This window comes from Tyto alba, unplaced genomic scaffold (assembly GCF_018691265.1).
Source record: "Tyto alba isolate M040663 unplaced genomic scaffold, T.alba_DEE_v4.0 Super-Scaffold_28, whole genome shotgun sequence".
Taxonomy (NCBI): domain Eukaryota; kingdom Metazoa; phylum Chordata; class Aves; order Strigiformes; family Tytonidae; genus Tyto; species Tyto alba.
The window spans coordinates 9,943,510-10,087,688 of record NW_024881302.1 but is presented as its reverse complement, the minus strand read 5'-3'; the positions used below and the strand labels follow the sequence as shown (position 1 = coordinate 10,087,688).

Sequence of the window (144,179 nt, the reverse complement as noted above, 5' to 3'; positions counted from 1 at the left end):
GAAACACTGAAAACCCTTACTTTGTATTTTCAAGATTCATTAATGATATTATGTTTCACAGAAATTTTGTTCAGTTTTTTTAAAGCAAAAATTAAAAGGCATACATAATTTGAAAATAAAATTAACTATTCGTTTAAATCTGAAGAAGACATCTGGGCTGGAGTGTTATTGCATTTTTTCTTTCACAGGAAAGACAAAACTGTCTTCATTTCCCCCAAAATTCATCTTCTTATTCCTCTCCTCATGAGAGGCAACAGCATAATAACATTCATTGTCTTTCAAGGAATCTCATGTCCATGCTGGTATGTTCGGGTTTTGATGCCAGGAATACAAATCTTGGTCTATACTTACAAATGGATGCACAAAAGCCTGTATGTGTATGATAGAAAATGACAAAATGACAGCTACCCCCTGCTCTGCTATCTGTGAGGAGTGAAAGGGGTGATACAGGTCCATATACAGCTTGGATCTGCTAATATCTCTTCTGCAATTTGTTTTGTGAACCAAGATATTTCACCAGATCCTTCATCATCCTGAAAATAATGGATCCTATCACACTGACTTACTGGTACTAAAATCAACTGGTTATATTTCCACTATGGAAAAAAAAAAAAAAAACAAAAAAAAACAAAACAACATCCCAGAACCTATTACAGCTGCTATGGGAAGGTTTTTATTCCTCTGCATCAAAGCATTCAAAGTATTATTTACATTGTTATGATTTAGACTATCTTGGATACACATGCCCGCACCTTTCTATGATGGCAGAATGATTGTAATGTTATGAAGATGAATAGGATATTAGTCACCCCTGTGATACACAGTACTTCTGAAAGAATAGTGCTTAAAAAGGACAACCAATGACATTTTTGTAAGTGTGGAAAGACATAACAGGAGTGGAGATAGAGTAGTACTGTGGTATAGGATGGGTGGGAGTATGTGGAATAAAAAGCATGGAGACATCTCACATGGTCATTGTTAACACCACGTAGTTTATTGCTGGGTAGTCCAGCAGGTGGCAGTGGTTCACCCACCTTCCCTGCACTGATTCATATCAGTGTTAAAAGAACTAGAATTGTCACTGGTTTCTCCACCTTGTATATGACAGAATTTCACCCACTAAATCCTTCATCAGACATGTAACTTCTTGAGTGAAGTTGATCTTATTTTTAGAAAAAGTATCCAGTTTTGATTTCAAGACTTCATGTGGCAACCAATTCCACAAAATCCAAGGTAAATTGTTCAAATTATTAATTCCCCTTGCAGCAAAAACATACACCTATTTCTAAGCATAATACATCTGTTCCTTCTTCACTGGTTTTCCAGTAACCACGGGAGATGCTTTTACTGGTGGAATACCTTTGTGAGAAAGAGAAGCTTTTAAAGGCCAACAATATTACAGTCTACTCATCAACAGAATGGTAAATGCCTGGCTCCTACGGCTTGTTGCCTGCAGAGCTGAATCAGCCCTGACGGGCACTTCTTTCATGAACTGACACTGGTGTGGCCATCATTCATACATTTCAGGGGGGAAAGGGAGAGGATGTGGGGACAGAGCAGGAGGCAGAGCTGCCCACGGAGGGGGCCCAGCATCACAGCTCCCTGCAGAGGGAGATGAGCACAGGACACTGAACCAGCAAAACCACCTGCCTTGCTTAGGACAGGAATCCCTGAGCTGTTTAATCACAGCATCCCCGCTGCCCACACAGTTCCAGTTTTGTGGCTTGACCAGGAGCAGATTCAAACACAAAAAACTGGAAGGGTACTCAGGGTCTGGACAGCCTCTTAGCCTTGCCCTCATCACAGGACATGAAACACCAACCTGCACAAGGCTAACGTAAAGGCTACAGTCAAGAAATGTGCCCTTCTTCTTGGCAGGATCAAGCAAACAGAGTTCAGAGACAAGCCAACAACCTTGTACTACTGAGCATTAAGGATGGATGAAAGCACAAAACTTTTCCATCTTGACAACAACAGTGATTTACAACAGCACAAAAGCTCTGTAGAACAACTTAAAGCAAGGCTCCAAGGAGCCAAGATTAGTTACCAGACAGTAGAAAATAGGAGTAATCAATTTTGTTCAGCCTGGACTGAAGTTCTGCAACTTTCCTGAGGATCGAAAGAAACACAAAGATGTTTGAACATCTTTTTTATTAAAGAGAATATGATCCAAAAACTTGTAGGAAAAGAACCACTTCTTGGCTTATGTTTGGCTCTTTGGGATGTATAAGCAAAATTTAAATAAAGATGGGTTGAGATAAATGAGGATGCAGTTAAGATTTTTCTGTTTCTCCTGGGTCTACTTTTTGTCACTCTTACTGCCGATAAGTAGAACCTTGCTCCTTAAACAGTTCACTGTGAACAGCAAGATTATTCAGAGAAAAAACACTATACAAGAGCCTAGATCAGACTACATGAAAAGAAAAGTCAGGATTTGAATAAAAGGGTGCTTTAGGGAATTGGACTTCAGCTGTGCTGAACTATATCTTTGGTTTCTCACTGCTCAGTGCATCTTCTTAGTTGCATATTGTCTCATTTTACCTTCAGTTGGTGAGCTAGAAACAATGGGAAGGAGCAGACTAAAGGAAACAATGAGTGATAATGAGGGCTTTGAACAGGAAGGGGTTTGTAGTTGTGTTTTTTAAATAAAATGCTTTCACAGAAAGATTTAACAAAATTTACCTAGGTTGTAATACTCTGCTAGATTAAAGGCTTAGACACATTTGCAAAACGGAAATTAATCCTGTGTTTAATCATTGTATTATAATATTCATTAATATTGCAACATCTTTGAATTATACAATTACACAAATATTTTGCATTCTATGATTTGATTCAGTAATCTCATTTATTTTAGATTTTATTAGCTGTTTGCTTTGAATTCATTCAGTCAGATACTCATTTGCTTTGCAGCAGAATGGGAAGAATTATTTCTTCATCCTAATGGGAAGAAAAGAGCTAGCTCCCATATCTCAGTGCTGCTCTGGAGACTGTCTCTTCTCCCTGGAGCATTGTTCCTCTCATACAGGGAGATAAGTTAATCTCCTACCTTTTCCTAATTTTCTTAAAGTAGAAGAAATGTACTAGATAAATAACCGGTGTTTCTTGCTTGTGCAAGTCTTCCCAGCTCCTCAAGGAGCTCTTCCCCTTCTCTCACCGATGCGCATATTGCTGTAACACAATGACAATTCCTGTTCTCTCCACTGGGCATCTCCCTCACTTCTAATGATTTGCCCTTCTTTCCTCTCATACTACGGTACAGATTAGAAGAAGGGGGACTAATGCAGTTATCTACTACTGCTGAGGCTACTGCAAACTACAAAAGAACATGTAATTAGCTTAGACTATTTATACCATTGCTGTTTGTATGCAGGGTGAAAAAGGAGGATACCTCAAAGTTAGAGATTTGTTCAGTCCAAGCCTTGGAGGATTTTTGGTTAACTGCAAAAGTTAAATACCATTTCCTTCCTATCCTGCCCCAATACAAAGGGATTAACCACTTTATCTTATTTTTTTAGATTAAGAGAACAAATGAACACAAAAGACCAAAATGAAGGTCCCCATGAGAAGACCTCCACAAACACAAATACTGTTCCTGCTACCAAGGAGTACCTGATCTGGGAAGCAATTTGTTTCACCAATAAGTTATAGGTTAAATATACAATATTGAAGTGTGTCTGTAAAAGGAATAGTTCAATTCCCTTGCCTGATGCTGAGGCATCTCCAATTTAGAGATGACTTGAGCGTTTGGAGCCAGAGATCATTGGGTTTAATCCTTCTACAGTCTTAACTGAATCTGTAAACAGATAAAGCAAAGCCTGAAGAAATGATCTCTCAAGCAGGTCAATCTACACAGACATGCACACACACAAGTGCGTGCACACACACACACACATTCTCCATTTCAAAGATTCAGAGCATTCCGTTAGCTGGAGGTAGGATTAAAGAAGAATTTAAGTTCCCCAAAACCTATCCCTGAAAGTGAACATGTGATAACAGTTTGAGGTGAATCATCAAAAGCAGTGAAAGTTGAGACTAATAGCAACAACAAAATGAGTACTGCAGATTCACATGAGGAATGATTCACATGATTAATTCTTTCTAGGGGTTAAAAAAAAAAAAAAAGGATAAAACAGGATTAATGCAGCCAGTCTTCAGCTCTGAGGGACTTTGAAGGCCCACAGAGAAAGAGACACATTTCCAAGGCAGAGGGCTTCCTTACAACTTGAAAGGCAGAGGGAAGAAAATAAGAAATAATAGGTGTGATGTTCTAGTGCATTGAAAACCGAAAATCATCTTTCCATATTCATTACTGAAGAATAAACCTGGAGTCAGACTATGATATGACCACAGAAAATTAATAAGATCTGCAATCCAATACTTCAGGGGCTGAAAAAAATAAAATAGCTCTTCCAATGCCATGTTGGAAAAAGAGGGTCAGACATATAAAATAACTGAGAAATACCAAGAATCCACTTGTGAAACAAATCCCTACTATATCTAAAATAAGGATCCCATTTAAAAAATAGCTTATACACACCAAAATTTAATTCAAATTTTCAAGCCCCTATAGGTATTTCTAATCCATAAAAATGATGTCTTTCCCTAAAATAGTTAGGTTATAAACCTCAGCCTCACACACACACACAGGTAGATAGTGTGGATGTTAACTAGAGTGTAAAACTCCTTGCCACCAACTTCTCTGTCCTGTGTAATGGAGACAGTACAGTGCAAGGACTGATCCTGATCCAAACACTGCTGGCACCAGCCACCCCGCTGTGCTAAACTGCTAGCAACCTGCAGCATTCACTATCGGCTCAGCTTTCTGGTCTGCTGGAAGTCCCTGTGTCACCTACCTAGTGCAAACCAATTTCAGGAAGCTGTCGAGTAACAGGTGATCCAAATCGAGTTGTCTAGGCCACCTGCAACAGCAGCTTTCCTGCTCACCTCCATCAGCTTGTCCCATTGCAGAAATAGTACCTTTCAGAAAAACTACAGACAAATGGAGTAAACTTAATCCACCTCCTAAGGGAAATTAAAATCTCAAGGAAGGCTTGGAAAAACAAGAGTACCTGTCAGTAATGTCTCAATTGTTATTAATGGAAGGCTATACCACTGTGGAACTTCTCCCTTTTTCCCTGTTAAGGTGATATTCAAACTTGCTCCCAGCACAGACTTGTGGTCCTACAAAGATGTAGCTCAGAGAGTAGCAAAGGGTTCAACAATTTCCTCACCACTGAGGGAGTTTAAGCTGCCTTTGGAGGCAGTTTTGGCTATCCCCCAGGAAGATGGTTTTCTTGACCAGCTTGGCATTCCATAACAGCCTCTCTTAGGTTCACAGTGAGGCACTAACAGGAAGAAAAAGAGTACCAATTCCAGCTTTTCCCTGCTGCTGACAATCTTTTCTGATGGCCTCCAAATTGAGGCCAATACAGCCAGAATGATGAGCACCTCTGTTATTTAAAATCCCTACTCACCTTGGGAGGTGGTCCACTTCTCCCTGGCTCCCAGAACCGCAAGACAGATCAGACGTTCTGCTGCAAGTGTCATTCCTTGTGAGCAAGTCCTTTCCCTTTGAATTAAAATTTATAAACATGTAAGTGTAAGTATTTATCTGAAACAAGAACAAACACAAACAATTTCTACAAGGTCACTTGGATGAGAATTAGTAATATTTTGCATCACTCCTTCTCACTGAGTATCATTCAAAAATGGTTATTACTGCCAATTTTAAATGGTTCAATTCTATTGGGTTTGTACATAGAATATTATATTTTGAATTATAAATTACACTGAGATCAGTAAAGATCTATTTCTTGAAGTTCAAGTTTCAGTTTTTTACTTGCAGACCTGAAGTCTCTTTAAGGCAGGGAATATCTTCATATCATATGTGGGGACCTCAGTCACTGCTTCAAGGCAGTGAAAAAGACCTCAGTACACCTATGGCTTGAGGGCAGCATCTCTGCAGGTGATGTAGGACATTAAAATGTGAATTTTTATGCACAGGAAGTGGTGGCTGTGGCTGAATGAGGATCAGGCCTATTAGTTTTGTCATTGAAACAAAACTGTGAAGTTGTTGATGTATTTAGGACTGCAAATTCTGTATCATTGCCTTCCCAGTACACATCTACAGGGTATTTCCTCTGTAAAAGCTCCTTTCCTAGTCCAGTTGCTATAGTACCTGAGTACCTTCAGAAGTGCTATCACCTGCACTTTATATTTAGGAAATAGGGTGCAGGGAAGCTAAATGACTTGTTCAAAGTCATGCAGGACATGTTTGAGTTCCAGATTGCTAACATCAGCCTGGACAATCCCTCCTTCACGTTAGCTGCTCTTTATATAGTATCATCCAGCCATTCTCAGGTAAGTGAGTCTTATAAAGACATGGAGCAAGGCATGCATGAAAAGAAAATGACTTTGCAATAGGTAGGGGGTTGACACTAACAGATATTTGAACTACAAAACCAAAACCAAATTAAAATTAAAGCTCCATTATTAAATTTCTAATTGTTGTGTGACGTTGTGCAGTCATTTTTAAACCACTGGTACCTTCCTTTTATGTGAAGCAAGTGGAAGAAAAAATGGGCTGTACCCAAGTCTTTGTTTGGCTTTATTATGTGCAATTCCTTTTTAGCATTCTGAGCATTTAACCTTGAAAAATAGTGTTGTTTTGCTGCTGTGTTTTCTGATTGTTAGTCTCAAGGCATCTCAGTGGCATCTTTATAAATCTGCTGTAGCTGGTAAATATTTCTTGCAGTCCAGTGCTGAAGACTGAAAAACCCAGATCACTTTTAGCTGTCAGGCAATTAATGTAATCCAAAGAAAATGAAAGGTATGTGCAACTGGGACTGCTTTTAATAACAGAGGGTTCCTGACTCATGCTTCTAAGGGGAACAAGGTAAAAAAAATAAATCAATAAAGTAAAACATAGACAGGGTGCTAGAAAAGATCTTGATACTCTGAATGCTGTTTCATTGCAGATTATGTGACAACTAATATTTGGAGAGAAAACATGATAAATGTATTTATTGATCACCTGTTTCAAATGACAGCCATAGTATAGTTACACAGGGCTGCATCATCTCACATCATCAGTTTCTAATTTTTCCTCTTTCTGGTCATTCCTGTGTTTTAAGTAATGTCAAATACAGGAAAGAGGTATTTGTGTTTAGAGATGCAATGCCAGTATTGATGGCTGTGTTCTTAGCCAAAATACAAGGGGAGAGGGAGCTAAACTGGTGAGATACAAAGGCAGTAAGACACAGGATCAATAAAGTCTGTATATGAGCCAAGATCTGAAACAAGTTCCAGGCTCTTCATAGGGATGCTACTGCAAGCAGAGCACAGGATCAGGGATTTTAGCATTCACCCAAGTGGTGTTGCTATTAGCGGCAGCAACTGCTCAGAAGGTAGCACTGAAAGCCATGGGAGAAGGCAAGTGTTCAAGCACTTCAGAAGTCAGACCAAAGTGTGTGTTAGGGATTTGGGAACTTAACTGCAGGTTCCATCTACTTAGTAACCTTTTTATTCAGTCAATATCCATTCCCAGTGCCACAAAAGACATGCAAAAGGACTGAGCTCAAAAGCCTATTTGGTATAGAGCGGTCCAACACATAAGCAGTTTGGAGGCTTTGTCACCAGTTCACCTAGCCCAGCTGGGGATATTACTGCTCTTGTGAAAAAAGGACAAAACATGAGAGGACACAAGAGCAAATATTCCAACCTCAGCAGTCCCTCCAAGCAGACCTGGGAGAGCGTCAGTGCCCATGTTAACAGGTCACAACACTTTTGTGAATTTTCCATGCACCTTCACACACCAGAGCCTCATGAGGCCAGTTCTGCCTTGACCCCTATTTAAATGTATATCTGTGCCATCAGCAGAGCTTCTATGTGCACCTTTGCAAGCCCAGAGCTGCAGCATTCCCATTTGTATCTCCTTACTAGTTCGGCTTGCATCTAATTTTTCTTCCTCTGGAGTCAAAAAGAGCTCTGTCTGTATTAAGATGGCAGGATCGGGCTCTTTTATGATACTGCCAATATAGAATAATTAAAGCAAACTAAATGAATAATTCCAGCAGATGAAAATTAACTCAGCCACATACACATAAAAGCATCTCCTGTTATTTGAAGTGTCTGTGGAGCTGCACCTTTAAACACCATGGCAACCAATGCCATTACTGAGTTCTTTTTTAGATTCCATTTAAAATGTAGGAAAATTGATACTTTATTCACTCAGGGTTAGGTTTGTTTGTTTATTTATTTATTTTTTAAAAAATATTCATGTACAGCCCTGCTTTTAACAACTAAATCCCTTTTTCTGTAATGGCTTTTCTTGTCCTTCTTCATAGCGCTTTTCTTTCTCTAGATCCCTGTAGGTTGACCATTTAACCAGCACCAAACATTCCTCCCTGAGAACCACTTATTGATCTGTTTTCTACTCTTTAACATCTTTCCCAGTTCCAAGGGCTGCATCTCCGTTCAGAGCTAAAAGCAGTGGCTCAGTACGTTTTCTTCTTGGCATCTGATTCCCTCAACAGTCCAGAAATGCTACATGTTTTTCATCAATAAAACAATCATTCATTAATGCTATTTACTAACTTGGAGCCAAGTATTCCCATGGTTATAAAATAGCCATGCTAGATCCCCTTTCATATACTGCAGGTGCAAGGAAGTGGCTTCCTTGGCATGTTATCACACAGCTTATTTGTTGATCTGCTCTGCCTGGTTTGTATGTGTGACTTATGGTCAGCCATTTCCTTTCAAACGCCAGTGCAGGCATCAGCAAAGATACAGGAAACTAAATTCTTCTCTCAGACTGAGCTAGCTTTAAACACAGTAAGACCGAAAACTGTATAGGAATTACTGCATGGCATCAGCCAGCTGAGTCAAGCATCTAGTGACCAGTCCCAGACACTTCAGGAAAAACTCATTAATAACAGCCTGCCATAGGAATAGGCAAGTAGCCTCTCCATCATACTCGATTATACATGTCTACACCATGGCTGTGCTGGAAGAGTCTACAAGATTAAAGAGATGCATGAGAACTGCCAAAATGGATCGAGCCTCTGGCTTGCGTAGACACCAGACAACTTCAGATCCATCAGAGAGAGGCTGCAGCAGGGACACGGGACATAATTTTCTCATTCCGAGAATGTTCCATCCAAGACACTAATAAGGTTTACTTTAGAACCTGAAGGATGACATACTAGTTTCCTTCCAAAATTTGCTAACATCAGCCTTCAGGATGTTTTTGCTAGTTCAATTACAAGTCCAATCCCCTTTTTAATCTTGCTGTATCTTGGCTGCGGTGATGCTCCTCCAGGACTTAATTCCACTGTTTCCATTCTGTTTGCTATCATTACCTAACTGTTCACATCCTGTTGGAAAGGCAAGAAATCTGTCATAGCACTAAAATATACAGGAGGCAGTTTATACCAAAGTAAAACATATAGGGTCCTTCAGTCCTGCTATGAGCTGCAAGAGAGGTGCCACACTTTTGAGTCAAACTGTTCATTAAATAAATTACTTGTTCAATAAGTTTAGCCTTTCTTCAGCTCATTAACTGTCCCTCCAAAAAAGTATTAATTTTTACAAGTTTGTTCATTACTTACAGATGCTTAATATATTCGAGAGTACAGACTGCTCACAAGGTAGCCATGAAGAGAACTTAAACTGCTGGTGACTATTTGGTACTCTGTATGTCAGTGTATCAGTGGCTACTGGGTATTGATTTTCTCAGGTGACAAACATTTCTGATTACTCCTAAACTACTTTTTTGTGTTCTTTCTACATATTCTGTTTCATGAGATACACAGAAACAATTTGCCTTTTCTTGAAAAATTACATGAATTAAACTTCAGCTGTACAAGTGTCCATGAACAGTAAAATAGAAGAGGAACAAGCCCCAAGGTGCCTCTGGCGACTATGGGACCAAACTTAACACTGCCACTAACATTCTGGGTGATTTGAGGCATATCATTTTACCGTTCTGCTTCAAGGTTCGAATGTATAAAATTTTGACTGTTGCATAAATAAGTTAGGATGACAATTTGACCCTGTAAAACACTAAGTAAATAGCAGGTACAATTAATGTTGTTGAACATACTAAATCCATAATTCTATGCACCAACAAGTTTTACTCTGAGCCACTCTTCCAGTGAATTGCTTATTGCAAATGTGCCAGCACAAGAACCTCAGACAGTTAGACCCTTTAGAGGAGTTTAAATCAACAAGTAATTTTTGTGAGCTATTTTTAAATTAAATTTGGCCTTGCCAGCAAATAAGTTACAGCAAAGCTTATACAGACCTATTTTGTCTTCAAGAGGGTTAAAAAACTGCTGCATATTCCATGATTTGCACATTTTCGCTCACTTAACAAAAATAATGACATTTTCTACTTCATTCTGTACACTTTGAGTTAAAGCAGCAATGCCCAGCTCTGAGCTTTCAGCTCAAAAGACTAATGTCACCCTTTGCCACCACAGATACAGCAACAGGAACTTTCAGGGATGCAGTTTGTACTTGCTGAGTTGCCTATACTACTGCCTACTAGTAGAGAATATACCACTCTTATACAAGTGGGAGTGTTGACACAGGTGTTGAATCTAAGATAAGGTACAGATAGACAATTTTCCCACTACCATAGACATAACAGTGTCACGCATACTTGATCAGCCAGGATCTAAATATTGGAAAGAAAATTAAATCAACAACATTTAAGAATTTCTCTTGTCTCCAGCTTCCAGGAAATTTGGTTATAAGACCTGCCTGGATTAAGAGCCCAGTACATGATGCAGCCCCACGAATGGTACAGCAAATTATGAAATCAAGAAAGAGTTCTGAGTGAGAAGTAGGGATTTCATTTCAATGCTTGATTTCTAGAGATTTATTACCAGTTATCCAGCAGAATATTGAATTGGTATGGGCTGTGTTAAATGGAACAGACGTGGCCAGTCTGACTGGGGTTATCTCAAAGCCATCTGCCTGCTGATGACATTGGTGACATGGAGCTGAACTAACATTTTCAGTTGCCATAATTGTCATACACAGTATCAGTAACTTTTTTTTTCCAGTAACAGCTTGTTTACCAGATGAGCTATTGCACCCATCTACCAGCAGCATTTTAAATTCGTTGTTAGCACTTTTTTTTTAATGTCACTTGACTGAGTGACCTAAAATATGTTTGCAGCCACAAAATGTACACACAGATGTATTATTAGAAAAGAGTCTTAAAACTGAGGAAAATGAAATATTGCACTATAAGCCAAAATGTAATCTTCACAGACGCCATCTTATTAAAATCTGAGAAGCAGCCTTTTGAGTACTATTCCTTCTATTGATATATGGAGGAGTGCCTAGGATATCATATTAGTTCTCAGATTCATCCTCTTTGTTGTTTTTCTGCCAGGAGCAGCACTCCCTCTCCCACAGCCAAACAATATATGCTGCATTTACATCTGTTATATTGTGTGCACTTTTAAACAGTTGGCCAAGTTTAGCTCTGGAATAGATAGGTCATTCCAATTGTAAATCATCAAACCTGCCTCCTCCAGAAAATAATTTGTCCTTTTGTCTTTAAAACTGGGTATTTTGTGCTAGAAAGTGACATAATTTCATGGAGTTGGATTTGACCCCTTGATGGGCGAGACAGAGAAAAAAACACAAAATTCTTGCTGACCTCGGTATACAGCTGGTCAAAAATTAACATGTCTGATAATTTGGTGTTTGTTGTCATTCTAAAGTGAGTGAAAGAAAGGGATATGCCTTAAAAGAAAAATTCAGAAGACTTCAATTAAAAAAATATACTGACATATCTGATTGTAAGCTGCCCATGGCTGTGCCCATACAGCTGCATACCTCCTACTCTCAGTCTCCTCTTCAGCCTGACCTCTGCCACTGGGCTGCATCTCCCAGATGCATCACTGACACAGAAATCCCCCAGCTCCATGTGAAAAGAAATGCCCCAGAACCAGGGGAGCTGTATACAAGCTGTAAACCTTGTCAATGAAAGAGAAGGGACACACCCATCACTAAAAATACATCACCTCCGGCAGCTCGTGTTAATATTGAAATGAACCATGATATTTCCTGGGTTTTCTTTTGAAGAGAAAACAATTTCACAAAAATCAGAATTTTCTTCTAAAAAGATTTTGATTTTGTGGAAATGGGAGCAAATTTTTGCCTGGGGATTTTTGTTTGGGAGCTTTGCGTTTGAAATTTATAGTAAACTTGTACCAAATGTTTCCCATTAAAAAGGAAGCACAAGTGAATAAATGAAAGCCGCAAAATACAGAAAGCCATCCTTCAGTAAGGTGGTTCAATGCAACTTACTATAAAACCCACACACTATCCTACACAGGTGAGAAAAATTCAGTTTAAGTGGTAAATCAGGTTCATTACAACTTGTGGACAGAAACTCACAGGCATTACAGATGAGTCCACTCTTTTCCATGTATTACATAAACATGCAAGTCGATCATTCAGAATTACTTTTGCCATCATGAACACAAGTCAGATGAAGTTCCATTACAAAGAAATTTCTATAATAAATGACACCCACAGAACAGAAAATATTTTGTCCATTGTATGTAGACCTAAGCTGTGTAGCTGCCCTTAATGAACTCCACAACTGCACTTAAACTAAGCAGAAAAGTTCCCATAACCAATTAAAACTCATATGGCCATAGTAACAAAACATATATCAAGTGAGGTAAGACAGTACTGAGATTTTACAGGGACACAGTGAGATATATAAAAGGTTCTTCACTTTCCCCCAGTCCCTGCTAATATCTACCTCCACGGTAACTCCTTACTCTCTTTCACCACTTTGCAAACTAAATGTGGCTTATGGAATTTCCATTATATAAATTGCAAGAGGAAGTCTTGGACACGTTTTTAAAGCAGTATTTGGCCCTGCTGGTTCCATTATTTCTCCAGAAAGCAGCACATCTATCAATAAAACACCTTGTTATTGCCTAGATGCCTTACCTAGGATGTTCTTTCTAGGATGCTGGTGATACAATGACATGGGAATGTGATCTGATGACATCAGCAATGACAGAAAAAAAATTATTTACTAACCACCTTTTGAGCTCTGAAAGAAATAGGTTTGGCTGTCAGAAATATTGCATCAGACACTACCAGCCTTTGTATTCACATGCTCAAAGAACGTAAGAAGGCAGAGAGAGGTTTATGGATATAATCAGGATACAAGTCACTAGAATCTCCCAGGTTGGGCAGAGAAGGAAGGGGATCCCACAGCTCACACGGGAAAGGGAAGCCTCTAGAGACAAATGGGCTCCTGTGCAGAGCAGAATGCGGTACTGCAAAATCCTCCTCACCTCCAGAAAGGTATCACCACCTCACTTCTAGAAAGAGGTCTGATTCTGTTCAGTTCTGCAGTCATTTGCACCAGGTGGTCCAATGCCTTGGTGTCCAACAGCATGTCAAATAATTTACCTGCCTATTTCCCCATGTGTCCTTTTTTTCCTTTATTTTTTTTTTCCCTTTCAAATCATTCACTTAGCTTTCTGCTGCACCATCCTCACAAAAAGCCCTGAGGAAAGGGACCCTTTGCAATGGGATTTTCTGCCCTGACAGCTCGCTATAAAGTTCCTCATCAGCCTGACTCCATTGTGTCTGTGCCACTTCACATCACAGCTTAAACAATAGGAATAAATCAAGTAAATGAAAATATGCATCCTGAAGGCCTAATGCAAGCGATTTCATTCATTTTAAGAGCCACCAGCTCTGATTTACCTTAGACTGTTGCTTCTGCCTTGAGGGTGCCTCTGAAGTACCCTGTGACTAATGCCCCTATTTTTAGTTTTGTAGCAGAAGCCAAGGAGAAATTAAAGAAATAAAATGGAAAAAATAATGAGAGTTCATTTCAGCTTATAATGGTATTTTCTCAGGTGACTAAACATTCATTTGACTTTTGGTAGTGTTGAATTTGTTCTCCATTAGGGCAAATATGATTTGGAGGCTAGCTTGACCTCTGAAGTATAGCACTTTCCTTTATCTTTATTGCTGGCTTCAGTTATTTATCAGATCAGTGTGTGTGCTCAAATTCCAGGAAAACTGAGCAAAGAAATGAAATTAGCGCTGAAGACAAACACAATTGGAGAAGCTGGCTGTTGACTCAGATGAGCAATTTCTTTCCGACTGTCACTAGCCTAAATACAAGATGTGATGCCTGTCAGAATTCAGTATCTGTCATCTAAAGATGCATTTCACTGTATGATGGGAATAAGAAAATAATTTTAAACAAAAAAAAAAAAAAAAAAAAAAAAAGAGGAAAGTCTAGTCTGGATTAATTTGCAATAAGTTTTTACATGCACCTGCTCTCTTCTGCATGACCCTATATCATACAACTTCTACAGAACTCTTTAAAAGAAAAAATCTAAAAAACGCTAGGATCCTTATTTTTAGAAATTAGGATTGCTGTGGAAAACACACTTACTACTAAATTTAATGTAGAAGAAACAAATGTTCTTCCTGAAAGGCAAAGTCAGCTCATTCTGTGAAAGTAGACAGCTTATTCTGTCTGTTCGTCTGTGAGAGAGTGAAAAAGAGGGACTGGTTTCAGATTCTCCATGAGAAAATGACAGATTTTTCTGATTCAGGTGAAAATATTTTTTTATCTCCCCGGCACGTCTGAGTACACATGTTGGGTACTGGCTGCATTAAGGTTTAAATATGACACAACTCCCCTCTTAGCATTTATCACATTATCTTTGTTATGGCCCCGTACCAGTAAATTTGAACGCATCCACAGGGGATAAGAGATTTTGCTAACTAGAGCATTGCTAACTTATTTAGCAAAAAGTCATCCAGGACAAAGACCTTGCTCAAGTCTGTTTTGCTGAGAGTTTGTGTTATGGAGAGAGAGACTAAAGTGGGTTGGAAAGCTATTAGCAATCCTTCCTCTGTCCCTTGAGAAACACTAAGCCAGATTCAACAGAGCTAAGAAGCACTATGATACAAGTAAAAATGGCTTCCAGCTGAAAAATGAAAAAAAAAAAGACCATAGCACAACTCCAGCTCTGTCAGTGGGAAGTGCTCCATTTAGCAAATTCAATTCTTAGAAATGCAAAGTGCAATCTATAATGCTCCCTGTTGAATAAATGGTACAATTGGCTAAGTTCAGTCAGCCTATATGAAAGGTGACATTTTGCACAGGACTATTTCTTAGAAAATGAAGGATTTTTGGTGGTTATTTTTTCACAGATCACAATGGGAATTTCTGCACTAGTGAAAGGTGCCAAAAGCAGCTGCAGAGAGTCAAATCCAATTTATTCCTCAGCATGAACAGCGAGCAGCAATGCAAGCCTCTACAAATACTCCTTGAAAATGTCCTTGAAAGAGTCATTTCCAGAGGTGAGCAAAGAGTTGCAAGTCTCAGCTCCATGAAGGAGCCTCCCAGAGGGGTTTCCCAAAAAGGGTGCCAAATACAGCCTCTGCAGGGCACTGATATACTCACATGGGAACAGGGTGACATTGCAGCAGATTTCATCTAAAGGGGGACAAAGAAAAGGTGTTTTTCATGCACTATCCGAATCTGATGGGAAGATCTCATTTGAGCCAGGCATCACTGGTGGACCAAGGTTCTGAGCTGCCACCTGCGCAGCAGGTTGACAAGTTGCTCCTTGTTCCCTGCCACCCTCACTCACCTCAGGAGGGAAAAAAAAGGAGGCTTTGAGTATGAAAGGAAGAAAACCAATCATCTTCATTAATTGAAAATAAACTGTGTAAGGAATGATTTCTGGATAGCTGTGCTTCTCTCAGTACACAGAACTTACCTGCTTGCCCTGCTGTTAGAGCTCAGCAGCTCATTTAGACATAGTTTTTGCCTCATTTTTTTGGGATCTTTCCTATGAAACCAACTCCAATCTACAAAGAAATTTCTGAAACCTAAATCCTGCTTTTGTTCTAGTACCACTAGTAGTACAGGAACAACAATCTTTACACCATAGTGTGTCCCTAAGCATCAAATATACATATTAATCAGCAACACAGCTGGGTAACATGCAACCTTCTTCAGTGAAGTGCTGCTCACAAGGGCAGAGGTGTTTTGTAACTAATGCTGCAAGGATAAGGGGGATCACCTTGATTGCTGCACCAAGGGCCAGTATATGACACAGCTTTATTTGAGTTTTCCAATTAGATAAAAGGAAAATTAGTTTGCTCAAAAACATCCTGTTTGGGACAACAGGAATGACCATGATGGCTGTTCCCACACCTTGTCCTCACAAAGCACAGTAGTCCACAGAGCAGTAAGTGAGAGGTAGAGGGTAAAATCCCCTACTCCAAGGGCAGACACGAAAAGATCAGAAGGGGAACAGAACCACAGCAAATCCTGCAACTGGGACATCTGCTTTTTAAATCCTTTTAACAGAACTGAGGAACCCTCGCATCAGGAATTCCTTCCTATGAAAACACTAATTTCTCATGATTTTTTAAAAAATTAATCTGTGAAGGCAGCTATTCTACTTTGGGTAGCATTTCCAGCTTTTGATAGCTGCTCCTTCCAGTTGTTTAACAATGTAAATTATAGTCACAGTGCCACGTCTTCATTCCACCAGTCAAAGGATTTTGCCTCCCACAATGAATTAGAAAATGCACATTAGGAAAAAGCTGGCAGACAGATTATTGTGATTATCTTAGCAGCAGGTATTTAAAGCTCATTGTCACTTAAGCTTCTTGCCAATGCCCAAATTCTTTGTCACAGTCATAAGGTCTGTGCTGCTGGGATGTTGCTTTGACAGACATCATCTCCACTGGTGATACTTCTTGTTTAGACTTTGTGAGTGTTGCTCAGCATGTGCTGAAGCAGTGCCACGGTGACATAGGCTATTCATGGGAAGGAGACGTGACCTGCCATCTGCTCGTCCTGTATTTTATGGTCTTTAAAAATTGCACTGTAATAATTTCCTGGCTGTCATCCTGGAAGGAGATGCAGGCAGTGTGAGTTCAGTCAGCCAGCAAGGCGGAGGTGAGCAGAGATTTCAGGCATTAAAGAGAATTATTCAAGCATTAGGTGCTGGAATGATGCTTACATGGTATACATGGCTAAGATGAGAGGAAAAGAATTTTCTTCGGGCCTCCAGCTTTCTCTTCAATATTTTTTCACTTTGTACCATATTCTAATACTAGGTGTTTCTGAAGGGGGATACTTGCTGTACAGAGACTGGTCTTGATCCCACTCAAGAGAAGTACAGTGACAGAGTGAAATTACTTGAAAAGGGTTGAAAAAACAACTTCCCATCACTCAAATATCTGGAGTTTAAAAGTATGTTTGCTCTGAAATTGCAAGGCATACAAGAAAGTACAAGGTAGTTTAGGGCCAGATTAGATCACAGGATCATCATCTTGCATAGACTGTCTGAGGTTTTGAATAATAAAGCTACACCCCAGGCACAGCTCCAGGGAATGCGTGACAGAGAGGCCTCTTGGGCTGGGGAGGTTGAACCAGAGGATGACTGTGGCTACTGAATACAAATAGCAGGTCAAAAAGGCAGTGGGAAGGGCAGGACACGAAGGCCTAATTAGAAACAAGAGGAAGCTTGTTTGCCTCTACACAAGGCTGCAGTGGATGCACACAGGAGAAGCAGTGTGCTTCCAGCAGCTGTCCTCCAGACAGGGGTTAGCATTCCCAAGGAGGGAGTGGGACATTTCTAAAAGACAAAATACTGGGGTCAAAGACTTAAGACAGATAGACCAGATTATAATTTTTGCACTTTATATTATTTTTTTCTTATTGATCAGATTAATAGCAATTATGAAAACTCAAAAGTTAAAGGTCACATTTTTAAAAGAGGCAAGAATACAAAAGTAGCTAACTTCCTGGGCAAAACACAGTTTTATTACCAGTACAGACAATGCAAGCACTGGAGCAAAGCCTAAGGAAACATAAAATGCTGGCAAGAGAGTCAAATCATCTGGGTTTCCTTTAATTTTTTAATTTCATCTCCTCTCTGTGGAGGCAAATTGACAGCTCCTAAGGATGAGAAAGTATTTTTGCTTACCAAGCCAGAGAGAAAGAAGGCTTCTCAAGGCATTTGTCCAGCGGTGGTTAAACTCAACTCTCTGCATGGTCCATCAATGACTTACTTACACATGGATCTGTCCCTCATTAACTCTTTTCACTGCTGCAGTCCAGCACAGGAGTGTGTGTGCACATATTTAGTCAGTACCTGCCTGAGCTGACAAAATCATAGGGACCACAGAATTGGTGGCCCTCATCTTCTGGCTTCTTGGTTATTCAATGTCACTGCCTCACTAAGGATTTTGGGCCAAATTATCTACCAGTGTTGATGACACTTTTCTTGGCCTTTAGTTTTGCAAAAAGCAGAAATCAATTATTCAGAGTGCTTTCACAAATGGAGTTGACAGCACAGATGGGGTGATGACATAAGAAAAGATCTGTCCTTTTTTTAAAGTAAAGCAAATGTCCTGAGCTCAGCAGAAACTTTGATGTGATGGTCATTCCCCTGGAGAGCAATCAGTATGGTAACAGCAAGTAATAACACCAACTTGGCTGCAGACAGGGGAGTGACAGGAGGCACTGACAGAAATTAGCGTTTTAAGAGAACATACGGGGTACGTTTAAGTCAATGTACAACCCAAAGCACCATCGCACACAGGGTAGCGACCACAACTGATCCACTCCAAGGAAAATCAGCTGAAATACAACTTACACAGAGCCTTGCTTAAGGAATTAAGACCACACAGGTCTACCCATGGAGAGCAAAATTCTCACTGGTGTCTTCCGCTTGCAGAATTTGAAGGAAGGGGTTGCTTCAGAGATCTCAATCACTGTGGACTTTCTCACCAGAGCCGGTTAGCCACAGGCTGGCTGGGGCAGGAGTCAAGAGCCAAGAATGGAAAAATGCTCCCAGATGAAGTCTTCAGACCACACTCTCTGCCAGTCCAGCCCCACCACCTGAGACATCATTAGGCAAACACAGAATCTGCCCCCTCCTCCATTACTCATCATGGTCCCAGGCCACAGCCAACCAGCATCATCAAAAATACCCCCTTGCTTCAGCAGTACCTGTCCTAAACATCAGTTGACACCTGAAAAGAGCTAGAGACGCATATGCTCATTATTTGCCCTCACCTCTGTGTTCTGGCATGTCCTAAACCCGCTTATATCTGCAATGAGAAGAGCATTTGTTTTTTCTTAGTGTAGACTTCTGCTTCCCAGAAACTTGGGTTGCAAGTCCATCACTTCAGCATTACAGCTTATCATGCAGTCAGCATTAAGAGATGTTTCTTCTCTTTTACAACTATAATGCAAACACCAAATCAGAAAATGTTGGTTTTGACAAAGGCTCCAAGCATCACCACATGAAGGTGTGAAGGCTTTCAAATATATTTTAGGAGCCATACAACCTGATTTTCTAGATTTGAAAGCAGAACTACTAACACTTAAACCAAGTCTGACAATTTACTGCTTTGGGGGAACTCAGAGATATAAATAACAAAATACTTTAAACAAAGACATCAAACCCACTTATCAATAACTCACATACCTTCTGGGACCCTGCCACTGAACACTAAATATTGATTCAAATTGAAGTTTGACTCCTTTGCAATGAGAAAATACTGTCTCCAGACCTTAATAGTTATCTGGAGAACTCTTTCAGATAACTAGTGCTTTAACATTTAATAAATTTGGCAATTAACTGCTGTGTTGAATCTAATCTCCTGAAAAACTTGGTTAATAGGAGGAAAATCAACAAGAACTATTTCAGTAGGGGAGATGGACAAAGGCACAGAGAAAGTGACTTTTAAACTATATGCATTTATTTAGCTGGTCCTATCAAGAAGTTTTCAGGAAGACTTGATATCCCCAAGCATCTGCTTGTACAGAAGGCTATAAACAGCAAAGAGTTAAGAAGGAACTTCCTCGTCAGAGCCCTGGTGCTTTTGCTGCAGTGGTTCAAAATTCAGCTCTGGCTCAGTCGCATTTTTATCACCACTTTTTAAGTATTTTCTTCTTGTTGACTTAATTGTGGACTTTTAAACTAGTGCTGTCATGGCCTTACTAGAGCATGCATATTGGAGCAAGTTTACTGTCCAACAACCTCTACAACATGTTCAACACTGTAGGAAGAACGCCTATCCTTTCCTTCCTTGAGGTGGGGCAAATGGAAGAGAAGAATTAAAAATCAAATATGCTGCTGTCACCTCTCAGTAAGAGATGCTAGGGGCTTTTGGAACCTGGGCAGAGTCTGAGAAGCATTTTAAAAAGGAAGTTGAAGACATCAGACACCCCTGCTAGGGGTCTCAGTATTTTCTTTGAAGTAACAAGGAGGATAATGATTAGGATATGAAAGTTTACAAGTAAAACTTTCTGGGAGACAGCATCTAGTTCACATAATGACTGAGGAACTCAACCAAGCAGTGGTGTGACAGCAAGAGACAACCTGGAGCCTGGCAGTGATTTCTAATGCTCATTCATGCCCTTGTTCTCTCTGGCTTCCCTTCTGGTCCCTGGCTGGCCTGCTTTTTTTGGTTGACATAAATATACCTTCTCAACTGAGGATGTCTGGGCTTGGGAGTAGAGAAGGATTCTTCTGAACACACAATATATCATGTCTTCTTAGAAATCATCTGCAGCACTGTATTTGTCTCCCTTCCAAAGGTGTAGCCTGTGTTCACCAAATTGTATTATAACTAAAAAGGAGAAAAATATAATAAGAAAACCTTTCCTTGTATTTATTTTTTTGTCTGCATACATCACAGAGATCCCTAGCAAGAGAATGTGAGTTGGCAGAGCACGTCACCACTGCTTTTCTCAAGGTACGTATATCATCTTATCAAAAATAAAAAGGATTTCTTACTGCTATTTGGCCCACAGGTTTCATCCATAAATAAGGTCCCAGTTAAGTCTACTAAAGAACATCAGATAATGACATAACAACTTGACATATTCTACCTAAACTACAGCAGCAATTTAAATGACAAAGTACTTAATCAGAAATACGTTCAGCAAAATCTACATCTTCTTTCTGGCATCTATTTCAAATTAAATAAAGTGTTCTTCTGATCTCAGCACTGATTCTTTTATCATTATTTAAAATACCAGTCCAATATCCCACATCCACTCTACACTTTTGGTAAGGCTTCATGTGCTATGACAAAATGCCATGTCATTATACCTTATGACCAAAGATCATTGCAATGAAAGTAAAGTTTCCCAACAACTCCAACCAATTTTGTATCAAGTGTGTCTTATATTTCCACTATATTGCAAAAGGCCTGTCAGTTTTGGCTTATTTATTCTTTTTTTGTTTTGATTTGGTTTGGTTTTGCTTTGATATATATTCTAGATTCATGTTGAAAATCAGATTTTTGAATTGCTCTGGTATATAAGAATCAAGAGGAAAATCAGTGCAGTGTAACCTTAGGATAAGTCTGGCAGGAGAGGAAAATCAGGCCAAAAGACTTCAATATTAATGATAAATTCAAGAGCTCTGCACAAAGGCATCTGAAGCCAAAATGGTCTCTGATAGTTCAAAGGAAACCCACTGTCAGCATCAGCTGCTTCTTTAGAGTTAAGGTGTTTTTACACAGCCTTTGTCCATCAGCAACACCTCACATGCTTGGGCAGGAATTCAGGTAAAGTTTCTCTATGTTATCTTGCAGCTAATATCAAACAAGTAATAAGAAACAATCTTAATTGACTCCAAATTGCAAACAGTGTGCTGTGAACAGTATGAGAAGGGTGACTTCACAGGAGCACTAAGCTCTCCCTGCTAAAACAGCAAGTCCCCATACAAGGATGCATGGTCAAGATACTCATTTGAAGGCTTTTCTTCAGAAGCTCCTTCAGCATCCCCATGCCTGCCTCTCCAGTAACATGGTAGGGCTCAGCCTGCTGCTCATTTGGGGGCTGCAGCACCTCACCCCAGCTCTGTGCTGCGTTTAGAGAGAGCCAGGTTAAAACAGCCAGGTTTTAAGAGGGAGAAAAAGAAGGTGTACGCTGTGAGGCTATTGGTGTGCAGTTACAGAGCTGGGAACTGGATCACTACAGGTGCCATCTCCCACAGCACCCTCCTGCTGCGGGTTCTCCAGCCAGCAGTAACGATGGGAAACGCTGACATGTGAATCGCTCCTGCTGAGTGAGACTTTAATTTCAGGCAAATTAAGAGAAACGTAGAGCGAAATCTCACAGGTTATTGCAGCTGGGATAACTCTTTACCTTTCCTTGCCAGAAATGTCAACACAAACAGAGTGAGCTATGAACTCAGGAGAGTCACTGGTGTTTGCCAGCTGGCTACATCAAACTTTGAACGAGATGTGATAACAGACACGCCACACTGCCTCCCATCAGTCAGCTTCTCTCTTGTCAGCCTCATAGCAAGTAAAAATTAATACTGTTCTTAAAAATGTATTTATTTACTTATCTGTTTCTTCCTTTTTGGGAATTTGTCCAAAGAAACTGAGAGCAATTCTCCCTGTTACGCTTCTGATATAAAGAGAGCAAAAGTGAGTAACAATCCAATATGAGAGGGATTCATACACTACAATGTAGGAATCACCTGTCTTGTGCCTGATACACATTTAAAAAGTGAGGTCAAGGGGTGGTAGCCAGTGACAGATGCAGGTGTTTCCTGTAAGATGCAGAAGTGGTTGAGAGAGGGTGGTCTACAGAACAGAAATTGATGCAGCTCCTTTCTCCAGCCTCCCCAGGACTAACCACCTCCTGCAGACTCAAGGGCATTAGGCCATATCCTAAGTTCACCATCATCTGAAATCCTGTACCCTTGTCACTGCAGCTGAGTGTGCCCCCATCTTAAAGACCATGTAGCTTGTGATAAAACCTATTTTTTGAATTAATCTATTATTGCTGCATTTATTAATTTAGACACTTAACAGTGAAGGAAATTTACAGCAGGATGTAGCATGATTTTTTGTGCTTATTTTTACAGAACATGGTATGGCACATTGTTGTCTTCCCAATAAATCACACAAACTGCTCCTGTGTCTCATGTACTCCAATATATTAAATGCAACAATCTCTTTTATATTCTTTAGCACAGAGGAGTATCTCCCATTGGCCACAGAGATTGCTCCAAATGTCACTGAAAGTCAGCAGTCAAAAATCCCCAAAGTACTGAATGTTGCTGACAATATTACAGTGCACAGACAGATGATCATGATGTCAAGCTTGGTGCCTGCTCCAGAAGCTGGAAGAAAGGCATTGCTCAGAGAACAGAAGCCTGTGCAGGCTGGTGGCTGTGCAGCACAGGAATTCCTGGAGTTGCTCCCATGATAACTGTTAAACCACAGATCCTCATTTTACAGCAATGCTAGTTAGTTTTCTAGGAATCATCCCTTAGGAAATTAGGCTATCTCATCAGCAGTGCAGAACTGGCTATTCCTTCTAAGGCCATCTTGCAAATTTGAAGTATTACAGAGCTACTACCACACAGAACAAGCCAGGCTCACACAAAAGAGCATGTTTCTGATCTCTACAGCGTGCCACCTCCATGTCGGTTCCTCCAGCAGCCATGGCTCTCCTTGCCCCTTAGAAATGCCCCAGTGACCTTCACAGAAATCAAAACTGAAACATCAACCCCTACCTTTATGAAGCCCAGCTGGGCACTTTCATCGATTATCTTGAATGGAAGATGTCTGTGGAGTCAATGTAACTGCTTTGTCTGACTTGGTGCCCAAGCAGAGGTGCCAAAATACCTTCAGAGGCTGGATCCTTCCAGTAGCAACCCCTGTCAAAACACTAGTGAAACATTTCCCCAATCTAACCACTGGACCCTGGCAGGAGAGATTAGGGGGACTAAAGGTCCACCTGTCACAACAAATTTGCCCAGCAGAGAAGCCAAGTCCAAACACCAAAACACCTTTCAGAGATGTACCTGCACTCTTCACCCACCCCATAACCTCCCCAGCAGGGTCTAACAGTGCCATCTACTGACTCCTGCTTTAACAGTTTTCACCACCCAAACAGCAAGGGACAATTCTTTAATTTTAATGCTTCACAAGAGAGCTGGTAGATATATAAGCTGCCTCAGAGCCAAAAACAGCTGAGAAGCAAGAAATTGTTGTTCCTATTTCACTCCAGATTTAGCAACGATTACACAGACACAACACGAATCAGTCAACAAAGACCAGCCATGGGAACAGACTGATAGACATAAGTATGCTCATATGCTTTTAAAAGCCATGATAACATGTGATACTCTTAGCTTATTCTAATTAACAGAGTCAGCATGAACTAATTGTTGATGCCAGTGCAGTTGGTGTAAGAGCTGCACTAATCTAGATGGACAGCCAACATTTTGACAAAGTGAACACTGTGGTATATGCTATGTTGGTTTTAACCAGGAGCAAAGGCATTGAGACCAGAGACTAGCAAATCAGCAATAGTCTGAACACCAACATTTCCACCTTCATTAGCCAGTGCTCACTTTTGTGTTAATGGCCAATCATGAGCCAGCACAAGCAGACTTTAGTGAAGCCACATACAACTGTGTAACAAGAGGAATAATGGTGTAAAACCAAGATTTAGTGTACAGCAGAGAAAATGCTCCAGCCAGCTTTTATACCAAGTCAGACAACAAAACCACCACAGGCAGAAAGCAATAAAATGCAATAAAGCAAAAATTGGCATATCTTTTTTTGCATCCTGTGCTGTTTCCAAATACCAAGACCAGAGGAATGCAGATCAAGATATCTGACAGAAGCCTGCAAGGAACACAGAGGAGTTGTGGCTGCAGCAGTGATGGAAAGGGCTGCCAGGGTCACACCATTGAGTCCAGCCCTTTTCAGTTGCTGGCACAGTTGGTGACATTTTCTGTTATGCTCTCATTCATTTTTTCAGCTCCTGTAATATTTACTAGCTGGACAGGCTGGGTGACAATTTGGCAATCCAATGCCGTGCCGCACAACCTCTAGCAGCACTATCAGACACAAGCTATGTGCTCAGTCTGTCCTGGCTTCCCGTCCTTCTGTCCAGCTCCTTGTCTTTGGGCTGCCTCATACCTATGAGCCCAGCCACACAGCACTTTCCATATGCTCTTCCCTCTCTCCTCCACCAAATAACTGTTTTGGGTTGTTTTGGTTTTTTTTGGTTTTTTTTTTTTTTTTTTCCTCCCACTTATACTTGAGATTTTTAAAATTATCTATTTACAGGGGCTAATCCCATCCTCCCAAAATCCCAGTACACGGCCCTTCCTCACAGACAGCCACCTCCCCTTTGGAAATACCCACCTGAAAGCGAGGTTTAACCCACCCACCCACTATTCTTTGGGCTTAGTCCCTCAAGATAATAAAAACTCAGGTCACAACCCAACACCTCAGGATTAAAGCAGAGATCAAAAGCAAGTTCTGAGTCCTGTCTTGTGCTACCTGCAGTTCACATTGAATGGGGAACTTCTCTCCATATATTAGCCACTCAAAAAACTAAGAAATTAGGAATTCTACTTGCACATTGTGAACTGTTTGTTCTGGTCAGACCAGGAATTATTTAGGGAAGAAACTCACAAACAATTTGTTGTAATGAATTGTTTGAGCATTTAGCAATCTGCTTACAGGCCTTTTTCAGACAGAACAAAGGAGGAATTCAACCAATAACTTAATTAATTACAAATTATTTTCTCATGTGTAACAGAAGGACTTTCCACTGAGCTGTACATCATATGCAAAGATTTCAGAACACTGCACACAATAATGCCACAGAACAACTATATTGTCAGAAAGGAGAAATCTGCTATGTTATAGAAACAGAGAACAATGAATTGAAGCGAAGCACTAAAAAAGTGACTAAAATAGCTAAAGTGATGAGTGACTGGAAATTGTGACTTTCAGATAATGAGGGCTCAAAACATTTGTGTGGAAAACTCTTTTTGTCTCAGGTGAGGAAAAACAAACAAACAAAAAGAACAAAAAACAAGAACATTTGCCCTTCCCCAATTAATCCCAAGAAGTCAGGTCAAAATTTCAACATTTTCACAAACAAACAAACAGCAACAACAACAAGTCTTGAGGATTTTCATCTGTTATCCTGAATGCTTTATTGCAGAATCAAGCAGATTTGCCAAACTTATTTTTAAATGGAAACTTAGAATCCTATTTCTGCAGTTTCAGCTGGTCCCCAACAAAATCCAGGTTGGGAGACCTGCAGAAACCAGCACTTCCCTGAGACCTCCCTTTCTGTAAAATACTGAGCACTAACCTCTGATCCCAGAGAAACTGTAAAGCACTCTAAGAGCATCCAACTAGTAAAAACTAACAGAAGGATGTGCAAGCCTGAGCACAGCCACAGCTCTCTCTTACTCTCGGGGCAGCAGTGGGGAGCAGCACAGATGGTGGAAGCAGCAGAGCTAGGCCCTGGGGAGCAGGGGGAGCCCCAGCTGTGTTCAGAGTGCCTTGCTCAGCAAGCACTTGCCATGGTGAGGAGACTCCTACATATGCAGCATCTTGCCCAAGACATTTCAGCTGAGCAATTAACCCTGGGAAGGGCTTTCCTCTTTTCAGTAGAGTCAAGGTGAAATGTCAGCAGATGGGCATCTTGTTTTCTGGGCTAGCCAGGGCTGAAGGTTGCACTTTACTCTGATCCACACAGCACTGTGTGAAAGTGCAGATTATGACAGCTGTCACTTATAACAACCAAAAATAGCCATTTACAACTTCATCAAAGTCTTAGACAAAGTGAGGCCTTAAAAATAGAGTTACAGCTGAAACTCCTTTCCACGAGAGCCCTATGCAAGATAAGTACATAACAGTTGTGCTCACTAATACATAAAAAGGATGTCTCAGGTCTCTGCTACATGCCAAGTGCTCCGCAAAGCAAGTTGTTGGTCACTGGTAATGATGCAAACCTGACTCAATGCAGTTTGGTTTCTAGTTTTGAGTTTGGATGTGCTTATTTTGCTTCCTTGTGGAAAGGTTTGTTTATCTGTGTCACCAAGGATTACTCACTTTCTAATGTGAGAATACCAGTTTGGTGCTGAGTAGCTTCACATGGAGAAGTGACATTAACACACAATGAACACAGCCAGAAGGGGTTTTTTACCCCTTTGAAGTAACACTACCAGACAGTTCAACTTCATTCAGGCAACTCTGAGCAATAAAGTCCAAAACATATGTTAGTATCCCTTGCCTAATCCAATCAAAACTCTTTCAAGATTTCTAGTGTCAAGCATAAAATAGAGCTTAGATTGTAAAGTATTTATCTAAAATACACCCCTATATTTAACTTAGTTTCAAAAATGCTCAACTAGAATATCATGTCAAAGGATCATTATGCTTTTAGCAAAGTTAAAATTTCAGAAGAGGTTGTTCAGTTGTTTTAATCATCTACTCCAGTTCTAAGTTCCTACTGTATAATGTATTTTAATTGTTTCACATAAATTAACTCCACATACAAAAGTGAAATCGAATACTTCAATTAAGATTTGTGTAGTAGAAATATCCTCATCTAGATGAGCTCAAAGGAAAACACTCTCAAGACTTAGAAAATCATTTTCATTCTTTATCTCAGCATAGAAAGAACAGCTTTGAGATGAGGGAGGGTGGAAATGTGTTGCTCTAGCTGTTTGGGATATCCCCTGCACTTTGCAGAAGTGGTGAGACCTCTGGTCTCAGTTCCCCTTGGCTCCTCTGCACCTGGACGCCGGCCCCACTCAGCCTCCAGCCCTCCTGCTCTTGCCATGGCCACTTCAGCGCTGAGGCCAGCCCTCCATGTCCTGCTGCACAGAAGGGCTATTAGATCAGGCTCTCCCTCCCACCACTGCTTCAGGACCAAAGCACTGTTGAAGAACATCACTGAGAAAGCCCAATTTCTTTAAACTGCTCACTGGGGCCAGGCATGACCCTGGCACAGCTCACCAAGGTTTGGACTGTCTCCTGTGGGACATGCTGCCTGTTTTCTTGCAGATGATGCAACTGCCTTCATTCATACCCAGCTCTCCTCTCTGTCCTGCACACATCAGAACATATCATCTGTACAGATCAAAAAGAAGCTCACTTATCACTTTGTGATTAATCCTACAGAATTTAGTCCTTGTCCCAGGAAAAACTCCCACACCATTTTAAACCTTGTCCTGAATATATATTGCTATGTCATCATCACCTCAATATTCCCAGCTCAGAGAGAAATTAAGTGATTTTCCAAAGAGCTATCACAGATTTTCTTGGTAAAAAAGCATAGGTGACATCAGAAGCCCAAGAAATTCCATAGGTTAAACAAAACAAAAACACCAACACTCAGAATTCAGCCCGGTTCTGACTCTCAGAACATCTGCTTTAGAAAGGTGATTTTAGTGGCTACCTGAAAGCAGAGCAAACTGCAGTTGTCACACAATCAGCACAGCCGATTGAATTAGAGAAGGATATTTATGCCCCTAACAAGTTTGAGTCTGCAGAAAAACCTGCTGGGAGTGATTTGAAAAGACTAATGAGACTTTTCCCATCACCAGCTGGGTATATTCTCCTTTAAAGGTTTATGAGCATGTCATTTAGTTTCACTACATCTTTTGCAAAATCATTAATGAACTTGTGAAAACAATTAGAGAGATAAAAGGGCAAGAAATATGTATGTTAGCTTGAAACCTGTGATAATACAGAGTGGGTGAAACAGAGGAGAACGCACTGCTTTGAAGACATCAGACGCAAGATCCTGATGTTTTATGCCTGTTAAAATTATCATTCCTAGTTTTGCTCCTGCTAATCCTAAAGTGGAAAAATATCTTTGTAGAATATGATCTCGGAGACTCTGTTGCTTATTAAAGCAAGAGGGACAGCAGAACAATCTTGTTAGAGTAAACAGAAGACATGAATGTCAGGCCATATAAAACGCACCTCATTAATATCTGCATAAACTGAATGGCGGTGGGATGAATGCTATAAAGACTGGATCCGACTTTGATCTAACTTCCATCCAACTACATATTGCAGAAGAAAAGCAAATGTTCAAAGGGAGAAAGGACCCAGAAGGACAGATTCAGTGCTATGGAAGTCTTCTTACCTTGGGTGCATATAGGTTATTTTGGCAAGTAGACCCACCGAATGTTGTGACCAGTAAATACACTGACTTTTTCCCTTTGAAAAGGCATTTTCTTCTTCTGTGCCAAGATTACAAGACTGGCACATTCCCACCCCACAAGGGACCCTAACAGCACAAATATCCTTTGGCTTCAGGGACCACAGTCTGGGTGCATCACAGGTCCAAGCATCAGCACATCAGAGGCTTCCTGGTGAGGACCAAGGCTTGGGCCTGAACAGCACACAGTCCTGGCACTAGTGCAGCATGGGACCGCGCTGCACACAGGCTGCCCAGTTCACACCAGCTGTCAAACTGCTTCCCTGCTTTCCCAGCAACTTCCAGCTTCTTGGCAGATCTCAGCCTGTCTCCAGCAAAGACATTACCTGCTTTTCAGTGCCTGTGCACCATTTGAAAGCATAAACCGCTTTATCTCCATTACAAAGGAGTCACCAAGTAATTTCTGAGAGACTGCTCTGAGAGCAAGTAAAGACTGACTTCTCCCTAAAGTGACTAACTTGCTCATATCATACCATTTTTCTCCTCTGTATATAAACCGATACCACAACTGAGCCTGCGCCCTGGTATTCACTGTGCATTCATGCAAGTGGTTTCTCTTCTTAACTAGTTTCTCTGACCAGTTTTCTGAAGCTCTCAGACATACAATTGTTAATTCAGAAGATGGAGACTACAGACTTCACTTCCCTTTTACCTTGGAAACACTGAAAGTTTGGCCAGCTATGTGGCAAAAATATAGCTAAATATAGGTCAAAAACCAATGTCAATTCTGGGTGATTTGCAGGCTAAGTTTGAACATAAACTGCAATAGAACTTGCTGTCTCTGGGAAAGTCTGAAAATCAAGTCCCTTCTCAGCACATTAATGACCTGAAACTGGCAAATGGCATCATGGTAGTCTGTCCCATCACAGCCTGATGACTTAGGTAATGTCTGAAAAGCATTTGGACCTCAGGAAGGGGAACGTTTCAGTGCAGTTTCATTTCTCAAGTGACTAAGTCACTTTCAGAAATAGAGCTTGGCTGCCTCCACCTTGCCATCATTTATAAGTGGTTTAACCTACATGCTGGACTCTCTTTTCCAGTAGCTATAGATAGTTCCAGTTTGGGCCCAGAGTCCCAAAGCCTGACACCAGTACAGTGAACTCCTGGCTGTGAGTCAAGTCATCATGGAAAAAAAGAAATGAGTACAAATGGCTCAGAGTCATCATACACTGATAGAAAAAAAGTAGGACATTTTACCATCCCCTACACCCACATTAACTGGACTGGACTAAGCAGGATTGGTCCACAGCCCAGAAAAAGTACTGGAAATCTTGGCGGTGACTTCAGTGAATTTGAATCATACTCAAAGACTCACAGGTTTTGGTGGTAAGTGAGAAACACCAGCTAGAGTCTTCTGCCTCTAGGATACACTTCTAGGACGAGCTGCATTGCATCTTTTGCTGCACTGATCAGCATCTTGCATAGACCACCCCTGTGCACACCAGATGACACTGCAGTCACTGGTATCACTCCATAAATCTGCTCACTCCAATATTTGCTCCACTATATCAGAAGTTGGCCTAGCCCCTGTGTCTGGCAGGGAAAATTGTATTGAAAGGTTCTACATGCTAGCCATTCCTCCTTTCTCCAACATGCTCCAGTCTTCTAATTGCCTTGTTTGGATTCTCCTCTCATCACTCAAATATTTCTGATGGGAATAAAATACACAGTAGATGACATCTTTCAAGTCATTTTCATATCATGCCTCATAGCTGCTATAGGAAGGTTATTGATATTGTTATTAATTCTTTGATTTCAATTTTCCCTATACTTTTCTGCCCCCAGCAAACCCTCAATAGGAAATTATTTTCTGAACTGTTTCCAGCCTGCTCCTGATGTTGCTCTCATAATGATCTGAAGACAGATAATACAGCTGTCATTTCTCAAGGCTCCCCTGCCATGCTTTGATAAAACCCAAACCATGGTTTTGATGGTGCCAGATTTTACAAGCCTATTAAGCTGTCTCCGCCAAGTGATGGTTTTCCTCTTACAAGCTCTGGGCTGACACAGGGTTTCCAGGCTCTCTGCAACATTTAACATCCCATTTCTGCCCAACTGTCTGCCATCTTTTTTTTCTTTTAATCTGACTGCCATCGTAGCAGCAGATTCAAATGGGGAAACCAGCATAGGCATGATAAGCAATCACCTTATTTGTCCTCAATCAGGGTGTCAAGGAGAAATACTTGCTTTTAAACAGAAAAACATAAAGTCTTAAAAAATTAAAAAAAAAAAAGAAAAGAAAAAAAAAAGATACCCTACCTTCTGGTTCATATTTCTGTATTTTTTTTTTCTGACAAAAGATCACCATCCACCAAAGTATTTAACAGATATTTCAGTCCTTCCTAAATCTGATAAATTAGAAACTAAACACATGACCAAGCACTTCACTGAAATCCCAGCAGCTTTAGTAAGCATCAGACTCTGCAGACAGTAGAGATGTTAAACAGGTAGGAAGAAAAAGACCTGTTATTCATTCCAGCACTGTTTCATTACTGTCATACATTTACTATTCTGATGTGCAAACTGGGTCTCACAGGTGATAACTGGCCTTCTCTGTTCCTCCCAGATTTTGTTCATGTAGGTTATACTGCACAGGGGGACAGATATGTTAATTTAACCTTTAATTGAACATTGACTCCCTGCAACATTACCCACTTGCTGAGAGTTTTCAAGGGGTTAACCAATCCTTGTAGTAAGTGGCCAAATGAGAGAGAGTTCATAGTGAAGGAAAATATTCATCATAAACACAGATGGCTCTTCTGGACATCAGCACAGCCTGCCCACAGCAGATGGTTGCTTTGAATCACATTCAGTAGCTCATCTCTGCAACTGCCTATAAAAGCTTATACACCTAAAACAAGCCATCTCAGCGGTACCCTAATGTCTTCATGGTGGGTATCAGACCCAGCTTCCCTTCCACATTCCCTTCCCCACCTTTACCTTGATAGACAGCAAAACCCCAGCAGAAGGAGTGAGAGCAGTTCCCATCTCCCCACTGTGCTGAAACTTAGCCAAGCCTGAAGAAAAATTCCTCTCTGGAAATTTTCTAATATTGACAAACATCAATTAAGTTGCAAAGCAAATTGCTGTGAAATGGAGGTGATAGGGAGAACTGTCCCATTTCCTTGAGTGCCAGCAACACGCAGGCAACGGACTTGGTACAAAAATTGCAACTTGGCAGGCTGTGCCAAAACCCATGAGTGCCACATAGCCCCAGCTCCCAAGACCTGCTGCACTGTCTGCAGAGGTGAGCACAGGCTTTGTGGATTACTGCTGCAGAAATGATGCAAGACTAGATTTGGGAACCAAAAAGGCAATGCTGTGTTTACATGACAGAAAACAAAGATCCAGATGAGAAAGTAATGATCTCTGCAGTGCTGATGCCATTCCTGCATGACTGAAGAGCCAGGCAGCATGAGAGTGACCTTAACTTTGTATGTAGACTTGAGAAGCCCCTAGGAAAACTGCATCCAGACTAAAAAGTCAACCTTCAGAGAACGCGAAGACATGGAAATGAATTTAAATGAGAGCTGAAAGAAAACCAGGGCCTGGAGAACAATTCCTGGAGAGACAGACATAAGGAATTTAATGTGTCTGAATAAAACAAAGGGACAACTCAATGGATACTTCCAGGTACTTCCACATGGAAGAGCTAGCCAAGAGTAAGCCTCATCAAAATAGGACCCAATGGGCAGAAACTGAAGTCAAACAATCAGCTTTGAAATAAAAGCTTGTTTCCCAGCACTGAGAGTAATTAAACCATTGGAATAGCTTCCCTGGGGATGTGGCAGACTTCCCCACTGGGAAGTGTATCACTGCTGGGTGATATACTTTCATCTGCTTTGTCTATCCCTACACATGCAAGTATACCAAATAGACATATTACAGTAGTCCCATCCCACGTGGCCTGCCTCAAAGCTACAGGACTCTGGCTTACATGTGTCCTGCTGTGAAACAAGAGCCTGAAGCCAAGGAGTAGCTTCCCTAGCCAGGGCTTGGCTCCTGCTCCCCTGGCAGGGCCTATGGGAACCTGGGGACCTCCAGACCGTGCCAGGCTCAGAGCTCCTGAGCTCTTATATTCAGAAACAGACCCTGTTTATTTTTTCAGAACTATGGAATTTGCTGAAGAAAAAGGTATATTCAACCACTTGTAAGTGAAGCACACAACAATTAGTCATACAGATTGCAGATCCCTTCAGCCACTGCCACAACTCTCTCCTTTTCTTAGGAACTTCTCTCTTCTTAGGTGCACTCTCTGGAAATGACTATGGTACCAGAGATACTGGGCCAAACTATCTTTTGCTCATAAAAGAGTCATCTCCCAAAGGCCACATTCTAGTCAAAAAGCCTCTCAGATGGCAGCCCACCACAGAGAGTTGATCTCCCCTCCCAGTAGCATGCAGCCTGTGAGCAGACCTCACCTCCAAGCTTGTCTGACAGGGTCCCCCCAGCTCTGCAATCACAGCAAAAGCCCAGTATTCTGAACTGGCACAAGGAGAGGACAGATTGATACAGCCATCTGTGCCATTTATTGCTAGCCCGCTTAGATCATCCCCAAACAGTACACTGTGCCTGCATTGTGGAACCAGCTCATTTTCCTAAATGCTGCGGCAGTGTCTGCCACTGGGACCACACTTCTCAAATGAACTGGTGGGGCACCAGACCAGAAGTCTGTAATATGAATAGCAAGACCATAGTTGCACTCAATGTGAGGGTCAGGCACCAAGGTTCACTTTAATTTCTTCCCTCCCAAGCCTTCCAGACACCTGGAATAGGTCAGTTAAAAGGATAGACAATAATGCTTGTTCATTTGCTCTTTCATTCATTATACATACTTCCAACCAAGAGACTTTGCTTTAACTTGATAAGCAACCGAGCTACATTTACACTTGCTCCCAAATCACTGACTCCCCAGCAACCACTTTCAGATGGCAAGAACACCAAGTGGCAGTAATTTTCCAGCATGAAAAGATGAGGTCATATCTGCCTATTCTACTTTAGATTTTCCAGTGCAAGAGTGAGCCATTTCTTTTTATGCATTGCAGGCGTCTTTCAAGCATACAGTAAGTTGTTTTCTAATGAGCTGGAACATCTTGCTTGATGAGATCTCTGTTCAAATTGCTATTTTCCTCCAGCTGGGTCAGGGCTTTCTGGCTTTGACACAATGAAAAAAAGCACACACATTTTCCATTATTTATGTATTGTGAGGACTCAAGTGTCCACGCTGGCAGTTGCAGTGCTCAGGCATCCACCCCTCTCCAGCAGGTTGCTTTCACTTCCTACTCTGTCCACAAGGCAACATTCCCCTTTCTCCCCCCAGCTTCAGGAGAGAAGAACCAGTCATGGTCCTGGCATGTGACTACATGCATAATTTTCCTATCCAACCCACAAGACAATGTCACAGAAACAGCCTGCATCTTACACCGAGGAGGAGCAACACATGCACCAGGTCCACTGCACAAATGTGTCTCTCAGTAGCAATCACCAGCACGTGACAGAGTAATGTAGTCATTGTTGCTGCCAGGTGAGTTCACCAGTTACAAGTCATGGATCCTCACTAAGCACTTGGCCAATTTGCAGTTATTTACTTTTATAATGTCTCCTGCTTGACGACAAACCTACCCATGCTGTTGGTTCAAAAGAAACGTTTCACAAATAGCCATGCAGGGTTTTCATCTACAGAGGAAATTCCCAGTGAGGCCAGTTTCCACTCCACTACTCTTTCTCCACTGGCACCAGGTGTCCACCCGCCCCAGCATGCATGAAGCAGATGTGTGGCTGACCACATTGCACAATTTGTTAGATCAAGGTTAGAAAAAAAAATAATCTTGCCTGAATTCATGAACACACAGACCAGTTTAATTATGGGTATGCTCTGACAGAAAGTATTTCCCATTCAAGCCTTTCACAGCACTCTCCCAAAAACAGATGAGGACCCCAAGAATATCAACAAATATATCCTCGCATCACCCCTGCTAGGTGAAACAAAACCCACTTTACAGACAAGAACTTGAAATGGAAGGTTTTAACATTTTGTCTACAGAAATCTATGGCACATGGTATCTACCATGTGACCCAACATGACAACAATGGAGTCCCATGTTGGAAAGTGAGGATTTCCACCATCGGTAGGCAACATATTTCACTCATGTACAATGTTCTACCTAAAACTGCATAGTGCTTTATTAAGTTTTGTGGTGGTGTGCTTGATTTATCAGCAGAAAAACAGAATAGAGGTGATTCCTGCCTTCTTTCCATCCTCCTGGCCTGCTCTCAGATTATTCAGTAACTTGACTGCAGAATGCAAAAGCCACCCTGTCTTTCCTAGACATTTTCTTTAGAGCCACCCATGAACATTAGTTCCCATTTATCAGACACTGCACATATCTACCGTGCATTCATGGTTCTTGCTTTACACTGTTTACACCAAAGACAGCAAAAAGCCATCAGCTGTTGATAAAGACATGTCTGTCTGCCTCTGGTTTGTTTCTTGAACTGGCCAAACCTACAGAGCCCACCATGATGCAAATGGCCTTTCCTTTACAGCAGGTCTCCTTTACAGCTCCTCCCAGCCAGAAAAGCAGATTTCCCAGGATTAGCAATTCAGGCACACTGCAGAGGCCTACCAGAACTTTGGGACTTTTTGTGATGGTGCAAAATCCTGTAGACATGCAGCACCAAGATTAACAGATATATCCCTTGGTTTACTACAAAGCCTCAGGGTCAGCCATCTCTAAAAGACTGTCCCACCAAACTGCAGGAAAACTTCTCTACCCCTTCAGACATGGTGACCCATGAGAAGGCAGTGGAGCCATCATCACTCAAGTGATTCAGCTTTTATTCACACTGCAATTCCCGCTGTCTGTCCCAGGTAGCCGAGGCACAGAACAGCAAAATGTCAACCAAAAATTTACTATCTAGGAAAAGAGATGGAACTACCATTACACAAAACACTCAAGATAATTCTGCAGGGAAGATGCAACCTACATAGAGCAAGCCCTCCAGAGGCAGCAAGTCTCTGGAAGTGTGCACACAGTAAAGCAATGCACAGTTCATCAAGAATTCAGTCATTTCTCACCCTGACTTTACCGAGGTGCTCAAACAACATGGGAATGGAGAAATGGGAATTTGGGTCTACCTGAAAGCCAAAGTACAAGTGTAAGCTAGACCAGTGCTTTGGCTGGCATTTAGGGACTGGACTGTGCTCCTGCCTGGACTTTGTGCTTCTGTCCAGACATTATTTGGTGGCCACTGCCACCTCGTGGCACAGTCACCTAGAGAAGGGCTCAGAGACAAAGTAAGGACTCCTTCACCCCATTACTCAGCCATGAACAACACGACTTAAAACAAAGGAGCTCTCTGGACTGCACAGCATCATAGAAGCAAGAAGAGACCAGACCACGTGGTTTTCCCTGGCTGGAACATCCTTGCAAAACATCCTCTGCCTAATTCCAGGCCAGTTAATTCAGCCCAGTGTTTTGATCCCCATCCCTGTCAACACGTTTTTTTGCTAGCACAAAAGAACAAAGCAGGTACTGCTGCATTCAGAGCACACTTGGAATTAAAATCTTCTACACATGGTACAGTTGCCCTTTAACAAAAAAGAAAAATCTAACGTTTAAGAGAAGGAGGAGGCCTGGACAGACTTGTAAGTTTTCTGTTCTGATAGGTAGTTGAGAAAAAGCAACACCCCTGCCACCAGAGAAATCTGGGGGGGTTTACTGAATAGTACTTCCCTGTAAGGTGTGCTCTACATTACCCTAGCCATCCCTTGGTGTCTCAGAAGCTGGTCTAACAGAAATTTCCATCCATTATTGCTGCTCACTAACAGATCAAACAGTAACAATAAAGCTTAATGATTCAGACACTCCAGGTTCCATCTGCACTCAGGGCACCAGATGAAGGCTGATGTTAAGATCTCCAAACTGTTGTTATGCCCTGATTGTTTTCACACAAAATCAAGGACAGGGTCTTCCCATGCAACCATACAAGGACAATACCATGACACTACAATACTTTAATTGAGGCAAGACCTGGTTCTCCCTACAGATTGACACCTATCTATTCTCAAGCAAATACAACCTCTTGTCTGTTGAGGGTGACGTACCACCACTGTTGAATCTTCCAGGACAACTTGATCACCAGCCACCATTATACTATGAACCTCTCCTGAGGACTGCCTTTAACAGCAGGTCTTAAATCTCAAGGCTTAGCACCATTTGTGCTCACTTTTTATTTTTAAAATATTTTTCTTTAAGATCTCTGTGCACATAAACAGAGTGAAGCCTAAATCAATATACACAGCTGAACTACAGATGAAATTGTAAGAAATGTCTCTTTGAAAGACAGGTTCCTCCTTCTAGAGGAGAGAGAACTGCTGGGTTATGTTCTCAACTACCCTTTGCCATTGCTAGAAGATCACTTGACATGTAGGAGCTGATGCAGAGCCACTCTTTTAACAGTCTGCACACAGTCCTTTGGACAAGGGTCACCAGGGGTTAATCCAGGCAGCACAACAGTGAAAACCATTTCCTCTTGGGGTGAGTAAAGCCTTCTCCAAACTTCCCCTCCACAACTCCAAAACGTAGAAAAGTTATTGTTAAAGTGTGGGTGAAATATCTAAGTTATGTCTCTGAAGATGTAACACTTGCCTTCAGAAGCCTGGCAGAAGACAATCAGACCTTTTCCCCTGCCCCCTTTGCCAGTTTATGTTACAAGCACGTCTGGGAGCACACACAGAGAGCAAGCATCCCTGCACGAATACACTTGTAATTAGAACTTGAAACTGCCTTACCTCAACTCTCCTGTGGAAGTGTTAGCAGGAACCCTCCCTTTCACTGCTGTGACCTCTTCCTATTGTCTGTAGTGATATTTACAGTCGTGGTCTCCCTCACTCTGTAAGCTGGTTCCTTAAGTCTTTTCATATTTGGAATGTGTCAAGTAAATAGAAACACTGACAGGGAAAGTAATTTAAGCATCCAGGAACCAAACTACTATTAAAACACTAGCACACACAGGAACACATACTAATATCCTAAGAAACAATAGCCAATCTGAAAAACAATAGGTAATTTTCTTCTGTCTCCTGCTCTTTTTATGGCTCATACTACCTGTCATAAGTAGCTATTAAAGAGCCCATACCACAGCACAGAAGACAGGACAGGGAAAAACCAAAATACACTACAAACCATTGTCTCTCAAATTCTGCCCAAAGGGAATTTAATCGCCAGCTGTCTACCACTTAAGAAATATCAAGTAAAATAGTGAGAATAGACTGCAAAATGCCTTTTTTTTTTGCCATTATCCTCACCACTGAGGGAAAACATTTTTGACGGGGTGACCTTTGCATCGAGCTGTGTTCATACTGAAGTGCATTTTGCAGACCATGAAAAAAATGGCTCCTTTTGACAGCTGAACTCAATACATATGAACTCTTTAAGAGAAGCTGCTTTACAAACAGTGGGTGGCATATGACAATTAGTTTTATTCTTCTATTATCATACTGATGGGGGGGAGGAGGAATTACCGCCATTAGTCACAGTGTGTTTGATACAACAAAAAAGAAGGACTAGGCTCTCTCTCTCTGTCTTCTTTTACATGTTTTATTTTCCCTATGTATCTGCAAGTATCACCTTTATTCCTTCATACATGCACACTTTTTCTTTGGTCTGTTCTCAATTTTGTCTCCCTTTGCTTTAATTCAGCCCAAAATATGTTAAATATTTAAATATTTTAAATGCAAATCTGGGCAGTTTCCTGAGCTGTGGAAGCATTTTGCATTGGTCCTTGAAGATCAGCATAAAAAGTTGAATCCAAGAAAGATGGGGATTAAAGAGGAGGAGGGGGAAAAAAGCAGCACAGGGAAGACAAGAGACACAGAACAAATCCTCCATCAGCACAAGTCGCTCCCTCTGCTGCTTAAATTACACAAGATTAATTTATTTCAAAATGTCAGCTGTGCCTCACCTCAATGCATAGACCTTGCCAGAGTCCAGACCAGAGCCGTTTGCTGTCCTCCAGGGACACTGGCGTTGCTGTTCCCATTCAGTGCTGGTGATTCCAGGCCGGACCAGCCCTCGTGGCTGGGCAGAAGCAACACACAAGGGACCAAGAAGCCACTGGTCTGGAGATGGTGACTGAAAACCAAGAGGAGACTCAGTATCTGCAAAGCAACAGGAGCTCAGCAGGGCTGAAAGCTGCATCAGCCACCCTCCATATCAGCATTCTCCAGCCCCTCAGGAGGGGCTGGGCCAAGCCAGGCGAAGCTGTGGGCCTGCACCAGCTGGGGCTGGACCAGCAGCCATGTCGGGCAGTCCCGGCAGCCATGTTGGGCAGACCCAGCCTGTGGGGAAGCAGGGCCAGGGGTGCTGGCAGCCCTGCCTGGCCAGGCTCTGGCGAAAAGGAGGATCCCCAGTAGGGTACCCCCACACTGCTTCCCTCCCCAGAGCAGCTCCATCTCTGGGAGTGGCCCTACATGCCAGGAGCTGGCACAAATGGCAGCTGTGTGGCTTTTAAAGGGCTCAGTGGGGCAGGAGCTGAGCTGTGACACCAGCCAGACCTCTTTCAGAAGACACAAGATCCTGAACTCGAAGTCCGACAGTGACTGTTGAGCTGAAAGAGGGAGAAATGGGACAGTGGGGCGCTTTTGGAAACTGGGTGACAAGAGCGTAGGACATCAATGTGACACTTGCTAGCACTTGTGCTGCATGTACCACAGGAGGCCATTCCCTTATCACACACATTGTGTTGCAGAAAACTACAGCCAACTGCTTTTGAATGGGGATCGAGTGACAGAGAGAGCCTCCACTCACATCCAAGTGCCACTTGGAGAAGCACACACGCACCTGGCCCATCTCTGAGACCACAGCTAGGACAGGGCACTGGGGGAGCAGCTTGGCAAGGGGACTGATCCCAAAATCCCCGTGAGGGTGGCCCAGCGCTCCCCAGCCTGGTTCCTCTGCACCAGGCCAAGATGGCCCCAGGAGGGCAGCAGCAAGGGCTGTTCCTTTGAGAACAGCGAACTGAACATGCTTTGCCACCGAAAGGCCTGGCTTTGGAAGCACCAGTTCCCACACAAAGGTCCCCAAAACACCACCTACCTCTGCAGAGAGATGACCCCGGCCTGCCCCAGCTGACAGCCCTCCTCAGCTGTGCGAGCAGCACCCTGGGTCTGGAAACACCAGAGAAACCCAGCAGGTCTTCCCATCTCCTCCCCTTCAGACCCAATGCACCCCACCAGCAAGGACCCTGCTCTGAGCCGTGGCCCTCACCAGCGCCCAGTAAACCAGGGAAAGCTGTGGCAATCACTTGTGTTCCTTCTTCACGTAAGTACATAGTACATTTATTCTGTGATGGACTGAATTTGAGAATGGTTCTTCAGTATCAGACAATGGGCTGGGCTGAGTATGCAGCATCTTTTTACTAAGAAAAAGACTAATTTCACCACACCATCTGCAGAAAAGTGACTGTTTTCCTCAGCTTAGCAGACACCACGTAAGACTGACAGGGCAGAGGCCACGAGGGCTGCAGACCCACATTCAGCATAGGCCCGAGGGTGCTGTGTGAGTCACCAGACAGTGACAGTAAAGGCATTTACTGAGCACATTCCCATCCAGGCAAGTAAGTAAACAAAAGGGCAAGCAAAACTAATAAAAAAAAAAAAATCCTATGAAGAAGCTCTTTGGCCATAAATGAACACCAGGGTGGCAGCATCAGATAGGATGGTTCCTAGATTATTTTTTTTTTCCCTGAAGGTCAGGCAGCCGTTTGATTAATAAAATTTGAGAACCACAGCTCTAAAGTCTATTCTTGCCTCTGTTCTTTGCCTGCAGAGAGAATATATGTGCATGAGACTGTATTTCATATAACTGTGGCCAAGGATAACTGAAAAGATCTTCAAAAAGGATAAAAACATCCTTTGTTGTACAGCAGCTTCCAAACCATGATTTTGGTAGAAAATAGGCACAGTCATATGAAAAGCTACACATAGCATACAAAAGGCAACAAACAAAAGTATGTGAATTCAGGCAACGGTTGAATCATTTTAATATCAGCTGAAGCTTTGAAAATGTGATTAGCAAATAGTTAGGAGACACTTCTTTGAATCTAAAAATATCATGCCAGCTCTGGAAGAGAGCAGCCACCAGCAGAGCAGGAGAGCTGCATAAGCCTCAGTGTGCCATTGTCTACCGGGAGCAAAAGGGCCCAAAGTGCTTTCTTGGTGTTATGGGAAATAGCAGTTAGTTCATTGAGCAGTTTGGTTCTTATGACACTTAGTGTAACAAATCAATCAAGGTCAGTCTGAAGTCGTCACAAGACATAGGTATTCACACCATGCATTGGCATCTTTTTATAAAAGGCTGTGCATCCCCTGGAGCACTTAAAAAGTTGTAACTATTTTTAAATGAAGGTGTCCAAATGACTGTTTCAAAACTGAAGTGGGAAACAACATTTAGAGCCCAGTTGTAGAGCTCTGACTTGCATGAGATGATGCTCCCACATAGCAGGGACAATAACGAACTCCCAACTTGGTTTAGCTGGCAGCGCTGCCTCTCTGAGCCATCACAGCCTTGTGGGGTTTGGATCTGTGCCAGTGGAAATCTTCCCTTCGGTTGTTTGCGCTTTGGATGAGGACTGACTTGCACAGACCTTTAAATGCGAGCTTCAGCAAGATTCGCTCAGGAAGGCCAGTTCAGCACATACTGTCCATTAAAGGTCAGCAGTTTGGGGATGAGCTTCACCAGGCAGGAGCGGGCACTGGCCAGGATAAGCCATTATCCTTCAGACAGACCATAAATTACTCTATTCTTCAGACTGGGTGCTAAAAGCAAGGACCTGAATGTCTCCTAGACTGTGAGGGACACCTGAAATCTGGATCTTTCTCAAGTCTAGGCAGGGATTTTTCACCCTCTTCCTTCACAGCTGAGCACTGGCACAGCACCAGCCCCACTGCAGCTCCACATTCAGCCCAGTTCCCCACACCCCCATGTGCTTCCCATATAATCTCAGTTGTTGTTCTAGGCAGACGGCTCTGTTTTTACTTAAGGCAATTCTATGCCTTTCATTGTGTTTTTAATTTTCATTTCACCAAGATTCACTCCCACAACCATGCTTTCTGGCTTCTTCCAGCTTTTGTCCTTTATTTTTACTGCTGGAGTCAGAGATGATTATCTCTAAGAAAGAGATTTCAGCTGCATTATGTTGATGGTAAGTGCTGTTTTTCCTGCCCTGTCTGATTTTCCATGCAAGATGTTTTTTGTATAGCTTTAAGTGTTTTATTATTTGCAAATTGGTTGCCACGTCTCCAAGTTTCCCTTTCCCTGCTGTGGAATGTGCCAGCATTGCTATAAGGAGGGGACTGCAGCCTCTGGCAGGCCTAAAAGAGCAATTGGTTGAATGTTGGAGAGGATCACAGAAACCTCCCACAAATGCTGGCTGCTCTGGGACACCGTGACCTCCCCGCCTGTGTTACCACAGTGTCTTCAAGCACCTCTGTCTGCATGCCCCAGGCAGCAGGGACCTTCCTGCACCAGGACATGCCTCACAGAGACAGCAGTGGAATCACAGGCTTCCCAATAGCTAGTACATTCAGGTGCTGGTACACAAGCTGTGACACTTTCATCCCTGACAGCATGTTCTCCAGTGTGACACAGAGATCCTCAAACCATCTCTTCTGCTGCCAGCACTGGGAGATGCCCAGGTAGCAGGGAAGCACTGCTGAAGTCCAGGACTAAAGACAGATCCCGATGCCACCCAAAGTCGGCAGGAGCTAGAACTGGCGAAGACTGTCCTTCTAGAGCACCATCTTCTCCATGACAGGAGGCTTCTGAAGTTGCCACATGACTCTCCAACCATGACTAAGGTCTCCAGAGAAGCACCTTCCTCCTCTTTTCAGGCAGAAGAGATATGCCCTCCCCAGCCTCTCCAGCAACATTCTGCATTAGTCTTTCCTGCATTTCCTTTCCAGAGCCATTGCTGCCTGCTCATGCTTCAAACCACCAGTTCTCAGCTGCTTCTTCAGCCACCTTTCACAGGTCCACAGGGGCCTCACTGGTCCTCTGCACATATTACACAGGGCCTGGTAGTGCTATAAGATCTCTCATATCACTTATTGTGCTAACACCAAAAGCTAGAGGAGCAGACAACCCTGTAAGAGAAGGGAAAGGCATTACACCAGTGTCCCCACATTGTCACAGGTCACCAGCAACCACAAATGATCCAAAAAGGTCCTCATCCCCTCAGCTGGCCATGCTGCCCATGTCCTACAAGGGATACTTGTCTGACTTCATCCGAGTCGGTGCTGTATCCTCAGCATCTGAGTTTTTTCCTCCCTGCCTATATGTCAGGTCCCTTTATTAAAATAAACTACCTGCTCATCTCTCAGCTCTGCAATACCTCCCAATCTGCTGAAAGCCAGAAGGTCTGTGCCCATACAGGACCCTCACACCATACAACATCCCATAGGCTTGTGAAATAATATATAGTCAGGGCAACGGAATAGAGCAAGAACTATTGAAAGCCACTGCTGGATCAGCATTTTTACTTTCAATCAAAGCAGCATTTTTTTATTTTTTGTAATAGTTTTTCCCCCTTTGGCATTTTCATTAGAAGACCAAGAGGAAAAAAACCCTCAACAATCCCTGAGTGAAAGTTATAAGCAGCCTGACACCTGGTAATGAGATATTTCAAGCAATGGCCTGGCACCTTTGTGGTATTTCTAAACCAAGCACTCAATCAAGCAAACTTAGAAAGAATGGAAAGTTTGTTACTCTCAGGCATACGTCTTAAGGTTTTTCATCTTATATTTCAGCAATGGAAGAATACAGTACAAATAAGGCAGGCAAATACCTGGCAAGTAAATGCTTTTGCCACAGTATAATTACACCCCTCAACAAAAAGGCTTCCAAGACGGCTCCTGAGACAGTACTCAGCATTCACAGCTACCTGAGAAGCTCTTGGCTCCTCAATTGAAATGCCTCATGATTTTTCTTAAGGAAACAGAGCTCAGACAGTCCCTTTGTCTGTCTACCCTATTGTCTTTCCTTCCCCAAGCAGCTCTGCAATCCATCAGCCAGTTTCACTCAAAGTTTATACAGGACAGTAAAGGTCTAAGACTGTCCACTTCCACACATTCTTACATTACAAAGCCTGCAGAAGAAATGAGAAACCTTACTGCTGTTGCAAAGCAACAACTCCAAGAGATGATGCCTGCTGACCCACTCGAGTGCTAAGAGATTTGTCCAGAAGCTGTTGCAAGGGGGCCCTTTGCCCCATGCTGGCTGGTAACCAGTGTCTGCCCAACACACAGACCCTCAGCAAAGCTTTCCCTTCCTCCTTCCTTCCCTCCCTACAGAAACTTAGGGAAGAAATGGCAACCATAGCAGGAAGCCCTCACTGAACTGGTCAATGCTTTTAAAATTACTGCAGGCTCTTGCTCTCTAAGGGAGAGAAACCCCAGACTCCATGACAGGAGAAGGGGCAGGGCAGCAGCAGGGCTGCCAGACCCAGATACAGCCAGCTTGACCGAGCAGGCTCTGGGAAACTGAGCCACAAACACCTTCCTGCAGAGCCTCCAACACCACTTCAGGTATGGGGGCACCTGAAAGCACTAGGCACACAAGTACAGAAAAGCAAGACAAGAATAAGACAAGCAGGTTCCCGTTAACAGAAAGGCAGGTAGCCTGCACATTCAAGCAACCAACCTTATCTCCATCACCAAACTCCACTTGGAGCACCCAGCTCTTCAGAAGACAATAAAGCTTTCACCCATCCACCCACACTTCTGCAGTGAAATTCCTGTGGGGAATATTTCCACACTCCTCCCACTCTAGCCAGAGCTCAGTAAGGCTGCTGGCTGCAGCCAGGCTGCCAGGGGGCCTGACAAGGGGTGTCTCACCCTTGTAGGAATGCTACAGCACCCAAGAGGAGAGCAGAGCCACCATAGGGCATGGAGACAGGGAAAAAGAACCAGCTTCTTGTGCTGTTGTCTTACTTGTCTCCCATTTGACACAAGAAAGGGAAGATTTTCTCAAAGCACATCATGCTTAGGCCACTCACTCATCTCCCACAACAAATTATGTCATCCAAACATCAGTGCTAATTGCAGAGACAGGAAAATCATCTGCATTCTGCCCATAACAATCCATTGTTACTTTTACGCACGCACACACAGACACAAGTAAAGAACCCTTCTCATTTCAAGCTGTGCTATTATGCTAACTACAGAGAAATAAATATGCCACACTGTAGCTAATAAGTGTCATTCACATCAGTATTTATTCCAAACATGTTTCCCCCCATCACGTCTGTTCTGCCTGGAACTGCTCATCACTAAAGAGGAGACCTTTATTTCTAGTGATTTAAGCAGACAGGAGAGAATAAGCAATTAAAGCACACTTTTGTACAGTTTAATTCTTTTCATTTCAGCTATCAGGGAGTGTTATCTGCTATCACTATCTTTCTATTTCTGGAGCCACCACCTACCAGCACTGAGTTCGTATTTTGCCAATTTGCAAGCTGAGTTCTCCCACCTGGGCATGGGAACAGGGCTGCCTCCTGGCCTGCAATGGGCTTGTGGTTCTCAGCCCCATGCCCTATACTGTAGGACTGGGTCTGTATCAGGAAATGGCCTCATTTTTACTCAAGCTCTGATACATTTCTGCACTGCTGACTCCAGCTCCCTGCCACCCCGTGTGCATTTTCCTCTCTCCCGGTGCCTGCCTCTCCCCAACCTGCCCCAGCACTCCCACAGCCACGCCAGGAGCTGCCAGCAACTGAGCACAGATCCAGGCACCTCTGGTTGTTCCCTTCAGGGATTATTTCTCTGCTCATCAAAGGCTGGCAAGGACTGAATGTCATTCAAGAAAAGTATTTCAGAGCTAAAAACAGTCTCCTGATTTTTGCTTCCCTCCCATAGCAAATGTCTGCCTGGCAGGTAGCAGATGAATTTAGTGGTCCTACCATGCACATCTCATCTTTTGCCTGACAATGCTTCACAAACAGTAAGCAAGGCATCACACCAAACTCAGAAACTCCCACTACCTGGGCTGAACTATAATTATTTTTCACATTAAACCAAAAATAGAACTGAGCAGAAATTCTCAACTGGTCATGGAAAACTAACAAGGCTTTGACATCTGCCCAGTAGGGACAGAGCCACCTGCCCAACCACACCAGAACAAACGCAATCTCCACGCAAACATAAGCGATGTCTGCAGTCAGCTCTGGGACCCACAGCCTCCAGAAGCAAGGAAAAAGTGGTTGCAAATCCGAGAAGTACAGATGCTTAACTGAGGGGCTAATGTTGCTGCCCTAAGGAATGAATCTCAAGGACTGAATGAGGGCCAGCGCTAATTACCAGCCCACGCAGACTTGTGGATTGTATGTCGAGGATCCTGTTATGCAAGAATACACCTGGGCATGTTACTGCAAGTGAGGAGACAAGCATCCATGTGAATTGCAGAGGTGTAGGGAGAAAAGGAAAAAATAATCCTTTAATTTTCCCCACAACTATTTTCATTTTTATGGTTAAAGTCCTGATTTGTAAAGATACTAAAAACCTAAAGTTCTCATTGATGCTCCTGGACTTTGCTTTTTAAAACAAACTTATACTGCACAAAGCAACGGACCCAACACCAATTAGGCTCCATCCATAGCGCTAATGGGACTGGGAAAGTACACCAGAGGTGGGTTACAGCAGCAGGTTTTCTTTTAACTTCACCTGTCACCTGCTTTTCTCCTGCTCCTAGATACATCTTTGCTCCTTCCTGCTTACAGCTTGGTCCAGCTGAAAGCAAAATTTACTTGCATCAGTGGAATACAACAGGAATGGTTATGCCACATTTATTCCCGACAACAGAAGGGGCAAATCCCACGCTAATCTAGCTGGGGAGGTGAAAATGGAGGGGTGTTGCACATACACATTTCTATCCAAGATCACATACCCAGTGTTTTGTTATTCCTGCCTTTTTCGCATTTTCTTATATTAGGGCAAGAGAGACATCTAGAGATCACAGGCAGGGGACTGCAAACTTCTGGAAAACCAGTTTTCTGCAGAATGGGTAGCATGATGTGTTTACAGAGTGGGAACAATAAATAAAATTAATGAAATATGAAACAAATCTACTCCTGATTATAAGCGGTAAAGACCCAAGAGGGAATGGCAATGGATTATGGAGTAGCAGGAACTCTCTCCATTTCTATGGCTTGCCCTCACACAACACTACTCCCAACTCGTGAAGAAAAGCACCTCCTTGGCAGACAGAAAGTTTGGGATGGGTCACATCCCCTGCTAGGGCACTCTCTCCAAAAGCAGACAATACTGAAGGAATGCATACGCAATGATTCAGTGCAGCACTAGCAGATAAAACCCTCAATAAAATGTAACTCAACTATACTTGGAACTCAAATCCTGCCCTTTTAATCCCAAAGCAAAGGCCCACGTCCATCCCACCAGCACAACTGCACCAACAGCATCACTATTCTCAACTCAGTCACAAGACTGATGAGATGAAATGTCCCGAGGATCAGAATTACAGCCCAGAACAGGGGGAACAAGCTACCTGTTTCATTAAATATGCACCTGACCCATTTGCTTTTATAGACCATTTGGCATCCACTTTAACAACGTTTTATGTCACTATAAAAAGCATAAGTGGTGGTTGCTGGGTGTTTTCAGCTGCCTGACCTCAAGCGTCCTGCTGCATTATGCTGTTGCATGGCACTAAAATTTGATCAACTACAACTGCGCAATGACTATTGCCTTGATGCCAACCCAAGAACAAAATACATGTCCCTAGAGGCTTTGCTTAAACAGTTGAGTGTCACAAAGAGCATGTGAAGGAGGGAGAACAGGGTTGTAGGGCACAACGCAGCTGTAGCAGTCAGCTACATTTAGTCTATTGAAGAAAGCAGATGTGAATTTGATTACCTTGTTAGACTGAGGCTTGTCACCAGCACATCATTAATTTTGCAAAAGGGATTTTAACTTGCTTGATGCTTGCTGGGAGTAGTCATCATAGCTTTGCTCCATTTGTATAGGCAGCTTCACCACTAGCATACCCTCCTGTTCTTGTTTGCTCCCTCACACTCAGAAAGAACTAAACATTGTGAAATTAAACAGGAATGAGGTCTGGGGCCTCTTGTTATATCAAGGTCAGGAAAGATAACCAACTGTCTTTTCTGGACTTAATTCCCAACTCAGATTTTATAAGGTGGAACAATTGTCTTAGTGACACAAGGATTATTTTCCTCACTTTTACATTACATAAATTTTTTGGCCTGTGGTTTTCCTTGCTCCACCTTCAGCCAGTGAAACTCCAGCTGGAACATGCATCAAGTGATTAAGGAAATCCATTTCTCTCCTAAAGGAAAACTAGCACACCAAAGAGAGTCAGTACACCGAAGCACCAGCACCCAGCTGAAACCTGTGTTACACAGATCAAGCATGACTAAAATACTGTTCCTGGCCCAATGCTATTTAATACCTTGTAAGTGATCTGGATGATGGGATCAAGTGTACCCTGATGAAGCTTGCTGATGATACCAAACTGAGTGGGGAAGTGGACACCTGGGAAGGGAGAGCCACCCTGCAGGGAGACCTGGCTGGGCTGGAAGAGGGGACTGGCGAGAACCTTATGAAGCTCAACAAGGACAAGTGTAAGGTCTTACACTGCTGGATGGTGGGAAAACATCATCCATCAGTGCAGCACAGGCTGGGATCTACCTGGCTGGGGAGCAGCTCTGTGGAAAGGGACCTGAGGGTCCCGGTGGACAACAAGCTCAGTGTGAGTGACCAGTGGGCTGCAGCAGCAAAGAAAGAAAATGGGATGCTGGGCTGCATCAATGAGGGCATCACCAGCAGAGATAAAGAAGTCATTACCCCACTCGACTCAGCGCTTGCCAGGCCACACCTGGGACACTCTGTTGAGTTTTGGTCCCCACTGTGCAAAAAAGCTGTGGGCAGGCTGGAGAGGGTCCAGAGGAGGGTCACAAAGGTGATCAAGGACCCAGGCATCTTGTTCTATGAGGAAAGGCTGAGAGAATGGGGCTTGTTCAGCCTTGAGAAGGCCTCGGGGAGACCATATCACCATGTTCCAGTATTTAAACGGTGGCTACAGAGAAGATGGAGACTCCCTTTTTACAAGGAGCCACATGGAAAAGATGAGGGGTAATGGGTACAAGACACTGATGAGGAGATTCCAATTGGACACAGGAGGAAAGTTTTTCACAATGAGAACAACCAGGCACTGGAATAATCTCCCCAGGGAAGTGGTGGATTCCCCAGCATTGGTCACTTTTAAGATTTGGCTGGACAGGATGCTGGGCCATCTTTTCTCGATCATGCTTTTGCCAGAAAGGTTGGACTAGATGATCCTTGAGGTCCCTTCCACCCTGGGATTCTATAATTCTAGGATTCTGTGATATCACAAGTATCACATTTTACCAGGTTGTAATTTAGTTGTTACTCAAATGTCTGCCCATCCTTTCATTGTGGGTACTGCATGAGACAAGATCCAGTTGGCACAGCCTGTCCTGGTGGAGCTGTAACCCTTTTGGAGATGGTGAAATTCCCAGCGGCTGCTACCTCTGCTTGCCTGTGCTCACACTCTCCCAACAATGCAGTGCACTTGCCCTGTGCATCACAGCACTCCAGCAGTAGATTTTAATTTGTGCTCCTTATGCAAATATACATAGTTTCGAGTTAGCAGCCACACACTAAGTAGGAATCACTTGGTGGATGCTAAACCCAGTACAGTCAGATCAAAAATGCCAGGACAGCTTCTGAAACCATGGGTAATCACTAGGTAAAGCTGGATACCAGCACTACCTGATTACATTAAGAGTGATCCTAGCAAAGGTCAAAACTCATTACCTTCACCAGAGCCACAATATTTCTTTGTACAAGTTCTCCTCTGTTTCTAGTGGTTTTATGATATTATTCCTACATATCTCATATAATAAACCAGACTGGATCAACTTAAAACTAAGTGGAAAGTTTTATGCCATCAGACATCCTCACTCGCATCATCTGAGAAGAGCAGAAGAAGGTCAATGGAATTTATTTTTTCCCCCAGTGGAAGATGCACCTTTGCACATCAAGCAATAAAGTTTACCCAGTTATTCTTGTCACTTGTTAGGTCAGCACTTCTCTCTTTGTAAAAATATTTGTAAACAAAACCAAATTAATCCAGGTCACAAGCTAGTAGTCAAAATACAATGTACCATGGCAAGGAGATGGTGAACAGCAGGAAAATTAAGAGAAAAATAGATAATTCTCTTTTAAAATAGAACTGCATGAGTAAAACGGCAGCACTTGAGCAGGAAAGCATCAGAAGCATGAGCGAGAACAGAGGACACCAGCTTCTGAAACTCTTTGCTATATTAGAATAGTCCTCTGGACTGAACTGTGGTTAAATCCATCCAGATATTTGCCGAGAGCCTGATATTTGTGTTAATTGGCAGTAAGACACTGAACAGTAAATTGTTGTCTTAAATCTAAATTAGCATTAGACAAAACACAAAAAATGTTGTCGTTTGAAAGCATGTAATTTTAATTAAAAGCCCCAAAATAATAGCTTTGGCAGTCCTGGATCCATTAAAAATAAATGCCGTCTCCTATCCTACACCATTAGCCTCATCTGCACATCCAGACAAGTTAATCTCTGTGCTTCCTGATCCTGCACCCTGCAGTCAGGGACCCCACACCAGCCATGAGCAACTTCTCATTCTTTCTCTGCTGTGAAATAACTACTCAGTGCCAAATCTGCTGGGGCAAGTTCTAAAGCCTCACTCACCACTTCGGCCCATTTTCTTTCCCAGCTTTCTGCTGCACCGCTGCACACACCCTTGTCTGTCACTCCTGGCTTTCACCTAGACACCAGTAGGTGTGCAAGGGTCACTAAGATAACTGTTCAGGCATTGGAGATCAAGGTTCAATTACTGTTTGCATTTCTGGTGCAAGTGACACAGAAGTTTGGGAAACAAAACACACTCCATTCAGGGGAACAGAGCTGACTGAATTACCTGTGGCACAAAAAACAAACAAAAGGACAAGTAGGAGAAAGTGCATTTCCAGTGAAGCCACTGTCACGCACCAGACTCTTTACCCTGTCACTGCATTTTGAAGCACCATACTTATTCTCATCTCCCATATTATCTTAAATCAGGCTCTATTGCATCAAAGACAGAAAAAATTATCTTTGTGGACCAGAGTACAGAAGTCAGGATATTTAGCTCTGCAGGAGCAGGGAGAGCAGCAGCAATGCCAAAGCCCTATTGGGATTCCTCACACAGATCACCCTGTCTCCAGCAATTTGAAGGCGGATGCTGCCATCTGTTGACAACTTCCCACTGCAATAATACTTAGGTATTTCTCTTAATGCATAGCAGGCGGATGGGACATTTTATCCTGTTCTTAAACAATAGCATACGGAGTAACAGCAATTGGCATCTGGAAATACAGATCATGTATCTGACAGAAGTGAGACCAGGCTGTACCCCACCAACTCTCTCCTACCTAATTCTGACTTAAGTGATTTTCACAACTTAATTTAGTTCCGACCCTGTTTTACCACCTGTGACTAGGACTACTGAAGCTTACCTCCTTGTGATCAGCTAAGCAGGCAAGAAGGGACTACAGGCAGTGCAGCATCACCATAACTATCCATACCGTAATACGACCAGCCTCTCAGGCAGTCAGCCGTGCTCACGCAGCCTTAGGTGTCCAGAGTTGTTGTAGCAAGCAGAAGCAGACCTCCAGCCAAATGGCGAAGACTTCTCTCGCCATCTAGACAGGTATGGCAGTGACACAGCCACTTCCAGACTCATTCAAAGTTAGACTGCAGAGTACCCAGGACAGTATCAGAGGTGAAGCTTGGTAACTAAGGGGTTTGCAGCACAGACGCTGCCCTCAGCTGTCACCCACCCTCCCAGTTTTCCCCACATGAAGATCAACTGCCTTTGCCATAGGGGACTCCAGTCAACTGTCACTAACATCCCTCTACTCCACAGGTACCAAACACTTTCTCTAAAGTAACACTTGGCCTTGATTGCAAGTTGTGACCTGTATTGCGTTTTCAGCTTTGTGCCATTTTCCCTATTCAATCCCTATTAACCCTTTTATTACCCAAAATCATAGTTAACTTTTACCTACAAACTGCTTTCCCAAGGCCAACCCCCTCAGCTCAGAAAACATCACTGAAGCATAAAAAAATAAGACTTTCAGATTTTAAACATGTCTGATAATAACCATTTCTGCAAACCCATTTTAAAAAGTTGTGTTATGGGGCATGCCATTGTCTTGTGTGTCAGCTCCCGAGTCCCACTTCAGAGGTTCCTTGGATCTCTGCCAGCAGCGATTGCCCAGGAGCAAAGCTCTCATCAGTGAGCTGCAAGCTCAGATATGATCTTATGAACTCACCAGCTGCATCAACTTCCCCATGAGGCAAGCCAGTGTGTAGTTACATGTGTTAGATATACTCTGGAAAAGGTGCATCCGCTGATGCATGCTTCCCTCCAAGTCATTCTTTTTACACTGGAGCTACAGAAGTCATTGGGCTGGCTCATGAAATAAGTTAACAGTCTATTCCCAACTAGTCCACCGAGACTATCACAAATTCTCTTACTTCAGAGGTCTCTGTGGTAGTAAAGGACATACACAAGAGGTAAACTGGTTCAGAAAAACTGATGCGTGTGTCCTGTACAATTGGTTTAAAACACCAATGTCTAACTAAGAGGGAACTTGAAGCCATAGTAAATTAATCTAAAGGAAGGCTTAAAGCATCACTGCCCTTCCATCAGGTATCAGAAATGTGTTCTATTCTGAACTGATAAAAAACAAGGCTTTATAAAAAGGAACAGTGGGATCTTGATACATCTACAGGGTTACTCTGAGCAAGAAATGCAAAAGCTCGCTCCTGTGTGTATCAGTGCTTAGTACTGCAGAATTATCTCCATTAAGGATATAAAAATGAAACCTGTAACAGAGTAACTTGACAATAAAAAAGGGGTCACAACAGACTTCTCTTGACTTTGTAACTAGTCTTTGTAATTCAGCATAAAGATCTTTATCATCAGGTAAGCAAATTTGTTACAAATCAAACCAAGAACCATACTGATCACATTTGAATGTTTTGATGCCATCTGCAATCTATACTTTGTGACATTAACCTGCATGTGACAGACAAAACAGGTAAAACTAGCCTTCTTTATTATTCCCCTGCTCTTCCCAGTCAAGCTGCAAGTCTCTGTTACAGGATACGAGTGCACACCACCAGAACAGTTACAGTAAGCACTCTGTCACAGCTCTGTTGCTAGCTTCTTGTTCCTCAGAGTAGAACCGGATGTTAGGCAAGACTGTGCTGTCTAGAGTCAAGACCTGTTTGCTCAGCAGGAAGCACCACCTTCCCCATTCCGCCATAAAAGTAATAGACTGAACTGAAACAGGTTACATAGTTATGAAGACTTTGTGCCTGAAGACAGTCACTTCCATCCCAAGGCTCTCTGAAAAGCTCCGTGATGAACCATCACCTCCAAGGCACAATACTTGTAACTCAAGAAGGAAAACTGTTTCCAATGGTTTCTATCAAAAGAACCACAAATTCAACAGCTGTTTTAAAGTGTGTTGAAACAGGCTTGCTACATTTCAATAGGGTCCTTCCTAATAAAGACTCTAAGCAAAGCAAAATAAAGCAAGGTATTTCCAACTGCTATGGAAAGGTCAATGCAATCAGCCCAGAAGCTTGCTTCCCATTCTCTACCATCTGCAAGTACCTCTCCGGCTGTAGTCACCTGCCCTCTGCTCTTCTTTGAAAGAAATCTGTTTTTTCTGTATTAAGTACATTAAGCTGTCATGCATAAAACAAAGACCAACAACTCATTCAATACTAAATATTCACCACCTGTAAGTTCAGATATCCTTATTTCCTCACTCCAAAACTTCAATGAAATCCCAGTTATATCTTCATGGCAACATGCAAAGCAGCTGCACAGCAACTACCCTACCCAAAACTTTCAAAGCAGAAATTTTAAGGGGGAAAAAAAAAAAAAAAAGTTATTCACCCCTCTACCTGTTACTCTTTTCACTGTAAGATGTGAAACAAATTTGTGATCTGAAATCAAACTTCAACCATCTTAATTAATTATTCCACAATCCCGTATCTCATAACCTTTTAAACCATAAACAGAAAATACCTTCTGGCAGCAAGACATCTTCTATTATTTAGCCAAAATTGGAACCTACAGTCATATAAATAAACGTGTGTCCTTAGCCACATGTAACACCAAAGAACAATCCTACTGCCTGATAGCTGAGCATGTAGTTTAACATCAGAGTTCCCCTGCTGACGTCATTCTGTATAGAGACCTGTAACTCATTCAAGTTGTAACTATTAAAAGTATGTTAGATCATTAACAGAAATAAAAAGTTGTGGACCAGAGATGGTGTGGAACCCAAACGCCATTTGCAGTAAAGACAGAGGACTACTGAAGAGCAGTCTGCTACAAGCACTATCACAGGTAGTGTTCGAGGTCATTAAAATACCGACTGGAAACACCACAGTCCATTTGAACAATTTATTAGTATCCTCTTTTTTTACAAGTTTTAGAAAAAGAATCCCAGGATTTTGCCTCCTGTGTGTTTTCGCCTAGCCTCCTCATGGTCCATGATGCCAGCTGAGGTTGTCAGTACAATGTACCTGTTAAGAAAGAACAAATGTTCAGCTTATCGTTTTGTTCTACGCTTGTGCAGAGCTGAGAGCGCTAACTTCATTCTGTATTACAACAGTAAGATCTGTATCTGTAAGAATGGGCCTAACGGAAGTAAGATCAGATTATCAGACAATGAAAAAGAAACTCCTCTCACAATTACAACTCTGCAGCACACAAAGGACATTTATAGGCTTCTGTTCTCCAAATATTTGCTAAGTCTCAGCAATAAGTTTTCTTGTGCTTTCCCACTGTAAAATCAGTTTAGCTGTTGTAGCAGTAGCAACTCTACAGTTTCTAGACAAAGTCTGCTTCTATTTTAAGCAGACATTTTTCTTCACAGGAGGCAGAGTTGCCATGGTGCCAGACAGCTCTTCAACTCTGAGCACTCTGTCTCTCAGTGTTTTGAACACAGTGCACTGATGCAGATGAGTATCTGGATGTGGACTGACAACTGAAGCAGCCTTAGTCCTTGTGAATGCCAAAATTTGGATTATCAGCACACTTCATCCACATAGCTTCATGTCTGAGAACCTCTTGTTACACCATTCCATAAATACTCTTAAAAATCTCAATATGACAACACATACTAGCAAGCTATAGATGTACAGCTAAAGCAAGCAACTTATCCCTGGAGCTTTAAGCACAGAAATGACAAGGAACCGTTAATCCTGCCTTTGACAGGACAGCCTGGCTGAGCCCCTGAAGACTATTACAGCTCTGTCATCCTGGTGCAAATTGTGTTGTAGAGGTTTCTTTAACATAGGCACGGAGTCTCTCAAAACTTAACATCTAGTCAATTTATACACAATCAGGAAATTTAAATTAAAGTAGTAGAATCTACTTCCATTGACCAGGTAACTTGCAAGGCTCCTCCCCCATCAATAAATGGCCACTAATAAAATCAAAATGAGTAAGAGCAAGTTCCCATTTTCCCAGTAAACTGCCGAAATGGTGAAACCAGGGTTTACCAAAGCCAAGCAAAAATAGGTCCTTGCTTAGTAGTGCCCCTTTAAAACTGGTTAAAAAAAGTATTGATATGGAAGATGGATTTTTAGACTGGTATCTACCTCCAGACTGATCAGAGAAGAGAGGTGTCAGGCAAGTCTAATTCAGGCAGTATGAAAGTATAATAAAGAACCCCAAATTTTTTACATACAACATGGCTTTAACTCTCTTCCATACTTACCCAAACTGACGTGAAGGCAGTAGGTTGTTCTGCCACTTTTCCAAATCCTTCAGCTGAACATCAAATCTGGGACTGATTACACCACACTATAAAACAGAATTCCATTACAAACTGAAGAACTTTATAAACTGGATTTGTACATTTGTCATTCCAATTCATTGGATGAAGGAATGTAGTAACTGCATTAAAATATTTTTGGCAGCAAAAGATTAGAGTACTAAGAAGCACACTCCATTACCTGTAGTAGGAAACGGTGCTTCCTCTCAGGTAAGTTGAGCCTCTCTCTCACACAGCTATTCAGCTGTTATTTCCTCAGCCTTGACTCCTCTTCCCTGCTTAAACAGAGTGACTTACACTGCTGCTGAAGCTAAACTAACAAATCAATGGCTAGACCTGGGCGAGCACAAAAGCATACTATAAACCACTGAAGATTATTAAGCATTCTATATAATCAAGAATCCTGCAGTTACTCAGGGATATTCTACTACTAATCATGATACACAGTTCGCAAAAAATACCTGTAGATTTTAAACAGGGAGAAATTAACATGCATAGAAGTTATCAAAGTTTTCAAGTTAATCACACTACTTACTGACCATGACCACTACTATCATCTTCAGTTACCTCACTTGCTCCAATTATCTTAATAAATATCCAAGTGCAAAACAGCAGCACACCTTCCTGCACTGATGGACATTTTTCTGAACGAACCAACCATTCCCTTATTGCAACCATTGAGAGAAATATCATAACCAGCTGCACCCCAGAAGGTCTGTTACAAAATCATCCCAGGAGAGTTCAAGGAACACTACACTCCATTCTGACATACATGATCTTTATTATAGATACATAACAATAGTCATTTGGGTGGTGTTGGAATTCCCTGCTTACTATGCTCAAGCAATTTTCAGCTGCAATATTTGTTCATCGTGGAGATAGCCCCGAACATATTTTGACCAAGTATTTTTTTCTATTTCTTCCCTAAAGAACCACCTCTCACTTAAATAGCTTAACTGGTAACAATAATGCACACCAAGTCATTGCAGAACTAGACAGCTCAGTATTTTGACACAAAAGCATTTTAAAAATTTCCAAAACACACATGAATACTTCATATGCCCCAGGAACTTAAAAAGCACTCACCAATCTAACATTCAACTTTCCCTCAACTGCAAACAAAGCCCATCTAACAGCAGCAGAAAGGCTTGTCTTCTCAACATTTACAGGTATTAAACATCAACCAGAAAGCAACTTGGTTCCTATCTCTTAAGACAAGTCCTCTAGATAGTTTAAACAACAAAGAAACCAAGAAATCACTAGGTAGACAGAAAGTCTTTAGAGAGAAACACACAGTACTTGCAATCAGCCTTCCCTGAAAATATGCCTTACATATTCAGAGTTTAAAATAAATGTAATTAGTCAACCATACCATTATGAACCTAGAAAAATTAACAAGCATTTGATAACTACTGATAATACCCACATTACTCTCATGTACATGGATTCAGTAAATACCACCCTCTTTACAAGTAGTTCTTTCAGAAATGGAGCAGACAAACATGAATAAAAGTCTCATTTAAACACCTTCTTAGAGAAACGAATTCACGAAAACAAATCCTACCTTGTTGAGTCTGCCTGTGAGATTGACAACAATCTTCCCAGCTCTGTGATCATCAATTATCTCAAATTCACCAATGTAACCTACAAAAGATTAGCAAAGAGACATCAAATATGTAATACTTAGCTACATTAATACGACTCAATTAACTATGCTGTACAAAACTAGTCCAAGCATCTTGATTTACTTTTAGTCAACAAAGCACCTGAACACAACAGCATCCACAGGAACCACGAGTGAGGAACAAGTCAGTGCTGTGCACTCCAGACTTACCGTGCTTCATCATCACAGTTAAAAACCGGACGATTACTTTGGAGCACGGCCTAATGAGCACTTGGCGTTTCCCACGTTTCTCTGCATTGTTGATGCTTTTGAGAGCATCGGCTAGAACATTCATGCGCACCATGGTGCCTGCGGGGAAGAGGAGAGGCAGTTATGTACACCAGCTTTTCAGCACAGAAATACTGAGCAGCAAACATTTTTTAAGGCTGGTTTTAGACCTCAAAGATCTAACACTGACAGAAAGTTACATTAAACCTTAAAAAACATTCTTAGGCTAAAAAGAGGATACACAACTATCACGACAAGTTAGGAAATCTGATGCATTTAAACTTAGCTTTATCAACATGCACAAAGATTTATAAAACTCCAGCTAGACAACATTTCGTCAGTGACACCTTTCCCAGGTGAGTTGCGTTGGACTTTAAAACGCAATTATGCAATACTAGTCCTGTTCAAAAACTAGGTTGTACATGGTATTAAATATAACAGATGCTGCTCAGCTTGCGTATCTGTAAAGAAACTGCAAGATGCAAGAACAACACAGCACTCCAAAAAGGAAACCGGACATCAACTCTTGCCTTCTCACGATAAAGACCAGAGCACCCGGCCCAGCCCGAGCCGTGGCACGGCCCGGGACTGTCACCCCACTTGCCAACAGACCCGGCGCCCTGCCCGCACCAGCCAGGACGCGGCTCCTGCCCGGGGCCACCGGGCCACCCTCGAGACGGCCAGCGGTCCCGCGGCACACGAGGGCTTTTACTACTCCGCCAAGGACGCCCAGGCGCAGGCCCGGGCAATTCCTGTCCAGGAGAGGAGCGCGGGCAGGCCCCTGGGCCCCCTCCCCTCCCGGGGCGCAGCCCACCGCCCGCTCCCCAAGCCCTCCGCCGCCTCCTCCCGGGCCTCACCGCACGGCTCTCACTCCCTGAAGTCCACAGACGCGGCGGCCCGGCTCCCCTGCGCCCTGCCCAGCCCAGCCTCCCACCGCTCCGGCCCGGCCGCCGCGCCAGCCGCCGCCCTCGGCTCCCGCCGCGCATCCCTGCGGAGAGCGGAGCCACAGGCAGGAGGGGGCCCCGCTCCACCCTCCGCTCCGGAGGCTCCGGAGTGCGTGAGGGGAGACGCCAGCAGCTCAAAACGGGCCGGGCCGGTCGGGCGCAGCCCCGCGGCCCCGGCGAGGCGGGCAGGGGCGGCGGCGGGGCCCGGATGCCGGCGGGAAGCGGCGGATGGCGGCCGGGACCCAGCGGCACCCCTCACTCACCGGCGCAGCAAGATGGCGGAAAAGGAAGAGGCCGGGCGCCCGCGCGGGATTATGGGAGGGCCATGGGCGCGGGGTGGCGCGCGACGCCCCGCAATAGCTCGCGAGGCTTGGCGCCCCAGGCCTGGACACCCCATTGGCCGGGAGCGACGCCGCTGACGGGGTTGCCATGGCGACCAGAGCGCTGCGCCTGTGGGTCCCACACAGCAACGGCGAGACAGCGCGGGAACCGTACGGCCTCCTGCGCGGGGGGAGTGCGTGCGTGCGTGGTGGTTTCCTTTTTTTTTAACAGGGCAGAACACAAGAGAAGAATTCGCGGCACGTCTGATTTCCACTGAAGTTTTAACGAGGCCGCGTACGCCAGGGAACGGCACAGCTACTCTCTACGGGGAAGTTAGAGGAAGCTGAAGGTCCGAGGTGACGCGCAGAGTTCCGACCCCACGCTAACTCAAAGTGGGAAGACGGCTGTCGGGGCTGCCACAGCAGATGTACAGTTCCCCAAAACTGGTGCCGGTGTGGGGGTAGAGGGGCTGCCACCAGCAGCTCTGCCCCACGGACTGTGTCACCACTGGTCCTCCCGCAGCAGCTCCATCACGAGTGTCACCGATCAGGTCCGGTTTGCCCACAGCCCACCACTTCTACCAGTGTTAATCAACCACAGATGACATTACAGCCTTTCCCCTCCGCAGCAGGAGCTGCGAGTGCACCGTCACAGCTGGTGGAAGTTTTACTATTTACAATGAGCTCTTTCAAACAAAAGGTGGTGTTCTGTTCAGAGGCTGCACACGGAACTACCGCATGGCACTAAAACAGCATTCCCAGCTCCTGTTCTTGATTGAAAGACACATTTACACAATTCTCTGTACATTCACAAAGAGCAAGTCTTACAGAAGTTTCTCTTTAGCCTGTATTTACCTATTCAACAGTTACAATAGACACTGGAGAGAGTTCATTTTAATAACAGTAAACTTATAAAAAGCATTAACACAGGTTTTAGCTTTTTAAAGAAAAAAATTCAGTTTTCAAAAAAAAAGAGGGAGAGGTCATAGAAAAGCACAAACAGTTCAGACAGGCTTATTTACAGAGAAGCAGCTAGCATATTCAAGGTGACTTTGATTACAGACAACATTCATAAAACCAAACCTGCTACATGGCTCCATAACAACAGCAGTGTTCAGAACAATCAGATGTTAAGGTAACACACACCTTAACTCATTTTCTACAGTCTCAGTGCAATGAGTTGAAATTCACACTACAGCTAAGTAACTGAACTACAAATTTATATATTCTAGACCCCTATTCAACATATAATCTGGTATATGCAGCTAAAAAAAGCAAACAGGTTCAGTGAGACAACGGGATCACCTTCTGCCCCGATTCTGGGTGTGCATCCGCAGCCATGAATCACTCTTACTCAGCCAACTGTCCTCCTTCCACATGCATCAGTAGTAACAAGCCTCCAAGAGGTGTAAGCTTTCAGAACTGCCTTTCATACTTGCTGTAGCCACAAATTAATGATCAGTGAAACTACCGCAGTCACAGAAATGCTATCACACTTTACAATTCTGCTGTTTCTCAAGTTGGGGTATTTATTTATGGGACCTCTTAGTTTGGTGAAGATACTTAATAAACTCTGTACATCAAAGGTCAGGATCTTTCATATAAGATCAGCTGCAGGCTGCAGAACCCTAGTCAGTACAGCAAGAGAGACACAAACCCACAGCAGTTGCTAGAGTGACATTTTCACTTCATTGGGGAGCCAATAAAAATAAAGCCACTGAGCAATACAACTTCTATTATCTTAATTATACATTAATTCTCAAAAAACTGTTCCCAAGGAAACCTTTTACAAGAGTGAATAGCAGTTAAGTCTTCATTCATTTTTCTTTTCCTTGTGCTTGAGAAGTTTGTTTATCTCCCTTTTCGCCATTCCAACATACTTTGTAATGATCCCATGCTGGTTTAGTCCAGGAAACAGCAACAAGAAACTTACTGGAATTAAAAAAAAAAAAAAGAATTATTTAATACTCCTTTAACAAGCTTCTGTCACCTCACAATTCCTTGCTTCCCTTAAGCCCCATTAACTGCTTGAAAACAGAAAAATATAATCCTGTGATAAAAAAAAAACCCACTAAGCATATAATCAAAAATTACTCCTACCAGCCTCACACCATTTCAGGCAGCTAACAAAAAAGTTACTCCTGTTTTGCATGCTGCACACTTACCAATAAGATAGGTCAGAAAGAGATTGTGAACTTGCTGTCCAATCCAGGCAACCACAGCAAGAGAAAAAAGCATGGTCATGAAGTACTAAAAAATGAAAAGTGACCAGTTATCACAGATCTGTTGGGAATTCTCCCCCTTCCCTTCAGTATCTGGCAACACTTCAACATTTAAAACTAACCTGAAGATTGCTGGTCCTTCCACATGCAATACCTATGCATAGCCTTGCTAAAATTGAGATTAGAGAGTCTACAATTGCATGTTTTAATTTACTTTCAGACCATCAGTTTTACAGGATGACAGTTCTTTTCTATCCCTTAGGCAGATTACACCATCCCCACTGTCACAACTTCAGCCTCAGACATACTTGCAGCTGTTTTGAGGACTCAGCAGTTCATGTACCTAAGATGACACATTACTAAAATCTAGTTTTTTGGACAGTTCGCGTACACCAGAAGCAAGTTTTATTTCCAAAAATTGACTTACCCAAAGGAGCCCAGTTTAGCTTTGCTTTAATATCAAGGGTATGCTCCTAACTGGACAGTATTGAGAGTTTAAAGTCATGTATCTTGCCACTCCAGGTTTGAACAAGATACATGACTGGTACTAAGTCACAGCCAGAACTGCAAAACACGGGCCCTGATAAAACACTTAAGACAAAACAAAACAAATAAAATCTTAAAACAACAGAGATGAACCCCTGGAATTCAATACCATTTTAGGCTTCTCTTCCTTCAGTGTGAAGAGACGTTTCCACCAGCCAACAATTCGGCGACGAGATTTTACCAGATTACTGCAAATCTCATGAAATCTTTGCTGCTGTTCCGTAGTCCTTTTATTAAAGATAAAAGCCAGATATATGAATTCAATATTTCATCTGAAATTTTTAAATCTCCCACAGGATTCTTCAGCAATAAAAATTTATCCAGTATTTATCCTGGTATTTGCTTCACTTAGTTTTATACTCTCGGCATTACTCTTCCTTCATCTTATTTACTACTGCCACTCTTTCCAAACATACAATCCAACACCCTTCTTTATAATTTCAGTTCTCAGTATCTATTATTAATTACTAAACTAGTTTAGCAGAACTAACTAGCAACCTTAAAGGAGAGCAAAGAATGTATCTACCCCTTCAAAAAAAAAATCTTATTTTTCTAGAAGAAAATTAACAATAAAGATAAGTTGTAGTAGTTACCCTTTAGAAAAAGATGAATGAAGGACACCTTACTAATGTCCTCACTTAATGTATTAGAGAGTTTGCTGGTTTCTTACTACAGTCACTCTATAAAATAACCATTTTGATGAAGTTCATAACTTATTTACACTCAAGAAACCGTTTTAATTCAAGCTTTCCTCACCATTTATTAGAGCCAAAGATTCTAGGTGCAAGAGCAGGAACAAGATAGTCAGCCAAACAGAGGAACATAACGAAACAGGAGACACCTGAAAGAACTGATGGGTCCAAGTAGTAGATCATCCTGCAGGAAAAAAATAACAGAAATGATTTCTGGATGCTCAGATTAGACATATTTAGTCACCTCTTCAGACTGGCTCAGGACATTAGACCTACCATCTTGCCCAACCTCAAAAAAATTTTCAAACTCGCTCCTTTTACTAATGAAAAAGGTTTAAATACTTCAATACTATTACAAAGAAATACAGACTAAAATATACAGTTTTCTTAATGTAATTGATAAGAAAATTATACAATAGAGCAAGCATAGTATGAAGTTCAGTAGAAGTAAAAATTTATCATTACTGTTCTCTCAGAAGTTGACATCTAGTGAACTTAGCACTGACCAGGGGATGAGGATGAGTGAGTGAACATATGAGATCACCAGGTAGAATGAAAGGTCTAATCTTGTTGGTTCTTAAGTCACAGAATTCAGATCCACCACAGGTTGTCATTTGCTCTGTCTCACCTGTGAGAGCTAACCAAACCTGTTCTGGACAAGGAACCATAAATCCCCAATTAGGACAGTGTTGTGCTTCTACATATTAAGTGTGCCATCACTCAAATGCAGCAGTACGAGTACTGGACAAGAACCAGCTCATCTCCTAAGTGTCTATTAGTGCTCAGCTGTGCCCTCTGATACTTATGTGCATTTAACAGAACTTCCTGAACATTGAAGTAATGAAAGTAAATAAACGACCCAGTCCATTGCAAGGCCAGTCTTTCTATACACCTGGCACAGTGCTATTGTGATGACTGTTGAAGTTCATTTTTGATGAAGTACCAATTCAGAATCTGAAGTAGCTCCTTCTCTTTCCTCAAAGTATTACTCAACACAATATCTTTCCTGCTTATAAATCACAAAATTTATAACAGAATACCCTGAAGTTCATCTAATTACTTCTTTTAAAAGTTACTTTTCAGGTTCATTTGATTTCTATCCTCCTCACCTCCGCTGAAGACCATATAATTGATATTAGCCTGAAGACCAATTATCCCCACCTCACCTAGTTCAACATTTCTCTAACTCCCCTCTTCTCCTTACTCCAAAACCACATGCAACTGGCAAACTCCACAGCTGGCACGGACACTTATCTGTACAAGTTAGGTTGGGGTCATCTTGACCACAACCACGTTATATAAAAGCACATCCAAGTGCCTCCAGCAAGGCAGTTTCATATCTTCAATCCAGAGACAGGCAACATCCTCTCATCCTATTGGCTGAAAGTTACCTGCAGTCTTTCCTTTTCCTCCTTTCTTAAAGGACAGGACAGAGAATGTAGAAAACCAAGTTGTGCAAAACCAATTGAACTCATTGTAAACAGCACACTAAAGATGCAGAATAGGAAAATTTGCCCTATGGAAACAAGTTTTCCATAATGATTTTGCTGTTGGTTTGGGGAAAAAAGCCAAAGGAGATAACCAGATTTGACTAAGAAGTAGGACACGAAGGATGAGGGCAGAATACGAAGGCACCAATGAAGAACATACAGCAACGATTGCTGGCAAACAGCTTTTGCAGAAAGCACTGCCCCCACTCTGAGCAGAATGTGACTCGTGTTACTTCCTGTTCTCAATACTTAAGGTTTTTCTTTTCAACAAAGTTCACGTGCATTCAGAAACAGAACCTGGAATAAGAGCCCTCCTATTAGATTTTAAAAGATGTTTTACCAATTTACTTAATAGGTTTACTACCAGCCATGAAAGTGCAATGGTGTTCTAGGCTCCCTCCACAAACTACTTACAGAAAAGAAAAGGAAACAACACTCATCAATGCCAGAGGAAACCATGCTCTTTCCCAGCGAAGAACTTTATCCGTCATCAAAATCACTTCTCCCCATCCTTGCAACTGCTCTTCCAAGCTAGCAGTTTCTGAAGCCTACACAAAAAGAGAAGAAAACTCTTGTTACTAACCAGAGTAGCAGACTAATTCCCACACTCGAAGTAGCTAAAAAAAAGTGTCATAATTAAAGACCTCCATCATTAACCTTTCTGAGTAATTACATTACTAATACTGCTGGAAGTTTTACACTAAGTTACACTGTAGCAGTGATACTTCAAAACAGTCAAGATCCTATCAAAGTATCAGAATACATTATTAAACCAAGTGATACCTCCTCCCAGATTTTGCCAAGGTGCTTTCCCCCAATCTCCCATTTATTGTACTCCCTCCCCTCAGATTAGCAGAAAGTCAAATTTTAAAATCTAGCTAAAACCTCTCAAGTTTTCAGTGTCAACATCTGGAACACTGCAACATGAGATCTATTTAAAATATATGTATTTTCAAAGACATCTCTACCACATTAAACTGAAGCTTTTCAGTTGCTGTCCAACACCGATTTTTTATTATATGGAAGATGGATTAAAAACTCAGAATCCACATTAGAGAAAAGTTTCTAACTGATCACATTTGGACTGCAAAAAAAGTTTTTCCACAGGTTGCCCAAGACAGAGGCAAACTCTTCTTCCTATACTATTCCTACATTCCTCCCTACACACCTTCTGCAAGAAGGCCCTAATTGCTCTGGCATCAGCTTGTTAAGCAGTTCACCTGAGCTGTTCCACATTTAACATGGCTTAATAGTTTCCCTTGAGTGGGACAAGGTATCTCAGAGATTACAAAACTCAAGTAACTGTGAACAGAACTGATCGCTGCCCAAGCAGTAAGAGGTAAAAAGTCATCAAGACCTGCACACATGCTGTGCAGCAAGAGCAGAGCAGGTTTCATTCTCAGCTGTGTGCTACACTTAACTCAAATGAGAAGCCTGACACCACCACAGTAACAAGGACAGCTGAATGCAGCTATTACGGTAAAGCTTAGTTTTCTTGTGTGAAATCATTGGAAAATATTTATTTGAAAACAACAGTTCAGGACCAAAAAACCAAGGCAGTTGAAAACTATCAGACATGCTGCTGAACACGTTCCAGTTATCATATGTATTTCATGTTATAAACACAAACTGTCACAAGGAGGGGAAAAGAAAAGCTGCTTTTTTCCAGAAGGCATTTTGTGACAAGCTGTTTTGCTTTATTACTTCTGGCTGTCTGCATTTAACATCACAATCAAGAGAAAATTTAACAGGAAACAAACTAGCACATAACATCATTATTAATAGCAGCCTGCCTGTCAGCCAAAAGGACAACTACTGTAAGCTGTTTTCCCACTGGGCCAGGTAAAGAAAACTCAAGTCAGCTTTTGTTACCACCACCTTCATTCCAGACCCCATCCATCAAAAGTGTTTTTCCATTAATCAAACAACAAAGTTTCCATAAGCATGAACTTCTGCTCCGAAAAGGGCATCCTTCCCAAACATTGCACATATTTTTGGCAGTACAGTTCCATGCACTTTTTCTGCAAATATTCCAACCTCCCTTCCACCTCTGCGCCATTGGCAGTGTGCATCTCCCAGGCTGCACAGCTTCCTGCTGCAAGAAACAGCACTGATCAATAATACATGCAGAAGCTTCCCTTCTTTAACTCCTTCACAGGCTTTTACAGCGATTTTCCCATTTCCCATGGCAGTTGTTTACCATTACAGAAATAAATATACATAGCCTTATATTAAGTTTTTCAGTATTCGAGCCCACCCTTGACATTTAAATTAAGGTAACCATCCAGCTCCTGCTACTCTCCTGCATCGCTGAAGCATTCGATAACACAACCAAAGGATGTTGAAACACAAAGACATGAATATTAAACCTAAGCCCTGCACATCAGGTACAGCAGGTGTTATGACGAGCTCGCCGTGCCCGCTCCCAGGGAGGGCACACGGAGCCGCCTCCTCAAACCCAGCCCCCGCCAGGCCCTAAGGCACAAACCGATGCCTGCACGGGAACTTTTCAGAAACAAAACTGGAGCGCAGGGAGGGAATTGCCCGGCATTTCATAAGCCCGGGGACCGAGGCGGCCCTCGCAAGCCGCCGCCAGGCCTGGCTCCCGCGCTTCCCGCAGCGCCGAAGGACAGCCAGCCCTTCCCCAGCCACCGGGAGACAGAGCCCGCCGCTCGCTCGCCGCCAGCCCCAGAAGGGGCGGCTGGACCCAGCGCCGATCTACCCTCACCAGCTGGTAGACGCTGTTGTTGTCGCCCTCCGCCATCTTGCACAGCCCCCGCCCCGCCGCCGGCCGCGCCCTCTCCAGCGGCCGCTCGCCGCCGCACTTTATAGCCTCTGCGGCCGTTCCCGGAACCCTGATTGGCCTTCTCGAAACAGCACGGACCAATCGCAGAGCTCCCGTCGCGCCCTGGCGGCAGCCGGTTGGCTGGTGGGATTCGAATAGCGACAGCCGCCCAATCAGCGCGGGGTCTCCGCGGCTGCTGTCCCGCCCTCCGTCGCATTGCGACTGCGACCGGAGCGGGCGCGGGGCCCGGCTGCCGCGGGGCGGGCGGCTGAGGGGGGCCCGGAGGCGTCGCGGCCGAGAACGGCGGGGCGGCAGCCCACCCGCCGGCACAGGGGCGGGAGCGCAGGCGCCTCCCCACCAGGGCTGTCAAGGACAGTGCTTTTGTTTTAAATAGCCTGACCCCTACAACCTGAACGTGTGATTATTAGGAGGCAGATAAAGGATTATGTGCTGTCTAAAAACACAGTACCGTTTCTTGACATACGTCATACGTGTACATGTCCAACAAACTAGCCCTGAACCTTCTGACCAAGAATGTTCCAAGGCTAATAAATACCCCATTATTCCTGAAATAATGTGGCGCCAGAGGCACTTGCCAACAAACCTTAACATAAAGTTTTACAGTTTTTCCAACACAGGTATTTATTTATTGCACGACGGACGTAAAGCAGCCGGTGTGTCAGTGGCAGACACCAGAGTCTGTGGGTACGAGGGTTCCAGATTGCCACACAGGAAACCGATGAAACAACCCAATTTCACAGGAAGGTTCTACAGCTCTGAACACCACCACTGCCTGACCTACCGACAATCATTACCTAGCAAGTCTAACAACTTGCTTTAATTTTTTCAGAAGCTGTAAACAGCATGGGAATAGACACAGGAGAAAAGCACTAGGTTATAAATAGTTTTTCTGACTCAACTTTCTAAATGTTTCAGTCACACAGGCTAATGAGCTTAATCACAATCCCTAGGATGTAATGCAACTCCAAAAAGAGGGTAAAGAAAACATCGTTTTTGGCACTAAAACTGCAATACATTTCCAACCCAGCTCAGCAGCTTGATGGAGAGAAAAAAGAGGAGGACTAAGGCTGACCCTGTAAAAGCAAAGAAATATGTGTTCAGAATTGTTTGATCTTCTACAGGGTGCTTTTCACACACACACAAGATTGTATGTAAAAAATATTTTGCTGAAGAACTTTTAAATTCATGGTTATGTTGCTAAAAGCTAAGTATTTTTGTGTACCATTTTCCAATTAAAAATAATGGGGAGTCCACCCTCAGAATCTGTAGTTTTACTACAGTACAGCTCAAACAAAAACTAATGTCACAAGGAAGCGATGCCAGCAATTATTCTGATTAGGTTTTTGACGAAGCATGTAGAACACGTAGAAGCATGATGCATTGCTGTTCCTAGGAGTATGTACAGTGTCCCACAGAAGCCATCAGCAAGTATTTCCATCATTTCCAACCACTACCAGTTTCATTCTATTCTAGCCAGTCTTTCAACTGCAAGCTCCCAAGTCAGTCTACCGTTGCAGCTCTTCTCCCACCCCCGAGGGCCCACAGAGGGGCAGTTCCCTCCTGTGAATGCTGTCTCTGTAACTCGGAGGGGCAGAGGGAAGATGGAGCCTTGCAGGATGCCCACACCACCCAGAAGAATCAGAGCAGTTGGGCCATCTCACTGCAGAGAACAGGACTGCGTGGGGCCCTGCCACGCTGCTCAACACCTTCCTCGCTGAGCAGCCAGGCCTTTTGAAGCACAATATAAAATGAAAAAAGAAGGGGGTGTGTGTATCCATATACATGTACATGTTTATAAACTTGGTTGTCCTAATGTAGAAGGCAGAGAATGGCCATAGCCGTAGCTCAGTGTGGAAAACCTGTTCATCACCTCCCATGCATTACCTGAGCTACTGAAAGCCAGTTGTTTTCTGTATGTTTCCACGTATGACGCAGACCACGCTGCGATGTGATGTATTCTTCCTACACTGAGATTCTCTCATAGCAGATGCAGAGAAAATTAAATGCCCAAGCTAACTTCAAAGAACCTTTAAAAGGAGTTTAATTGCTTAGAACACACACAGACACAAATTTTACATGTTAAGCCTCCACCCATTCATCATAACTAATAAATGCATCTTAAACTTTTTTATGCTATTAATAAAAAAATTAGTCTGATGGATGGCAAAATTGCTCTAATCAGCTGTGCATTTAAGTACATACAACGGTAGTTTTATGTAATATCTGTATTTCCAATTAAATTATTTAACTGTTATCAGTATACTCATGAGTAACTATTTCCCACCAAAGAAAAAAATACATATGCATGTGATCATCGGTTACAGTGTTAAGAAAACAAAAGATGGATGATAGATGTCATCTCAAACTTTTTTCCTAGTCCAGTTCTTCAGTGCATAAAGGGGTGTGTCTGCTAATTTTAGGAAAAGCTTGCAAAAAAAGAAAGGGAAAAAAGAAGCAAAGAAACCTTTGGAGTACTTGAGTGTGCTAGAATAGGATGGCCAAATGTACTAGACACAGAACACATTGATGAATAATCTTGCTTCAATTATGTACTACAGTATTTAGAAAAAAGGAGATTTAACCTCTTCAATTCCCTCCAGTATTTGCAAAGGAATATTTTTATATGGTGCATTTCATTCAGATATGGCAAAGCCGTTAATGGGATAAATATAATTTGATCAGTTTATGAGAGGGTGGGTGGGCAGCACTATGGGCTGTCACAGAGCCGGGGCTGACGGCTGCTGCCGTTCCCACAGTGGAGTGTGTGCAGTGAAGCACCCTCCTTCCCTCTGCAAGGTAACCTCACGCTAGCATTGTCACCAATGCTGTTATAGATACCTCATTTTTCCTTGGAAAACTAGCTCCCTCCTGATTTACATCTGATTTATATGGGAGACTTGAGTCTTTTACAGACATTTGAAAAAATAGACAAAATATATTACTATTTAAATAGACTGATTGCTGAAAGCAAAACTAATTTGTTGCAAAGGAAAAATGGACCCTGAAGTTCCTGCAAAGTACCAAAATAATCTGTTAACTGTACACATCTGTTATTTCCATTTCAATTCTATTGACACTGCCATTATTCCACCAAAATAATCTAAGACCCCATTCGTGCCTGCAGTTTAACACATCCCAGTAACCCACTTTGGGGAATAGTGCTCACATCCTGGCTTCACAGAAGGGCAGGGGGAAGAGAGGCAAACAAGTAACCGGATTTTCAAAAGGTTAAGAGCATTTCAACCACTACCCTATAGAACTGGGAGGGGGTAACAACTTAAAACTGATGAACATACTTTGAATTTGACTTGAGAAATTAGTTCACAGCATGGTCCCTTGGTTAGCATTTACTGCAGGTGAGCATCACGTAAAAACTGCCATCGGCTGAACAGTCTGCCTTCTATAGCTTCAGCTGGTTTGTATAGTTTTTCAAAGATTTGATTCTAGATTTGCATTAGTCTAGGTCTTACTGCAGAAAAAAATTACGTCTCAATTTTACTGAAAAAAAAATGAAGTAAACTTATGTCTCTACAAGAAACACATTATTTTTTACAAGATAATGTAACTAATGCAGTCTTATTTAATATGCAAGATGCACACACAAAACCTGCATTTTAGGTTTAACCAAGACTGTACCAGTTTGCCATACTGTCAACATCTACCATGAAAATGCACTGGCACACAGAAGCTGACAGTCTCACTAACTCCCATGCATGTGAGCTGCCTCTGCAACATTAGTTACATAAACTTAAGTCTCTGTAGAATCCTGTTCTGATTTGGGATGTTTTGCATTTGTCTGTATTTTCACAACCACAAGTACTTTTGCATAGAAGGAAATTATGAATACATATTCTTTTATTTTTTAAAACTTTATTAAATTACACAGTAAGAACCCATCTCCACACAAGTGTTTCATTTCTGGATAGCAGAGGTATAATACATGAGCCACAGGTGAGTGCATTACCCCTCCCTTCCCCCCAGCTTCCAAGAAATAAAACAGCATGTATAATACACTCTTGTTATTGTGGTACTCCAAACAGATTGTTCGTAAGGTTATTTTTAACTGGAGAAAAATAAAAAGGACCAACAGTGTCAAGTGTCTTGTTCTGCATATGAATGTTCTTCACTGCAACATTCAAACACCTCCTTTCGTGCAATGCATGGCGTGGCAGAGGGTTCCGGCAGCAATGGCAGTGGAATGCATTTGCACGGGTATCATTAGATATAAAGCCTGTGTCTTCCCTAGAGTTAATCAGGCAGTCAGAATGCAAAAAAGGCCATGTGTCTGTCGAAAATTCTTACACTTCAAAGTGCATGTCCATGAAAAATTGGCAACAGAGGAGAAAGAGAATTCTAAGACCTACTGAGGAGGCAGAGCATTTAGCGTAGTGCAAATACTGAAAATAATACAAGTTTATCTATTACTTTTGCCTGGTGTTAATTTATGTTATCTGAAAATTACTAGCCAAGCTTTCTACTCAGACGAACTGCTGCAAATCCATTTAATGAGGTGAATTTTATGCCAGCAGTGGGCTTGGCTCAAATCCTTTAATACTTAGATTCTGATTGAAAAAAATGGTGTATTTAAAGTGTGGTTTTACTCTGAAAAGTAACTAAAATGGCATAAAGGATCTTCCCATGTCTATAGTTTTTCAGCAACTGTGCATAATGAATTCACCAAGTTTACAAGAGAGAAACATTTTATGCAGAGCTACGCAAATTTATTGGGTTGAAAATGCCAGTGTGCATTTCTGCTTTAGTTATCAGCACCTGTAAGATTCTGTAGATGTAACTGAATCGCGTTAGTTTTATTTGCCCTAAGAAAAAGAAGTTGCCTTTTCCTAAAAGGGTCCTGCTTTAAAAAGGAAGTAGTCTTCCAGCCAACCAGCAGTCAAAGCAGGACATCGATCTAAGAGGATGCCATTTTTAGAGAGACTTTTCTGACCATAATCACACTTGGAGTGCAGAATTGATTAAAAAAAAACAAATAAACAAAAAACCTTGGTGAAGACTGACTATGGATGCATTATTGAACAACCATCTACAGAAGTAATATGGCAAAGGAAAATTACTTTGCAGAAACCTTTACAGATCTAGTTGAACAAAAATTGGAGAGTCCTTCATTTCTTGGATTATATGTATACTCTTGTGAACTGAAGCACTATAATTTACAAGTGTAAACTAAAAGTATTAGGAAAGTGAAGTAAAAAGCATATCACTCTACCTCCACCAGAACATCACTTTATTGTTTGTCTGTCATCAACAATGTAAAACTCTACTAGATACTCTATCCTGGTTTTTAAAAAGGTAAAGATTACATTGGATTAGCTACATCGTACGAAAGAAACTACAGCAATCACAGTAGAATGAGATTGGAGGGACAAGTTGAATTACAAAAAAGTGTACACTGCAAGCAGAGGGAAGTGCACATTAAATCAAATGCCTGTAGGATTCATTACTTTTAAATGCACAGTGACAATTTTGAGAAACTGTACATAATAGAATCACAGAAATGACCTTAAAATAACCAAAATTACATTTTGCATTTGACCATCCAACTCATAAATAATCATTGATGTTCTATATTTTCAGTGCTTTTGGAAAATCTGCTTACCCAACAAAATTTAGGTTGTTAATTTGACTAAACTGTGAAGTAGAAGGATTGAAATAAAAAGTATATTGGAAGTACGCCTAACCTACAAGAATTAGCCAAGAGGGGTGTAGGCAAGGAGAGGCTGGGAAGGAAGAGAGAAAGGAAAGAAGAAAGGGAGAAGAGAACAAAGGCTTCTTCTTCTATCTCAGAAGTTCTTCCAATGCAGCGTATATCTGATGTACAGCTCTTTGCTTTCAGTCCATTTCTGAAGTTTACATTTTGTAGCCTTTTTCCGTACTAACTGGTCAACTCAACCAGCACTGTTGCCACGCAACAAGAGTAACAAGAATCTGAATGCATCAAATCTTCCCTTGCTGTGATTTCTTCATGGCCCCATTTTTTCTGTTTTTCTTTGAACAGGGTTCGGTGTTTCCTGAATTGTTCACAGGGTCAGGTGGAATTGAGTTCCAAATCACTCTGCGGTTTGTAGCATCCCGATTTCTTTCTGCAGCTAACCCCCAGACACGTTTGCAGTTCTTCCGTAGCAGAAAGACAAACCGTGTTGTTCAAGCGGTGAGCTTTCACCCTTGACTGTGGGGGTTGCAGACCATTGTGTTTAGCGTATCCCTGAGTGCAGCTATCCTGCAGGATTCACTTCCCAGTGCACCGAGATTTCCTAGGTTTCCTCAGATTAAGCCCCAGTATGCATCACCACTGACTGTGGTGCGGCTATGGATGCCTGAGGCCGAGTTGATTCTGGTGGATGTCTGACCTCGCTGAACCAGACTGATCTGCTTTCTCCCTACTCATACCCAGGCAGTCCAACCTTCATACAGCTGAGCCAAGTTATCTAGATTAGTTGCTTCCTTAATCACAAAGTCAACCTATTAAAAAGGTCAAACAAGTAATTAAAAATAAGCTCGATTTTTGAAAGTGTTGAGGTGATCTTAAAATTTACTGTTGAATGTCACCTCCAAATACAAAATTTCAGTGAAAAAAAAAAAAATCTATAGTACCTGTAAACTTAATCTTATATAACTTTGTGTAGTCCACATAAGAAATAGGAGTTTGTACTGCCGGGGCTAAAAAATATCAGACATCATCTCATTCATAGCCTCTATCGTGAAAATAGTCACAACATTCTCAAATTTACATGGACATCTGGGTCCCCGACTCAGTTTGCCAGAGACAGGAGTGTGGCTGTGTTGTGCTAGTAAAGACAGATAAGTTCTGTCCCTTAGACAGCTGCACAGACCTCATGTCCTCCCTGGATATCAACAGCTGTGTAACAAATGTTAGCTTACTGATATACAAAAGGCAATTTTATCCAATTCATGAGTTTATATAGATCTACAATACAGAAAAAAAAAGCATTCTATTAAAAAAAAAAATGCAGCAATACAAGGCTGCAGCATACCTTGATTTGCATTGGAATATAAATCACACATCTCAAAGGGGCCCCCCATTCACAACAGGATTTTAGTCTTTCAGCACACTTCAGCATACACACACATGCTCACTACCAAAATATTTAAATGAAGGACCGATACAGGAACTTTACTGTTTTCAACTCACCTGTTCAGCAACAGACATTCTCCTGTTGGGATCCACATCTCGGCCCTCTAACTTGGCTTTGACCCGCTTCCACACACTAACTGCATATGAATTCCTTTCCTGCACAGCTAAGGGTGCAAAATAAAATTAATTCAATTTTACATTCCTGCACAGAAGCCCACTGGGGTGTTTTGGGGTTCTCTTTTGTCAGTGGTGGGGTTTTTGGTGTTTTGTTTTGAAGCCCTGTAGTTACCTTTTCCTGTTTTAGGGTCCCTGGCTGTCTTTTTGGGACTACAGGCAACACTTTTGCCAGTTCCTGGGACTGTGCTTGGAGGAGTATCTGCTGATGTGGCAAGATTTTTCTGAATTAGCTTTCTTGCATTCTGCGACATCACCTCTGGCTGAGTTTTCTGCCCTGTATTGCTACGTACAGCTGTAAAGAAAATTTAAAAGCGCTTAAAGTATTCAAAACAATAAATTATAAATGCAAGAAAAAGCACAATTAAATGTGTATCAAATGCAGCTATCAGTACTTCAGTACAAATACGAATTTAAACTTGTATTTTAAACCCTGCATCAGTTCTTCTCTCTTCAATTTTTCAGTTTCCTAATTCGATTCGCTTTATAAACAAGAGGTGATGTTCCATTGCAAAACATTTATTTACATTAAGGAAATTTTTATGAGGTCTCTTAACCTCTAGTGCTATCATTTTGTATGGCACTGATAAAATGAAATTCTTGTTCTTGATAAAGATCAGGAACCTGCACTTACTCCAAATACTGACAGTAGAATAATCCTTTAAATAGAAAGAAATCCATCCTCATGAGAAACTTTATTTATGTTTTAAACTGTAAAGTAATGAAAATTTTGCAAGCATGAATGCGTTTGTGGGGTTTCAGGATTAATTCCAGAGTCACCATACATTTTAATACTAATTTCAACAGAAATTACAGTTCACTTGATATATATGACAATACGTTCCATGTTTTCTGGGCTTTGTGGAGTGAATCTAGATCTTGAAGGCTATTCAAAGGCTATGATCAAGTGGCCATTCAGTAAGGTATGCTGAATTACTTGAATTTTATAGGCTTTTATAATCTTATAGAGATTGTCTGTATTTCAAAATGTAGTAAGTTATGATTCCCTCTCCAATATAAATGCCTGATGTTTTAATGTTTGTACGTTTTCAAGTATTACCTGCAGCAAAGGTTGGCTGATACGTAGCAGCTGACGTTGGGCTTGAGCATTCATTTGATGTATCCGTGACTAAGGGTGATGCAAACCCCACCAGATTATTGTAGACACTAGGAAACATAATGGAGTTGATAAATATTCACACAACTACTTGACTTGCTGAAAACTCAATAAAAAGTTAAGTCAAAATTTGCAAAAAGATTTCTGCATTCTAAGACAACCACCAAGTAGGTATCCCATGCTGTGCTTCTGCTATACACAAGTAGATAAGCAAAATGCCTTCACCAGAGAGGAGGAGACCTTCTTACCTTTGGCTCTGCGTTTTTAGTTCTTTCAAGGTGGGAGTTATTTCTTGCAGCATTTCAACATGTTCCTGACTGCGGACTTGACCCATAACCTGAACTAATGTAAACAAAACTGTCTGAATATTATCTTGCCACGATTTATACTCGCCCAAGAACTGCCTAACACTATTCTCATAGGGAACATCTTCACCATCTGCCAAAGCTGCTTCTTCATCCTGTAAGAAAGATGTGCAAAAAGGTTAACTAGCTGCTATATTTTGGCTAAAAGAATAAAGTTAAGCATTTCTTAGCCTTCTCAGCCCCTCAGTTTGTCATTTGTCTACAAATAACCATAACTTTCAGCATTTACATTTCAAGAAAATAAATTTGAAAAAGATCAAGCGTTTAACAATAAAACCCAAGAGGACTTGCAAACACAAAGAGAATGTTTAAGCTGCCAAATGAGAGAAAATGTTTGATTCAACCAAAGTCTGATTAGCCTAACTCTAAAACCAAAGTTTTATGAATTCTCAGAGATTAAGTAAATTTTGTGTCATGATCTCCATCTGCATTAACACATTTTACTGTTTCTACATACTTTAAAAAGCACAAAGTTACAAGTGTTATTTTTATTAAACTATACTGACATGGGTTTGAGGAACAAATTTAATAAAGTTTTAGGCATACCTTTGCCATAGCTTTCAGTAGATGTTTGACATCTCCAAGTTGTCTGTTATGACCCGTAAGCACAGTTTTAATACTATCCACCAGATTCTGAATTGTTTCACAAACTGTTTCTATTTGCTGCTCTCTTTCTGTTTGTACTGTTCTCTGTGTAGATATTTCCTGGGTCAACTGCTTGTGAGCTGAGTGAAGCCATTCAGAGCTGCCAATAGGGTGTTCAAGACCAGTGCCCTAAAAGTAACAGAAACTTTTTTGTATCTGTACCCAGAGATAAAATTCAATTACTGTGTAGATACCACTTCCAAGTGTTTGGCAGCTGATGGAATAAACTCTGGAATCCACAACCCATGTAATGAATATATAACATTAATGTAGAATGAAAGACAAAATTGAGAACTCATGATTGCAGCTATTCTGTAATGTTATGTATTTTGCTTTGACCTTTACTTACCACTCTCTGAAGTAGGCGAAGCTCCAGTTCAGAGACTGAACTGTTGAACTGCGACGCAAAGGAGCACATTTGTTGACAGCGTTTGAGAAGTTCAAATAATGCAGCATCAAGATTTAAGGCTTCTGCTGTTCTGGTACGTAAACTCTCAAAATGAATGATATTACTGCAGAGGAAAGTGACCTGAAAATCAAAGCAAGAGTGAGAAAAAATATTCCAATTAAACTGTTTATTATACAAACTGCATTGTTTCATGTTCTTAGAAGGGGTAATTTTAAATACAGCAGTAAAACCGCTCTGTTACAGTAGCGGTGTCATCTCAGGGTCATCCAATCCTACAGCAATTCTCCAAGAGATTCTTCTTATTGCTTTTAAAGTGGGATTCCTTGAAGTATTTAGTTATCTATGTTTGCTCTTTAGATGCTGAGGAAGAAAATATCTTCTACATAAATCTCAAGTAGGAAATAAAGAGTGAACAGACTTATCAAGTCAATAGTACTATACTTATGTTTAGTACCTGACTTGCTCTTTGACTTTCTTTCAGTACAAGGTTTCTTCTTTCAGCAATAGTGGCATCAAAATCTTGCAAGACTGGTGCCAGTGCAGGATTAGCACCCCCCGCCCATTTTAAACGTTGCTCAATACTTGCTTCAAGTGCTGCTAATTTCTCCTGCATTGGGGAAGAAAAAAACCCAACACATAGATACAGAGAATCCATACTGACATACATCATCTTAAACCTAACTTTAAAAAACCCACACATATATAACACATGCAGACACATTCTTATGCCCATATATATAAAAGAATGTGGTATTCATGACTGACAAATGTTAACTTATGTTGTTTAAAGGTTTATTTTCAGCACATATCACAACTGGATTTTATTGTTATGGAAATAAAGTCACCTGTTTAGATTTTAACCCACCAGAAAAAAAAATACAAAAGCAAGTCAAAAGTAATCATATTTCTAGACTAAAAATTATATAAAATCACAGGAGTCCTGAATTATTTTACAGGTAACCTCCAAAAAATTATTACAAGCAGTACCTTCACAACTAAAAAGGACATTAAAATTCAAGAAGCTAAGCAGTGTTTATTTTAAACAATTAACCACTCTATACTACTGATACCCAAAAGTCTAAAAAAGCTGAGCCAAGCCACAGCATGCAGAAACCTTAACACACAGAGTAATTGATTTGCCCAGATCTACAAAGAAAGCTTCTGACACTTAGCTAGTAAAATGATAGTAAGGATGATCTAAGTCAGGCAAACTTAAAGAACAGGAGCATGATCAGCCTTCAGAAGGAAAGGTACTTCCACATATTTGTATTTTTGCTCATGAAACAGATTTACTGATATTCCAGAGAGAATACTTTGTATGAGACAGCAAAGTCAAACAATGTAACAGTATACATCAGACAGACTGAAAGAGATCAATGAAAATACCACCAAATTTGTGCTTCAACAGCAAGAGAGATAACAATCTGAAGGTGGCAGATAATTTTGCAGGTTGTAGAGTCCCATTCCATTACGCTGCTCAACAAACCTCCTAAAAAAATAGCAGTACCTGGACTGTTGCAATTGAAGCTTCAATCTGACTGAGCGTGTGAAGTTTCTTTTTCATGCTGGCTAAAATTGCAGAACGAGGTGGAGGAGTAACAGAAATAGCTTGTGGGCGACTGATGAGGAGATCTTCATGCTGCCACTTTAAGGAATGTGAACACACTTGATTATCAATATTGCTCAGCACAAAATACTTTGCTTCACAAGCAGCAAATCTAGTACTCTGGTACCCTTTATAAGTAAGGGCATTTTAAACAGGGCTAGGTGTCAGATGACACCGACACGCTTAGAAGTTCTAAATGATTAGAGAGCATTAAATTACATAAGTAGTTGTAAACTATGTTTTGCTGGCTTGAATATTTATTCCATTAATCAGTCATCAACTTACTAGAAGTGATTTACACACATTTCTTTGATCTAAAGGAAAGCCTATCAATATTCAGAAACAATTTACCTGTGATGCATTAAAACCAAGACAATTTTGCTTACCAGTCTATGAAATAGTTTATTAACTGACATGGAGAAAGACTTTACCCTTAACCTACAAATCACGAAAGTGAAGATCAATGATGCTACAATACAGCTGGACACCAGCATACAGTTCAAGGCACACAATGGCATTTATCTGGAGCCTCAGAAGAATGTTTTCAGGATTATTATTGCTGCTATTTATATTTTTTTCATGAGGCAAACAACGGGGCAAGGAGACAGTTAATGAATTAAAACTTTGAAGGAAACCTATAAGATGACATTCAGCAATGCATACCCTCTGTTTTAAGCAAGTTCCTCCCTTAAAGTCGTAGTCTGTTTGAAAGAAGGGGGAGAATGGGACAACATTGCTACTAAGAAAGCAAATGGCATAATAGTTATTGAAAAAAAATTACATCTATTGACCCAAAAAAGAATTTACACATTGCCACATTTGCATCTCAAAGCAGCCAGCCCTAACACTTTTTTCCTTATCCATTTACAGAGTAATTTAAAACCAAAACACTTTATCAAGTCTGTTAAAATACTCTAAAGCTCATTTAACAAAATGCAAAGTTCTTCTTGTGCTCAGACACAGTAACCAAAGCTCACTTTCCACAGACACAATTTGGAGAGAAACAACACGTGTTATGGTCTTACCTGGAACATGGCAATATGCAGCTGTACTCTCTGAAGACTGGTCTTGCAAGATGAAATACTGGTTTCAAGTCTGCGCACTAGATCATGCTTCTTCCACGCCGTATCGTATGAGCTAGCTAATACTGTTGCCCTGTTCATGACCAACTGTGAGAACTTGCCAATTTGGATATTGTGCTCCACAGCTTTCTTGCACAGGTCATCCACAGAAACTTTGCTTTCTGCTCCAAAGTCTTTAGCCTCTACCTGAGCAATGATATCAACACCCAAAGCGCTGATGAAACTGCACAAAGTAAGTCCCAAAGCTTGATTTGGAAGGCCAATTAAAAGCTGTCTCACAAAGTCAGCTGTAAATGCCTTGATTGGTTTGGCCATTTGGTCTTCACTAAAACAAGAGTTTCTGTAGAGGGCTTTCACATTGACAATTTGGACAGGTCCATTTACTGCATTCTGGTCTTCAAGCGAACTGATTCCTTTTAAAGGAAAGAAATAGTATTTTTGTTATAAACATTTAATGCATCTAAAAAAATATCTGACTTGTCAGCAAAATTACAGGAATTAATTTTTAATTTCTACATATTTGCCATATATAAATGTAAGTTACAGTAAAAGTGACCATTTTACATTCTTCTGAAAAGGACATGGGATGAGAAGAGGACAAAGCAAGACTGAATATTTGATAACATTTGTTTACCTGACAATGTTTTAGAAAAGGTACCACAAAGCCTGAAAAATTCTTTAATTGTTTGCAGTCTCTTCAGAAAGAAAATTTCTTCTAGAACTTGCCGATTATTGTCGTCATCAAAGAAGTTAACTTGGGTGCTGCGGGCTTCCCTAATTATGTCAACCTTACGCCAAGCAACAGGTATTTCCATCTTGTTTAGCTGAGCAATGTAAAGCAAATAAGTTAGTTCTGTTTTTATAAAACTTTCATATTCCTGAATCAAAAAAAGCGTACTCTGGAAAGTACAAATCCATACCTTTTCAATCAATAAACCAAATGCGGTTTCCACTTGAGCAAACATTCCATCAAAGGCTACCAAAAGCATCTGACCAGCTGACATTTTGGGAGTTTCATCAACTGAACCATTTCTTGGCTGAATCAGTTCACCATACTGAGCATGAAGTACTCTTAAAAAAAAATTACATGTTTTTGCTTAGTCTACAAGAAATGAAGAGGACATTCTTAAACTGATTGATCCCACAGTTCTAGCAGATTAAACTGCACGTGAACAAGGTAAAATTTTTGCAGGCTCTTCCTACCTGCCCCACCCACCACTGAAATTCTAATGCTGGTCTTGTAAGAACAGCTAACCATACCATATATGACAGGATTGTATTAAAGGACCAGCTACAAAGCTAACTTAAAACAGAGGTAGAGGATACAGCCTGTACTTCCTATGAGCATGGCAAAAAAGTTAGTGATGTAAATATCACCCTTCCCTCCTTGAAAATCAAGCACCGGTTTTACAACATACACATCCATAACAGACTGAATAGCGTATGGGGTAAAAAGGTGGAGGATGAGGCCTTGGGTTATGGCTGAGATAGTTTAACAGCTTGCCGCTCCTGAAGAGGTGGTCTTATCCTCTCCCTCCTTTATATCACTTTTGACCCTCAACTAACAGGCTGAGCAGGCTTGCCAATGGGTAAACCAGGAAAAGCTAACTTAAGAGAAAAAAAAGTTGTTTTCAACTGGTACAGCAGCCTTTACTGCACCAATGATGGAGCCACCATAACTGGCTTAAGGGAAGCAGCAAAATCACCCCTGCTCGGCAGAAAGCTTTTGAAACAGCTGTCATCTACCAAGCACTTCCCCAGAAAGGTCCTCTCCCACATTACAAGACACACAAGTCTTTTTGTTTGCTTGAGGTTTTGTTTATTTGTGTGTGGGGTTTTGTTTTTGTTTTTTTTTTTTGGTTTGCTTGTTGTTGTTTTTTTTTGGTTTTGTTTTTTTTTTTAATGTTTGTTTGTTTGTTTTTTAAATCAAGTCACTGATTCATTATGCAAAAGCTGCTCATCAAAGCTTCTGATGAAAGGAGTGCCATGGTTACAAGCTCTCCCTTTCAGGGGTTCCTCCCACAAACTAATGGATCAGTTGCTATTTTTAGCATCCCATAATGTCAAACATAAAATCACAACTACATATTTTGGAAGAAGTTAACTACCAAAAGTTGACTTTAAGGAGATGTAAATGTAAATTTCCATAGCTCTGTATTTCTACGGATGCATGCATATCAATGCATAGAGAGAGCAAATGTGCACACTTTAGACACTGCACTCTGCTTAAGGGCATTCTTGGAGAAAAAAAGCCCGTATGTCAGACAAATAGTAAAACTTAGACAAACTAATGTTCTGCAGTCTTCATTCTCTCATACATGAACTAAAAAAGTGATTTACCTTGCAACATCAATGTAATGAGTATGTGTTTCTTCCTCTAGTCCCATAGCAGCATTTCGTAAGTAGGCTTGAAGAGATTCAACCAACGCTTGCAAAGGGACTCCATCAGTAGTTTGCTCAATAAGATTATCTAATTCATGGAGCATGCTTTCTAAAGTGTATTCTCCTTTCATTAAGCACCTAAGCGCTTCAGGAAAAATGATCTGTCGGAAGTTTGAGTTCAATTCCTGTTGGGAAGCAAGTATGCAAACATAAGAAATGTTCCCCTCTCAAAATGTATCATATGCAACATCTTTCTCATTTTAGTATTACACCATCCTGCAGTAGACAGTATCTAAAACATCACATGATGATGGTGAGCCAAGGCTCAAAATCTACTCTTTTTTTTTTTTTAATTGAAAGAAATCAGGAATACATTAAATCTTGTACAAACCCAAAGGTTTGACACTTGCACCATGTAGCAACAGCAGCCTCAATAGCATCAGCAGCAATACCTTACAGCAATCCTCAGCAGAGAATTAGGGGTACAGAGACCACACTTTGCTAACTGAATTTGTCAAATTATGTCGCTTTTCCATTAGGTAACTATAAATGAGTGAGTTAAATTATTTACTGAATTTATGATTTGTTAAACTGATTGGACTAGGCAAGGGAAAAGAATCAAAAACTTGCCAGATAGTGATTATTTTGCTAGAGACCTACTCACGCCGCAGAAATTGATGCAGGTTAGAAAAACAGTAACTTAAGTGGTACACAGCAATTCTCCCCAAGCAGAAAGCATCAGCAGGCTAAAGGTAGCTATAGAGAGAACAACCAATATGTTCTGTCTCCAAAATGAGACAAGACATACCAAAAAGATGAGTTATCTTTACTGGCCAGTGAGCTACACATCTGACCTAAGAGCTAGTAAGGAGTACAACAATGTGTGGGTAAAAGATCTCAGCAGCAATACAATGAAATTGCATGCATATTTCTGAAAAGTTTCTGAAGCGTTATTACTTTGAAGAGTGAAGAAACAAAGTGATGAAAACCTCAATCCGCTTACACAGGTTGGTAGGAAAATATTCTTCAAATAAAATATGGTTGAAGCAAAAACCTCGAAAAACTATTTACACCAGCCACAGTTTATAAACCAACTAAGTCTTCAGCAGATATTTTACTCAAGCTGCTGCTAATTTTTTTTTGTTTTATTAAAGTGGAAACACTTCTAAACCACAAAATTATTAATGCATCTTTCTCCTTCCCAATCTTGGAGAGAGACACCTGTAAAACAGGTTTTCAGAATTTGTTTAAAACTACTTGTTTCAGGTAAAAATAGGCAAGGCTTAGCAGGAGCATAAAACAGAATCAGCACAGATTAAACAGTTTAGAAGTTGTTTTGGACTACCAACAACAGAAGAAAAGAATGAAAGCAAGACACAAAGCTGGTGTGTCTATAAATCTGATACCAACTTCTTTCTCATGGTTACTTACTTGACAGCAGCTTTTACAATTTGTCATGTATAGAGCAAAATGGTTTCTTTCAACAAATAAAAATGTAAATGGCAGGAGCAAATGACTGTTCAACTCAGCCAAATACAGCAATCAAGACTGAGGTCTACCCAAAAAAAAATCATCTCAGCAGCATCATAAACAAACATTTAGCTGTTTAAGGAAGAAGCTATTAAGAATGGCTTAGCTGAAGCATTAGAAGGTTAAGGATGAAGAAAGAAAAAGTAACATAAAAGTGCCACCTGAAGTGAGATATACACTCCGTTTGCTAAGTGAACTGCTTCTGATGCTTCAATTGGGTTAGGAATATCTAAGTCCTGGGGTACAAGATGACACTGCTTCAGCAGCTGCACAAGGCACGTAACATTCCCACTCATGCTGCAAAGCTCCTCCAAGAACCAGGCTCCATCTCGTGAAGTCAAATCAACCAGTTGCTCTCCAGCGCTAGAGGCTGCACCTTCCATCATCAGATTTCGCCTAGATGAATTATGACAGTTAGACAACCTTCCTGCTACTGCATTCTCCACGTGACTGTGTCACTAGAATATTCCTTTTATGTGGTCTCAAACATGAATGGCATACAAGAAAATTTCACAAAAGGCAACTCACCTTGTCAGCGCACGAAGAGCAGAGATGATAACACTTGCTAAGCTCAGTGAGCCCTCCTCTCCATTTTCATGAAGGAAAACTTTTATGCAACGTTCAATTTCTTTCAGTTGCTCTTCACAAACAGGTACAGTAACTGCCTCCTGTTTCAAACGCTCCACCTGCCTGATAAGTCTGTTATTTATATCTGCGGCATAACGCTGTAGAGTCATTTCCGTAGCCGTTATGAACTGACACATACTTGGAGGTGGTTGAGGAGCATATTGCATTTCATACCTGCAAAGCAAAAGTACAGTGACAAAACTCTCCCTTCTCAACTGCTAGCAAATTGCATTCTGCTCTGTGGGTAGGAAGAATAGTCTGCATTTGAACAGTTCCCATGTCACCTACTCTATAGCAACTTGAAATACCACAGCAGTTGATGACACTTTCATAAAGACAATCAGTAGTCCTTAAGGCAAAGAATTAATAAAAATAAGAAATAGGAAGGAAACAGGTTTCAGTGTTCAGTGTTGGAATATAATCTAGATCTTATAAGACAAGCAGTAATAATGCTGAAATAGCCTGATTTCAGAAAAATAGTTGCTTGAAATTCTGCTTTAATAAAAAAAAAATCTTTAGTTGACATCAGTGATTTTTAAATACTAGAAGTTTCTAAAACCCCTAAATATCACCACCCTAAAGCCACAAACATGGTTCTTCATTTGTTCATTACAGGGCAATGTTACTTGGTTTTCTTTTTGCAGTGCACAGATTAAGCTCTCAAACAGTAGTTGTAAAGGCAGTTTTTATCTTTTTCTCCAAACTTCTGGAATTACAATTTAATCTTGTTTTACTTTATAATTAGATCAGTCCTTGCAAAAGTATTCATTTTAATTAGAAAATCAAAATCCTGACATAGCTTGAAAATTAAGTTCTTCAAAAAATCCACAATTCTGTCAACTTACTTCCTAAAGATATCCTGACAACGCTCTATTGTCATGTTACAGATGAGTTCTTCCATCCAGGTTTTCCACTGCTCTATTCGGTGCTTCTGAAACACAGCTTTTGGATACTGAAGAGCTACTGTTGCATAGTTGTGCAATTGTTCAAGACAACCACGTAACACGGATCTTCTCTGCTGGAGAAGAGCACCAACTTCTCCTTCCAGTTGCTCACACTGACTGATTAGATGGGCCTGGCCTGCATTTTGCAGAAACGCTGTTGCAGGTACGTAACTTGGAGGACCTTTTAACAAAGATGGTTAAAAATTAAGATGCATCTCTGAAGCACACATTTTATGGCATACAAATACTGACCCTTAACATCTTTTCAAAAAATATTCTTTTACTTGTGATAAAGGAGGCATGGAGAATTTGTACAAAGAATTTTGTGCACAAAGAGAATAATCCTGTGCCCAGCTAGGGTAAGGTAGGCAAGTTCTTTCAGGCAACTTGGCACAGAAACCTTGAAATGCTCTAAATCACCCTTTGAAGAACCCCCTTTTCATTTATTCTATACAGGTCTTTGCCTTTATTTAGAGGATGCTCATAATGCCTCCTGGTATTAAAATCTAGTTATTTTCAAATCATTAGAAAACCCCACAAATACTATTTTATACCTAGGTCCATTTGTGTGCTAATTTCTTGAAGAAGACTTGCAAGTTGCGTTGCCTCTAAATTACTGAAAGCAGTTTGGTAATGTGTTATCCACTGCTCAAACTCATTCAGCTTCACCTGGATTGCTTCCTGGACAGCTCTTTGTTGAGACTGCAACTGCGTGTGCTCTGAATACCTGAATTAATGAAGCCACAAAATCAAGTAAGTACTACAAGAGGAAAAAAAACACCTTAACTATACTGAATACAAAACCATACTGAACAACACAACTACCTTGTTGGCCAGAAAATTAACATATCCTCACAAATAACCTAAAACCTTAACAATGTTGTGTTAATAATGAATTGTTTTCCTACAAAACAATGAATATATGTGCATATTCATGCAATTCTGAAAAATCCTTGATCAATTTCAAACAAACTTGAAAAATAAGAACTAGAAACTTAGATGAAAATATTTTTGTGCTATTTATCAACAGCTGCATTATGTGGATTAATCTGATGGGATACCATGTTCAGCACATTCTGTCTCTGGCCTTGAGGGTCAAGTGTGAGACGTGGACTAGCACAGGTTATATTGATAGAGTATGAGGTGTAGGGCATAAACAAGATCATTCAGTTGGAAAATGGCTTCAATAGTTCTTCTGACCAAGGAGTAACTTGCGTACTGTAGGAACAGCTTTTACCCAGCTATAAATCTCTCTCATATATACATTTCTAACATTCAACTTATGAGTACGTTACTAAACCGCCAACTGTATTGAACTGCGAGATTCCTGACAGAACTCCTGGCTCCTCTGTACCTGTGCTGAAGCGTGTGGGAGGGATGATCCACTCCTTCTGCACCTTCCAGAAATTCTATCTCCTCCAGTAGTTTTCCTTGCAACTTTTCTACATCTGTCAACTGCTCTTGCAGGTTCAGATACTCTTCTAAACTACTGTCCAGTTTTGGCAGCACAGCAAGCATTTCATCTCTGTTCTTAAACCAGTTAACCTACAACCAAGACACAGACATTATAGAACTGGACTTAGTTCAAACAGGTAAGAGAAAGTAACATATGGCAGCACTTAATCCTTCAGTGATATTGTTCACCTAGGACTACCTCCAGTGCTACAAGTGCTAAAGCTTAATGGACATTCTTTAGACTGCTCTCTCAATCTCTGTTTTTATTCCTCTAGCCCAGATTAAAGCAAAACATTAGAACTTGTTTTAGAATTAAGCACACAGAAAATGAAAACTAAGTACTTGCAAGTTCCTTGTAAGTACTGCCCTCAATAATAAAAACTCAATTTTGCTCAATAAAATTTGTGAACTATTTCCAATAAGTGACCACTATGCCCAAAATGCAAACAGATGAAGTGAAAGCACAGGGCCTACTTCGGCTATAAAATAAAAAACTATTGTAGTAAAACTCACCTTTATCTCAGCAACTCTTGAAGAAAAGAGACTACGTGTAATATCTCTTTCCATTTCTCTTTTGCTTTGTTTGTTTTCAGCCTGCTGGCCACCACCACCATAGACAGCTCCAGCAAATCCTGCTTCACCTCCTGCTGTCCAGTCCACCAGAGGATCATAAACAAAAGCTTCAAGCAATGTAAGCAAAGTCTCTCTCCCACGCCGCATAATATGAAGGACCTGCATTATATTTTAAACACTCATTCTGATCTTGCATTATCCTTGTAGAACAGTGGAATTTTAAATGAAAATACTGTATTTGAGTAGGTACAGAAATCCATAACTTATCCCTAACTACTACAAATACAGGAAGAACACCACAGTATGTACAAATGCAACTAGCCTGTAGTAACATCACTAAAACTAAAGACTGCATTCTGGCCTTCCACACAAACTCTGTATTCTAGCAACAGACAGTTGAGGAAGACGACTCTCCTTTATTCAGAGCACTTTTCTTTTTAGAAATATATCCGTCATGTTTATAAATGATAAGTCCTGAAGAAAGAGGGTAAACAAAGCTTCACCAAAAAGCTTCAGGAAAAACATAACATTTTACATCTAGAGCTACAAGTCCTCCCTCCCTCCCTGAATTGTAGTTGTACCACTACTTGTATATGTATTTATCTGACATCTTTGTATTTCTTAAATACCTACTATAAGATGTATCTAAAATAAATCCAATTTAAAGTCACAGAAGAAAAGGTGAAGGTTTTAAATCAACAGCAGAATGTTTAATGGAAAAGTTCCAAGATAGTATTTGGCAAGTGATAGTATCTAAGATAGTATCTGGCAAGTTTCCTAACTTACCTGTTCACAAGAAAGCCTGAAAACCCCTTCTACGCCTGTCACTCCAAGTGCTGTTTCAATATTGTGCGTCATACGGAACGGAACCTTCTCTGGTACCCTAAGGCTTTTCCCTTTAAGATAAAAAATTAAGTTGTTTCTTTTAGTTACCAAGAAGGGAAACCTTTTATTTGAATAACATATAGCATTTTTTAGATTACCTTTTTCAAAGCAAACATTATAATCTATGTGGACAACTTCTCCTGTAGTCATATCTATAAGAACATTATCCAGATGTCTGTCTCCAAGACCAATGATGTAGCCAACCATGGACATAACTGCAGTGGATCTTGCATACGACTTTAAAGAGAGTTTCAGGAAAAAATTATTTATGGGAATCCTCTGCCAACACATTGGACTGACTACCATCTTAAAACATTATTTTAAGTGTAAGTGTAAGACAAATCAAAACCAACTTATTCCAAGCTGTTTTTTATTTGTTGTCTGATGATATCTTACAAGAGTTTTCATGTCTTAGGCTGATAATTCTAGTATAACAACTTAGAGCTATCAGGTGTATATCCATTTTTTTTATTCCAGATGGTACAATTTCCAACAGTTCCCATTACATGAAACTTCAGTAGTGCTAGCTCACAAGTATCGTTGCTTGAACACATCCCAGGCATTTGTTGCCCCTCATCCCATTAAAAACACAGCCTTTCAAAGGGCAAAGATATTTGTTATAACTTACCTGTGTAACTCTCCACCATTCATCTGGTGTAGTACATGATGACCAGAGCTCCTTAGCTAGGAGATTCGGGGGAGTTGCTTCCATCAGTTCTTCTAGAACAGTCCTCATGACATTCAAGGGCCAGTCACGACGTGACACATCAAGACTAAGCCCAACTGCCTTTAAAGCAGGTCCAATTTTACTGTAGTAAAGTTCACTGGGCCTAGGCACTATTCCAGGATTCTGAGGAGTCTGGTAAGAGTCCTGAGCCTAGAAGAGGTAAGAATGGTAGTTTACACATCACAACTCATTACCACAGAAGAGTATCCCAAATTCAGTTTTGGCGAGAATGAAATATGAAATCAATTCCTCCACTGAGGATGACTTTTACAGCTCAGATAATTCTTTCAAAATTCAATAGTTAAAAAAGCCTCAACTGAAAACACACTGTTTTGGCTTAATTCTACTTTTATCAAGTAACAATTTCAAAAATATAAACGTAAAAATTATATTTAAAATGAAATGTGGAACTAAAATGATTTTAACTAAGGTTAACTATTTGTTCAAAAACAGTTCTCCTTGAATTATTGTGCCAGAACAGTATACTTATGTTATGTACTGTAATATATATACATACATGCAATTTAATTGACATCAAATGAAATCCCAAGAGATATGAATATACAGAACCATTCTGCATTATTATAAAAACAACCCACAAACCTTTTAAGACTACATTATTTAGGATTGCAAAACAAAGCAGACTCAGTATTTCCCTTCTGAATTGTTCTAGCTGGCATAAACCACACTTGTTACCTTTTGTGCTTGTAAAGCAGCTTCTCGCTGTTGCCACCGTTTGTAAAGACCAAACAAAGGTGTAGCTCCATCCACCCACTGGATCAAGCCTGACCTTGTTCCCAGAGGTGTCACAGAGTAGTGCCTCGCATGGAACCTCGGTGTCTCTTGACGGTTAATAGTAGCAAACATTGTGTTCACAATTGATAAGAATTGCATGATTCTTTCATCTAGATGCAAGTCTTCCAAACCTGCAATAAATTTATTTTGTTTAAAATTTAATTTCTAGATTCAAAAAAATTCTTCTCTTAAAGCTCAAAATCTAGCATTGTTTGAAATCCTACTTCTTTTCAGACTACAAATTGTGTAAATTATGCAGACTAGGGATGAGTTGTTCAGCCAAAACCTAAATGTTTACATAGCATTTACCTACTAAAATCACCAGTTTATGACAGTTCTCTCCAAGCAGTACACACAACTGTTACTAACAACGAACAGGTCTTTCAGGGAAGGCATGAAGCCTCTAAAGTTCTCTTCTGGGCAATACCTTAAGCTTCTGGAAAAGCGCATCCAGCTAATCCTATCAGTATGCAACCAGAACACTTTCTGATGCAACTTTTATAAAGAAGGGATCTGAAACACCCCTGACAGTTTTATAAGGCAAAATCCCTTGAAAATGTATGGTGAAGTGGGAGGTGGGGAAGAGGGGGAAGCAGATGCTCTAAACAGCTCACTCTCTCTATCATGCAAGCAGATAAAACTAAAGTTGCAACCATGCATCTTCCCAAGGCTAATATAGTCTGATTTATAACAAGAGACAGTAAGTTGTATGAGAAAACTTCAATTTCTTACCTTTGAACAAGTAGGGATAGTTCTTGCCATCTGAACCCAGGAAAAGCAGCTTTTTAGGTTTGGTTTTTGTAGGCAGGATTGTGATGGTGCTGCCCACACTATGAATTGTGACTGTGTCTCTCGTAGATACTTCTCCAGGAAGTGCTATTTCAGTGTTCATCATGGCAGCCAACCAAGGACTTATTTCTTCAAGTCGTAAAAGGTAACTAGCCCGTTTCTGTGCTCTTTGCTGCAAACTTAGCATAACCTATTGCAAAGAAATTTTTTGGTTTAGGTTCAGGCTCCCCTTAATAGCTAGTGTTAAAAACACACTCACCACCAAAAAAGACTCAATGGTGGTAATCTTTGAGGTTTTTCTTAAACTACCTTTCATCCTTGATGTCCTACTATAATCCATTTACAGCTTAGGATAAAGATGACAAAAACTAAGAAGACATCCTTTATGCAGCAAATCTACCCTGCCTGGTGATAAGCACCAAAGTCGCAACAAATCAAACTCCTCAAGAGGCTTGCTCCTGCATTTATAAATATTTGAGCTGTGGTCAAAGGCAGCAGCGTTTAGCAACCTCCTGTTTATGTATCTGTGTGCTTACTTGTTCTGCAAAGTAGAAGGGGAACTACAAAAAAAACTAGTCTATTTGTGTGTAAAATCTAGGTTCTGTCTAGTAAGACTTTCAAAAACCACCAGGTTGGCTCTAGATATTCAAGTGAATACATATTTTGTTTCTCCTCAGACCCATTAAAAACACAAACAAGGCCACATAACAAAGTATCTTTGGGAAGAGTTGATCATTTGAAGGTTGCTGCACAGCTTGAGGACTACACTTAGATAACCAGAGTACCAACTTGTTAAAATTTAAATCCACTAAACTCAAATGGCATAGAGTTTCAGAATGACAGTATTTAAAAAAATAAAGCCCTCTGCCCCCAAAGCTGACAGAATCCTAGTCAGCAGAAGATACAAGATTTGAAAAAAAAAAATTTAATTGGGTAGAAATGCAATAATGCAGACCATCAGTAGCACTTGTTACAGAGGCAAAAGTTACTGCTTTAGTGTCTAGCATGCCTGTGGTTGCAGAGAAGACAAAGTTTCAGGCTGCAATTTTGATACAGCAAGAGAATACTTAAGAGATGGTCAAGCGCATGGTGCAGCAAGAGCGTCAAGTCTCTACACCGTACTCTTCATCTGTGCATATAATACCTCTTTAAATGGGAGCCAGCTGCTTCCAGGTTTAGCAGGATTCAAAGGATTCTTAAGTTTCTCTAGTGCATTTTCAATTGCATCTCCATAGTTATCCTGAAACCATTTCTCATGAGGAGTTTCTGCAGGAGCTGCAGTGATGCTTCGTACATGTTCCAAAGCAAATACAATGGGCTTCATTAGAGCTGTATGCTTTTCACGCATGATTGCTATTTTCTCCTCTCTATTTAAAAAAAAATAAATAATTTTCCTCTTAACTCCATAAAACCAAGTTATTTCACAAGCAGAGCATTTAAATAAGACTGCAAACGAGACATCTAAAAATTCACAACAATTATTACATCTCTAAAATGAGGTCTTCCAGGATGACCATATTAAAAAGAAAAGTGTATCATTTCACATTGACTGCATGTTACCCTGAACCACACTTTTTTTCTCAACTGAAACACTTGAACTGGGTTCTTCACCACGAGAAACTCTGAGAAGCCTAGAGCTCAAACCACTCTAAGCAACCGATTTCCTTTAATAAATGAACTCCTTACTACTACTTCCTGAGGATGTATCACACTATAAAGGGGAAGGGAGCAATTCAGATCATGCTGTTTTCCTGTTCCATGCCAGCCCTGACTACAGAAATCAAAAAGCAATCATAAGGTTAGTCAGGTGCCCAGTGAATGGCTCTCCTCTTCCACAAATCCATCCACAGGAGAACCCAGTTGAGGGAGAAAAAAAAAACTTGCAGAACACTGAAAACCAAAAGCAGATTAAGACATTCTGTTTATTCCAAATATTTGTATTTACAGTAAACTCCAAATAGATTACACCCTTCTACATGCTGGTCTTCATTTCAGCTGACTTGTAAGAAAGGTCTTGGAAATGAAGAACTATAGGATCTCATAATCCACCACTTAATATGCACTGGGTTCTAACACATTATTACTAAGGAAATCCCAACATGGTTTCACAGGTAGACTGTTGATGTTTCTCACTGAATTACAGTACTAGATGTAGCATCAAAATGTTCCTGAAATGAGGTCACTGGCTTATAGAGAAGCAGCTAGGACAGTATGAATTCACAAGCAACACCACCGTTGATTATGCTTCCCCAAGAACAAACAATTATCACTTGAATTATTCAAAACAGACATACTTCCGTAAAGTGTTGTTGTTTTGGACCCTCTTGACTTCATCTTCCAGTTGTTGAATCCTTCTAAGGACGTACATGTGCTGCTGCAGTAAAACTCCCAACCAAAGTTCATCCCAAAGAACTGTAACTCTGCGCAGCTCAGCCACTAGCATCTGAACCTGTATAAAATAAAGATTCACTTACTTTTAAGACTACTATTATGAATCATTTTTGTAGATGAACAACTTCAAAAAGATGACAGCCTACCAGCAAAGAAGTAACAAACTTTCAGTAGGTCTGTCCACAAGATACAAAAATTACCTATTTTGTGGTTCAAATAAGAGCACAAGTAGCATACATTTGAATTATTTACCTGCAATACCATAGTTGGATTTGCAGCAGAGAGTTTCTCCACAATTTTGCTGTAACAATCTTGCATCATTGCTTGATCTTCATTTAAGCCAACTTTTGTGTCATCTTTACTACTTTCTTGAGAAGCTGGGGGGCTCCCTCCATCGCATTCACCACCCAACAGTTCTTCTCCTTGAATATTACCCAGCAAAGTAGGGATGGCAGAAGGCAGCTTGTTTCCTAAATTAAAAACAGATTTTAAAATATTAGTTGCACTGTTCAGGCCTTGAAAGATACATCACTCAACAGTTCATTTAGCATCAGGTCCCCATATTACATTAAATACTAGCAAAGTACATGATGATAAAATTGGAAAAACTAACCTTTTTGCCAAACTGTTAAAAGAAAGGTATCAGTGAGGTCCCGTAATAAAAATATTCTTAAAATAGAAAAATATCAGAGTTACTGAAAAACCCCCTATCATTTTATCCAGTATATAAAAATGTATTAGCTAAAGTGTATTTGAGCATTTAATTTTTCCTCCATACCTGAAGCCTGGGATTCACTGCTAAGTGAAATGGTACCCACTATTGCAGGATATAGTATGAGATGAGGAGAATCTTGAGCCACTCGACACAGTAAGTTGCAAATACTCTGACGAACATACACTTCTGGGTGATTCAGGCGGGAGAAAAGCTGAGGTATAATACCTTCATAAACAGGAAAAGAAAATGTGCAGATTCATTTAATTTCACTTCCTATGATGTAGAATTTAATTTTGTTTTATTTATAAAAGCATGCTGTTTTTGCACTGGGAGAACATAAATGTCTAGTTTCCCAATAAAAACTTCTTTTAAGTAACTGTCTTTCACAGTACAGGCAATAGTTTATTTTCTTCTACTATTCAAATACAGGTAACATCAGATGCAGTATACAAATCCTTTAGTCAAGCACCAGGAATCCAGTTTTGCACACTATATCTGTTATATCATTTTTTGAAAATAAGAGGAGTCTGATCAATAGCTCTTGAAGTCAGCATAACTGAATGTTTCAAAAGAAAGTAGAATTTTGCAATAGTCAGTCCTCCTTGTCTGCTGCCTTCCACACTGTAACTCAAAAAACTTTTGCGGGAAAGTCCCTGAGCAACCAGAACCAGTACTGTAGTGACAAACAACTACTTCAGAGACATCTGGCTTTAGCCACACATCTGTCTCTGAACTGCATTTCAAACTGTAGCTAGGAAGAAAACCTACCCCATTTTTTAAGGTAGTAATACAATGTAATATTTCACAAGCTACATCTCCTTTCTCCTTTCGGAAGGGAGGGGATCAGATTCTGTGCTACTTGCCTATTCTAAGATCAGAATGCATGACAGACTTTTAACACCTTTAAATTAAATTTAGTAAGAGACAGGCTCTCTTTCCATCATGCTTAAATAAAAATTTTATGAAAGTACAATGAATACCTTTCTGCTTGTATTTAGAGAAAATGTACCAAAATTAATTTTGACAACTAGATAACATATACTTACCTCTCCAAGGAGCGGTAGGTGTAGTTTCTAGCCCATGCTCAAGATACTGTCTAAGTTCTCCAGCATGTTTCACAAGCAATCGTAACAGTCTTAGGGTTGCCATCACAATAACATCATCAGTGCTTTGCTCAGAAGTATTTCTTAAGTGCAGTCTGGGATCATCTTCATCAAGTGGAACCTTGAAAGAAAGAAATACTCCCCTAAGCTAAGTATCCTAAATGACGATATGAACTGTAAAGTTTGTAAGTGGATTTCCTCATCGGCACAAACACTAACCTGACCAGCATTGAGTTTGAGGAAAGTGAAGTATGCACTGCAGGAGAGTTTATAGAGACTGAAGATCCTGTCTACAACTTTCCTCCACACTTTAATTAACCCTTCTGTTGCATTTTCATCAAGATCTGAAAGCCAGGGACAACTTGTTAATAATTGACGCCATATAACATCCACCATATCATCTTCTTCATTGTCTTCATTTTCAGTGATTTGTAGAGTCATATCTTCATCCTAAATGCAAATAAAGAGAAAACAGGTTTGACTAAGTCCTCCAACCTTTTCTACAAGCAATATTAGTTTTTATATTATTTGATCATATTACCATATTCCGTGAAACAGATGTGTTACCAGTTAGCTAACAGATGGTTTCTTAAAGAACTCCTAAATTCTCTGAATTGTAACTTTAAAACATTTACAAGAGTTAATATGAATCACAAGTAGAAGAAAAATAAGGTTCACACTGAAGTTGAACATTTTTTAAGCAAGCAAATCTACAGTTACCTGAATCCCAGCTGGACGACACACTGCCTGCCCAAGAATCCCATAGATTTTCTCTTTATCTTCTTCTGCAATGTTGTCTGGAAGCAAGTTCTGAACCTCTGATTTTTCCCGGGGCAGCAGACGAACACCTTCTCCCTGACTGTAACATTTAATGAATTATTGATCCCCAATATATTAGTATTTGTAGAGTTACTGAACCCATTAAGACTGTATATATAAAAATTCTTGAGAGAAGAAGTCTTCATCCTTATCTCAGAACTGAACTCGCTTCTCTTTACAGAGGACAAGTAATCAAGAGAATATTCAGTTCTCTGCTCATGTGTGACTTCAGACCACAAAGAACAGGAATCATAAATACAAAGCTAGGGTTTACCTTAAGGAAACTAATTGTGCCACATAAATTTAAACATTACAATTCATTTACCTGGCATTATCAACTACTTTCCGGCCCCATCTGTAAGCCCAGCTAGCCAGGGCTGCCCAAGACTTGGCTACTTCAGGTGCCTGTACTGAAGACAAGTGATACAGCTGTCCCAAGATGAAGTCAGGTTCTCCAACTCCAATATTTACTGTGGTGGAAGAAATAGAGCAATACATGTTATGATGTAAAACAAACTTCTAATTCCCTTAACATAGAAAATAACATCAAAACATGTAATATTTTTTTTGGTCAAGTTAGTACCCAAAAGTGTAAAATCTTCCAAAATGCCATTATGTTTCAGTTCTGACATTGGCTGCAAAACAACAAGTTTTTCATTTGCTAACAACCACTGCCTGCACTCTACAATTGCTTTATCTTTCACAAAAAGATGAAACTGAGGCAAGAAACTCATGAAGAAGAGCAAGATACTTCAGAGAGGAAACTTTTATGAAGTACCTAGGGCAGTGTATTTGTGTATATATTTATTTTCTTAATCATCAAGTGAGAAAGCACCTACTACTTCACATCCATTAACAGCTCTAAAATAATTCTGACTCTGCAAGAGGGGAACTAAATTATTTATGAAATCCATGTTTAAGCAAAGAACTTTATCTTGACATTTGGTACAAAGTCTGCCTAAAATTGGGAATTAGAATACATTTTGTAGCAACAACAGAAGTGTTCAAACTAAGTATAGATTAAAGAACACGAGAAAACCTAAGGCAATTACTTTTCACACTTATCAGGGCTTTCAAAATACAAATCCTGTTGATGCTTAATCTGAAAGATCTCATTCAAACTTTAGGAAATATAGCAGCTGAAAGCAGACAAAAGCATGACAAAATTTTATATCCTCCTCATAAAATAAACATATTCCGGTTCCTTCTTCAGGTCATCACCACTTGAATGAGAAAAATGATAATTATGAAATGTCAGTATTAAGGTGTTTAGTTTTTTTAATTGTATATAGTTACCTATTGCACAAAACATACACTGCTTATGTGCATATTAGGAAAACAAAAACACGAGTGATGGAGCACATAGTCTTTATCAATATAATTGCTGCTATTCCTCAGTACAATTATCAGTAACTTACTGAACAAAAAAAGAATATGAAGTAGAACAATTCTACCTGTAGATTCACTTTCAATCCTAGGATATTCTTCTTCTAGTGTATTAACAGCTGGGAGATCAATCAAATTATATATGTTTTTAGACAAGGTAGACAGACCAGTGTGATTCTGCTGCTGTCGAGCTCTATATACTTGTTTCAACTGTCCTGAAATCTCTTTCCATTCTGCTTGAATCCATTTAGCCAGAGTGAGAATAGATTTAGCAACCGCATATTCAGCTTTGGCAGATTTGCAAAAGGATATGGCACAAGAACTCAGCATTTCCATGGCATGTGTTGACTGACCTGCATATCATGAAAAGCACATCTTCAATAGAGTGTTAACTTTATTCAAAACACTTCTGAAATTCAGCATATCCAGATACACCTTGTAACAATATATTTTTACAGAGAAAATTGTCTTTTGAAGTTAAAAATTACAAGTAAGAAAAGACTTGTGAAAATATTTTCAGACTGAGACAACAGTTAATAGGATGAAATCAGTTCTTAATGATACTGTCCTATTATGGTTTCTTCAAGGTCAGGGGAATTAGTCTGCTTACATGGACAAGAAGCTCAAGTATTTACAACATAATTAGCAAATACTCACCTGCTGTGTATAACAACTTTGTTTTCTCAATATCAAGTTCAGGACCCCATTTTTCATCTATCTGGCCTGGTGCAGACAATTTTTTAAAGTGCTGGACTAAATCTTGTGCAGTGGTGGTTTTTCCTAGCTGAACTTCACTGCACTGGGCAAGCAGTCGTGTAGCTAGGGCAATATTTCCTCGCTTCCGTGCAAATTTTGCTGCTGTTAATCCCAGCTCCATTAGGTGGCTTTTGATTGGGACTGTTGGTTCTGAAGAAAGCAATATATTGTAAACAAAATTATTAAACAAACAATAATTGCACCTGGGTTAATTTCTGCCCCATGTATTCTATACATGGCCATCAGTTAAAAAAAATAATTCAGCTGTTTCTTATTTCTTAACACCTCCTTCAGAAATTTAGATAACTTAATTTCTGCCTTGAATGTTTATATACCTCATCTGAAAAAAAAAAAAAAAAAAACCAACAAAACACAACATCCATATCTTATCTGCTGGACAAAAGAACAATTTTTTCACTGTAAGCACTCTTCCCAACTAAGAAATCTACCTGTCACCTGATACAACGTTTTCTCCCATTATCTGTTATCACAGTGCATGTGGCTTTCATGACTGTTTTTAAAGACCCATTATTGATAGTGTTGAATTGTTCAAATGTGAAAGCATTTAAAGTATGAAGAGATGAGTAAGTAAAGTGCAGTTACAGCACAGAACTTCTAAGCATTTCAGAAGAACGTTTTTTCTTTTTAACACTGTCTACCACACAGTAGTAATTATGACCCTTAGTTGTAAAGCAAGACACTTAAATAATAACCAAAACTTGGCTTTCAAAAAGTAATCCATCTAAATAACAGAAAAACAGACAGCTGCTGCTTTCAGCAGAAGATTTAAGTTCAAATTCTACATTTACCTTTTATAACACTAAAATGAGAGCTTATATACCTTTAAGTTTTTCCATCAATTGATTCTGGTACACTGTGTACCTCAGTGCATGCATCCATGGCCTTACATCATGCTGTTTGCAAGACCTCAAAGCATCGTTGAAGAGAGGTATAAGACAGTCCTGAAAGAGGCACAGAAGTTGCATAAATGTCACGAGAGACATCTTTATTAAAATGTATTTTCCTTTATTAAAATCAAGGACCATTTTAGTGCAGAGCAAACATTCCTATTTGTATTAGTAGCCACTCTTCATCATAAACTAATAAAACATAAATACGCTTTATGCAACTCTAAAAAGGCATGCTTGATTTTGAGAGAACAACACTAAGACTAGCTCAAAATCAAGAAGAATTGCTTTCTGAACAGTGCGATTAGAAATCAGAACTAAATCATTCATGCTGGTTGAAGTTTGACATTGAGTTTTTAATTGCTGAAGTGATTGGTTTTTGATAAGTATTTTAAAGTTATTTTTAAAGTAAATTATTTGTGTATTGTAGGAATAAGTGCTACAATGTATTCAGAGAAGAAATACCAACACTTCTCTAAAAAGCAACTACCAATAAAATTTCAAAAATACTATGTGTAACTGACAGCATATTTATACCTATAGAAGTCCAACTGTGATGTAACTTTAAAAAAACTTGGGTCAGACAAGTTAGAAAAATAAATGAGGTCTTTTTACAATATGATTAACAATGGTCAAAACAATTAATGTATTTTCTATATTCAATACTTCATGACATTACATGGAGAAAGACATTACTCCAATTTAGGTTTTAAACACACAGACATACCTCTGATGTCAGCCTGTTGGATACAGTGTTTTCCAAAGCAGAAGAACAATACAACTGAAGAGTGCTCAACACTGGTAAAGACTGAGACACAGTGAGTGTGGAAAGTCTTAAAGGTCCAATAGCGATTCGTGATGTTTGTTTTAAGTACTTAATAACGTTTCTGAAATAAAAGAATCAGAAGTCATTTTTGTTAGCTAGAACTTAACAGTAAACAATGATATCAAAATTACTGAAGAAAAAGCAAATTCAACCTCATCAAAGAGATGATGAGAAAATCTTGCAATAACATGCATAAATTACAGTATGATACTTTATTAAACTGACAAGAAGTGGCATTTTATCAACTTGAACTACATAATCTCCAAGTTAAACATCTTTTTTTTTCCTCAGTAAGCTTATAACTCAAAACAGCTAAAACTGGTAGCAAACTAGCATAGATGCTGCAATACAAAGCAGAGTACACTTTTCACCAAGTTGTTTAACAAACTAGAACAGCTTTTCACAGTATATTACATTCATTCATAGCACATTTCAACTTACTCAGATATCGACTGCCACTTTTGCTCCTGTTCTATGTGGTTTACAGCTGTTGCCAGACATACTGAACTTCTCAAAAGCTGTACTTCAACTGCTTTTTGAAGTTCTCTTGGATCAGGACTCAGCATATTAGGAAGGAGCTTCTTCATGTCTACATGGAGATTAAACAGTTGAAACCAACTAGAACTGCCAAATTTTATCAAGTGTCACCATCTGAGAATGCATTTTTGACAGCGTAGAAGTTTGGAAAAAACCCTTTTTAAAACAGATACATATTTAATATGTATGTATGTATTCATATTAGAAATTTATGATAGATTGCTTATAAACAAACACAACTCCAGAAAACACACTTGTATCAACATTTAGAATGACCACTGACAATCATTTTGAAGCTTGATTCATAAAGGTTATGTTCAGTCAATTGAACACAGCAAACTGCATTCAGAAATTTCAGTCCTAGACACAGACACATGGAGAAATATTTACTTTTGTATTTGAAGTAATGTTAACCTATGCATTTATACCTATTTTTTCTTTGGATCCCCCTGCAAGCAGGTTGATATTTTCTCCTGGTAATAATTCCAGTTGTTCAGTGCATTCAATAAGTTGTCCAGACTCAAAGCTGCTCAAAGATCTGCAATTCAATGTTTATAGTTTTATTTTCACATTTCTTACTTCATTCCAGTTGCTAAGTATTTTATACAGCAAAAAAGAAAGATTCAAGCTTAACTTAAAATCCTACAGAACATTTATGATTAATTCCAAGCAAAAATCCCAATTTTCACACAGATCAATAAAAGACAATAGTAGAGCACTAAATAGATAAATTCAGTATCAAAATGAAAGGGAAAAAAAAAAAAAAAAAACCAAAAACACACCTCTCCAGCTACAAAGCTTTTCATATTATCATCACACTATAGGTAATGCTCTTCTGTCTTAGTCAGGAAGACAAAGGTTGATTTTGGAAGTTTAAAAACAAAGAAAACCCCAAAACTTTCCCACCCACCCACCCCCCACAGAAAATTAAGTTTTGAGGTAGAATTTCATGAGGCCACGGTTTCAGTTCTTCAGTTTATATGAAACCAAAATTCCAGAAATACCGGAATGTTGTGCAGGTCATAGATTACACAAATTTATGTTGTTTAACTGCCTGAAGCAGCAAATTTAACTTCCCCCCCCCCCATTGTTCTACATTAGGAAATAATTTGGGCATTATAGACTTTTACAGAACTGCACAAAAAAAAAAAGGCACTGAAAAGTTAAGAGGCTTGGTGGCTCAGAATATAGAAGACTCAAAGGTTCAATATTCTTGTTACTATCAACTGAAGAAGGAATTATCTAATTATCTGCATTAGAAAAGGAAAAAATTAATATTCAGCATGTGAAAACTCCCCTTTCTGCTGGATTATTTCAATCCTCATTACTACAGAGTCTGTTCTCAGCCTGCTCAGGAGCATAAGAGTCAAAGTGCTGTGCATCATCAGGAGATCTTTACAGGACTTTTCTGATGATACAGTATCTTCCAGTAATTATCTGGATGAAAACTAACTAAAACCAGTCAAAACGATCAGACCTCTGCAACAGTGCAGCAAGCACTTGTGATGTTTATCAGAAGTACAGGGAGTTTACTTCACAAAAACAGAAACATTCAGAAATTACACATTTTCACATCCTTGAGAAGAACATACTCTTCTAATGGATTAACTGCAGAACACTGAGTTACTGCAGTAAGAAAAAGGATCGCCCCTTTTTCTGACAGAAGCAGTCATCTTTTCAGACCTGCAGTATTTTATTTTAAAGCTTACTTTTATGCTTTTATTTTCAAGTCAAGAAATTTCAGCCAAAAGGAGTTTATGATGTTTACCACAGTAGTACAGGAATGAAAAGTAATCAAGTTGTCAAATGAAACAGAAAGGACCCTTAAACCTTGAAGGATTATTTCAATGTCACAAACGTTTTTTCATGAACTAGACAAATATCAAGGGTTAGGAAATAAACACGCAAACTACAACTCTAAATTCCTTTTTTTTTCCTAAATGAAAAAAAATAATTTAAGCAGCCAAGACTATCTCCTTAAAATATTTCTTACATTAGATTAATGAATTCAAATATTTAAGTACTGTGCCACTGACAGGCATTTTATTTTTTACTATTAAGTTGTGCAAAAGCGTGCATCTCTGACAATAGAAGTACAATAAATTTGATAAATTTTACTTTCAATTAAAAGATGTTTTTCTTGAACACTAAGAAAACTCAGCAGTCAGAAAGCCACATTAACTGTTTAGAATAATGTTATCTGTACAGCTAGTAAATATCAAGGTCAAGGTTACCCCCTCCCACGAACACAACTTTCTTCTTACTATACCTCTATTTCAATGACATCTAGTTTCTAAAATCTGTAAAAACTTTAATTAAAGATACTGAACTCTAATGTACCGTTGAATAAATTAGTTACATCCTTACTTTATGTAGTTAAAATCTGCTTTCAGATTGATTGAGGTATTACTGTTGCTTTTCTTCAAGTCATGGACCATATTTTGCCACTCCTGAACAGCAGACCAGTCAGCAATGGAAATGTAACATTCACATGCTTTGTTACCCAAGTAGTTTATAACTTCAGGTGAAGAGTCACTTGGCTTAGTTAGAACAGTTTTTCTAGTTTCTCCTGCAAAACAAGTATATAAACTTATATATATATTTATGCTCATATATTTTTAAATAGCAATTCTATTACTCAAATGTCATTTCTATGTCTTTTGTCAAGTAAAACACTTAATTAACAAAAAAAAAAAAAAAAAAAAAAATCAGAGTTCCACAACATTTACAATATTCTTACACTTATACTGCCTTTTTTAAGGAATAAACCTTTTCAAAGGAAGTTTTGGAAAAATTCAGTGGATATCTGTAAGGAAGCATCAAAACAGGAACACAGAACTAAATTAAGAACAAAGAAGGTCCTTTTTCAAAGATGAAATGGAATACTGCAACGAAGTATCAGTATTTAAAAAAAATCAGTAAGTAGTATATTTATGATACAATTATGTTGTAAATACTAAGCCTTAAGTTATGATATAAAATAATTTAGAATTAAAGTAGTGAATTACAGAATATTTTACCTATTATTTTTAGTTTCATTCGGGTAGACCTCAGTACTGCAAACCCTCATATCTACAAATAATATTGGTTTCAATGGCATTAAGCAGTTCAGTTTAACTGCAGACAGAAACAGGTTTTCAAATTTAAGAATCAGACACTATCATTACAACGGCTATATCATTGAATGTTCTAATTTTATGTATATACAGTTACAAAATTGTATTTCTGTAAAAAAGAAAACAATACTGACCATTTAAGGAATGCTTTGGGCTGGCATTATTCACACTGTTTGAATTGGCCAACTTCAGAACAGTTTTGTCAAAGCCTGTTATACAGCAATCCACTCCTATCATGGAACACAGGTGCTCCTGGTATTCCGCAGTTGCTTTTTCAAACCTTAAATAGTTTAATATTTTAGTCAGCATCTTACAGAACCAGTTTTCTTTTTAGGTAAATAGACTATATTTTAAACATTTCTTTACCACAATACTTTAAAAGTTCACATGTCACCTTCAGCAAAAGAAAGGGATTAACACAGCATACAAGTTTACTGTCTGAATTTCCAGGTTATACCAAGTATAAAAGCTTTTCCTCCCATTCAGGTTTTAATGCCAACTTCAAACTAAGTACAGACTGAAGAAGATAACTAAGTTTTATATTTGTCTGTCAACACTTTTTACCTGAATGAGTAAAGCTGAATACTGATTAACTACATATCATTTAATAGAAGACTGTAAAACTGGGTCTAGGGCAACAATTCACACCTTAAACTTGACACTTCTCGGAAACTTCTCACATATTACAAAGCTGCGCATTATTTTAAGGTATCTTACAAAAATGGGAAAAAAAAAGGTATATAAAGATAAAACATCATTTTTTTGTTCGGGGATTTTTACATGGCAGGTAAATAATAAAAGGTGCCCCTTTTTCATTTCATAGAGAAGAAAGGATGCATTCCTTTAAGGAGATGAAAACACCAAAATGAAGGCATACCCTATCTGGAACATTGACCCACTTATTTGTATCTGCAGTCAAAGATTCTACTTCAATAGACGTAGAAGCCACTTTTTCAAAGCTGAACTAAAACTGCAAAGCATCTCCCTCGGAGTCCCTCTCTTGGCAAACCGTGGCAGGTAATCAGATCACGCCGTTGGTCAGAAACTTCATTAGAAAATATTTACATTAATAATATTTTGCAAAGGAAAATTAAATACAGTATGAAAATAATATCGCTGTGTATGAAAATAAAAATAATATCGCTGTGTACAAAAAAAACTAAGGAAAAACAGCTTAGGATCACCATTTACATTCAAATTCTGGCAATTTAGTTAAAACTAAAAGCATCTAAAAATGCTTGATGCATTAGGTATCTCTGAAAGACACAATTACTTTAATTAACATGGAAATTAGATCAGTAGCCCTGGCTCACACCACAATTTAAAAGATTCAGAACAACTATGTATAAGAAGGAAAAAATGTCCATGTTTGTAATGTCCAGTTATCCAAGAAAACTTACCGCCCTTCTGCTTGTTGAGCTACAGAATTGATCCAGGCAAGACTCTTCCCAACAACAGCAGAAGACCAGACAGCGATACCCTGAATAGCTTCAGGACAGTGAAGCTCACATAATGCTTCCACCAGCATCATAATTGTTACTTCCAATTCATTTCCCTAAAACCAAACCAAAAGCTTTATTTAACAAGTCTCAAAATAACAGCTATATACATGGTTAAATACTTGGAAATGGTAAAGCAATATTCCATTATATGCACCTCCAAGTGAAGTGCTCTGCATAGCCATCCGTTATGCTGCTTTTGGAAAAGCAGGGGAGCTAAGGGAAGAGTATGTGCTGTGAATCCACAGCCTGAATGTCAAGTTAGCAATCTATATGAGATGGTCTATAGCTATATGAGAATTCATAACGAAACAGGAAGTAGTAAATACATTTCAAACCTCCTTTGTCAAAATATTTAAACAAATCATGTACTGAAGAAACTATTCAACCTTTCTAAGAAGGCTTAACCACTTTATCCACTTAACCACTTTATCCACTCGTCCCACCCCTGCACTATCTGCCAGTTACTTGTAGAGGAAGGATACCCTTACAACACCTCCCCCTCCTGCTCATACCCACAGGTAAGCAAAGACACTACACTACAAGCAGCTCAGGAAGGCCTCACACTGATACAACAGAGCTTTGATAAGGTTTAAGCAGAACCTTCCACTTAAAAAAAAAATAAAAATTCAAACTGTGAACAAACCATAGCATTCATTTATGTACAATATTTGGCGACATGTATACAGTACATCCGAATCTCCAACCACAGTATTACTTAACCACAAAAGTCTGTCAATACAGAATTATGAGTTTAAAATGTGGCTTTAAATAACACAATCTTTTACAGACCAGTTTGTTCAATAACTACTGATTGCCTTACTTTAGGTTTTTTAGAATATCATGTGAATATTTTTGCAGTAGTCTACAGAGTTTGAAGAGAGAGTACCTGAGAGATACTATTATTAGTTTTCATCTCTGTGAGTAAATCAAAACCATGCCTGACTGTCACAGCAGGCTGGCCAGCCAGCAATCCAACTCTCATGATGGAAAGTCTGATCCGTGTTAGCCAATCTTGGCATGTCTGACGATTAGTATAGAAGAATGTCCTGATAACCTTCAAAGACAGAAAAGGTAAGTTTTACAATACCGTTCTTCTGTATGAATCAGAATAGTTACATTAAGTATTTAGTATTTATAACAATCAAAGTCAGGACAGGTTTGTTTTCTTCAGTTGAGTTTTCAATTGAGAGAACAAGAAACAGCTAAAATTCTGCATCTGCAATTTTATTAATGCAGATGTTCTGAAATCATGCATAGCATGCAACTGGCCACACATACTAGCAAGCTAAAAATCTTGAAGTGAACTGACTATAAATTATATAGTACTGTCATGTCAAAGTCTGGTAATTAAACAGTTTATTTCAACAGTGAAGGATATTTTGCAGTTAGAACTACATGAAAGGGTACATTGTTTATAAATAATTATTATATTCCTCAAAAAGCCACTTGAAGCCTCAAATAATTGTGTTATAAAGTAACAAGACTGCTGACAATAAGTGACTGCTACAAATCAGAAGTACTACAGACTTGCTTGATTTGTATCACTATACAAGCTGGTACTCCAGAAATAAATCCTCTTTTCACATGTTCTCTAGAAATAAGCCAAACTCAAAGCCATACAAATTCAGAGCCTCAAACTTTAAGAAGTTCTTCTGAAGTTCCATGGGTAAGACCTGAACAACCCTGAAAACACTGTTCATTCAAAAAACTGTTTCAAATAACATCAGCACTCTAAGACAGACAAACCTTAGGTGGAGAGGTAAGGGCATTGGCACATCCTTCATAAGCATTGTACATCAATTTCTCCAAGTTCTCCAGATACTGTAGAAGGAGAACAAGCCTAAGCTGGTTGCTACTGTGTCCTTCATCATTGTCTGCAGTAGTCCACTGGCTAACATCTTGGTCAGGATTTAATGTATGGGCTGCAAGACTCCTAATAATACCTACACATTACCAAAACATGGGGAAAAAAAAAAAAAAAAAACTTCTGAGGCAGTATTTTATTTAAACGTGTCAAGGTATAGCAATGCTAAAGTAAAATCTCTCAAAAGTTAATAATTATTACATAACTGCTCTTCTGCCATAGCATTTCTTGATGTGTCAAACCCATGCTAAAATCTATAATCACTGAAAAATAAAGCCATGGTGCTTCTTCCCTTGAACATGAAGTCTTCAGCTGCACAATCTTACCAAAAAACCCCCACGAAAATAAACTATATTTTTTACATTACCTTCAATTGTTTGAAAGGTATCTTGGGCTCTACCTAGAGGAGTTCGTAGCTTTGAAAGAACAGTAAATTGAGCTGCTTCCCAAACAGCCCATTGCCAAAGAACAGCATCAGTCTTCAACAGATTACGAGGGATGGTCGGTTGATCTCTCTTATCTAGTCTTTGACAGCTATAGAATAGTCTTTCCAACCAATTATCCTTCCTGAAAAAAAAAATCAGTACATTAACACAAATTCACATGGTAACAAGTTTATACTGCACACACTTCAGCTCCCTATTGCTCTCAAATCTCTCATAGGATTATTTCCAGGCAGCACTGTATGTATACAAATATGCAAAAAGGTGTGTATTTTAAGATATTTATAAATACTTAAAGGTAAGTGTAAAAAAAAATATGATTGAAAGTAAAGCAATGTAATTTGTAAAGACACTTAAAATTTTAAACTAAATATAGCTTGGAATTGTTTACTATAAATACAATATCCATGGGTTTCAGTTTTAAGAGAAATTCTTACCCAGTTCGGTGAGAGTTTCCATACAAAATAAAACTAATGACATCAGAGAAATCCTGAGGGTGGAATGTATTACTTGGAGCTTTGCTCATATGACTTCTTATAGCCAAAGATATTTCTTGTATTTCTGTGTGGGTACGATTACTGTGGAAAAAGGGGGTGGGGAGGAAGAACAAAACAATCCATGCTATAATGTACTTCAAAAAAGTTGCACAAAAAAGTTAAAACACACACATATATATGCAATGTCTGGAAATAAGTATACTCTTCAGTATTAAGACAAAGTGCTTTAAGAGTTCAGGTCTTTGAGACAAATTGCAGGACATAATGTTGCTGAAGCTTAGATAACATGGACCTTACAAGTATTCATATTTTCTGCAAGAAGTGCTGTACAGTTTAACAAATTTGTTAGTTACCTTGTGTACTACCTACTGTTCCTAAACTGTAACAAAGTAGAAGAGATAGCAAGACAGTTCGTGATTTTTCGTTTTAAATTAAGACAGTAAGATGATATTCAACTGGCATTATTTCTCAGATAAAAGTCACTGAAGAAACTAAATAATTTTCTATATTGAAGTTAATCTGAACAATTTACCTCAACACGACATCTAAAGGAATTGACTTCAGAAGTTTTCCAAAAGTTTGTCTTACACGAGCACCGCTATGTACTAGTTGAACACGACACACATCAACACACCTGCATCACCAAAAAGGAGAAAAAGGTGGTAACATTTCCATTAACAGCAAAGTTCAAATAATAGACAGAATTCTGTGCAAGTACCTTTGTAAAAGGTCATCTGGGAGGGAGGAAGACAGGGCATGGAGGCTACTACATGCTTGAAGACAAACGTTCACATCTTCCAAAAGGGCTGAATTAAGGAGTTGAAAAGAAAAAAAAAAGTTATTCTTGCTACAACTAGGTAACTTCTGCATTACTCCGGTTGTGGTAGAACATCTAAAGACTTTTCACAGCAAATCTTGTAGAAGGAAACACAGGCTTTAAGCAATAATTTTCTTTTGATTTCATTGACTGGCTTTACTGTAACAAATGCTTAGTAACAGTGTCACTTGTGCTAAGTGTTACTTATGGGCCTTTTCTGACAGCTGACAGATTAATCCTTCTATGTTCTCCATACGTCAGCACTATACACAATATATTTCAATAAGAAAAATCTAAGGTAAATTTAGTAACTCCTGGCTTTGGTAAGCTACTGATTTTGCTAGTATTATGCTACTAAAAGCACTGGCTCCCATATTTCTACTTCCAGGTTTTGAAATCCACAACAATACATCACATTATGGAATGGTTCCACTTTGATAAAATGAAATGCAATTTTACAAGTAAGATCTGGCACATCACTGACATTTTTGGTAAATCAATTTCACAAGCACAAATTATTTTAAGAGAATTAATTGTTTGCACAAGTAATAGGTAGGGATCCATTTGAGAAGAGTTGAGGAGAGTGTAAGTTTTTGCACAAAACGAACTGGAAGCACCTCTAAAAGTAAATGAAACAACAAGTACAGTTAGAGCTATCACTGGTATATGACAAGGTCACTTGTGTACTTAAGTATGCCACATAAAAGACAGTTAATAAGTAAAAATACGTGATATCTTACTGTTTGCTAAAAGTCCTTTACAAAACTTATGAAAAGATGGGAGTGAAAATAATGGTGCATATGTTTCTGATTTTTTCATCAGAATAGCCACTTCCAAAGCCCATGTCATAAGCAGTTTCCTTCAAAAAACAAAAAAATTAGTCACTCTATACAGTTACAGAAAAATATATTTCAATATAACTTGAACTATTTCACATTACAGATAATTATTATACCACAACTCTTATTTTTTAAACAAAAGTTTTCATAACATTAAAAATGTCTCTGGCTTTCACAGTGCTTTGGTAATACAGGATTTTAAATATTGGAAAAGGGTACATTCAGTGAGCAAAAACTTTTTTCAGTAAATTTTGATAGCTCTACTTTTACTGTATAGCTCTTATGAGGGTTTCAATTTTTCTAGCTTTCATGAATAAAAACGAGCAACTACTTTATCCACAGCTATTTCATTATTACTGTTTCAAAAAAAAAAAAATTTGACTGGTTACATTTACCCCAAGTTTTACAGATGAAAAATATCCTGGTTTCTGAATTAAGGCATTCTACTGGAAACAAAGAAAGTCCCCTGATTTATAAGAAAATGTTAGTTACCTGGTATCTTGAGTAAGGTTATCCTTCTTAAGCAGTAGTCCCAAAAGGTTTAGTATGATTGAGAAATGTTTTTTTGTTGCTGTGGTTACAGTACTTATAACTGCTCCATCAAACAGTGAGGGAGAGGAAGAACTGAGGCTACTGGATATGAAATGGTCATGCCTAAAAAGGCAGGGAAAAACATAAAATATAAAATCACCCCAAGATTAGGGATACTTCCTTAATGTATACAGGAGGGGGGGGGGAAACTGCAACAACAATAAAACTCCCAAAACAAACACCAACCAAAAAACCCAGCAGCAAAATTTAATGTATGCCCACACAGCAACCACATTATATCAGATTTTGAACCCTGGCCTAAAAGAACAAAGCTACAATTTTACATCAGTCCATGCAGCCCAGTAACCTGTTTTCAACTGTGGTTGGTATCAAATGCTCAGTGAAAAATCACCAACACCAAGAAATGTACAGAGTAACAGCTGAACTAGTATATTCCCTTACTTTGACAACATTTTGTAGCAATAAGGTCCAAAATGTGTTTAAATCTGTTGCTTACATATCATTACCTTGCCTAGATCTCACATTAAGCAAAACAGTAAATAATATTTCCTTATTTACTTTCAGTAGAGTTCTCCCTTAGTTATCTCTATTCACACACAGGACTTCTAATCTGCCTTTGAATAAAATGCCAAATTTTAAGCCAGGATATGCTTTCTTGGCTGAGATACAGACTCCCTGCAATTAATGAAAGTAAAAACTGATTAAGGAAGTTTGGGCAAATGTGTAATTGTAATAGCCTATTTAAATTCATCCCTCCAATAACACATTCTATTCAGATCAGTCCATCCTAGTGCTCTTAAAATACTGATGAATTACTAATCTTCATACCTGGAACAGTGTGAATAGAGTGTATAGAGTACTGCATACTGGACAGCAGGGAAATGAACTGCTATGTCACCATGAACAATCATCAGATTTTTACTCAGTAGTGCAAACACAGTCGGTGAAAGGGCCCACATCTATAAAATAATTGCAACATAAGCAAAGAAACACAATAAATATGAACTATTTTAAAATGTAGTTTCCATACCATTAATTACTGTGTTTTGATTCTTCCCGAGGGAAATAACTCTATTAATTTGCCGACCTTAATTGCAACTATTTTCTTTTCCCTTTTTAAATAACCTGTTAAAAGCAATTTATGTTTTTACTTGGAAAGAGCTGGAACAAATGTTTTCACACAGCTGATGTGAAAAGAGGACACACTAAAAGCAGGTGTTATCTGTCTTGATTTTCAGAAACAATTACTATGACCATCTTAAAATCAATCCATGAACAACCCTGATAAGATGGTCTTCCCTAAAACCTGCTTTTTATTATGCACCAGAGATACAGTCCATCCATTCTGTTTCCCCTAAATTTTAATACTGGAAGTTTTTCTATAGCATAAATTAAGAAACAAAAATGATCATTTCAATTATACATGTGTGCACTGCTGGTGAAATACATTATGGTGTATCTTAAGTAAAAAAGTGGTTTTAAACTTATTGCACAAACTTCTATCTGTAGTTTTTACTCACCCCAATTAATGAATTTTTAGCATTTCCAATAGTACTCAGAGCACTGAGGTCAAATATAACAACGAACTTTGCATTATCCACATTCAATATATGCTTCTTGAAAGAGTCATGCTGGATTTCAGAACAGGCCTCAGGAAGATGTAAACTATAGAGAAGACTGTTTAGAGCACAAGTCATTTCTCCTAGAATCAACCTGTAAGCAGTCTCCAAAACAGGAATGTTCTTCAGGCTCAACACAGCTTGGTATACAGCATGGGCTGCTGCAACAACCTTGAGAATACAAAATAATTACAGTAATTGATTAGCATGAAATCATAAAATATATTAGTCTCCAACATAGAATTTAAAACTATGCTTCTTTATTTATGAATAGCATAGACCAATACACATACCTATCTTCATTTTTCTGTAATCAAGTACTGTTTATTTACAGAATTTATTAATTACTTTCTGGATCATCCACATAACATGCTGAGTATCAAAGCCACTTCAACTAAGGACTTCTCTATCTGGTGTGATGACCAACTTAGCAAATCCCTTCTCAAATCTAAATGACAAAACCAAGAACTAGCTACATCTGCCTTTCCAGAAGTTTCACGGATATATAGTTAGATTAAAAAACATTATTTAAGATGAACAAAGTTTTACAGCTTAATACATACATTCTAGGAAATGCATGAAGGCTGTTGTGATACATCTGTACAAGTCACTCTTACCTCTTTCTCCTTATGATAACGAAGAACAAGTAGTTTAGACTCTGGTATAAATAATTTCTCTACAAATGATGATGGTAGCTTTGTATTTATTTGTTCAACAATCTGGGGATAAAACACAAAATTATAAAAATAAATTCAGGTAAATATTTTTATCAGAATAGATTATTAAAGATTAATTAAAATACTGTTCTTCTAGCTTCTATATACTGTATCTAGAAAAAACAGCTTCCCAACAATGCAAGTATTTTGTATTTGCTTTCCCAAATTCACAGAGAATTAGTTATCTTCAGGAGCTGAGAGAGAAAGTTGCATGATTAATTTAGATCCATGTGGGTTTAAGAGTTTGTGGCCTACACATTAAGAGCTATGTTTTGAAGAATTTTTATTTCCTAGGTCATGGCATAAGTAGATAAATAGAATATGTTAAGTACTAAGATTCTGAAATTCATCAGGTGGTGTTATCAACTGCAGAAGCCAGGGAACAGCACTGTCCAGTCAAGCCAGACAGGCAGGAAAAAAAAAAATGAAACCAAAAAACCAAACAAACCAAAAAACACATAAGCATTCAGGCTAAACCAAAATGCCACTTTATCAGTAAGCCAAATGCATAAACTATCAGCATGAATGCATAACCTATCAGCACAAGCTTTACAGAAAAGTATACAAGCATTTAGAAGAGGAATTTCTTGCTTGTAATGGAGAAGAGTTTTAGATGTTTACCTAATATACACACACACAAAAAAAAACCCAGGTTGCTTAGAAAACAGTATTTTCCAATGCAAAAACCACAATAAAAAGTATGTACAAACCAGTGTCAACAGATTCAGGACTGAAATGATATAATCAGTGCCACAAGTCTGACAATTTTCCATTTGATCTAATCCATATGTGATGACCATGTCACAGTGTATGGTCATACTTGGATCTAGGCTGCCAAGTAAAACACCAACACACTCATTGGCAGCTGTAAGTACGGCTTCAGAAAAGAATACTTGGTTTGCAGCAGTCACACATCTCATTACTCTGTACAGAACCTAGAAAATTAAAAACATACCTAAATTAAACTCCATTAAAAAGAGACAAGTACTGCATGCTATTTAATTATATTGACATCCTTTTGATATCCTGTCCCATCATCAACTCCGCAGCTTGGTAAATTCTATCAGTAGAATATTCTGAATAAAGCACATCATGGCATTACACTTCAGAAGTATAAGCAAAAACAAACCTTCAACTGCCTAGCTTCCTACTCAAAGACCTGCAGAGACCTAGAAAACCTAAATTCATTATTCAGAAATCTGTTCAGTTCCAACTGATGTCAACAGAACTCCTCTTGTAAAAGACAGACTAGCTTTCTTTTCTTGAGCTTTTGTCACAAGAGTGCTCTGCAGATTAAGACACAGGTTACATAACTGTCTTGGCTTTAATTGGGAAATCCATACACTTATTTATCTGAGAAGTTTTGTCCCTCACATAGCTCTGCAAGTGCATAAATTCCAGTTGTACAGCACATGCAGCAACAATAAGATTTTGACTAAAGGTATTTTTATCTTTTTTTGTTTGTTTGTTTTACAATCATTGACACCCTCTACAGTTCCTGTTATAGAAGGATAGCAGATACTTAGGGTACTATGTAATATTTATTCTGAGTTTACACCATCCTATATTATACTTTAGAACAAGAGGCCTTTGCTAGCAGATTCGACAGATGCAAAAACATCATGGATAAGAAAACCTACATTTTTAAAAATCAAACTCAATTTAAATTCAGTTTTTATAGCATCATAGCAATCTGAATAAATGCAACGTTATGGTTAAAGATAGATAATACAAGCATAAACCCAGCTGCATAAAGTTAAAATGCCTAAAAAAAAGTTTCTGCTACATATGATTCCCATGTGTCACTATCACAACCTATACCTTAATATTTACTAAAATTCTTGTAGCATATTTCTTCAAGAAAATACATTTGATCAAAACTGAGCGTATACATATTAATACAATCATAAAATCTAAATAAACTCAGTGAGTAACATCATTGTATGATGATAAATCGTGTCACCAAAGAAAAACAAAAAGAAAAACTCAAATTCTTACATCAGTTACATATGCTTCCGTAATTGGTGGTCCTCTAATCGGGCTGAAGCGTTCCCCAATACTCCTCACCACAGTACTGAAAACCCGAAGAAGTGCAGCCAGTTTAGGTAGTGATACTGAGGGAGGAGGAATATCTTCATCTACTGATTCCCCAGAAGCCACATGACTGAGGTCCTACAGCACAGAATTTTTATATATCAGTACATATCATTAACAGTAATAATACACGCATAAAAGATGAAAATACAATATTGAAAATACTTCATCTATATTCAGAACAGATACTATCCAATTATAGATATATTTATCCAACTTCACATACATACGAAGATGGGATATAGGCGTACAGTGACAATGAGCAAGTCACAGAGCAGTAATAAGATGATACTCTCCTCAGTTTAGCTGCTGAAACAGAGTACTCCGACTGTATCTTGCAAATTAAAGCAGAGGCCTGTGATGTTCCTGGCCGCTGGAACATGATCATCCATATTCCTGCACTGTTACAACAGTTGTCTGCGCATTTCCACCACTCTCCCAAACAATTCCCATCCACAGATCAGAGTCAGGATGTTCAAGTGGTCATTCCCATCACACTGTTTACATGCATCCACCTTGATTTGGAGAGCATGAGTTTACTAGCAAGCTACTTCATGCCAGCTGGCATCAGTGCCTGGGAACATTCCCAGAAGTGCTGATCTCATTAGTATAGATATAGCCTTGGTCTAACCCACTGCGAGACAAAAAACACACTAGCTGGAACCACCTCCTCCATGATTTAAGTTCACACATGTTATCTTAAAACTCTTCCGTGACTAAGAATACACATGTTGTCCAGCTCAGCAGACAAGCTGATAAGCAGCAACTTACTGACTAATCACTTCCAGCAGTGTGTCTACAGCCACAGCAGCACAGGTCCAGTGGCTTGACACTACCAAAGAGGTCTGTGAATTCTAACTCTTAAAGCTGCACCATCAGAAGCCTTGGTGTACATATAAATACACTAATAAAATCCAACTATTTATTCTGCTTTGAGTGAAATTGGTCATGCTGGAAGCACAATTTCACCTACAGGATCTGCATGTTAACATATATAATATAGTATAATCTAGTTATAAGCATATATACATGAGCACATATACCTTAAGAAAAAGACAACACCCTTCCCCAAAAAACAAAGCTCTCCCTTTAATGACAGTCAGATAAACTCTACACCCTGTTAACTAAGCAAAGATTACAAAGTCAAAACAAAAAACATGAAATGTAAATACTTTAGTTTTCCATCAGTTTCTGCTGCATTACTTCCTGAACAATATAATCCGTTACTTTATTTTAAGACAGATGTACCATTAATCTACAGAAGCATTAAGAATCCCTCTCCCCTCAATAGTCACTACTTCAGAAGAACTCTGAAGTTGGACAATTAGAGAAAATACCAAGGGAAGACCATGAAATTTCTTCACTGCAGCTTTTTAAAAATGAAGGCATTCCTGTTTGGTTAATTGTTTTTATTTTTATTATAATATGATATTCTCAATCAACAATGGTTGAAAGCCTAGCTATGATACTATTTAAATTGTGAGGATTTGTATAGAATTGTTATTGTATGTGCCTTAAGTATACCCTGTAATTTGACCCTCTTTCCCCAGGAAAACCATATAATTTTACTTTCTACAAATGTAATACATCCATAATGATCACAGCTGTGGATTTATTAAGAAATCCACAAGAGTTCATTCTGGTATATACCATGAAGTCTTGCTTACCTCAGCATAAGCTTCCATATCTTCTAAAAACTGACCCAAGAGAGTGGTAGAAAAAGTAAGATCCGCCACCCAAAAGGGCTCCAAACTCTGCAGCCATCCTGTATAAAAATACCAGGGCAATTAAAACAGGGGAACAAGGTAACATATGAAAATTAAATTTTAGTTGCATATTGCTGAGGTAAAAGTTGCTAAGGTAAGAGAAGGTCACCTGCATGAAAGTTTTAGCATGAATAATTTCTGAAATAAATATAAATCGTACTTCCTTCTTTTGTCCCTCTGACAATTCATTTTACAGTTCAGTCCTGCCCCACAGCAGTTAAACATTAAGTGCAGAATCTAGAACTATGATACTGGAAACATAACAGACCTGCTGTGAATACCTTCAGGACAACTGCTATAGCTATAGGAAGAAGTCTCCCATTTTCTTACATGCCAGTACATTATCTTTACCACAAAGATTTTCTAGAATTATGCAGAAGAATATGTATACTTTCACAGAGAATATATTAAGATCTGAACTTAGTAAAAATTGTTTTAAAATTACACAAAACAATTATTGTTCAAATGAAGCCTGAATAAGGCACATCATTTTTCCAGATATAGCACAAAATGACAAATGCAAATTTACTAAAAGATTAGGAACAAAGTTCTTGTTATGTAGCCAGAAACTCATTTTGTCTTTAGGTCAACTTTCACGTCAGTAGGGCCAGACTTGTGCAAGTAAGCCCCATCACCTGCAAGCCAGAGCAGACTACTAGTGACTCTTTGGCCAAACTTACCAGATACCTGCTGTGTCAATGAAGGTTTCTGAGTGTGATCTATATGCCACCCAACCAGGATGTCCACTGTGTCCTGGAAAGCAATTTTGAAAAAGGGTTAGTTACCCAACTTGATGCACCAACATTTCTATGCAAGAAAGAAAACCTAGAGGACAAAATAAGCTTACCCTAAAATTGGTGCTGAAAATGTGTGGGTAGCATCGGGACACCAAAAGGATGCACTTGACACATTTGCACAGTAACTCTGGTGTATCCACGTTTTCTAGAATGGACTGCAGGCTGGTCATTACAAGCTAAAAAGTAAAGCAAAGCCACTAGGCATTTCACATCATTAAAACAACATGTGGAAAAGTTACAGTATTCAACACAGATTCACTCAGTGTTGAAAACTTCAGCAAACTACTCTGATTCTAACAACAGAAACATCTCAATACTCTTTCTGTAGGAAGGAAAAAATGTAAAAAGTATCACATATACTGCATGGAAATAATTTCAAGTGGACATTTGCTTGAAACATGACAGACCCAGGCTCAAGGCTTGGGGACACTGCTTTATTTCATTCTTTAGCCACAGAACAGATGGTTGTTCTAAGGTCCCATTTCTCCTGCTGAAGTCTTTTGACTCTGTAACGTACATAGTTGTTCTACACTCAAAATAACAGATTTAAACTTGAACTAGGGGACTAGATTTGTCTGCACACATCCTGCTCCCTCTCAGATCTAATTACAATTCAAGTTAGAAATTGTAAATAGGAGGTAGCACAAAGAAATCAACAGGTTGGGTTTTGTGTATTATTCCACTTGAGTTCTCTTTTCAGTCTCAAGATCTTTCCTCTTGGATCTGCAATATATACTAAAAAGTCACATCAAAATATATATCATCCTACAAAGACTTGACATTCCTTTCTAATGTGATCGGAACCAAAGTAACCCATTCAGTCACAAAGTTCCCCCCCAGTTGTAATTATATTTACTTATTATGTCAACATAGCAGTATCATTCATTCACAATTAAAAAGTTGATTCAAGCATTGCACTGGAAAAAGTCATTAATAATCCTGTTTTAACTTGTAGTCTTACCTGCATTAAAGATGAAAAGGCTTTCTTTTCTCCTACAGTCTCTAGTGCTTTGTAAGTTGCACACAAATAAAGAAGTTTAACTTCATCTTTTGTGGATGAGCTGAATTTGCTAAAAATCCATTTAAAGATCTTCTCAGCCTCGTAGCTCAGAGAAGCACAAAGAAGGCCAAGACAGCAAGCTCCTTCCTGTCTCAGTTCTTGAAGCAATTTGCTACTGTATTTTTGGGAAGGAAAAAAAAAGTATGTAATGTCCAGACATGACAGCAGCACAAAAGAAACCATAAACAAATTAAAACATTTTCTAAAGCAGAAAAATATATGCATTAAGTTGTTTCTCTACTACTTAATGGCAACAGTGATGATGCTAAAATAAAAGTTAATAATCTGAAAAACTCTATGAATTATTATTTCTATGGAATAAAAGTACACAATAAATAGGCTGTTTTACTTGCAGCACACTATCCAAGGAAGAAAATTCTTAACATACAGCTGACTTTGGGTAATAATACTGAACTAAACACCAAAAAGCCCACACACACCTGAGCTCCCTCTACATATGCTCTTAGTTGGATGTAAATGAATTAGATCCGGTTGATAAAAAAAATGAAGTTCAGTTTGCAAGCTAGACAACCACAGCAGTGCACTACTACGACCAGGTGATTAACACTGCTGAGACAGATTTCATATTACCTATAACATAAAAGCCACACTTGTGCATTAAAATTCTCTCCATGTGAAGTGTACTCTAGACAGTCTAACAGTATTGTTGATATGCCTAAGAGAGTCTTCACTCTCCCCCAGTTCCATCCAGTTACTGCAAAGTCACACCCTTGCAAAATCAGTGAATTAAATTATTTCAATCTTACCCCCCCTCCATTCCATTTCTATATTGAAATTCAAACCTAACACTGTCATTACTTTTCCTCTTTAAAGCTGTCCTGGCTTTGAGTGAGTGGTGGAGTTTTTTGGTGGCAGGGGAGGGGGCTATAGGGGCGGCCCCCTGTGAGAAGCTTCTCAAAGCTCCCCCGGCTCCAAGCCAGCTCCACTTCTGTTTGGAAAATTGAGCCAATCAGCTGCGCCTCTGCGATAACGTATTTAAGAAGGGATGTGGTGACGGGCAGTGGGACTTGTGAGGAGGAGTTGCTGCAGCTGCATGAACACCAAGGTCAGTGGAGGAACGGAGGAAGAAAGGAGGGGGGAGGTGTGCTGGAGCAGAGACCCCCCCTGTATGCTGTGGGGAGACGGCAGGGTGCCCCACCCTGCAACCCATGAAGATCTACGGTGGAGCAGATGTTGATTTATGGCCTGTGGCTTCTGCCTGATTGATCAAGGTGCTGTGCCTGATGAAGGCTGGGGTCTCGTGGGAAAGGGCAGCCCCGCTGCTGTAATTCAGTGCTGGGAGGATTGCAGCATGCGGGGGTGTCCCACGCCGGAGCAGCTCGGGAAGGGCTGCAGCCGTGGGAGGGAATCCAGTCGGAGGAAGTTGGTGACCAATGACAGAGCAGTGTGGGGAACGCTGCAGCCCATGGGAGGAACTCACATCGGAGAAAGTTTGTGGAGGACTGTCTCCTGTGAGAGGGGGACCATGATGGAGCAGGGGGAAGAAGCTCCAGAAGCTCCCCCCACTGAAGATGGAGAAAGTGGCAGCACTGACTGCACCCCTCTTTCCCTGCTCCTGCGCCACTGGGGGGAGGAGGTAGAGATGTCGGGAGCAGAGCTGAGCCCGGGAAGAAGGGAGGGGTGGGGGGAAGGTGTTCTCAAGATGTGGCAATGCTTCTCACTGTCCTACTCTGTTATGTGTTGTTAGTGTCTGTAATAAATGTATGTTCTTTTTTTCTTCGTCTAACGAGTCTGCCTTTTGCTTGTGACCATAAAGAATGTTTTTTTTTTTTCCCATCTCAGTCCTACCTTGAACCCCAAGCCTGGCCTGGCTCTCTGTCCCTTCTTACTGCCGGAAGAGAAGGGAGAGAGAGTGCCTGCATGGTGGTTGGCTGCCAACCAGGCTCAAACCACGACAAAAGCCTTCAAGCTGCTTAGTTTTTCCAGCTTACCTTTCATTGAGTACATCATGAATGGCAGTCAGGATATTATCCAGTTGTTTAACTAGTACCTATAATACAAGATACATAAAAGACAACTGTAGTAAAGACACAGTAACTTCTGCAAAGTATGTCCTGTTCACACCCTCATTAAAAACATCACTGCCAACTCTGTTAACAGAACGCTATTATGCTTTCCGTGGCCACTGCAGACTAGCATGAACTATATTAAGCAATACTGCAATATTATCCTACAAGTTATATTTCATATTTATTTACAGTAGTCACAAAAATACACTGGCAGGCTGCTATCAAGGTTTGTTCTAAATTTAGCTCTTGCTGATAAGATTATATCACATATGTAAGACTCACCATACAGCTCATCAGTAGTGTCTACTGAAGACCTAGTCTCCTATGCTAATAATCAATTGTATCAGCAGAATATTAAATACATTCTGAAGTATTAAAATTTCTTCTTAGGCAATGCTGACTTTCAGAGAAATTAAGTACTATTTTGGAGGATGAAACATTATTGATAAACCAGTGCTTCTCAGTAAACATAACCAGAAATACTTCTTTTCCTAACATGCAGTAAAAAAAAAAACCCGACACATTAGTGAGTTGAGTTACAAAATAATACATTAGTTGCAACTGTATAAAAAGTTTTCTTGACCAGTTAATAAAAAGGTTTGTCCTCTTTTCTTCAAAAGGATATTAATCTTTAACACAATGGATGTTATCTATTTTTTGTTGTTAAGTTTTGAGCAACATCACTCTTTTGGGGATGGAGAGGAGAGAAAGAGATCCACATGCTTGACCCCTCTGAACTCACAAGGGCATTTTTAAAATGTGCGTGGTATCTGTAAAAGAGACTACAAAAGAGACAGGAGAAGGCATCTATGCAATTTGGAAGCTGAATCACAGTGCCATTACATGACAATGCCACTGCCTAGTGACTTTTACTACTTTACTTCGTTGAACACACATTTCAAGCCTGAGAATGAAAATAACTCTGTTAAACTACACTTAATAGTGTCAAGAACTACAGGAGTCTGTAGTTTAACTGCTATGTTAAACACTGTCCATTATAAAGTTTTAGGCTTCATATCACTTGACATCTGATCTTGTTTTCATTAGCAAGCTAAAGTTTAAAGAAAAATTTCTCGGTAATAAACTTTTAACATTCTGACCACTAGCAAGTATGAAGTTTGTCCTCACTGAGTTAGGTATTAGAATGCCAATTCCAATATGTTCTGTGATACCAATAAACCTAGACAAAATGCAGTTAAAAAAATCTGGGGGAAAAAAATGCACTGAGAATAATGGAAGTTAAACAAAAAAAAAAAAAAAACAAAAAAACCAACCATGGAGTGTATGTGGAAAGCATTTTCTCCCCAAACCCTTGTATTAACAAGGATTTTGTTCCAGAGGAAAGCTGAAATATGAGCTAGGCTTGCACATGGTCTGCTTATACCTATGTGCACAGAATAAAAAAAAGTCTCAATGTTTAAGTGTCATGCCTTTTGGAAAAGACCACAATTACCACTGGTTAATTAATATATCATGAGAGAATGAACCAACTTCTTATAAATATAGACACATAACCCCCAACTGAAATATCACAGCACTGCCTGTAAATGAGTGGCAATGTGTTAAAACATCACTTCCTGCTTTTTGAATGCTTGGAGAACTCCTAAGCTCTCCAGAAAAGTGGTGAAAATCTGTCAGACAAACTACTCTTAACACTTCACTGCAAAAGAAGTAATATTAAAAATGTATACCCACAATAGGATACTTCCCCCCATCCTCAAATCCTTAAGAAACACTTGAGGATATTAGAGTTCAAACAACCCATTTAAAAACCCCAAAGATGTAATGAAAACAATGACTTATTTTGTATTCTTCCCATAAAAGGGAATCCATATCCAAAGCTGTTTATCTAGAAAGCTGATCAACTCTAAGGTGAGCTATTCACAACACTGTATAAATATCTGCACAGTTTTCATTTAAAATACAGAAACCATTCTTGAACAAGACGACAACACATTTTACTTCCTTTTTCCTCTACTTCCTTGCTTTAGGATCCAGAGGATATTGCTAAGACCAGTCAAAAAAACCTACATGCATGCTGTATTTATTTCTACAGCTCATACAGTCAGTAGTTTAAGGCAATGCATCATAAGTAATCAAGCACTAAAAAAATGTCCTGACTGCCAGGAAAAGGACAGGCAATCCATGAACACACTTTCATTTGTTGTGGAAGGAAATTTCTTGTATATAATATATTTCTCACATATCACAATACTCGGATTTTTTTAAAAAGACAGTTTTGTAAAATGAGAAATACTCTAGTGCTATGGAAAAGTAAAAATTACTAACCAGTTTGTTTTCTGGTTGCTGAATGAATTCTTTCAATTGCTTTACAGTAGCCAGTCTTCGGTCTCTGTCGTCTTCCCGAGTAATCCTCCGAAGAAGATTTGACAGTCGAGACTCGTCAGAATAAGACAACGATCGCTCTGAAAAATAAAAGGCAATTATTTCTTTTCTCTACAGCATTTGATCAATAGTGTCTGAATTGTCCAAAATGTGTATTTATGGACCCAATAAGTCATAACAGTAATTTAATTTGAGAAGTAAAAAAAAAAAAAAAAAATCCTGATTTGTTTTAAAGCTAATAGGAGGAAAAATAAATGTAAAAATCTAATTTAGCTACCAAAATATTTTATTTCTTCCAGTGGACAGCCCATTACCTGGGTAGAACTCATTCAGAACTAAGCAGAACTGGATTATTTCTACACGAAAACCTGTATTTAGTTCCCTTCTATGTAAATGGTACTAAAAAAAAAAAAAAGGAGTGTGGTAAGGTTAAATCAGACTTCTGACTGAATATATGAACAAAAATAATTCAACAAACAATATTTAAAGAAAACCTTGTGGGAAAAAAAAAAAAAGCTGTTGCTTGAAGCAAAGAACCAGATTTAGGCTCAAGCAACTATCAGGTAACAAGATTTTCTCTATCATTTTGGCACAAGATTATGAGTAGTCCTCTGACAGGTAGCATGGTTCTGCTTTGAAAAGTAAAATAGATCTACTCTTCCTCTACTGCGGAACAAAAGTATACAGCATAGAGGTGCAGTGCCTACTGATTTAAGTGGATTATAATATAGGAGAATTAGCATCTTCCTAAAAAAATATTTCATATAGAACACTATTGGTATCAGTGAAGGTCAGAACTCTGTTTACCTGATTTAGGTACCACTTAAAATTATTCATATGAATTAAATTTATTTCCCTCATTTGCAAAAAGGAAACAAAGTTTCTTTTGAGAAATTTAACATTAGATTTCCTGGTGATTAAAACAAGACAATTTATGGAACATGATGATGTTTCTTTAGTCACCACGACTCTTATGAGAACATCCAAGACAACTACAGACAGCAGTTTTCTCTGGTATGTTACACATCAGTCATCTGATGGGAGCAGCCATAAAGGCAACCTGATTGTAATGGGAAGATTATAATGGAAAAATACTGACAGAAGATGATGTCTGCCAGCCTGGTAACTGCTAGTCTGAGAACATGGCCAGCAAACCGGGAACATTCTTGAAGAGCAGCTGGGTACCTAAGAACTTGAGACATCCTGGGATACCCTTGATAAGCGCAACCAACTTATTGTCTGGAAATGGGAAAAATAGACTGCAATGGTGGAAAACATCCTGGGAAAGTAGGAATTAGTAACAGCTACTGACTGCTCCAGCTAGAAAAACAGACTGGGAAAGCAAGCATTGGTGTGAGAAGACAGAAAACAGCATCAGCTATTGGCTGTTCCAGATGAAAAACAGTAGTAAAAGCTACTGGTGGCTTCAGGTGTTTCAATCCTACACCCCCTTCTGTCTCTAACAATCTAAAAATAACTCACTTTCTACCCAAAATGGAGCTTCTTTCCAAGAGCTCCCCTTGCAAAGCCTTTGTTACACAAGATCTGGACAGATCAGACCCTCACTGGGGACACCTGACTGACTCCAGGCTCCACGATGCAGATCATCTTTGAAGTGATATCTTGTCTGTCATCAACTGGCCCCACTCTTGGGAGAAGTCTGGTGAGTGCTGTACTGGTAACACTTTGAATAGTATATATATAGGTGTGCATATAAGTAATTAATCATTAAGTATATACTGCAAATTACCACTAGTAAAGCAAGTAACCTGTAATAAATTTAAGAAACGTAAACCTTTGTGTCCTTGTGTATTACAGAATCATATGAACCCATCTACAGGCCAGCAATTCTTATAGGTCATGACATCATCTACAGGAGAGCATGTCTTCTGCATTATAGTCATGAAGAATATTCTCAACCTTATTTTCATGTCTTTATTTTTCTTTTTTTCATTTTGAAAGAGCATGAATAAAGCAGGCTTTGATAACCTCTTTTTTGCCAGGCGTCAGTTTCAGCAATTAATTTAGAAGACACCTGAAATTCTGACAGCTTATGCAGGCTTAGCGAACATTAAAATAGCAGTAAGAATCTGAAGGATCAAATCTACATTTTGTTCCTAGCTAGCACAACCACACAAGACACGTTGAGATGTTATCTGACAGGCATGAAGAGCACCTCTTTTAAGATGGTACTGTTTGACAGAAGACTAAGGCATACAAATCCACTTAAGAAGAATTGAGATGCTTTTCCCTTGCTTTAGCTGGAAACCACAGTCTCCAGTAGTGGACAAAAGCCCCACATCTGATGAGAAACATACAAGGAATCATGATCAGCAAGGACACCTTCTGAAGCAGCATCTGAGGGCTTCCTGAGCCATGGTGCCAGAGTAATAACTACAACCCCTGCTAGATGATCACTTGCATCTGAAGATCTCCTTGTATTTCTGCCCAAAGTTGAGCTAGCAGCTCTAGTCCACAGATTGCCTGCCAACAGTCAATAGGTAGTCAAACTTCAGAAGGATGGACCAAGCACATTTACCCACCCAAAAAATTTGATCAGCCCTGGAGAAGAAAGGGACTACCACAAAGAATGCGGCCTGCCTGGGGGTGTACCATGTCTATCATTTTATTTAAAACGTGTGCAGTAGTAGAAGGTCATCAGACCACGGAAAAACATTTTTTTTTTAACGTTCAAATGGAATATTTCAGAAACAAAACATATGCAAACAAGAACAAAAGTTCTAAAGCTTGGTTACAATGGAAATTAACACAGACTATGGTACACAAAATAAGAAGTACAACTGCTATTCATGAATAATTCCACATGAAAACTCTTCTCCTAGAAAAGCACTATGCTCTACATTACTGAATATATTTCGAAATCTTAAGCTGAACAGAATCTATACACACTTATTTCACTATTAGACCATCTACATACAAAGCCTCTAAAAACAGCAATTTGACTTTGAATAATTCAATGCACTGGCCACCTCATAATATAGTCCTTTACCAAGACAATAAATATGCCTCATGAGAAATAGAAAAGTCTGTTCTACCAGTATTCCTCCAGTGACACTCTGCCACCAACAACCTGGACCAGGAACGCACAGTACACATCACTTCCCTTCTGCCACTCCCAGCCTGCACTCACCTCCAGCATCCAGCAAGTGCATGGGAAGCTACAACTGCACAGCTGGGTTAGGTCATTGGGTACTGCGCTTGAAGGGCAAACTGGGATGCAGTGGTTTGGAAAACACTGAAAATTACTTTTACTAATAACTTTTTATAAAGATATTCTAGATCTTTGCAAGGTCCCTCAAAAAGTCCCCCTTTCTGTCCTTAAAAATGCTGGTTGACTCTTCAGTGTTAGATGTAAAGTCAACAGTAAGTATAAGCTTTGAATTAATTAAATCCACAACTTGCAACTTTTTAGTGTTGCCTTCTCTGCATTTATGTTTTTGTTTATAATCTCTTAATGGAAAACTGTAACTTATTTTGAAATATGGTTCAGCTGTTCTACATACAAAAAAAAAATCCTAAAACCAGAACTGTACAGATAAAACTACCAACACCAAGGTTACTGGTATGAGACACATTTAACTGCTGCTGGAACAAGATGTACTGTTCAAAACTCTCTACTAAAAGCAGCTTTGTTTTTATTCAGTTAATATCTGATGAACATTGGCATTACTCCCTAAGAGTGTTAGCTGTCTGTTGAGCCATAATCATAACCTAAAAATAAAATTAAAAAAAAAATAAATAAAACTAACCAAGAGCATGACTGAACCTATACTAATCAAAGCTCTAGTTAATGAACACTTGTATGACTTCTGCTTAGTGAAAAATCAGCAAGGTCTCAGCCACATGCTAACTCACTCACAGAAGACAACTATTTTAAAACTTGCTTAACACACACTAACAATCAAGAAAATACAGAATTTTTAAAAAATCCTTTGCAACATAATCCCACTGTATTCTGAAGAAGATATGAAAAATCAAAATGAGCTGCTGAAACCTACAGGAATCACAGAGACAGCCCAGTTAAAAAGGAGAAACTTCTGAAATCTGACAGCTAGAGGACACAATACGCACAGACACATACAAGTCATAGGCAGAGACTTCAGTCATCCAAAATTACAGTTCCTAAACTTTTAAGGATTAAAGAAGTGCTCACATACCCAGGGTAACAGTCTGAATTTTCTGCCAGTGTAACTAATAGTAAATTCATGCACAAGCCCACTACCAGAAGTATGATTTACAGAGTTATCTATTAGACAATTCTTTATTTCCTCTACATAGACATTATAATCCCATTCTGGTGTCTTGATATCAGAGTTATTCAGTCCTTTTAGTGCTTTAAATTATGTCTGAGTTTAACCTGTTTCAAAGATCAGACTTTTGCAACAGTCATGTCACCACTTGCATCTTGGTGCTTCCACCTGCAAAGCACACTGAACACTCTTCTTTCACCTTCTGTCTCCTCTGAAATATAAATCCCTGAGAAGAGACATCATGTCCTCATATGTTTAGAATGTGCCTGGCATAAAGCAGTCACAGTTTTTGTCAGTGGCTCAACTACCACTTATACTAAGTGGTGCAATAAATGACAGTGCTTAGTCATAACAAAGTTTCTATTTTCATTCAAAAGTCCTTGGGATAACTTTCCTTTTTATTTTAAAATAATAGGAAAAGTGAAGCCTTCTTTCTCAAAAATGTGTGCCCAGCATTCTTGAACCCTCTTGCAACTCCAGATTTCCTCTCACTGCATCTCCCAAGACCTTGCCCACATTCTTATGATGCCTCCAGCTCCTCCCTGGACTCTAATTGTCAGCTGAGCAAGAAGGAGCATGAGTTGTGGCTGGTTCAGGAGTACACATCTACTGACTAATCAGCTGGTATGATGTGATGACTAGTTGACCTGCAGTGAGAATAGGTAACGGTTGAGCTCACTGTTGCAGGTTTTCCCACACTAGGGACTTTTTAATTAACAACTTTTTACTCAAGCATCAACTTTCGATAAATCTAAGAGCAAATTCTCCTTTTTGGAGCCCTTGATCTCTCTGCCAGATCTGACTAATGTGAATAAGGGTTCAAAAGCTATTTAAAGCTTATTGAAAGATTGATAACATAAGCCATATAGTCCAGAGATCTGCCTAACCTGTGGAGGAAGTAACAATGCCGGGAACAGTAAATACAAGATGACAGTTTCCATCAACATCATCTAACCATATATCACAAAAAATAAAATCCATATAGATTGCCTCGTTGTAGTGAACTTCATATTCTGAACATGAGAGGTTGCCAAAAAGAAATCCACTCTTCCCGAAAATCTGTGGTATCCTTACCCTGTGATTTCCTCATGTCTTTTGTGGCTAAAGCACGATTCCCATGCGGAACACTGGTAAAATCAGGATTGGTCACATTGTTAACTCTCAGCTCTTGCCCCAACGACTTCCGACCATAAGTATTTTCCCCAGGTCCTCCATTGACACTGTAGCCACCTGTGGAAAAAACAGCAGGAGATTAAAACAGGCTATCAGACCACATATTTAATAGGGTAGTATGTTATGAGTTATTCAATTCATATGCAGATTAGCAATCCTATCTTCTACCACCTTCTTTAGCTTCCTTTTTCACTTTTACATGCAAAAATGTTTTGCAATGCCCTGTAAGTGTCCAGGTCACATATCCAGAATCTAATCTGTTTTTTTGAAGCATATGAAATCAACTTTATTGCAATGAAGTTTGGAATTGATTTTGTTGTATTTGAGGTTTTCTTATCATTACTTTTGAACTCTGTATTTTACAAGGCCCTTCAGGTCAAACTACTAGTACACATGGCTCAATACATTCACTTACTTGCTCCTTAATTATGCATAACAAATCTCCACTCTGTTTTTGTTATAAATGCACCACATAGGCTCAGTAAAATGGTCAAAAAAAAAAAGGAGAAAGCTTTTAAAAAGCCACAGATTATTTATATGTACAGATTGAACAATCCTCCCTAAACATACAACAGTCAATATTTTCACACACTAATACTGACATTCTTAAAATTAAGCAAACTCAAATCTACATTCTCCCACTTGAGATACACACAGTACCTCTTTGGTAGCAATACGAAATGGAAATAAAAGTGTCATTCTGAATAATTCAATTATTTTTACTCCTACATCCACAAGAATTTACATACTCAAATGATGAAACCAAAGATTTCTTCCAGTTTGCCACACCACTTTTGAGGTTCTTCCTCTGCAGTACTGTGGAGAAGTGAAAGTGTCCCCAGAGCCTGCCCAATAGTTCACTCAAAATATTAGAGCTCACTTTTGAGGCAGCTGTGCAGGCAGCTTTATGGAATGCCCTGCCTGAGACAGTGAAGAAAACTAATAAAATCAAACACAGAGCAACAAAAGATATGCAAGACTTCTTCCAGAAAAGGTGCTTCCACAATTTCACCTGCATCAGTGTATAAAAGAATGCCTGGGGAAAAGGAGAGACTGCTCTCAGTGAAAAGAGGCAGCCTACTGAGACCACAGGATGGCTAAAAAAATAAGTTCAAACATCAAGGTGAATCTGGACCTTAGCAGATGTAAATAATATTGTCTCAAAGGCAAAGTTTTTGGTAAAAAGCAGCTGTGAACTACCGGTAGAAGTTTGTGTATTTCTGCATGCACAGGACTACCCTACCATGCCAGAAAATCCTGTGCAAAGTCTGAGCTCTAATTAATTAATTAAAATTATAGTAAAGATAATTTGTGTATATTTGGATTTACAATATTAACTCAATTTTTAAACATAACCAGCATGTATGTCACCTTAACACTATTTTGTCATAACAAACCAACATTGTCCTAGGAAGGAAATTACTTCTAACAGCAATAATTATATTTACGACTAAACAGAACTGTATCACTAAAATTCAAAGCAACGAAGAAGTCAGTTTAACTGAAGATGTCAGATAATCACGCATTCAGCCCACAAACATCAACTAGCAAACACAGACATACCACCATATACTGTTGGGAGTTCTTAGTTATATTTTCCCTCTAGTACACAAAATAACCAAGCTTTTTCAGTTGTCTGCAAAGGCATGTTGTATTTGCGACACCATATTTTATATTATCTTAAATAAATTACACACACAGCTATACTCTCCCCAGACATATAGATGGTATATCTTTGGTAACAATATGAAACATGGTTATTTAATTTTAAAAACAGCAGAGCAATCAGGTGTTTTGGCAATAAGGCTGTAAATATTACATTATAACTCTCTTCAGTTAACTGCTGGTCTGAAAAGTTTTTGAAAATCCTAATGTATACAAATGCTATTAATTTCCCTTTAAATGTTAAATCTGAGACCAAATAAGAATATGATCAGCTATGTCACTGGTATTCATTTTAGTATAAATAGGCAGCTACCATGACATACAAATACTAGTGCAGTATCTTTTTAGCAGTAAGGACTCAAAGCACATCATAGTTACAAATCAAAAGGGGGAAAAGTGTTGGAGGAAGGGAGAACATCTCATCTATAAGCAAAAACTCAAGAACCTTCTATTTCACTTTAAAAACTTAAATTTTGCAACTCCCCTGCCTTGTTTTATGAAGTAAAGGAGAGAAGACAAAGGGGAGAGATCTAATTGCAGTCTTTCACTAATTAATGTGAAGGGCTATTAAAAAAAAGACAGCCAGACTAATCTTACAGATTCAGAGCAAAAGGACAGGAGTCATAAGTTGCAGCAAGGAAAATTCAAACTGCATACGAAAGCATTTATTTACCAGGAGAGTGGTAAACCACTAAACAGGCTGGTAAGGGAAGCTACAGAACCTCCCATCCTTGGGGGTTTTCAAACCTGAACAACTTCCAGAAATTAACAAGTTGGAAGTAATTTTTATTATCAACACCAGAAACTGTGGTGGGATGGGATATCTTCTCAAGGATTCTAGGTATGACATGGTTATCCAGAACAGAAAAGCTAGAAGTTCTTAAAATGAAAATTCCATGCTGTCAGACTTAAACAGAATAATTGAAAAATCCTCGTAAACAAAGAAACTATTCTGCATCTGTAAGGTTACAAATTTCTCCAAAATAAAAATGAACTAGAGATACTTGGAATTTGGTTTTATAGTACACAATATCCTCATCATCTTTCTTCAAGTCATACCTGAACAAATTAGCATAGTGAAAGTGCTGAGCTAGCAGAGACATGCCCTGTAAGATACAGAACTTGAGGGGGAAAACAGGTGTACTTCTCTTTTCAAATAGCACTTTCTCAAATTTCACAAACCACCTTACTGAATTTGTCTGAAACTTACTATTTCACTATAATGCCAGCACATTCTTTAAATACCAGCACACTTCAAAGTATAAGAATAACCTAATATGCCAGTTTGTGTGAAACAGTAAAACTCTCGATGTTAGCAGACACACTGACAACTATACTCACTTTAAGCAGTTTCTCTGTTCCAGTTAACCAAATCTTAAAGTTCTCAAGGTATGCAAACAAGCGAACACCTGTTTCATGCTCCTGCTTCCTAGTAACAGTACCCACTACTTATAAAAATAAATTTGCATTAGCACACCCAGCTGTAACTTCCCCTAAAATGTAGCAATTCTTTACAAAGAGTTACAGGGCAGAAAAGTAGAGGGAGTACAAATGCTTTTTAGGTTCTTGAACAAAAATTCCCACACTAATATTCTTATGAGATTTTTTTTTTTTTAAATCTGGCCTGTCTGAAGATTTACATAGTCTAAAAAGTGACTCTAAGTAAAAAATCCTCCTATTTGATACATTTATTTGGCAGTTAAAAAAATCAGAATACAGATTTCTTTTTCATAAATATAAAAAGATATGATTCTGAATTTTTAGCTATTCTCTACAGAAAGTTTTTTCTTTAAAAAAAAAAAAAACAGAAGAAAAAAATCATGCAAACCATACATCACTCAATTTATATGAAATCAGACAGGTTCGTAGAAGTAGATATTCCCATTAATGACTAAATAGAGATTTGATTACCAAAGATACCATTTTGCTGCAGTAAAGCTGCAATAGATAATATATCAGATTAGTAGCCCATTTAATCAGGCAGTCCATTTTCAATACCAGAAGCACTAAACAGTATTCAGGAAGAAATTACAACTTGCAGACCAAACACATCCAGAATACTTTTATTTATAAAAAAGTGCTTATTCTATTAATGCATTAAGTCTTCTCTTACTTTGTTCTCCTAATGCAACTGCATATTTTTCTCACTGTTCATATCAACCACAACATTTCTATGATCCCTGATAAATCTCTCACAGTGATACTGTAGCAATGAGTTGTATCAGTTCACTGGGTTTTTTTTGGAAAAAGATAAAAATAAAAAATCTCCACCATTTCAAGCTTATTGCCTTTCTCTGAATGTCCCCTCACAATTTACACATGAAACAGCAGTCTGTATACCTTTTTCTTCATTCTGTATGTCAGTGTGGACTCTGATATCATCGTGTCTTTGTCGAGACACCACAGCTGAATTTGAGGGCTGTAATCCATAGGAGGCAGAACTGCCCCGATCTCTGGATGAAGAGTATTTTAAATTGTCCTGGTCAGTTGATGCACTGTCAGTTCTATAAAGAGAAAAATATTTTTTATGTAGGGGTATAACAGGAGCGGGATTCACATTCACTTATAAATGCAACATATTTAAATGACAATCCCAAATGTATTTTCCTGTGACAAAAAAAGTTGTACATCTAGCCTGCTTCTTAAAAAGTGACCTTAAATTCACATTGGTATTAGAATTGACTAATTATAACAGCAACATGCAAAGGAAATGCCTTCTAGTGTGCCAGTGCCTTTTCTCAGGACATTCTCAAGTCCCTTTTCAGTTGGATACCTATATAAGGAAAAATTACTTCCCAGAAGTGAAAAATAAAATACAACCAGGTATAGGTATATACCACAGCGAAGCGATACAGTGTCCATCATTTGTGAAAGTCATTACTAATCCACACATGAATATTTGCATAATATACTATGGGCCTAATTGCAATGTAAAGCCACTTACTAGATGGAGGTGTTACTAGAATGCTACTGATAATCAATATAGGAATCACACAGTTTTTGCAAAATAAAAAGCGCAAAACAAGAAAACAGGCTTTACTGTGGAAAAGCCTGGAATGTAAATTAAGAGCTGTCATCCTTTAGAGTAAATGTTTGCAGATAAAAAGTGAGTTAAAATCTGCAGTAAGTTTAAACCACTCTCATATCAGAAAACTCATTTATAGCCCAAAATAAGCTTAAGGCAAAAGGTGAAAATTATGAAACCAGCTCTTCTCACTGGACATACTAAGTGATTTAATTTTACAAAATATAGCAACTTTAATATACTAAACTTGTGCGCATGAAGCTTCAGAACCTAAATTCAAGCAATCACTTGAATGCATTCTTACAGGCAACAGATTAAAACCTGTAAAAAAAAACACCCATCCAAAACAAAAATCAGCACAATTTTGTTCAATTAAAGTATATTTGGGATCACACTATTCAAATTATTTACAGAGGATATTTCCTAAGATAACACTAAAAATCTACTGCTTTTATTTTAAGCTTTGGACAGTGCATTTGATTATTTAACAAAAAGCAGGAGAGAACATTCCTTTTCATTTATGTAAATTGACTACAATTTGTGTAAGGACAAACACCACATGTTCCAGGGCAATAGTCCTTCATTTTTACTTTTCAAGAGAACACTGTAATTAGAACTGGTAGACAAATTCACGGAAAAGGCGTTAAATACATCTCAAGACCAAAAGGGAAAAATACAGCTAAAATTTTTGAAAAGCAGTTGTTACTTAAGCTGTCCTGAAGGCTTGCTTTTTTCAAATATACTTCAGCCTCAATACAACTGGAAGAGTAATACCATGAGGATTGATATTTGCGGAAACAACTGGAATTAAAGAAACCCCCCCCATACTTTATTCTCTTTAGAATGCTAAAAGACAATGTATTATTAATTTGGAACAAGGCTAAAAAGAAGAAAATTGTGCTTTTGCCCTGTTCTCACAGTGAAAGGTTAACACTAGGTTTGCTTGGCAGGTATCATTCCCTCTTGTTCTATAAGCAAATTAATTTTTAGATATACACAATGACTCCCTTCCTCATTCAGTATTCACTGTGGCAACACATCTACTGTTTTGTCAAGCACTTGCTTAGACTATTTTATAAAATAGGCCATGCTACTCAAGATGCAAAGCCTCAGTAAAAGTCATTGCTCATGACAGTCAACTAGGATTGCAGAAATACCTATACAGGTGGACTTTTATGATTCACCTAAGTTACACTGAACAATGATGTTCTGCACTGTACCTGCAAATAGTATAAACTTTAAGCGTGCCTACACCATGTGTGAATCTTCTAGTCAGCTACAGAGTCCCCAGACTTTTTTCCTGCCCTAAAACCTCAGGAGTATTCCAGCTCATTTTGAGGAACAGCAGACTTTATTACGGAGGATTCAAATTATTTTAGCCTTTCGGTGAAACAGACTAACAAATTTTCAACTGGTAAATTTAAGTAGTGATGGGCTCTTAATAGTGTACCTCCCCAAAGAGCATCACTTTTTTTAAGGTGATGTGCTATAGACTGTATTATCTCCAGTTGTCAATCATGAAGTCTGAAATTCTTAAATCTGAAGGCAAGCTGATTAAACATACTTTTTTTAAGACTCTGCTGCGTTTCCCAATCAACTGAAGGACTACATGTATTCTCAGCTAACCTCACTTCCCACAGCACAGCCTTTGAACGTTTTGTGAAATTTTCCATTGTGGTAACATACATAAACCTTTTGTTTCCCAGGGAAAAAAACAAAACAAAAAAAAAAACACAACCAAAAAAAAACAAAAACAAAAAAAAAAAACACCACACACACCACACACACTTGCTTTGTTCTATCTCTGGGAACAGCTTTCTACAAGCTAACCTGTTCACACTTTATCACTCAACTAAAAGGTGAGCACATTTTTATTAAAAATATGTAATTGTTCTCTTACATATCAATTTAAGAGACAATAGTTCCCACTACAATAAACGTGTAGCTTAGATATTCAGCAGTTTCCGCCCTTCCTTTATGAGGCAAAGAAAAAACACTTTATAGAAAGATATTGTTTCCAGAGAAATACATTCTGTGACCCAACTGGCTGCTACAGTCCATATTGCTTTGAAGGAGGATTTTGAAGGAAGCTTGCAGTAGGATTCACACCAGCAGCAGAGCCCACCATCTCATGAACCTGTGCATTTCTAGCTGTCCACATCATTTCCCAGGTGGGAAGCAAATTTAAGAAGTGTACTGCAGGCTCCTGCATCAGCGCTCAGAGTTGGAGGCATAGGCTCATCAAGACCTGGGGATGCGAGCCCAGTACCTGTTGTCTGCGCCTGCACTCCCCTACCAAGGAACCCAGACGCCGGGACGATGCAGGACACTGCTGAGCAAACTCACAGCAAACCATGGCCTGTGTGCACATGAAGAGACATTCAATTTTCAAATCTGTCTCTGAAAAATACCACTGTTTCATGTCAATAATGTATTCATGATTTCAAAAGACAACCACTTAGAACTCAAAACACAGCCACTCTACAGACAGATACTTGCCAAAGTCTTACAAAAAATTACTTTTTCTGCCTCCCTCCATCCATTCCACCAGGCGATGGGAATAACTGCACTCCTGCTACCTTAACTCATGCCTGCATTTCAGGAGGGCACTTCTGTTCATGAGGCAGTATTTCTACTCTAACTACATTGTGCCAAGCAGATGGCTGGTTACCTGACACACTGAACGTCATCTTTCAAAAGAAGTCAGTGTAACAAAAAATTTATCAGATACATACACTGACATTGTCACAGATGTGAACAAACATTGTATACTAATAAAATCACAACTACAATGTTAGCAACAGATAAGCAGAAGTACAAATACAAATGTGATATTAGACAATGTTGGAATGGGAAATTCCAAGGAAGAACGTGACTGCTTACCTTATACTGTAGCTTTAAAAGCATACTTATCACTTGGAGGCGCAACTGTTTTATTTCTACCTGGAAAGCTCATTGACAGAGACCAAGCAAAGTACTTCAAGAGCTCACATAACAGTTTTCATCTGTGCCTGGTTCTGGGTGGAAGACTACCTGATTATCACCACACTGGCACCAATTTGCTGCATATGGTGTTTTAACAATATCATTTATATAGAAGAGATTGCATTCCCTTTTCTGCAGGGTGATTTTTAACCTGCCTTTATCTACCAGAAAAGAGAAAATTGTTTACCCACCTAAATAAACACAAATAGCCACTAGTTCTCCCCCCCACCCCCCAAAAAAAAGCTACTTAATTTTTTCACTAGGAACATGCAAAAAGTTAGACTATTCAAAAAACAAATGTACATCTCATTCCATCAAAAGTATCAGCATGATTTGACTAGTCAATTTGTATAACTGAAGAAAGCATGGCTGAGAACTGGCTTTTTTTTTTTTTTTAAATCTTTTTATCTAGGAGAAAGAAAAAAGGTCAATCAAAAATGTATCATGTTTCTTTAGTTATAAGGAAGCCTTAAGAAATTTAGTCCAAGAAACTTGTTACAAACAATCTGCTGTATACTATTCATTATCTGTAGCTCTTTCAGAATGACCCTGCCATATGGATATTATTTTGAGACAAAAATCACTTAACTATTCTATTTGATTTTATTTGCAAGTACAGGATCTACATGGAGGAGGTATTCTGAGACAACTCTACTGTATGACTTGTATTACTGTTCAAGTCCATCAATTTTACTTGCTTATTTGCTGTAACAGAGATAAATTCTTCATTACTTAAAATCTTTATCAATAAAACATTTAAAACTTAGAGTAACTGTAACCATGAAAATTTACAGCTTCCCACCAAATTTCCAACCCTTCTTTTACGGGCATGCAGAGCAAAGATAGCCCTCTTTTGCCATGTTTTTGTACCATCACTTGGTCCATCTTGACCAGCCCAAGTCTGGCTGAGCCTGCCCCAAAGCCTACTTTTGTAAGCTCTACTGTGTTGAGAGAGCATGGCAAGAGTGTAAGTGGCCATGTTTTCTACTAGTAAAATAACAAGTAACTATTTTCCTACTGCAATTCTGCCATCTCCACTGTGGGACAACTGCCTGCACTCACAGTAGCTTTTCAAATTACCTCTTGATTCTGCATCACTCCCTTCTTACAGAAGTTTCCTTCTGTCTGGTGATGGACATAAGGAGGGAATGTCAGGGAAGCATACCACATATACGCATCCTGTTCTTATTTTTCCACAGGCATCTTCTGATAGTCATTTTTTCATACAGGGTATTATGCTAACTAAATCACTGGTCTGATCTAGTATGGCTATTCTTGTATGGAAGACTATCTGCTCTCTGAGTTTCTTTTGCTTCCCACTGGCATACTTTCACCTTTCTCACATCTCATTCTCCTGTCTTCACATTAAAAACAAAGGCTTTCACATTAAACTTAGGCTACCCCATTTTACCAAAAAACAAAAAAGCTCTTTGATCTCATACTTTCCCAACTTTATCAGCATATTCAACACTCAGATGTGAAAGGAGATCAAGAATTACTTGTTGCCAGTTCAGAACTGAACCCATTCCTGCTCAGCATCTCCCACACAGTTCACCAAATCTCCTCCCAAGGTTTCCACTGACCTTTTCACAATGGCACCTCACAACTAATACTGCATCTCATTCTCTAAGCTGCTTTCAACATCACAGTATTTTTTATCCCTTCTCTCTCTCCCCCCATGTACATATCTATCTATCTACCTACCTCTTTGCCCTCTCCTCTCTCTCAGCTATCTATCCCTGAAGAGATGGAGATGCCTTATCAACTTCCATCCTGCATGACTAAACCCATTCTCAGGTAACTTCAGCAACATCCTCAAACATATGTGTTGTCAACTTTCAGGTGTTTCAGACACAGACCTGTCCAAACTAAGATTTCAGCCTAACAAACATTTTTTGTGTATCTTATACATGCAAACGCAGAAGAAAGAGATTGTCTCAACTTTCCTTATTCACAACACCCACTACTATCACCCTACTTGTCATTCCATGTTAGTCCAGCATTATGAACAGACAATATCCACAACTAGTGCTTGCCTTTTACAAAAGGCATGTCCCTGCCCTTCACAGCCACATGAAAAGTACTGCTCTAACCACCACTTTCTTAGCTCATTTGTATTGATGAGTCTATTTGCTCCCTGCCAATACTTCCCATTCTCTCTTTAATTAAACACAGGGTACCTGTCCTCAGTTATGAAGTCCTAGCTGATACTGCTCTCCTGCTTAGGTTATAAGCTGCTTGGAAGAATAGCCATATTTTACTGTCTTGTCTCATTGCGTCTGGGCCCACGGGGACCTAGACAGTAACTCAGTTTGGCAGATACCATGCTAACAGCAATTAGTAATTTGTAACACTGATTTACATTGCCTGAGAAGGACACATTTCACTTTCAAGAATGAATTTTAGTACTGAACCTAATAACACACTGCTGGAACTTTTCTCAGATGTGAAAGACTTTCTTTTTTCACTTTTCCATATACTCCCCTGCTAGCTTACATTTACAATAGGAGAGACACAGAGGTCCTGTTAATTAAAATATTATCTTCCATTCTTCATTTTGCCCAAGACTCAGAAAGCCATGGTGCACCCTGTAGTTGCTAACCTGCTATGCTGCACTCAAACTCCTGCCTAGTACCGCTATAAGCACGTGAAACTTGCTTTGCCACCCAGAGCATTTCCTACCAAAAGAAGGTATTGCTTGCTTCAGTATATAATTAGCCTCTAGTACTCTACTGATTTAACTCTGCTCACACACAAGACTTGCACACTAACATGATTTCATTTTTTTTCCCCAGAAGTCATTGAGCTCTGTCAAATAAGAAGGAAAGAAAAAATAAGGTCTAGAAAACTATAAAAGATTAGGAGGAACAAGATCTTATCAAGCCTTCTCAAAAAAACAAAACAAAACACACCACACTGTTCTCTGTCACATACAACCAACATTTATCTAAAAAGTTTTTGTGTTGCTATTAATTTAGAGCCTGGTACACCTCAGTGCACAAATTAATATGCCCATTTATATCAGGACAACTTCTTCCTCTAATACACAGCTCTAACAATAGACACACTGTAGGAAAACCAGTCCACGTGCATCTGACAGATATGACTGCATTCGTACAGGCACAAAAAAAAAAAAAAAAAAACAACAATTCTAATTAAAAGCTACTCTCCCTTAAAGAAGAGTGTGGGCTCCAACTTTCAGTTTCACACTGGTTTCACCCCAAGTCCCAGTGCTGATTAGCATTACTAGGTCCAGATTCCTCTCAATTTTTAGTAATGAGAATCAATCTAGTAAATTTTATACACACAAAAATGTGCATTCGAAAACACAATCCATCTGATAATACACGCATGCATTAGGAGTTCCTTTCCCCCCCCTTTAGAAACTTGAAAACTGCAGTCTCCACTACTTTAGCCACGTGCATTCCCTCTTCCACGCCCTGCAAGAAAGCATTTACCAGCAACATCACCTAACCTAAACGAAACTAGCTGTCACTAGAAAAGAAAGGGGAAGGAAAGAATATGTGAGTATATTTTGTGTTGCAGGGTTTGTCCAAGAGCATATGTGAAACAATCAACGAAAATGAAACATGTATTGCCAGTTTTATATAACAGATCTCCTTTCAACTGTGCATGTGAATCACTTTTAAAAAATTAGTTAACGCCAAAACAACAAAGACTGATTTAATCTCTGCACCGTTCTTTAAACTCTTAGTGTAGACTCACAGGTTCCATATCACCAAAGCTATCTTTTTGAGATTCAAAAAACTTGAGCGTAACATATAGAAAAAATGTGCTCCATGTTTGGGACTGTGTGAACATTTCCGATTCTTGGGCTTTCTCACCAGATTAAAAAAAAAAAAAAAAAAAAGGAAAGGATAAAGTTAAATTCTTAGAAGTGACAGAATCAGTGAAGAGGTGTTACCTCTTTCTTATCAGGTGCCCTAATCACACAGTGTGATGAGAACAAAACTAAATCCTATCCATACTATGAAGCTCACCTAGTCCACCACACTTTCTCTAGGGCTTTCAGATTTTTGTTTCTGCTGTGGCTTTTGGGATAATTATTTTAGCAGCCCAGTTTACAACAGCTGTACTTGAGAGCTAAGGAGGCACCAAAATACATCATGGGGAACAGGCCAGAGTCAGACACTGCAGTAACAGTCTAACGTCTTAAACCAGCCTTATCACCAGGGAAAGCATTTCTGCAGCTACACTCTTACTTTCATCCCTAACACAACCGAACCTATTGCAGACAATGTTATATTGGAAAAAGTCTGCTTCCTAGCCCCTGTAAGAGGTATTTTGTAGGCTAAAAGATAGAACTTGTGACAAATTAATATATCCAACAAGACAGGATTTATAGAAGCCATCCACTGCAAAGACACAAGATGTACATCCGGTATCTTCCAGGTGGAAAGGTCGAGAGTTAGTGTCCAGAATTCCAGACTGCAGTCCAGAAATGTGAAGCAAGGTAGTAGCTAACGAGTAAGAGAGAGACCAGACTTCTTAATTACCCCCAAAAAATCTAGATGCTGTAAGATGTCATACCAATGAGGCTTGCAAATTTTTAAGTGGAAAAAAAAAAAAAAACCCACCACGTTATTTGATCAAGTACTTCAATAACAGAGAAATTAGAACTTAACTAACCATGCCCCACACACCATTAAGAATAGAATAGCCTCTAGCATTAACCCTAGAGACTGTGCTGCTAGCCCTTCAAGCTAAAGGAAAGCTTCCTTCACAATCAATACTGAAGTTACAACTGTGTTTCACAAGATCTACCTTCACATCCAACCAATCTTCACAGTCCAAATTGCATGCAACTCTGTCATCTGTAAATACCTTTCCAAACACATGCCACTATTCTTTTCTATAAAGTTTAAAAGTAGGATCCCATATTGTGTTAAACTTCCAAAAAGACTAGAAAAGCCCCAAATATTCCACATTAAAAAAAAAAAAAAAAAAATCTAAGAAGCACCAAATTTATTCACAATTTATACAGGACAATTTTGATTCACAATAGGAAAGCTGATGAACATAGCAAATACATTGGCATCAGATATGTTAGGAGTAATCAAGACCTGAAATACTCTCTATACTTGGCTAAAGAAGTCAACAGACTTGGAATTTCACTTACTAAGAAGCACCAGGTCTAAACGCACCTTAGAACCTAACACATTGTATAAGCTCTCACCCCAAATTACTTAGAGTTCAACTACTTTCCCCAGACTGAAAAAAAAAAAAATTTAAAAAAATATAAAAAAAAAAAAAAAAAAACAACAACCTAAAACCTGTACTATTTTATTAACCCTCAAAAGCCCACGAGTACTTCCGCAGCCTCTGTTCTTCTCTGAATAACTGTCAGGTGAAGATGAGACTGAAAATATAGAGGCGTCGAGCCCAGCCTCAGTTCTCCACCCCACTGCAACCCCCCAGCGCCCCGGCTTTCTGGGGGAGCGTCCCCCACCCCGACGCAGGGCGGGGGAAGCCGCTGCCCACAGGCCCACGACGGCAGCTCCCGGCCAGATGCGTTACGGCCGCCCCGGGCGGCGAGAGCCCGAGGGGAGGAGGGGACACCGGAGGAAGCGGCGGGGGGAAGGAGCGCTCCCACCGCCAGCTCAAAGCCCGGACCGGGGTCCCACCGAGCCCTGCGCGGCGGCGGACCTGCCCCTGCCCCGCCGGCGGCCGCGGATCCGGGCAGCCCGCCGGGGCACGGCCGCGGCCGGCCCCCTCCCCGCCGCCTAGGCCCTAGCGGCCGGCCCGCCGCCACCCGCCCCGCGCTAGGCCCAACAGCCAGGAAGTGGCTCCGCCGCCGCTCCGCGCCGCCCCGCTCCCCCCGGCCCTGCGGCGGGGCCGGGCCGGGCCGCCAGCCGCCGCGCCAGCCCTGCCTACCTGGGTTGCCAGTCATTCCAGCCCCGCGGGTGGTAGTGCTGCCTGCTACCGGTGCCGCTCAGCCGAGACCCCGGGGCTCTGCGGCTCATTACCTTGCCCGAGACGGCATGGCCGGCCGGGCAGCGGCGCGGGACAGGGGCGGCGACGGCGGAGGAAGAGGAGGAGGAAGCAGCGGGGAGAGGCGCGGGCGGCGGCTCCTCAGTGGCGCTCGGCGGGCGGCTGCTGTCTCACACCGGAGGGAGGGGACGCGGCCGCCGCGGCTGCTCCGGCTGCTGCCCGGCCGCGCGGCATGCCGGGATCGCAGACATGGGCTGCCCGCCCCCTCCGCGGGGCACGCCGGGAGGGCGGGGGCCGGGGCGCGGGGGCGCTCCGCCTCCGGCAGAGCGGGAGGGGACGGGACGGGCTTCCCCGGCTGCGGGGTGTGTGGGGGGGGGTGAGGTGTCCCGCCGCTGCCCGCCCCGCCGGGCCCGGGTCCCCGCGGCGAGCGGCCGTCGTCGCCACCCGCCGCCCCGGGGCGTGTGAGGAGCGGGGGATCCCAGCCCTCCCCCCCCACCCCAATGCTGAGCGTCGGTGACAGCCGACAGCCTTCTCAGCTGTGAGGGGAACCCCGGTCGCCTGGGCGTGAGAGCAGCCAGAGGGTCCCAGCGTGAATGGATCTGGGGTGTCGCGGGCCCTGAGGGGATCCTGGAACCCTGAGGGTACCAAGGTGCCCGGGGAGTGAGGGGAGGAGGGCGGTCCCAGTCCCTCAACTGTGAGGGGAGCCAGAGGATCCCCGACCCTGGGTCGTGAGGGCAGCCTGGGGCCCCAGGGTGCTGAGGGGAGTCTGGAGCCCTGAGCAGAGCTGGAGGGCCCCTGCCCTGCTCCCATTGCCCTTTGTTAACAGGGTGCACGCGTGCTGCCCCACTTCCCTCCATAGGGGTCTGTGCTGCCCCAAGCCTTGCCGGAGTGTCTGCGGGGAGCTGCGTCCCCCTGGACAGATCAGATCCTCATCCCCACGTTTCTCCCCATTAGGACACGTCACCCGTATATATCTGCTGGGGAGAAACCTGATGTTTGGCAGTGGTTGTCAAAAAGCTGAATAATCTCACACTAAAACATAAGCTAAACCTCTAATGTTTCACCTTCTTCTTCGCTTCTTCCTCGCAGCTGCTAAAGTGCATTTCAAAATCAGACTAGCGCAATAGTGTATTTCTAAGCCTGGATGACTCTTCTAGGTAAAGCAGTTGCCACATTTGCTAGAGGGGCATTTGATCCCCATAGTGGGGAAAGGCCATAAAGAGGAAGGCAGGCAAATCTGAGGGGAGAAGTCTCCTCAATTTGGTAGATATTCTGAGTACATTTCCCAAAAAAGTTGTGAAGACTGCCTCAGGCATATTTTTATTTCTCCTCCAAGGCCTGGAAACTTACACTAGCTGATTTGATAAACTCAGTTCCTGATTGCGGAATATTTCCTTGGTTATTAAAAATTATAATAGTTTAGTCAAATACTCAGCAAAGAGACCTGGGTAGATCAAACATTTTTAGTTACAATATCCTAGATTTGAGACCACTGAAATACCCGAGGAGACTTTTAAAATTCCCCTGTGACTAATATGCCACAGTTCTGTTGGTGACTTAGCTAAGACAGATGGTATACTGCTGCCTCCCTTGGATTCTGCTGGGCAGCCATCATCCTGCTGATATGGTCTTGTTGGCTTACTGTCCATAAGTAGTGCATACAAGACGTAGATTTCAAAATCAGTTTCAGGACAAAAAAAAAAAAAAAAAATCACAAGGCTTCGTTGCAACATAATGCCATTTTGATGCAATATGACCTGGTGCCCATCGGACTGCATTTCAACTGACATACGCTTGTGTACCTTAAGTTAATCAGTTTTGCAAAAACAATCAATTCCATGAGCTACGATAGATCTTTTTTTTCCTTCTTTATAATTGAGATGGACATCCAGAATTACACAACATGTGGCAAAATTAGGTTTCTATAAGTATAGCAACAATACCTGCTGCAAATTTGTTCACCCTAGAGTCTAGTAGATCCTCTGCCCCTTGTGACGCAGCAGATGATGATTTTTCTTTTTATTTCATGACTGAGTAGTATCTCAATGGTAACAACATGAATCACTCCAGGGGCAAAATAATACTAGAAATGTATTTTTAACTACCTTTCAAATTAATTTAGCAAGGGGAGGCAAGAAAGCAAGTTGGCTTACTATGACCAACAACTGCAGGAGTTTAAGAACCACTGGTTTCATGTTTGGTACGGTAAATTTTGTATCAGAAATCCTGTATTCGAGTGGTGAATTTGCTGCAGTCTGTGGTCTAATGCAGATCCCTATTCTGAGTGCAGCTGTCTCCATTTGTAAAATGGATCAGTGATGTTTAGCTTTCTAAACTGCTGTTGTGCACAGCCTTAAAACTAAAATGTTATGTGGTTGCCAAATGAAGAGACATGCTTGATCTGCTTCTACAAGGATGATTATATTGTGGAATGTGAATGGCATTATAGATAATAGTTGAAATGCTCACCCAGATTTGTGAGATAGAGCATTGATTATTTGTACAGCACTGTCTCAGTTGCGGATTTCAGTCGGCCACTTCGCAAAGATGGATAAGGCCATTCAGACACCACTCTATGAATGAGTAAACCCAGGGAAGCTGAGGCCAGGATTTTCAAAACTGCCTTCTAATTTTCTGACCTCAAGTTTGGGACTTCAGTTTTGGATACTTAGTGGCCAGCTGACATCAGTTGGAGCTGTAGATTCTTGAGTCTTGTTAAAAAATAAATAAATAAGGTGTCTAAATCTGGACCATCTCAAAATAGAAATGTATGGACTTAAAAGACCTGTCAAATTTCAGATTGAGTCGACACTTGCAGAGATACATTCTCCCATCTCGCTCCTGGGCGTATGGTCAATCCACTCCATCAAACTGTCCACATCCATCCTAATGCAGAACTCTAGAGTGACAGACACTGTGAACCACACTTTTCCTGCTTTATAATTCATGGTAATGATTTCTCTATTTATTCTATAAAAGAAAAACATATTAATCTGAGTGTTATTTTTAGTTGGAATAAAGTGCAGATTGCATATATTTAATGTGCTGAAATAGGGTGCTAAGCACCATACCGCATCTTTTACCCCTGACTAGCTTGTTTCCTTACTAAGCAGTATGTCTAGAAAAACAAGCATGTGCTGAGGATTACAAGTCACTCTTGGCCCTTGGCTTCTCTGGTCCATAACAAAGCTACAGATTGAGAGAAAAACAATCACCAACCACAAGAGTGAAAGAGATGCTATTTCCTCTTCTGGAAATAGGACAGAAGCCAAGGAGCAAAACAGTATTTAACTAGAACAGAGAAGTACCAGACGCCAAGATCCTGTAGCCTCTATATTGCAGATGGATGCTTCTTAAAAATTATAAAGGATTCCTAGAATAGTTATTCCCTATACCTGCCAATTCTACTGCTTTGATGGCAGAGTCCTGTTTTTATCAGTAACCTACCAGATTTTCAGCTG

At 39.9% G+C, this 144,179-nt stretch overlaps 3 protein-coding genes across 4 annotated transcripts; all 3 read right to left on the bottom strand.

The window, feature by feature from the left end:
• Positions 1–54,629: 54,629 nt before the first annotated feature.
• Positions 54,630–59,182, bottom strand: RPS15A (ribosomal protein S15a). 2 transcript variants are annotated; one of them, XM_032983607.1, is made up of 5 exons: positions 59,120–59,182; positions 57,856–57,993; positions 57,586–57,665; positions 55,965–56,050; positions 54,630–54,765 (listed from the first exon to the last, which is right to left on the bottom strand). In XM_032983607.1, the coding sequence occupies exons 2-5, from the start codon at positions 57,986–57,988 to the stop codon at positions 54,672–54,674; spliced, it is 393 nt and encodes a 130-aa protein (XP_032839498.1). In that variant the 5' UTR covers positions 57,989–57,993; positions 59,120–59,182; the 3' UTR covers positions 54,630–54,671. The 2 variants fall into 2 exon arrangements, with proteins under 2 accessions (XP_032839498.1, XP_032839499.1); XM_032983608.2 differs by lacking the exon at positions 59,120–59,182 and adding an exon at positions 58,770–58,876.
• An 823-nt stretch (positions 59,183–60,005) lies between these two features.
• Positions 60,006–66,984, bottom strand: ARL6IP1 (ADP ribosylation factor like GTPase 6 interacting protein 1). Its single transcript, XM_032983609.2, has 6 exons — positions 66,855–66,984; positions 64,541–64,674; positions 62,701–62,820; positions 62,054–62,171; positions 61,342–61,426; positions 60,006–61,108 (listed from the first exon to the last, which is right to left on the bottom strand). Exons 1-6 carry the CDS (start codon positions 66,888–66,890, stop codon positions 60,990–60,992), a joined length of 612 nt encoding a protein of 203 aa, XP_032839500.1. The 5' UTR covers positions 66,891–66,984; the 3' UTR covers positions 60,006–60,989.
• A 3,801-nt stretch (positions 66,985–70,785) lies between these two features.
• SMG1 (SMG1 nonsense mediated mRNA decay associated PI3K related kinase) lies at positions 70,786–140,965 on the bottom strand. Its single transcript, XM_032983572.2, has 63 exons — positions 140,662–140,965; positions 131,097–131,260; positions 126,993–127,148; positions 121,591–121,727; positions 119,224–119,282; positions 117,173–117,386; positions 116,262–116,387; positions 116,095–116,167; positions 115,316–115,413; positions 113,553–113,726; positions 112,265–112,489; positions 111,456–111,557; positions 110,740–111,009; positions 110,048–110,178; positions 109,160–109,321; positions 108,569–108,687; positions 107,730–107,817; positions 107,544–107,645; positions 106,952–107,092; positions 106,439–106,638; positions 105,954–106,150; positions 105,094–105,261; positions 104,106–104,260; positions 102,840–102,985; positions 101,957–102,158; positions 100,018–100,127; positions 99,494–99,641; positions 98,954–99,113; positions 98,160–98,280; positions 97,220–97,468; positions 96,631–96,915; positions 95,502–95,646; positions 95,078–95,216; positions 94,577–94,807; positions 94,301–94,478; positions 93,318–93,479; positions 92,792–93,009; positions 92,443–92,597; positions 91,293–91,515; positions 90,092–90,338; positions 89,261–89,490; positions 88,466–88,714; positions 87,936–88,074; positions 87,739–87,848; positions 86,893–87,111; positions 86,279–86,469; positions 85,479–85,651; positions 84,826–85,105; positions 83,882–84,154; positions 83,515–83,749; positions 81,782–82,008; positions 80,362–80,512; positions 80,076–80,265; positions 79,385–79,854; positions 78,261–78,398; positions 77,208–77,360; positions 76,694–76,873; positions 76,246–76,473; positions 75,583–75,794; positions 75,278–75,384; positions 74,333–74,512; positions 74,101–74,207; positions 70,786–73,409 (listed from the first exon to the last, which is right to left on the bottom strand). Exons 1-63 carry the CDS (start codon positions 140,748–140,750, stop codon positions 73,332–73,334), a joined length of 10,989 nt encoding a protein of 3,662 aa, XP_032839463.2. The 5' UTR covers positions 140,751–140,965; the 3' UTR covers positions 70,786–73,331.
• Between the last annotated feature and the right edge of the window lie 3,214 nt (positions 140,966–144,179).

Bases quoted from the DNA above. Each gene is read 5' to 3' on its own strand.
- RPS15A (XM_032983607.1), bottom strand. From the start codon at position 57,988: ATGGTGCGCATGAATGTTCTAGCCGATGCTCTCAAAAGCATCAACAAT. The intron at 57,666-57,855 runs GTAAGTCTGGAG...AATCTTTTGTAG, and splicing joins AACTGTGATGATGAAGCACG to GTTACATTGGTGAATTTGAG. The intron at 56,051-57,585 runs GTAGGATTTGTT...TCTGTTTTATAG, and splicing joins TCACAGGCAGACTCAACAAG to TGTGGTGTAATCAGTCCCAG.
- ARL6IP1 (XM_032983609.2), bottom strand. From the start codon at position 66,890: ATGGCGGAGGGCGACAACAACAGCGTCTACCAGCTG. The intron at 64,675-66,854 runs GTGAGGGTAGAT...CTTTTTGTGTAG, and splicing joins ACAACAGCGTCTACCAGCTG to GCTTCAGAAACTGCTAGCTT. The intron at 62,821-64,540 runs GTAAGTAGTTTG...TTTTTCCTGCAG, and splicing joins GTTGTTTCCTTTTCTTTTCT to GATGATCTACTACTTGGACC.
- SMG1 (XM_032983572.2), bottom strand. From the start codon at position 140,750: ATGAGCCGCAGAGCCCCGGGGTCTCGGCTGAGCGGCACCGGTAGCAGG. The intron at 107,093-107,543 runs GTAAATTGTTCA...CTTTTTCCACAG, and splicing joins CCTTTAGATGTCGTGTTGAG to TAATCGTACCCACACAGAAA. The intron at 85,652-86,278 runs GTACAGAGGAGC...TCATTAATTCAG, and splicing joins TCCCACACGCTTCAGCACAG to GTATTCAGAGCACACGCAGT.